General features: G+C 45.8%; 1 protein-coding gene across 1 annotated transcript; it reads left to right on the top strand.

Moving 5' to 3' along the window:
- The first annotated feature begins 24,401 nt into the window (after positions 1-24,401).
- Positions 24,402-128,047, top strand: SYNM (synemin). Its single transcript, XM_069625052.1, has 4 exons — positions 24,402-25,381; positions 73,733-73,857; positions 110,093-110,166; positions 119,046-128,047. The coding sequence occupies exons 1-4, from the start codon at positions 24,581-24,583 to the stop codon at positions 123,236-123,238; spliced, it is 5,193 nt and encodes a 1,730-aa protein (XP_069481153.1). The 5' UTR covers positions 24,402-24,580; the 3' UTR covers positions 123,239-128,047.
- Positions 128,048-144,179: the final 16,132 nt, after the last annotated feature.

Here is a 144,179-nt window from a genome sequence, read left to right as displayed (position 1 = left end):
AGCGTTAATCGAGTACTACATTCCACTGACCCTTCACAAGTTTGTTCGCGACTGTAAAGATAGTATGTGAAACAATGGGACCATAGCAGAATGAACATATGAACCAATATTCCACTGCCATCGGGATTAAATACATGATTGTAATAGCAAGATGCCATGCGTCGAATTGCAGCGTTGTGTGCGGGACGTGCTCGCCCAAAGGGGATTGCAGCTTGCACAGGTGGAATGAATCACCACAGGTGGAGGCTATACAGCCTGAAAACACATAAATTGCACACCCAACCCCCTCCCACAACCACACCCACTCCAAAATGCTACCGGCAGGACTAGCGATGTTGGCCCTGGGGGACCTGATAGCACTGCAAGTACTACAACTTCAAGAAGAAGACGAACACCAACTACTACAACAACCGGCCGCACAGAGGAGACGGAGGAGGAGGAGGAGGGCAAAGCAGGGCCAGCAAGGCCCACCAGCACAGCCACTACCACCACGCAGGCAGCCCGCAATCCCACGCCTCCGAGCTCATCCGTTCAACCTCACTGCTGAGCAGATCCACACCCTCTACCGTTTGGACCGGGACACCATAACCGCCATTGTGGACATGACACACGCTGACCTTGCCAGCATGATAGATAGCCCAACCGCCATCCCACCCCTACTGAAGGTGGTGTCTGTACTACACTTCCTGGCCACAGGCACCTACCAGCACACAGTCGGACAGTTGCATGGCATTTCACAGCCACTGTTGTCACGGACACTATCGCAAGTGCTCGATGCCCTCCTGAAGCACGCAGACGACTACATCTCTCTACCACGCTCGGAGCAGGAAATTACGAACACAAAAGTGGGATTCCATGAACTTGCCGGCATACCGGGTTGCATTGGTGCCATCGACTGCACCCATGTGGAATTGGTTGTGCCACATGCCATGGAGGCCCAGTACCGCAACCGAAAACAATATCATTCTCTTAATGTACAAATGGTGTGTGACTCCAACAGGATCATTACACATTGTTGTGCCCGATTTCCTGGATCAACCCATGATTCTATGGTCTTGAGGAACTCTACAATACCACGCTACATGGAGCGACACAGCAGGGAACAGATCCTGGCTACTCGGTGAGTCTCATTTCATGCATGATATTGTGGGGTATGTGATGCAGCAATGACCTGGCAGGAAGGGGGGGGGATGCGTACGTAGCTATGTCATTCCACAAACATCCTTTATTGTCCACATACAGGTGATGCCGGGTATCCACTGAAGAGATGGCTCCTTACACCACTCCAGAACCCACAGAACCAGCATGAGGAGGACTACAACCATGCCCACTCACGTACCCGTGTAGTCATAGAACAGGCATTCGGCCTACTGAAGACTCGTTTCCGCTGCCTCAGCAGGTCTGGCGGGGCACTCCTGTACCGCCATGAGAAGGTTGCAAAGATGGTCATGGCATGTGTCATGCTACACAACATGTGCGTACGTAGAAATGTGCCCATGCCCCTGACGCAGAACTGCAAGCACCTGAAGATGGTCATGATGAGGGTGGGGATGTGGCAGCACCTCAAGGAGTCCGCGAGGCACAGGAGGGCCGTGAAATTCGTCAGATTCTCATAGATTCATGCTTCTAGCACTCACGCCTGGTGGCTGATACATGGACACGGGACTTGTGGCACTGTGTGTGTCTGGAACATGCACAATATGGACTGTACGCCTATAAAGGCCTCGTACACAAAGATCAATGTCCACACATCTCATTGGATGATTGTGAAATGTTTATAGCATATGTGAAATTATGTTACACACCCCATCGATCCGCCACCCAAGAAAGCCCAACACACCCCCTCCATCCTCCTACCTCCCCCCCGAACACCAGTGTCCAAAGATGCTCATTGTCAGTGGGCAGACGCTATTGCAAGCCCCCTCTCCGGGTATCAGGGGCACCCCTGCCTGTGGAGCGCAGGTTCCTCCCAGATCTACGTTGGGGGCTGCCCTGGACGGAACTTGCAACGGATGATGTCTCTGCCTGCTCACGTCCATGCATGTCCCTAAGGGTTTGTGAGAGCTCAGTGAGCACACGGCGCACAGCGGCAAGTTCAGCACATACGTCTTTGGACGTCGCATGCAGTTCCCCCCTCAGGCTCTCGGTGCTTCTCTCCATTTGTACCCTCAGGCTCTCGGTGCTTCTCTCCATTTGTGCCCTTAGTGTCTCTGTGCTTCTCTCCATTTGTGCCCTTAGTGTCTCTGTGCTTCTCTCCATTTCTGACCTAAGTGTCTCAGTTGATGTTTCTATGGCTGCCTTAGTACCCCCACATTCATCAGCATGCTCCTTGAGGAGCGTGGCCAGTTGCTGCTGTTGCACGATCACCTGGTCGAGGGACTGTTGCCTCTGCTGGGCCATGGCCATTTGCGGTGGTGTCACAGAGGGTCTGATCACCTCATGTTGCCTTGCCACAGGGCTTGTGGGGGATGGCCAGTCGTCGTCTTGTGGGTGCCCCTGCGTGGTATCCTCATGGTGTACGGGATGAAACAAACAGGGGGATTGAGACAGGTCATGGATGGATCCTACATCGACAGCACCGTTTTCTGTGTCGGAGCATGCTGCCATTAATGCAGTGTCACCTATGGTGCTGCTGCCACCAGAAGCAGTGCCTTCTGTGGCATCCATTGGGGGGACCTGTGGTGCTGCTGTTGTGGGCATGCTGGCTGCTGGGGTGCCTGTTGGAGTCCCCTCCTGTGTTCTGCCACTTGATTTGTGCTGCTGCCGTGTCTTGATCCGTGCAGCTGAGGTGGAGGGTCTTTGGCCGTTGGTCTTGGCCCTCTTTGCAGGTGTGCTGGTAGGGGTGTCCTGAAGCTCGTCGTTTGAATCGGACCCTGTGGTGGAGTAAAGGAGGGCGAGCGTTATTTATGGGTCTGTGGAAATTGGAATGGCAATGTATCACATGCATTGGGGTGGTACTTGAGGGTGATTTGGGTCAGGGCCTTGGAGGTGGTTTCATTTTTGTGTGGATTGAGGATGCAGTTGTTTTGCAGCCTGCAGTTAGGGTGTGCATGCTGCACGTGTAGAGGGTGTTTTTAGGATTTTTAATTATTTATGTATTTAATGTGAGTTTTAAAGTGCGCTATCAGGCCAATGTATGTGGACGTTCTCCTGGACATGTGTTTCTGTTGCACTATGTGGACACATGGTACTTCACATGATTGGACATTGTGGATTTAGCATTGTTTTATTTGGCCCACCTACCTGATTCTTCGGATGTCTGCACTCCTTTCTCCATCCCTCCGACTCCCTCTATACTCTCCATTCCAATGGTGGAGGCACAGATTTCTTCCCAGGGGGTCAACTTGATGGGTGATTCCGATCCTCCCCCGGTAGCTGTGGCAATGTTACGGTTGGCAGATAGTATGCTCCGTACGCGTATCCGCAAGTCGTCCCATCGCTTTCTGCATTGCTGTGGGTTGCGGGGTGTGGTCCCCACTGCACTTACCCGCTGTGCCACCAGGGCCCATATGGCCTTCTTGTTCGCAAGTGCCGTCCTGGTAATTTGCGTCGAGAAGACGACGGCAGCATTCTCCTGGAGGGTCTCTGTGAGCACGGTGAGTTCCTCATGGGAGAAGTGGACCTGCCGCTTGCGGTCGCACGCTTTTTTCGCAACTTTTCCCATTTTTATTGTTTTCACTAGGGTGGCTCACGGTTTGGGATGTGTCTCAGGGTAGGATTTTTGATGCTTGTGTTGGGATTCTGATTTTATAGGTGTACGGCGTGCTGTTTCCCGTTCCGGGACCATGTTTTTACTTCCGTTTCCGTATATTTACGGTCACCGTATTTTGCGATTACCGCTCATTACGGTGACCGCTATGATGGGTGGCGGAATTGCACCTAGGGCGCCGTACGACGGCGGTGAGGGGCGTTTTGGGGACATTTCCGCCATCGCGGACTTTGCACTTCCGCCATGGCGTAGTGCTCGTGCCCGATGGGTCAGAATTAGCCGCACTTTACTCCGTCGTGCAATGGCGGAAACGCTATTTACGCTATGGCGGTCAGGTCAGTTACTTTCCGCCAGGGTCGTAATGAGGGCCATTGTGTTTGATTGAGAAAACACATCATATCACAACATTTATAATTGCATACGTAATTTTGATGATTATTAGATTAACCGTGTCAGCAGGTCACTTGGGATTTATCTAAATGTATGATGAGCGCAGCTCACTGGTTTACCCTATATCCTTGTGTATATGGGCCTTTACACACTGATTTTAACCTACATATGGTGATCCATTCTTGTATGAAATGTATTGTGTATATCAGATTACAGTGATTTTGTAAACATTTTTTGTAGGGTGCTTAGGAATAATGATACGTGATGCCACTTCTTGTTTTGTCAAGGGGCGAAAGCTTGTGTTCCATCCCTTCCTGAGATGTCATCAAAGGTCAAGGGTCGTGTGATTTCACTCTCCGCTACGCCTGTCATTTGGTTGAAATGACGTCCCTGCAAATCCCCTCATACACACAGTAAACTGTGTTTTGCAGAGACACATGTTTTCCTCCCTTCCCACTAATATTGCAAGGGAAGGATCGGCTTCCACCTGCTGTGGAGCAGGTGGCTGGCCGGTCCATCTCCTGCCAGTAGTGTTTTAGGTCTGCTTCTCTGAGGAGGAAGGCCACTCCTCTTGAACTTTGTGGAAGGGAGAGGCATGCATATGCAGCTCTTTCGGGGACACATGTCTGTGTGCATGGGTGAGTATATGGTCCGATAGCACAGCTAGTTGAGCGCTCCCTTTGACATTGGTGCAGAGTGTGCTGATGCAGGTTCGAATCCTGGCAAACGCAGCCTTTCACCCTTCCGAGGTTGATAAATGACCACCACACAGCGTGGGTAATAATAAGCAGTGCTTAGATGCCTGACGGTTTGGAGCGCTATATAAATGCTAAATTATTATTATTAATGTAATGTGGCAAGCTGCACTCCTTGGTGTGGTGCCTCAGCTCACACCATATATATGATAAGCATTGAGTACAAATGATTGACATTGTTTCCCTCATTTCTCACTTGGATATGAGACATGGGGCTGAAATCTCTTTTGGGTGCATGTGGTCTTGTGCAAAGAGGATGTGACCTAGAAGTTCGGGCTGGATTGCCGCTTTTGGGGTGGGACCAAGCCTGATTTGCATTTGGTCTTTCTCCTTCTGTAATAATCTGGAAGGCTGAAAAATGATGGTCTGGATGGTTGCCCAAAGTGATTGCCAGTGGTTAAGATTAATGCATAACCTTCCCGCCATCAACCATCAGTTTTGAATGTATCACCCCAAGTACAACGGGTATGCCCAGACATGCGTTCATGTGCAATGAGGCTAAAACATGTCTGGGATTGCTCGTGCTCTCATGCAGAATGGATTTGATTTAGCAGTTCGGACTGGACTACTCCTTCTGTGGAGTAAGACACATTGGCCCTCATTACGACCCAGGCGGTAAGGGGTTTACGCCGGCGTAAACATCGCCGACCCTTACCGCCTGAGTACGAGTTCCCTTAGCGCCATGGCGGATTTAACACCTGCTTTTAGCAGGTGTTAAAATCCATGGCGCTAAGGGACCTTGTTGTTAATTACGCCACCGTAATTTACGGTGGCGTAATTAGCGCCTTCCCCACTCCCATTATGCCCTATGGGGCAAAAATGGGAATGGGGAAGGGTAAATGGGGATTGGGGACTTACCGCCCCGCCAAGGTCGGAATGGGGCGGTAAGTCCGCCAACCACCATGGCGGAGTTGGCAACTTAGCGCCATGGACCATAGTGCTAATAGCACCATGGTTCTCCGCCAAGGTCGTAATGAGGGCCATTGTCTTTCCCCATCTTAATGGCACGCAGGCTGGACAACCATGGTCTGGGCGGTTGCGCCAGAGTGATTGCCAGTGGCTACAATTCATTTCGAACCTTCCAACAACCAACCTTCAGTTTTGCATTTGTCTCCTTGAGTAGGACAAGTATGTCAAGACATGGACCCTGAGCCTGGTATGCCCAGAGACTCAAACTACAGATCACTGATGAAGGATGGAGCTAAAACATGTCTGAGCTGCTTGGTTTCTTGCGCGGAAGGGATATGACCTAGCAGTTCTGGCTGGACTGCCCCTTGTGGCATGGGATCAAGCCTAATTAGCATATGATCTTTTCCCTATTGTAATGCCGTGGCCGGCTAAGTATCGATTGGCTGGAGGGTTGCCTAGATTGATTGCCAATGGTTAAGATTAACGAATAACCTTCCAGCCATCAACCTTGCGACTTACGTTTGTTACCACGAGTGGGTTGGGTATTCCCAGGTGTGGGTCAAGACACAGCTGTGCTTAGGGGCACAAGCTACATCTCACTGATGATGCCAAATGGGTCTGAAACATGTCTGGGGCTACTTGTGATCTTGTGCAGAAGGGACGTGACCTAGTGTTCCGGCAGCACTGCCTCTTTTAGGTCAGGAGCAAGCCTGATTTGCATATGGTCTTTCCCCTACTGTGATGGATGACAGGCTGAAAAAGAGATGGTCTGAAGGGTTGGATAGAGTGATTGACTGTGGCTAATATGGCTTTCACCCCCAATGACTCCATGACCATTTCACTCACATTTCACCAGTAAGTATTTCACATCGGACCGTGTCTATAATTGTATCTAAAGGGTGTCCCGTATGCACACTCACATTGAAGACATGTATCACACACACATGACCGGGGCGTTTATTTGTATTATTGTCACAGAATACAACAAATGACAAGGGATATGCCAAAATTGAACTTGGGTAAAGCCAAATTCGCTATATACTGCTTATGGTGAGCCATTTCTTCAATCAAGACCATGAGCTTGCATTTGCGATCATTTACCTTTCATGCATTGACCTTGATCGGAAGGATAGCTCAGGGGCAACGTGCTCGCCTGGGAAGCAAGGTGGCGCAACGCAGGTTCGATCTCCGGTTCCAGCTTTAAAACCATTGGGTATTTAGCAAGTTATAAATAACCAATCATATCATGTAAGGATGATAAAGAGCTAATTTGCTGGAAATTTGTGTTTTCTAACAGAAATACCTTCCCGTGCATCAATTTTTGGTGCATCAATTGGTACCTGTATGAGAACGAATACCAATTAGTTGGGCTCTTTAATAACCCTGAGTCCACGTAGTAACAGTCCGGGGGGGGGGAGGGGTGGATGGGGGCGAGTTCCTGAGCCTTCTTGATGACCATCACACATTTGTCTTTATCTGGCTTCTGGTTTTCTCAGGCTGTGCCACCCTTAGTATTTGCTCAAATGATCTCAAGTTGTTTATGCGTTCACTCGCAGATGGATCAGGGTTTTCCCGCTGTATCTAAGCACTTTGTATCATACCCCACATACATAGTTGGTAGTAGGGTTGTGGATACAAGATTGCCAATATAGTCACACTTTTGGCAAGCTGCATTCAACATTATTGGCTGAATTATGGTTTTGTTTTTGAGACACAGTACAATACTTTCCCTTAACAATTGATTAAGTATGGGTACAAACCATTTAACATGTATTTATTTATTTGCTTATAAAGCACGCAAAGCCCGAAGGCATCTGTGCGCTGTCTTACAGAGAAAAGTTACATTTGTTGTCATGGTTACATATATCCAACAATTCTGTCAATCAGATGTACAGCACACATTTCATTCAGTACATTATTTACATAGATACAACGGGGCAATAGAACCCACCTGACTCCCACATTCTGCATTCATGATTCTACTTAACAAAGGAACAGTCTTCTTATTAGCGCCCGGGCCAGGGGGAGCAGCCAATCAGGTTCCATGAATTGTGGGCTGAAACCACTGATCTCAGCCCACGTTCCACAGAACCCGCAAGAATGCCTCCCCACCACAGACCGCCACCTTGTCACCATCCTCTTTTCCATTTTTTCTCTTATCTTTTCAACCCCCCTCCCTAGCGCCACTTACCTGATTGATGCGCAGTAGCTTCCCTTCATTTCGCTTTTCTGGCCTCCATGGAAATGGAAGAGGGGCTCTGTACGCAGGCCAGCATTCCACAACCATGGGGGGCCATCTTTGCACAGGAATTTCATTCAAAGAACGAAACTTTCATGACGTGCCATTCTTCGAATGAAAATCCTTTTTTTCTAAACATAGAGTTACCGCTTTGGTAACCCTGGGAGCTAAAATGTCCCGGTGCCTTTGTTAAACGCCCTTGCTTCGCTCAGACCTTTAACTTGGGCTGCCTGGCCGTTTACCCCCGGTATAGCCCATGGGGCACGATACTAACGCTATATGAAGCGATGGCCATGGATTGTCCGAGAAGGTTGATAATAAAGGAGTCTGATAAGCTAGTCATCCGTTTAATTGGGTGTTTAATGGATAGCTAGTGTTCTGTTTAGGGAGCTGCCTTTCACACTTTGTGCTGGCTCTGAAAGCGGTCATTATCAAGTCACAAATGAACTGTAATATGTTTTTGCCGTTGAGTAATGATGTCATGTTTGTCTCACAGGTGTACAGTGATGCCATTACTCTACTGCTGCCGAGACTACGTACATTTTCAACAGCTTTTTATATAGATATTGCAGGCTTTAAGCTGTCAAAATATTAATTGATAATATACCCTGTTCTAAAGATTTTCATGCAGGATGTGTCATTCTTCTAAGACCTATGATATCAGTGTTTTTCTGGTATAATAATAGTACATATTCATTGACCTTGGAAGTGTGAGAAACCTGAAGGTGTCTCCCTGACTGGTTCCCAGGGATCTACCATCCAGGTGGCCAGGACAAGGCCATTGCAATTGGGTCCAGTTCCTGGGGGTGGACCATTGAGGGAGGATAACCTGAATGGGGGGGCCTCAGGAGTGGAAGTGGGACACCGACGGGTTAGAGGTGGCATCCCCCTTCTTATAATACCTTTTCCTCAAACTACCACGTAGGATGCTCAAATACTCTAACTCCTTCCGACGTGAACACTTTTGCCTATAAGAAAGGACGGACTAACACCCGAGCAATTTACCTGACATGTCCCAACAGAAGGGTCTAGAAAAGTCAGGCAATTGACCTAAACCACACATACCTGACGGCCCTTTCCCTTCCCTACAGGGATAAAAGGTGGAGTGCAAGAGCACAAGACGAGCAAGACAGACTGCACGTCAAGAGAGCTAACTCAGCACGGCAGTTCAAGAGGAGGAAAAGATGGCGCGAAGCGAGAGGGTGACAAGGGGAGAAGCAACATAGCCCTTTCAGACCAAGGTCTGTGAAACCTCTGCAGAAGGAATCGTAAAACCGCAAACAATAGCCAGCGTGTGTTGCAGCAGATGTCAGCGGTACACAGGACCCTCCTCTGCTATTAACCAAGCTGGGGAGAGACGCTTGTCTCTGTGGTACCAACCTTGACTCCACAGAGAAGGAAAGGCAAGCGATTCATCACAGCCAGTGAGTCGAGGGACGAGCCGATAAGAAACCGAACTGTGTTGAACGAAAATAGCAAACGGATAATTGAATTGTGAAAGAATACAAAGAATTATTGAAATTAGAAGGGGGAAACCCAGCGATAGAGGAGTCCGGCACCACGTTGGTGCTCACTCAGGAAACTCAGGGCAATTACCAGATTGTTGAAACTACTGTTACCAGAAGGCCTTGGTGAAGGCGCAAAGGGGGTCAAAGAGGTCATACAGGGGCACAGTAAAATCCTCTGTACAGTCGAAAGTCTTTGACAACAGAAGATTATGAAGCTAGGGGAACCGAATCCCACATCATGAGAACTGATTGGCAAAGTTGGCAAGAGTGAACCCGAAGAAGCGATGCCGATAAACAGGGGGCGAAGTCTAAAGACCTGAAATACAGTGTGTTGACAAGAGTGAACCCGGCAGAGGGATGCCCACAGTGAACTGTTTAAAAGGACATTAAGATTTGTGAAGGTCACAGATGAAATTGAGTTGAAAGCCGTAGTGAACCTGACGAAAGGAAGGCAAACAATCGAGAGGCATCTGAGCACGGAAGACGGGGATCCAGAGATGAAAATCCATCACCCATCGAAAAAGGCCATAGTGAATCCGACGAAAGGGAAGGCAAGCATTTGTAAAGGGTCTGAGCCCGGAATAGGGAGATCCAGGGGTGAGAAGCCATCATCCCATAGACAAGTAAACCACAGAGAAATCTTTTGAATACAAGCCAGGGTGAACCCGGCGGAGGGAGACTGATATTCGAGCGTGGTCTGAGCCTGGAAGAAGGGAACCTAGGGGTGCAGAGGTATCGCCTCCAGGACAATCAGGAAAGAACTTTTATTTATTATTTTGAACCTATCAGACCTTCGGAAGCAAGAAACCTAAATATCGAAGGTCCTGATATCGCTAAGAGCATTTGGTGGATCTGAGCCCAGAAGAAGGGTATCCAGGGGTGAAAGACATCACCCAACGTGCATAAACAGAAAGGAACTTTGGTTTATTTTGAAACCCATCAGGTCCTCGCAGGAAAGAGACTTTTTGTAGGAAAAGAGGCTTAACCACCGAAGGCCCTGGTTGATGAGAGCAGAACTATTGGCTCATGCTGGGAAAGCTTGAGCGTGTGCTGTGCTCCAGAATCCTACCATGCCCTGTGCTGAAAATATGGGGAAGGGAGAACCTGACAACTGCATCCTGACTTATTATTTGTGAACAATTCCTTCTTTCTTAAGAACATTATCCCATACTTCTTTTTGTATTTAGCGTAAGTACTGGCAATAGATTTTTTTGTATAGGCCCTTTTATTTTGACAAAACGCCACTTGGACTGCCTTATTATTGTTTGATGGTGGAAGCTTGCTCCCATCTTCGATTTCGGTTGGGATTACATATTTTTTCAACCTACAACTACAGTTTAATAAACACCCTTGAACTGTGATGACTTGTGTCTGTCTTTACTGTTGCCGCCATGAGTTCCTTACAGAAGATAAAGGGCTAAGCCAGTGCTGCCAGAGTTCAAACCCATCACTGCAGGTTGCACACAGGCCTCTGATGTGAGTGCAGGCGTGGAATGAAGTATGGCCAGAACAATTGTTTTGTCCGGATTGTGGCTATGACACAGAAAGAGGTGGTGCACACCTCAAAAATCAAATCAAAGTTTGGAGGTTCCAAAAAGGGTTTGCTTTGTATTGTAGATTTGAGGTTATACACACATGCAGTCATCATGGGTGAAGGTACAGACTGCGTACTGTGCAACTTGGAATTGATGCGGACTGAACGAGAAGACTTGCAGGGTATGACTATCCTTATCGAAGGGTAGATGTAAACCTTTATTCAGAAGCCAACAAATGAAAATGTGAACATTATAATCATCTCTGATTAGGGAGCTGCCAGGGGGATAGGTCAGTAGGCTGGGCAAACACTTTTAGTGTAGCTTTCGGTGGATGAATTTCTAGTAAGTTGACTGGGTGATTGATATATATATATATATATATATATATATATATATATATATATATATATATATATATATATATATACACACAAAACATCCAGGGGGAGCGGAGTTATAGGCCACCCAAAAAGTGCTCTTCCTATGGAAACAGCAACTTAACCATAACTACACGGCCACTACCGTGGCCGTGTAATATATATATATATAAATATGATATACCCAGTGAGGGTACTATGCTCAGTTTCACCCTTCAGTTTCCCCCTTATTTGGGTTTCCAAAATATAAGCTTGCGGTGTTATTAGCATTTTATGTTTGTCTGGTTTAAGTTTTGCTCATATTTTTAAATTTGCTGGGTTTCCTTTTATTGTAATGATTTTCTTGTTTATTTTTTTACCATATTAAGTCTGTGTTTTTCTTTTCTTTACTGTTCAAATATTGTAATTTTAGGAAGTGCTGTTATGTAATTTTGTATTGATGTGTTTTGATATAAATTTGTGAAAAGTTCTATGAACTGTAACACAATAAAATTAAAAAAAAAATAAAAAAGAAAAAAAAAAAAAAAAAATATATATATATATATATATATATATATATATATATATAAATATTCACTGAAAAAACATTGTTAAAGGGACGTCATGGTTAAGTTCAGCCCAAACCGGATGTTTTCTTAACATTTTTATTTAACTATTTTTATTAGTTTTCAAACAAACAATAAACAATCAACCAACAACTCCAACAGTACTTTGTCTTGTTTTACATGCTAGCGGATGTATACTTAAAGTCTACTGTTTCCCATATCCCACCCCCCAACAGCCTACCCCGCTCCATACTCTTGCCCTTTATTCATCGGAGGTGTCTCCTCATCTGTGTCCTCGGGAGATTCCTTGCTCGGGCCCCCTTGTATAGGACCCCAGAGTGTGGCCACTAGGTGTTTCCAGGCTACTAGGGTGTCCGCTTCTTCCTCTCCCCCTCTGTTAGCTGCCTCACTCCATACGACTGTTTCAGCTTCGGACCATTTACGGAGGTCAGTCCATCAGAGCTCCGCCTTGGGTCTATTAGGTGCTTTCCACCCCATGGCTATCCTGCGCTTGGCCAATATGTAGACCAGGTCTTTGAGTTTGCTGACATGTTTCAATTGGCGTGACCTGGGGAACCCTCCCACCATACATGCCCATATCGAGTCTACATTCAGATTGATCTCTCTCTCTCATTCAATCTTTGGGCCACTTCTCTCCAGTACCTTCTTATTTTGGGGCATGCCCAAAACATGGGTATCAGCCCGGCATTCTCCTCCCCACATTTGGGACATGTTTGTCGTTCTGCACCTTTAAATCGTGAAATTCTCTGGGAGGTCATATATGCTCTGTGGATTATATACAGTTGTATTTGTTGTAGCCTCGCATTTCTAGACACTTTTTTGTGATACCCCTGTACCCGTTCCTATAGCCCATCTGCCATCGGTTCCACGGCATCCTCCTCCCTGTCTCAGCTGTATCACTTCCCTTCCCACTCTAGACATTAGTAGTTCATAAATTCGGGAAACCTCGTGCCCCCCTTCCGCGATATCATACAGTGTTTCGATGGCTATATCTGGTTGCTCATCTAGCATTATTTCTGACATGTCTCCGTCACTCTTTGCGCTAGTCTGGTGTAGGTTATGTGTTGATCCAGATGTAAATCCGTTTCGTCCACCAGCGCATTAAAACCCTTTATCGCCCCTCTTGCCATAAATCACCCGTTGTTACAATCCCCACCGGTTCCCAGTGTTTATGGATCGTTTTTCTTAGCTGGGCGTCTCCTCCGGTTAGTGTCACTAACGGCACTTGCACGGAGTATGGGGTCGGGTTTTTTATGGTCTGGCACATTTTACGCCATACTTGCCATCCTAGTTACAGCATACCTGAGCTCTTCCCTTTCTCACGTTTAGGAATCCGGATCCATTCTTTTAGGAAGTACGGGGCACAGTCGTGTCCCAACAATCTGGACTCTGATGTAGAGTCTTCAGCTAGCCATTCGGCCACGTATTGCAGTTGGCTGGCCAGGTGATAAATCTCAAAGTTGGGTAGCATAATGCCCCCTTTATCGTATGTGTTTTGCAATTTCCATAGGGCTAGCCTGTTCCTTCTGTTGGCCCATAGAAATTCTCTAAATATACCTTGAAGTTTGACAAAGAAGCGTCTCGGTATGTTATAGGGTATGTTCCCAAAGAAATGCAATAATCTGGGTAATACAACCATCTTCAGTAGTACCCCTCTCCCCATCATGGCTAGGGGGAGTTTAGTCCAGAACTTCATGCTATTCGCAACATTTGTCAGCGCTTTTTTGGTGTTATATGTGTGTTCTGCCTCTGTTGTGTGGTAGATGTCAATTCCCAGGTATCTGAAGGTGTCTGTTACCCAGGGTATTGGTAGTACCAGTAGTTTGTCGTGCGGGACCCCTATGTACCATCCCACGGGGCATATACAGGACTTTTTGGGGTTTACTGCGATACCCGAGAGCGACGCGAATCGCTCCAATACTTCAAGGATATATTGTACATTTTCTCCTGGGTATCTCAGGAATAGTAGCATATCGTCTGCGTACAGCGATATTAAGTGCGGTCCCCCTCTTGTGTAGATCCCCACTTCTTCATATTGTTGTCTCAGGTATATCGCTAGAGGTTCTAATGCTAGAATGTACAACATCGGGGACCAGGGGCATTCCTGTCTGGTGCCTCTACCGAGCTGCCATCTCTCCAAAATAACTGCTCCCCTTCTGACTCTAGCTAGTGGTGAGCTATATTGTAATTTCACCCATTTCAGGTACCTCGGTCCCATCCCATTCTCTTTCAGGGTCGCCAACAGCCTCGGCCATTTGACTGAGTCGAAGGCCTTTACTGCATCTAGTGACACTATGGCTAACTCACCTGAGGCCCCTTCAGTTTGTTCAATGACGTGGTGTAGCCTTCTAAGATTGCTGGATATGCTTCTATGCGGAACATATCCGGTCTCATCGGGGTGTATCAATCTACCAATAACTCTCTTCATCCTGTTTGCCAACATGGCCGTGAGTATTTTGCTGTCCTCATTCAGCATAGACAACGGTCTATACGACCTGCAGTCTGTGCCTGGCTTGTTGGGTTTGAGGAGTGGGATGATGATCGCTTCTCTGAGGGATTCCGGCAGTGTCCCCACTTCTTATGCCTCATTTAGCATTGACAGCAAAAGGGGGAGCACTTCATTCTTATATGTTTTATAGAATTCACTAGGGAGTCTGTCTGTGCCTGGGGTCTTACTAGTTGGTAGTTTCTCCACCACCGCATCTAATCGGGGCTTCTAGGCTTTCCCGGTCTTCGGCGCTTATTTTTGCTAAGCCAATATCTTCCAAAGTTTCTGCTATTTCACTCTCTTCCCCGCATACTGTGTCGCTGTACATTTGCTTATAGAATTTGAGAAACCCCTCCTTCACACCTTCTTGGATGTCCAGTGTTAGTCCACCCTCTCCCCGTATCTCTCTAATCGTTGGCCTGGGGGTCTCACTTTTATATAGCCATGCTAATAATGTTCCCGGCTTTTCCCTCTCAGCGTGTTGCCTCTCTATATATTTTTGTAATTTAAGTTACACAGTCTCTCCCAGTGTTCCATACATTCCTGTTGCTGTTGGGTGATGTTACTACCGTCTTGCTGGGAGTGGCTTCCATTGTTTAATAATGTCTCTAGTTTCTCCTCCGCGTTCTGTAGTTGCAGTAGTATACCACCCTGCAGTCCCTTGGATTTGGCTATTGCTGCTCCCCTAACCACCACCTTGAATGCTTCCCATAGGGTCCCAGTTGACTTTGCACTTCCCGTGTTAATTCAGAAGTATTCTACAATTTCGCTTCTGAGGTCTTCTCTAAAGACTGTGTCCTTTAAAGCCTCTGCTCTAAGTCGCCATGTAGGTATCTGGGCTCACGGGGCTATGTATTGCCATGATAAGGTCAATGGCGAGTGGTCCAAGAGGACTCTCGCTCTATATTCTGGGCGTACATTTTCTCGGGTGATCTCTTGCGTGGCGACCACGTAATCCAACCGCGTGTACAGATTTTGTGGGGCCGAGTAATGTGAGTAATGCCTATCATGTGGTTGGTGCAGCCTCCACGTGTCCTCCAGCTCAAGGTCTCGCAGTAGGTTCCTTAGGGCTCTAGCAGCAGGGTTGGGTCTATCATATTTCGCATCTGACCTCTCAACTTTTGGGTCCAATGTACAATTAAAATCACCACCCCAAATGACTGTACAACCTAGGTACAGGCTCATTTTGCTGTGTCGGGTCTTGAAGTAGGTCACTGTATCTTGGTTCGGGGCGTATGTGTTAACAATACATACTTCTCTTTTTTCAATCAGTCCCCTCAATATTACCATCCTCCCGTCAGCTTCGGTCGTGGACTGTAGCAGCTGGAATGGAACATGTGGTGCTACCCAAGTGACCACCCCCCTGGCATAAGCTGAATACGTTGCACCTATAAGGGTGCCCTTCCATTTCCTCTTTAGAACTTCTAGTTTCTCTTTAGTGCGGTGAGTTGCTTGTATCAGGGCAATATCTATCTTCTGTCTCTTTAGGTACATCATGACCTTATTTCTCTTTAGGTAGCTATTTAGCCCCCTGACGTTCCAGGTCATTATCTTCAGGCCTCCCATGTCTCAGCGTTACCCCATCCCGCCCCTATCTCCCCTCTGTGTCTGCTTCCATCTTGGATGCACGCGTATGTAGGCTTGTTCTCTAACTACTAACACCCCAAATCCCTTCCAACCCCCCCTCCCTTCCCGTTCCCAATGTGTGCCCAGCTCCACGATTGCATCTCAGGCGATCCTGCATTTAGTCCTATCTCGACTAATCGGTACTAGGAACTCAGCAGGAAGTTGCCTCTCTATCGGCAACCTATCAAACTATTTATGGGGTTATGGAGTTAGGTCCGCTGTGCCTCCCGTAATTATGCAACATGTTCTATGCACATCTTATATTCTTCATGGCCCCAAATTATTGTAACCTTAATGTTCTATCCTATATTCAAGTCCCAGTGTCTTAGGTTATTCGGCACCTCAGTCGTGTGATCCACCTTCGCATTTCTGTGTTCAATCCTCTGCTTGCTTGTCACTCCCCGACGGGCAATTCCGTGCATCCAGCCATTCTGATGCATTATCCGGGGTTTCAAAAAACAGTGCTCTTTTCCCATGGAGCACTTTGAGTTTAGCAGGGTACATCAGCATGTACCTGAATCCCGCTTCTCTCAGCCTCCTCTTCACCGTTCCATAGTTCAGCCGCCGTCTCTGCACTAGGAGTGTGTAATACGGGTACGCTGTTATTGTCACGAATGCTCTCGATATCGTGCCCCCTTTCCGGAAGAATTCCAAGATCCTCTCTCTGTCTCGGTAATTTAGGATATTGCCAATTATCGGTCTCGGGGTGAGCGCCTGGCGGGGGTTTTCTGGTGAGGGCTCTATGCGCTCTTTCCACTGTGAACCCTAGCGTGAGCGTCCTGCCTCCGATTTTCTGTAGCAGCATGGTCTCAATGTAGTTCGTTGGGTTCTGTCCTTCTCCTTCCGGGAGCCCGACTATCCGAATGTTGTTCCTTTGGGCCCGTCCTTCTGCTTCCTCAGCCCGGTATTTTAGGTTGGACACTTGTTGTTTGAGTATGTGGATTTCCGCAGCGTGTGTGGTGCAGGCCGCTATGTTCGAGGTCACTGTTTTCTCTAATTCGCCCGTGCGCCTTGATATCTTCTTGACATCTTGTCTCAGCAGATTGACATCTTCCTGCATTGCCCCAATTTTTAAGTCTAATGGTGTCTTGAGTTCCGCCACGGCTGCCTCCAGTTTGGTTTCCCATGTGACTTTTAGATCTGCGATTGCATCTAGGATCTGCTGGTCATTGCGCCCTGGTGTAGCGTCTATTGGCAGGTTTTTCTCCTTGTGTCTGGGATTGTCCTCTGGTATTGGCGTTTTTGTATACTCTTCCATCGTCGGTTGTTTCCCTTTACTTTTGGGTGGCTTAGACGCCATTGTAGTGCCCCACGGAATTTCGGGTTCCCTATGTAGGGGCCCGACTTGCGGGTCTGTTGGTTGTACATTTTTTCCGGCTTTTATAAGTGTTATTGCAGAGCTGACTTCTGCTCCCGGAAAGTCCGAAGGTGGGTCACAGGGCTTTGCACAAGTGGAGATACGTGATTGCTCGTAGGATATTAGCAGTGGGGTTATCTTCCCCATCCGATTCTTCGTTTGGTTCTAGGTGTGTGTCTGCAGTGTGCTCCAGTTCTGGGCCTGCTGGCCGGAGCCTTGTGTTGGCACTGAGTCGTGACTCCCTTCTCTGGGCCTCCTTCCTGGGTCGTGCTAGCTCTACTGCCCTATCCCCCTCCAGGTGGGCATATATTGCTCCTCTCTCCGTTAGGTGCCGGCTTGGCTCTTTATGGTGCTCATATCGAAATTCTGAGTCGGCTGGTTGATCTTGGGTACCACTTGCGACGTGTGTCTCCAGGTAGGGCTTGTTCTGTGTGCGTCCTGCTTTGGCACCTCAGGGTGCTAGTCCCAGTGGTTCAATGCACTCTGTCACAAAGCGCCTCCATCATACTCCATCACGTGGTCTTAGTGCCACTGGCACAGTTTTGTTTCCTCTAGCTGTGCAATCCCTGCCTGCTATTAGCACATGTAGCACATGTAGGTCATGTGCACCACAAGGTTGCTGTTGCACACCCTGCTTGTGCGTGTCACATTCGCCCCCTGTCTTGGACTTCCAGCCAATTGCCACATATGGGGTTTCCGCAGGGTCACCTAGCTCACGTGGGTACTTATTACATGGGGCGCCTCAGTACCACTATTGAATCACCTCCACTGTGTCCATTAGGATCCATCCTGCGGTGCACTTTCTGTTGTGTGCTGCTGTCTCCAGTCTGTGCTGCAGCTACTCGGGCAATAATGTCACTGCAGTGCGCTCTATACAATGTGCTTTCTCGTGTATCTATTACTGTCAAGTTTCTCTGTGGCAGGGTATTCAATTATAAAGCCTTCTTAGCCTTCTCTGTTATGTCCCTCTGCAGTGTTACACAGCGGCTTGATCAATCTCACGCCTAAGGAGCTCTCTGCTTCATCTGCTTCGTTCGATACGGGCGTGGGCAGCACAACGTGTGTACACTGTTACTGCCCTGCTTGACTGGAGTTGCAATCCACAACTCGCCGAACGTCCGTTGTGTGGGGCGCCTCACCCGATTTTTTAGATGTCCTTGCCCACGGTATAGGGACTGGCTGCGTTCAGCATTTCTTCCGGTAATGCGCCAGTAGCTTGCAATCCAGTCAGGACCTTATTATCGTCTCCATGCTCCGGTCCTCAATACAGCAGCTTCCGCTGCGCGCCCGGCTCCCATCAGGATACCAGCAGCGGGTGCTTGCAGGTCTCGGCCGTCACGTTGTGGGAGGTTGAGGTCCCTCCACTTCGGTGCTGCGTGCTCCCCGTTCTCCAGGCACCATGCGTTTCGTCCTCCCCACTTCTCCGGCGGTTGCCTGCTACGTCGGGTCTGCAAGGGCTCTTGTACGCGCAGCTGCCCCGGTTCCTGCAGCGCTTGTAAGATGCACCCGATCTCCGGTTAGCTTTTTTGTTCCACTCACCCGCTCTGCCTGCAGCCAAGTCCTTTGTCAAACAGCAGGCGCCATTTTCCTTTCCTTCCACCGTAGGGATCGTTCTGTACGGTTGTTCCCGCAGCAGTTTATCTCCGCCTCTGTTCTCCTTAGAAATGCATTCTTCTTATTCTCTGCATGTTCCCACAACCGTATCTGCATTTGTAGCATGAAGGCACTTATATTACTTATATTGACATCAGTGCAAGACAGGATCTTGTAGGATCAGCGAGAGACTCCAGAAGTCCTATCCTTTCACATGGCTCCTTAGCCACGCCCCCCCCAAACCGGATGTTTTTAGAAATGAAACAGCCGCCATCTTGTTTTTCTCTCGATGCGAGTGATAACTGCAGTTATAGCCAAGGATAAAGGAAGAAGAAAAGTAGTTAAAAGGCTATTTTCAGGTTACAATATTTGCAAATGAGTTTAGCCTAGAGGTGGGGAGGTTGCTGCAGGATACCAGGGGACATTTGGGAGTTATAGGAGGTCCAGGGACTAAGTTTTCAACATGAAGCTTTCTGTAGCCGCAATTATAGCTTTGAATAGCTGACATATCAAAGCAAACTGCGTCCCAGAAACAGCTTGTGTTTTGGGGGGAAAGGGAGAGGGCAGGGGGGGTGGGGAGGCCATCTGGGGAGTGGGGGGATCTGGCACAGATGTGTGGGGCACTTTGTGAGGGCCTGGGGGGGCAAGAAAGCATTGCCTTCTGCCGTTTTCCTGATATTCTTGGCTATATCCGAGGCAATGAAGGACTACAGATACCCGCAGGTAAGAGAAGTTCTGTGCCCGCGGCTATACATTTTGAGGTGTCTGTCTTTTATTTCTTTTTAAAAGTAATTTTTATAGGTATAGTGACGGGGGTGAAGTGACACAGTAGGTATTTGAGAGTCTTATCTATTTTGGCTGTGTGTTTTCAGACTTTCTTACATGTGAGACTTGGAGAAAAACAGAAGAAAAATGTTTCAAAAAATCAATGCATAAAGGAGCCACGCCACTCTGGTTTTAGATGCCCCATACACTGTATTTTAGCTGTGCTATTTTATCTTGTGTAATTGTACCTATTAACTGTATCCCCACCTAGTTTACTGTCATATATTATACTATGCTTTCTCTATCTTCATCTACCTTACACGAGTATGTGAGCAGTGTTTTACTGTATTGATTATTTAACTTCTATTGTATTATAAACCCGAAGTGAGCCCCCCAGATGATTTATCATGATTGATGTTCCCAGACTTTGTGACCGAACATTAGAAGGGCAACTTCATAGTGTTTTTTTGCACAATGTGCATAGTCCGTCCTCTGCCTCTTTTTTAGAACAGTGTTCTTTCACCTAAAGTATCGCCAAGTGTCTGCGGTGGTCTTCATTCCAGCTGCTTTCTTCCAGGGTGGCGACGGATTGGGGACCCAGGTGACATCGCTGCTGCTGCTATCATGGTTGGACATGTTGGAATGTCTAACTGGGGAGGAAAATGTAAAACAACAAAAATGACCACATTAAAAAGACAATGCCACAAAAAATGAACACGTTTTAAAAAAAAGAATAAAAAGTTAAACAAAAAATAGACAAACTGAACAAATCACAAGACAAGGGCAAAGAGGGTTAGTTCAAAGATGAGTAAAAAGGAAGAATAATTACGGGGTTAAAGGTTCTTACAGTTACTTGGATAACCTTTCACTAACAAGCACTGATAGCAAATATCAATATAAACGTATGTTTTTGTGGGTGGGGTGATTATTCGTGACTACACACTGCCGCGCACCCTGATTAGACACTATGCACATGCAAATGTCCTCATACAGTGTGGGTGTAGCCGTGTCAACACATTGCAACGTGTGATTGGACCGTTCATTGACGAGGATAGGCGTCATGTGTAGGCGCAGAGCCGCAGTGCGTAATATGATTGGCTGGTGCATCAGGAGCGCGGCTGCGTATCTGCGTTGAAGGAGCTCGACATCCGATTGGGTGATTTTACAGACATGGATTTCGTTAAACGGCATGAGTGCAGTCGCGTCAATGCACCTCAGTGTGTCATTGGCTCATTTGTTGATGTTGCTAGAAGGGTACCTCAGTCCATGATCCGTTTGGCTGTTAAAAACAGGCACGAACCTCCATAGACACGTCAACGCAGCTTTCAAAGTGATTGGGCCTTCCATTGACGAGGCTACTGCCACGTGCAGGCGCGCCTCGTCATTGGGCCATGTGATTGGTGATTAATCCACGGTCCAGCATTTTAAAATGACTATGACCAGCAGTGATGATGAGGTGGTGTGGGTGGCTACAGCTTTACTGCCACGGAAGAAGCAAAAAAACATAGCTGACAGTTGGCAATATTTCTGCATAAAGAACCAAGACATCAAAAAGGAGATTGAGGAGGTCATGTGTAAATTCTGCAGTAAGGTTTTGCGGAGGGGACCTTCATACAAGCTGTCGCAAAGCTTGGGGACATCCACGTTAATTCAACATCTTGTCCGTGTTCATTGGGAAAGATCAGCACAGAAGTATTTGTCATCTGTGCCGCAGACTTCAAATTCGATTACCAGCTATTTTTCACCAACTAACACTCAACCTCAGTCCATCCTGAGTGCACTCAATCTTTCTAATTTTATTGTGCGGTGCAAAACCTGTTACAGCTTGATCGAAGTGAAAGGTGGCACCTCATATTCATCTGGCAAGGCTCTTTTAGAACATGCAGCCAATTGCCAACGCTAGGTATATTTCTGAGTGTCCATTTTTTTTATCCCACTCTTTAGAAAATAAAACAGAAAAAAGTATACAAAATATGAAATGTGAAAGAAAATGTTCTTTTTTGTAACCTTTTGTTATAGGTATGAATCCTAGTATTTGTTCCTTCCCAGTTCCTACCTCTTTTTTTCCCTTACTGATCAAAACGGTTCTTTTCAGGACCAACTTTTCAGTTATAGAAATAGACAATAAAAACGCATACTGTATATATGGATCAAAGACCTTTAATTGATCTTTTCAATACAGAGTGTGTTAAAAAAATGAAATATCCTCATGTATTTCATTATAGCCACGGTTATCTGTGGAAGCCACGGGTAAAACTCCCTAGTTGTTGCCGCATATACCACACATGCATCCTTGGTAGCCGCGGTTATAAAACTGTTAAAAAAATTAATAAAACATATGTGCATATATATGTGGACAGCAGTCTTGTAAATAATTATTTTAGGATACATTGAGTGTAGTCTTTGTACAGTTACTGTAACACTTTCATAACTTTCTATTCATCAACAGTACAAATAAATGTGAACACTTAAAAAAATATGCAAACAAAGTTTTTTTAAGAACAGGTTTATTTGGGGGAAATGTGGTTGCACAATTTCTTTTTATTTTACTTGCAACACATTATACATCGTTTTCATAGCTCAATTGTCTGTATTATTAATGTTAAGTATGTATGAAATAACAAAACCCTTGAAATTCAAGGAAAAATCTTCAGTTGCAAGAATGCTAAGGTGAGAACCTAACAGAACAAAAACCCTGAATTTCAGCTAAAGCCACCTTAACTTCGCGCCTCCTGCTGCGCAGCCTATGCCCACAATGATGACATCACAGATCACATCACTAATTACATTACAGCAGTAACTGGCATTAAGCATGGCCTTCTGCCATGGTCAGTGTGAATGTTTCAATATATTTTAACACGTGAATGGGTACTAGTCACGGCCTTCAGCTATGGACAGTAGTTGGACCGTTCACCCATGTGCACTGAACATTTTAAAACACTAACAAGCTACTAACCACAGATTTTGGCCTTTACCGGTGGATACAGCTTTTAACCATGTCCACTGTATATTATGTACACTCATCAGGCATTAGCCATGGACTTTAGCACAATACTGGCCAATGGCCACAATCTTTGGCTGTGCCCACTATATATTCTAATATATAAAGGGGCCACTAGCCATGGCCTTTGACCTTGAGCCGTTTGTACATCTTTTGGCAATGTCCACTGTATATTTTAAAATACTAACATGTCATAAGCGATGGATTTCGGACGTGTCCATTTTATATAACACTAACCAACCCCTATCTATGGCCTTTGGCCGTTCCCACTATATATTTTACACTAACCAGCCACTAGCCATGGTCTTCAACACAATACTAGTCAGTGGACACCAGCTATGGCCTTTAGCTATGGCCACTGACTACAGATTTCATCGTTGCCCACTTTATATTTTAAAACTCTGACGGGCCACTAGGCATGGCTTTTAACCATGCACATTGGTATTTTGCAACACTAACTGACCACTAGCTATGGTGTTTGGTGCTGGCCTGTGACCACAGCCTTCGTCATGGCCAAGTCCATGGCCTAAATTGTTATTAAGAAAATCCAAGTTTTTATGAGCTAACATATTAATCATGTTATGCCTAATGCCATTATTGATATAATCTGTTATAATTATAATTGTTCTTTTATAACCCGCTTAATACCAACAAGTGGTTTCTAAGCGCAGGATCCGGATTCGACCCTGTCTTGCACTGTGTTATCCTGCTTCCAAGACAAATGTGTTGCCCCTGATCTATCCTTCCTTAGTGTCGTGACAAGTGATGTCATCAGTGACACATTTTTGTGATGTTATCAGTGTTCTCCTACAACATGTAATTAGTGATGTCATCAGTGATGTGATCTGTGATGTCATCATTTTGGTCATAGGCTGCGCAAAATTAAGGTGGATTTAGCTGAATTTCAGGGGTTTTGTTGCGTTAAGTTCTCACCTTAACGTCCTTGCAACTAAAGTTTTTCGCTTGATTTTATATATATATATATATATATATATATATATATACATATATATACATAATGAGAGAGCGAGAGAGAGAGAGACAAAAGAAACCTAATTTCCTCTCGGTGCTAAGGCATTAATAAAGCACAGCATTTGAGCTCAAAATGAACGCAGGGTTCGGCTTCAAATATTATTTAATTTTACTTTTTTAAGTGTGTATCCACATCCTGAATTCACGAATGCTTGCTTATCGTGTTATTTCCCCCTACTTTACTGCTCTAATTTTACAGGCTCTGGTGTTCAATTTGTCAAATGAAAGGTACATGAAACAAAAGCTTTACTTTAAACATACAAATAATTATTCGGCTCTGTATTCGCCCAAACACGTGCTCTACTTTTCGGTATTCAGCTGAAGGCTGAAACATGCTACTCGGTACAGCCGCCTGTGTGAGCAGAGAAACACTTAACTAACTAGTTCATATGTTGCTTCGTTTTTGTTTTTTCAGCCAGGTGTTCCTCAACTTTCCAGCAGAGGGCAGTGTCTGATTGTTGTGGCTCAGCACACGTTCATCTCCTGCACAGAAGATGGCCTGGCGCCAAGCCCACTCCTCCTCTACTATTTTTTTCCAGTCACTATTCCAAACTTGGTGGAGAGTTGAAGCGTAGCGGGGACGAAGGGCTCAGTGCTGCCAAGTGGTGCAGCCGAAGCAGCACTGCTTCCCTGAACAGGAGAAACAGCAGGCTCTGGCTTTACATCAGTGAGTGTGGACGTTTCTAAAGAGCACAATCGAGGGGTGAACCATTCTTCCAAGGTCCTAGACATGTTCCATTCCAGGACAGGGATGAGGGACGAGCAGGCTGCCCAGCTCCAGGAACTCAACAGCCGCCTAGGGGTCTACCTCTCGAGGGTCCGACAGCTGGAGCAGGAGAACCAGTTCTTGGTGGAGGAGATCGAGAGCCTGCGGACGGACCGGGAGCTAGAATGGAAGAGGGGCTATGAGGCGGAGATCTCGCAGCTCCGCAGGCAGGTGGAGGACCTGACCCTGGAGAAGTCCCGCGCGGAGATAGAGCGGGACAGCCTCTGGCAGGAGTTCCAGCTGCTGCAGCAGCTCTGTGGGGAGGTGCAGGCAATCCGCAAGGAGATCGACAAAGCATTGACCAACCACCGCGCCGACCTCAAGCAAGCAGAAGATGGCTGCCGTGCGCTGGAGGAGCTGCTCCTCCGACTTCAGGCCGAACACCATGCGCTGGCAGGGGCCTGCGAGCAGGAGGTGGCGGACCTCCGGGGTGGGGTGCTCGGGCTCACCGTGCAGTTGGTAAGGCAGGAGCGCCACAAGGTTCCAAGCTTGTCCCTGAAGGAGGTGGAAGGCTATGCCATTGAGGTCTCTGAGTCCTGGAAGGAGACGTTCCTCCTATACCAGTGTAAGATAGAGGAGTTGGAGGATATGGTGAGGGCAAGCGGGGAGAGCTTGCACGGAGTGGAGGAGGAAAAGAGGCAACACGTTCTGCAGATAGGGGAACTTCAGAGAGATCTAGACGAGCTGGACCGGATCCGCCTGTCGCTGGAGGACGAGCTGAGGAACATGAAGGAGAAATTCATTGTGGAGGTGGAAGAGTACCAGGTCTGTATGGCTGAGGCGCGACCCCGTTGCATGGAATGTGCAGCTGGTGGTGCATGCAATGCTATGCCATCTTGCATTATTTGTATAGCGCGTCCTGCCATAGTTCATGGCATCGAAGCGTAAGATAGAACATTCAGTAGTGGTGGGGAGGGGCAAAGTCGGGTAGATAGTTAGGATGAGGGCGAGGGATAGCTATGCTTTTAAGGGGGCGAGCATGCATCATGCCACCCCAGCTCTCAGTCCACCTAACATGCCAGCGCGCCATGCCCACAGTGGTCACCACTAAACGCATAAACAGAGCTTTCACTGCCCTATCTCATAAGTGGGTTAATCATGAGTGCACAGACCGGCCATTCAAATGGCACCGCAGCCCAGTCTACAATACAATGGCATGAACTAGGGATGGTTGCCAAACTATTTGGAGTGCACACATGCTTGGTTTATTCTTAAAATAAAAGTATAGGAACAGTAAAACTGAATTTTTAAGAAAAGTGGAGGAGCAGAGTTCCCGCCCACTTCGACCACTGTGAAAATGGCACAGCGCTGAAAAAGAATAATGCAGGGTAGGCTTCTGGAAAATGGTCTCACTCTGTTCGCGCCCTGAAAGGGCTGCACTTCTGCTGCACTGCTCTCAGTATCAACATTCTGACAGTAGTTCCAAGTCTCGAGCCCTCCTGATGATGTTACTGCTTTCCACTGTTTTATTCTGTCCGTTTTAATGCGGACACTCTTGTGTTTATCTGAGTTCACCCTCTTCCGGTCTTACCGCTGTACTGATTTTTGTGTTGGTAAATGGAACTCTTTCGATTATTTTTCAGTGCCTTGGTTTCACTGGGTAGCCAGTCTTTTTACCGCAGAAATGTCACCGTGAATTTTTTCACTGCAACTTCGTTTACCGTGCTTTACCGCTAAATGTAGGAGGTTTGGATGAGGAAATATTGGGTGGCAGGAGGAGGTTTGGATGAGGCAATATAGCGGATTGCTCCCCACCCAATATTGCCTCATCCAAACCTCCTCCTACATTTAGCGGCAAAAATGCGGTAAAAAAATGTGCAGTGAAAAAATCCACAGTGTAACTTCTGCGGTGGGGATGTGTGTCCCCCTGCATTTTGTGTTAAAACAATTGGTAAAACATTAAGTAAAATACTGTGGTAAAATGTGTGTGGTAAAAACACATGTCTCTAATTCATTTCTCGCAGCGTTCTGGTTGCTGTATGCTATTAACATGATTTGTTCCATTTCTCAGACGGGTTTATGTATTTTGCTCAAAGTTCACCTCGTTTTTTTTACCGCATTTTCTCCCGTTTTTTTACTACAAAAAAATGGATGTTGTATTGGGGGCCAGGTACATGTTATGGGGGCTGCTCCGGGTCACCAGGCATCCCCAGACACAGGTCGGGATCACCCGACGAGTTCCATAGGGCGGCGATCACGCTGAGGGTAGGGCAGTGGGGATCACCCCACTGCGCTCCAGGTCACTGGAGCCCACACGGGGCTGGGGGCACCCAGCACACGACGGCCCCGGCTCTGGTGGCACCCAGGCCGGGGTCGGCTCCAATCGCCATGGTCACATGACCAATAAACAGTGGAGGTCGGCGTTGCCCAGCAGGGGCGCCGGCCTCGTGGTGGGCCCGGTCCTTGGACCTACACCACGTGGTGTAGCGCCAGGCAGGCGCGTGAAAGAACCACACCGGAGTCCATAGTATGGTGTGACTGCCGAGCCGGAAGCGGCTCGTTACTTTTATTGTGTTGGTCACGTGACCCATTTCAACATCCTGGGAGATACCATGCTCCCAGGAGGGGTTACCATGCAACACCACTCCATTATTTAATAACAACAAAACAAATTTACAGCACTACACACTACTACTCCTATAACCACTCTACTAATACACCCTTTATTACCCTGGGTGAGTGGTTTCACTATTACACAACACTGATGAGAGCTACTGGCACCACATGACGCATTTTGCATATGTGGGTGTGCACAACACCACACTGCCCACCAACTGGGCGATTTTAAGCAAGTCTGTGTCTGCAGGCCCCACAGTGTTCATAGGGATGTCGATGATGATGTCCATCCTTCACACCTGTGGAGTTGCAGGAAAGCAGTCCAGATTGTCACCGACAATCACCAGAGTCAACAAGGGCTGGCAAAGCCGTGCCTGGGGAGGCCCAGGGGCCACATCGGCCAAGTCCACAGTCTTGGGGGGGGGCACCACGGACAGGGAACGGGCACCAGGGTGGTATGGCGGTAGGCCCCTCATTATGCTTCCTCTCCCTCATGCGGGCGGTGGTAGGGAAACACCGATGGTAATGTGCCTGAGCTGCAGGCCCATGAGGACGCACCCATCACCAACACTTGCTGCACCCCATTCCTTTCCCTCCTGCTTGCTCTGTGGGCTGGTGGCAAGATGACCCCAGTGCAACTCTATGAGCCAGTTCAACTGGATGGCTTCCCTACCCCTCTTGATGTTAGCCTCACTCTCACATGGTGGGAAACGAAAGAGGTGCTACAGGCACCATTGTTCCCATCACCTTCCTTGACAACACGAGCTGGGCACCTGCAGTAGTAGCGTGCGGCAGGTTACCCATTGTGCCCCCTTACTTGGTTTGATTAGGGCTGCGGCGGGACGCATTTTCCTCATGCAATGTTCTCTTATCTTCATTTTTCATTCCGCTCCGCACCGGAGCACATGTCTTCACTAGCGGGCCCCGGTGGCAATGGGCCCGCCCCCCCATGGGGTCAGGCTGCTCCGCGGCCACTGCGTATAGGCCGCATCAGTGGGGAAGGCAGCCTCACCTTGCCGCGGCCAGGGGACCGCCGGGCATCCCATCGCGGCCGATGACGCCCTCCTCCCCCACTTGGGGGGGGGCAGCAGCTCCACCCTCGTTACCTTTGCGGGCCGACTTTGGCCCCGCCTCAACTGTTTGGCAGGCCCCGTACTTTTCAATTGTGCGGCCAGGGGGGGCTCCACTCTCTCACCGCGGCTGACGCCACACAGCCCTCCTCCTCCTCGGGTGGGAGAGGAGAAGAAGCAGATCACGCGGCCGACGCCGCCAATTCTCCTTCTCGGGTGGGGGGGATGCAGCGGCACCTCCTTACTGCCCCTGCGGGATGTAGTCTACGCTCGGGGCCGTGTCAGCTGTTAGGCGGCCCTGGGCTTCACCTTGCCGCTTGTTGTTGCGGGTCCAGTTGGAGGTGGGCCCGCCCCATTCTCTCCTGCGGTGCACATCGCCACTTTTCGGTCCGTGGCTCGCGGGTGGAGCAGGGCTTCCTTGTTGCATGGCAGCCGCTCCCTGATGTCATGGGGGCGCATCTGGCTTCCCCATTGTGGGCTACGACCCACATTTTTCTCATTGCGGGGGCCGCCTCGTCTTCCTTCACTGCGGCAGTGTATGCCGTTCGGCGGCATATGCCGCTCCTCCCCCTCCGTAGATCGCGGGCGGGGTAGGGGCAGCGCCTCCACATAGCGGCCGACGCCGCAGGCACTCTCGTTCCCCACAGGGGAGGGGCAGCTTCCTTCCCCCAGATGGTGGTGGGGGGGTCACCACCGGGGTGGGCAGGCAACCTCTCCTTCCTGCAGCGGGCACCAAAGCTGCCGCAACACCCACCGCGCACGTGGGTCCTTCGCCTCCTCATAGGCCTCGTTGCCATTGTTATGGGGGCTGCTCTGGGTCACCGGGCAGCCCCAGGCACAGGTCGGGATCACCCGACGGGTTCCGTTGGGTGGCGATCACGCCGCGGGTAGGGCAGTGGGGATCACCCCACTGCGCTCCAGGTTACTGGAGCCCACACGGGGCTGGGGGCACCCAGCACACGACGGCCCCGGCTCTGGGGGCACCCAGGCCGGGGTCGGCTCCAATCTCCATGGTCACATGGCCAATAAACAGTGGAGGTCTGCGTTGCCCAGCAGGGGCGCCGGCCTCGTGGTGGGCCTGGTCCTTGGGCCTACACCACGCGGTGTAGCGCCAGGCAGGCGCGTGAAAGAACCACACCGGAGTCCATAGTATGGTGTGACTGCCGAGCCGAAGCGGCTCGTTACTTTTATTGTGTTGGTCACGTGGCTAGGGCCACGTGACCCATTTCAACATCCTGGGAGATACCATGCTCCCAGGAGGTGTTACCATGCAACACCACATAGAACGGGGACGTGGAGGAATGAGAACTGGGGGATGCTCATTCACGAGGGATGAGGACTATTTGGGGCTCCTCGCCCTAACCCCCAATCTGACTAGTTCTTAAACTGAGTACAACATTCAGTAAAAACAAATTCGACAAGTTCATTTTCGACGAAATGTCATAAATCCGAGAGGGGCCGAAAACGAAGCAAATCGGTGCACTTAAAGGACAGTGCTATCACCAAACGGGAACTGCTCAAGAACTGTGTGTGTGCCGGAAGAGGTCAATAAAAGGGGACTGTACCTCGAGGAGTTTCCTCGCAGGGTTCTGTCGCAGCTCTGTCACAGATGTGTCCTGGTTCCACTTCTAGCACTGCTTCAGCTCTGCCCCCACTTCCGAAAAAGCCATTTCCTGCCAAGTCCTGGTTCTCTGCTAGCTTTTGAAAAACATTTGCAGCCGTGTTCCATTTACATTATTCCAGTGGTCAAGGTGTAAGTAGTGGAACTACATTCTCCTGCCCCACCCCATCTAGTCCCCGACCAGCCATCCCTCGCTAACCCATACTCACCCCCCCCCACAATGCAAACACCATACCTTCCTTTTCTCCGTTGCACCACACACAGCTGTATTTACAGTACAATTAAGACAGATGAGAACATAAGCAAATCAAATGCAGCATTTAAATAACCACCATTAGTTGGTCTTGGCCCCCACAGCATACAGCTTTAAGCAGTCTCCCCCTTCCAATCACCCACCATTCACACCGCTTAAAGGCCACGCCGGGGGCTATGGCCACACGGTACGACGGCCTTTAATCGCGGGATGTTTTTCGCAGGTTTCATTACTGCAAATCTTTTCACTAAAAAACCCATATAATTGTTTAGGGGGTTTAGACAATTATATATATGGGGTGTGGGTGTTTGTGAATAAATAAACAATTAAATGTACCTTGGGGGGCTTGAGGGGATCCCCCAAAAATATATTTTTTTAAAACAATGTTTTTTTTTTTATTAAAGAAATCACAGTAAAAATCCTGCAAAAAAACATCCCGCGATGAAATGAAATAGAACCAGCCACATACCGCTAGCCAATAACCTGGGCACTTGTCCACTTACTAGACTAATTCCATACTTGCATTTCTCAATTTCTGTAGCCCTGTACTCCCTCAGCTGCCACATAAATGCTGGAGACGTAGTCTCTTTGTGCCATAAAAAAGCTGCAGGTTTATTATAACAATCCAGGTCACTCGTCTATTTCAAAACACTACATGATTATAATCACAGTAACACCCTCTTTGGCGAATTGTTCTCCTGGTGCGGCGAGCAGCCGAATAACTCATCCCTTTCTTGCTTCCCCCCCGTCTTACCAACCAACTCCACATTAGGCCAAAGCTCCCCCAACCGCCATTGTCCGTGATCCGCCTGCCACTGCAGGCGATCCTGGGCTGGAGGAGTGGCGTTTATGACGGGGGAAGGTGAGCTCTCTTACATTCCTCAAGCGTCCTCGCTGCTGGGCCTCAGAGGAGCGCTGATACCGGGAGGAGCGAAAAAACGCCTACTGATTTTCCAAGCCCATTTGTAGTTCTTACAGTGTCACGGGTCGCTTAAGCACTGCACACCGTTCAGCGACTGCAACAGTGTTGCACTTTGTCCTTGTCCTCGCCTGAGGACTTCCTATGTAGGGTGGCTGGGAGGGAAAAACAATCTTGGTCTTGCAGTGTGTCGGCATGCCGCAAACTAATGCGTCCTACTGCTGGACGGCTTCTTTTATTCCTGTTTTATCTGATTGATTTCTGGTCACGATCGGCTTGTTACCTCCTTCGGGCGAGTCCACATATTGTAGTTCCACTGTTATCCACACGTCTAGCACTTGTATTGCGACTGTAACAATAATTGGTACATGTGTTTGCATTTAGACTGCGCAATAACTGTTACTCTTAGTTAATCTGAAATTATCACAAACACATTCGCTTATATTTAATTCAGCTCTGGTTTATTCTGTGTTTTTCCAGTTGTTTTCTTGGTCCATATTGCATTGTTTCATCATACAATTGGTAATTCATATTGTCCGTAAAGTATTTTTTTTGTTGTCATACAATTTTTCCTCTGGTATTTATGTTGTACAATTTTTGTTACACCCTTGTTAGGCAAAACTTCATTGGTCAGAACTTAAATATGCATCTCTCTTCATTGGTCAGAACTTAAATATGCATCTCTCTTCATTGGTCAGAACTTAAATATGCATCTCTCTTCATTGGTCAGAATTTAAATATGCATCTCTTGGTTGGTCAGAACTTAAATATGCATCTCTCTTCATTGGTCAGAATTTAAATATGCATCTCTCTTCATTGGTCAGAACTTAAATATGCATCTCTCTCTTCATTGGTGAGAACTTAAATATGCATCTCTCTTCATTGGTCAGAATTTAAATATGCATCTCTTCGTTGGTTAGAACTTAAATATGCATCTCTCTTCATTGGTCAGAATTTAAATATGCATCTCTCTTCATTGATCAGAACTTAAATATGTATCTCTCAACACGTGTTTCCCCACAGGTGTTCCCATGGTTCATCAGGAGAGAGTCCCCTATTTAGTATTCTGTAGAGTTCGGGAAGAATTGGGGTGTTTCTTGAATTTCCTTATTGTACCATTGTTTCTTAATTTTCCTTATTTGTACTTCTGTAATCAATCACCTTATAAAGCTGACTTGGTGGGGAAGATACGATTGTCTTCTTCACAGCGCCCGATCCGATGTATAAGGAACATTAAGAAACAATAGTACAATAAGGAAATTGTGTGTCAATGTCCTCCCCTCAGAATGCAGTGTTATGCATCTACCCTTCCATTCACACCTCCTAAATTAAGGAACATGCCCATGTCTATAGCCACACACACACCCTCCCATTACCTGCAAACACCACTGCACCTACAGCCATTCTCAGATGGCTGCTGGAATGGGAACCTATTGAAATAAACAAAGCCTGTCCCGCACCTGTGAGATACTGCCATTAGACGCGACATTACCAGCAGCATCTACAACAATCCAACTAAGCGCAGGCCAGCAAATTGCCAGAGGAGCTGCCTTTTATTGCAGTTCATTTTCAATGTACTGGTTGTCATGTTTTAAATAGCAAGCCAGTTTTGTTTCCCAGAATGCACAGCCCTGCAAGTAATTTGGAGGTGTTAGCAGTCAATCCACTCTGATAGCTAAAGATTTGGTGGCCAAACTTGTATATATGCTTAATTTTTACAAAAGCTTTATTGGTAGGGTGAATTTTGTTTAATTTTTATTAAAAATGTAACAAAAAGGTAACGTTTACCAAACCCAGCGTGCTTTAGGCATTTGGTGATTCAGTCATACAACTCTCATAGACAGATATGACAGATATAAAGCTCTTTGGTCATTCCTATCTTCCCAAAATGCTCTATAATGTGCAAAACAGCCAAAACCCCATTGGTATTATTGGTGCCACTTCACATTATCTTTGGACTTCTTTCTAATCAATAAACACATACACTGTGTTAAGCAGTCACTTTTATATTGAAATACACAACATGCATTTTTAAACCATTGCTAAAATTAGGGTTTACCTTCAGATAAAGGTTAAAAGTGATGCATCATTTTACAATATTAAATGCATGCCTGTGCTTAAGTCAAGCACAGAGTTCCCACATGCGGAACTAAAATGATGTTCAGAAGCAAGCACTCATTTCCCTCCACGGCACCACATTTCAGAGGTCTGTGGGCGCCCAAAAGGTGCAAGCATGAAATCGATCATAGAGAAGGAGTAAATCTGATGCACAAGTGCATCAAGAAACCTGTGAAAGGCTACCCAAAGCCAAAGACCGGTCAGAACAACAAAAACTGTGTGCCAAAGGTACACACTGTTTTACAGCTGTAAAGGTGTCATGTAAAGATATCCATTCAGCCATCTTTACAGAAGCTGCTCAGTGCTAAGCAGGCACATGGCATCCCTTCTGGGTTTATCATGTGTCTTTGATGACATTCTGCTGCCCGGTCAGTACTACCAGGAGAACCAACTGCAAAGTATGTCACACAATGGATAACTGTGATGTTTATAAGTAATCTTTACATTAATCATATTTTAAATACAAGGTAGGACATTTACTGGGAAATAGTTCTTCAAATGACAGCAGTACATCTATATCTATACCCACACATCTCAAAATGTTTCTATATATCGTACAGTCCAACCAACTCTACAGAGTTAACAAACATTTTAAATTACCTTAGACCCAAAGCCTAAACCACACCCACCAAGATAATATTGTCCTGGAACGCCTGATCCATTGCTCAATTTACCTTTTGGAGTGTTGGGTATTTTGAACAATTGCACAAAAAGCAATAACGTAAACAGTATGCACCACTTGATTTGTTATAAAAGGTGCATGCATTGTCCAGCTACGAGGGGTCCTGTTGCTTCCCACACATGAATGTTCAGGGTCGCCCTTATCCATTACTCCACCGTGAAAATGCACAGTCAAAGGTTCCAAGAACATTCTACAACTGCCTTTACTCTACTGAAGTGTCTATATCCAGGCATAGTTTACAAACTTCACTTGTGATTTTGCCATATTTCATGGCGTTCTATCCCAAGGGATTGGAGGTACATCGGGTGCAGCAGGTAACTTGCCTCATTTCCACTTTGCCCCCTGCTAACACCAGAGCTGTAACCAAGAGAAGGGGGTTGAGTTCCTTTTATTCAACATTTGTATACGATGTGCATGTACCGCCTTCATATATTTCATATGTCAACTTCACCATTTGGCAAGACCTGTCAGGTGTGCTCACAAATTTGCGTGCGTACCTGACTATGGTCTGTGTACTTTTCAAACCATCTTTTTTAAACCTAGAAATATGTAACATATTTCTAGGTTTATAAAATATGGCTAGAAAAGTACACAATTTAATCCATCTTTTATAATGCTTTGACGACGGACAAAGCCTGAGACGTCTTTGTTCGTTGGCAACACTTTATTAAAGATTGCCTGAATTGTGTACTTTTCAAGCCATCTTTTATAAACAGAGAAATATGTCACAGAGTCCCCAGGTTCGCTGAGGGTTAAAGACGTCTCACTGACCTTAGGTGGTGGTGGGGAAACAAAAGGACAGTAAGTTCCTCTGGTGAAACCTCGCCCGAGAGGTCACTAAAGGAAGTTGCAGTGACTGACAGAAGTGCCAACATATTTCTGTTTATAAAAGATGGCTTGCATAGTACACAAACCATAGTAAGGTACGCATGCAAATATATAAATGCTTACATGCATTTATATATTTGTTTGCGTACCTTGCTATGGTTTGTGTACTTTTCAGGCCACACCCATGATGCAAGCCACGCCCCCAAATGAGGGCCTTTCCCTCACTTTCTTAGCCCACTTCAAAACCTAGGGATACTAGATTCACACTTCAGATTCCCTGACAGTTTAGAGATAGTTAAAGTCGACAGAGGCACTCATGCCATAGGTGGGTGACGCAAGATGCCATCAATGGGACCTACAGAAAACAAACACTCAATGCTATAGAGGAAAAGGTCTTGGCTGCTTTTGGTAAAAACTGCACCTGAGAGTATTTACAGTATAACAGGACCTCTTTCCACAGACAAAGCATCACTCTGTCATTGGGGCAATGGGTGTGACCACAGCCGTCACCGAGCACAGACCCTACTGAATGAGCCCACATACCACCTTGCTTACAATCAAATGTTCCCATGGGGGGCAACCATGTGACCATCCATGGAGACCTTCATCTGGCACACAGTGGCCAACCGAGTGGCGTGATCCTGGGCTGCATGTCCTGTAGGCCTACCATGAGCCCTGGCCATCCCACACCCTCAACCTTGGGAGATGAATTTAAAAAGATCCCACACATTAGTCTCCTTCCTGCCCCTAAAATTTACAAAGGCTTTCCATGAACTCCCACCATCATAACAGGCGTTTGCAATTAGAAACAGGTTGTGGCCCTGTTTTCGTACGCATCATAAACTGACAAACTTGGAAACATTTGGAGTACCTTTTTTACACAGCTTTAGGTCCACTCGCTACAATCCGAGAATCGCTTGAGCAGTGAGTGGGAGGGTTAAAAAAAACAGGAACACAGCCAGCTCCAGAAAAGCCTCCCGCTCCTCCCCCATCGCTCCACCCTACTGAAATTCCCTCCCCTGGTCGGCCCCTGCACCCCTCGACCCCTCCGTGCACCAAAAGATCTAGAAAAAGAAGGGCCGAGGAGGGCCCGGTTATGAGAAGGGTTGCGGGGGGCTTTAATGGTGGCATGGGCCGTCTGCCTTCACCTGATGCAGTACTAGTGGCTCAACTCCATTATAATTAAGGCTTCCAGTTTTCTGTTTTTATTGATTTTTACACATATATACAGACGAAAATCAATCAGCTTGCTGTCTGTATTTATTTATAAAAAAAATGCCTGGTTCTCTCTTATGCCATTCATAGATCGCAGGCCAATCACATTGCAGACTGGCAGCATGAAGAGTGTAAAAGTTGTGTATAAATAGCATTAAAGTTCTTCAAACTGCTGACAGCCTATATCTTAAGGCAGCAGCAGTCACAGGAGCAACTGTTTGTTGTTCTGGATGAAATGGAGATAGGATGTATTTCCTATATGGCTGGATGATCTCGCTCCCTCCTATGGAACAGCCCCCCCAGCCCCCACCACTGCGTCTTGAGCCAGATCTTCTTAAGTTCTGAAAGCACCTCAAGACTTTGATCTTCTCCTTCCTGTCCCTTCTTCCCTCATCTGCTAATCTCACATTTGCTGTGATTGGTGTCTTGGGCCCTTATGCATCCATGAGCCCCTGACCACTCACACCCAATCATCCCAGCTTCTGTCTATCTTCAGCACTTGCCTCGGCACCTCTTGCGCAGTGGAAGGGGTGCCGAGGCAAGTACTCGCACTTTCCCACCCAACACGGCTCCTGGCCGCATAGCACTTACCATACCTTGCACTTCATCTGTGGCTCACCCACGAGCATGGACACCCCAGCACCTACCCCACTGCCCCCTCCTTGCTGCAATTGCACGTTTTGAATACTCACATGGCATAGTAGGTTCAGCCGTCCCTTCCCCCGCTGTATTTTTTGCATATTTTCATTGTACTACATTCCCATGTCCCCCCCAACCCCCCCCCCCCCGTTGCCCTGTGGTCGCTTTGAAACCGAATTTCCTTGCTGTATAAGCGCCGAACAAGTGAACAATAAACTAAACTAAACCACTGCACTGCAGATATATATCATTATAGTTTGGACAATCAATTTTCAAAAGCTGACATGCAAGCCGGTATAACCATGATTTGATTTAAATGTATTATTATTATTTTGTGATTGTTTAGTGTGTTTTGGTTAAAAATGTTAAGCCTTTTGGACGAAGGGATATGATTAAGAAGAGTGATCAATAATAACAAACAAGTGTACGCATTAATAGTCTAGCGCCTGGATGCCCTTGGGCTTTGTTCGTTCTATACATGGCTAAATCAAAATAAAAGGTAACACATCTTGCATGCATCATATAATAAAACCATGAAACATTTACAGGGTTCATGTTCGCGATTGTGTTCCATAAAATGTCAGGCTAAAACATCAGATTAAATCAATCAATTCATGTTCCCCTCTCATAAGAGATATTTGATCAACTGTATTGATTTAAAAGATATATTTATTTATTTGTCATGTGTATAGCGCACAAAGGCCGTAGGCATCTAGGCGCTTTAAAAGATGAATTACATCAATAAGGTAGTCTTGTCATCTTCGAGATTATGTTGCTGGATGTGAGAGCAGAAGACCTGCATTCTAAAGCCATTGTTTATAATCGATCCGTCTTTAATCCTGGGCAGCCCACAGTGACAGTAGGATGCATAATAAGCAGGGCCCTGTTCACGAAGCACCCTCAGGCCGGCTTGTCATCCCATAGAAACGCCTCTGCATCTTATGCAACCATTCGGCTGATTTTCAGAAGACGAAAGCAGAATTTCGAATTTTGCCGTGCCCTCTGAACTATCGTGAAGGGCCAGTTATAAACAAGTGAACATTGAGAGTTGGGCAGATACTGTAAATCAGGCAGAAAGCCCGGTGTCGTCCTCTCGATCCACAGCTTTAGCTATGCTAGGGATATTCAAGGCGAATGCCAGGGGCACTAGTGGCCAGAGGGACCCCAGGCAGGTTTGGTCTGGCCCAGGGTGTAATCTAGACCTTTTGAGGGATTCAGGTGAGCAAACGCTCCAACAGTCTGAACTTGCCTCTGATATCATTTGCCAACAAAACAACCCCCATCATCGCCCTCGTCATGTCCAGAGTAGACTACGCCAATAGCCTATACTTGGGTATGCCTGAACGACTTCTAAAAAAACAATACAAAATGCGACAGCCAAACTGTTTCTCAAACTACCCCGAAGAGAACACATCACACCGGGCTAAAAACACTACATTGGCTACCAATAAAACATCGAATACATTTCAAAACAATGTGCGTCGTGCACAGAGCAGTACACAAACAGGGCACTGAGTTCCTGAGAGACAAACTACACCTACATCAACCAACAAGAATGCTCAGATCATGCAATGACATCCGCCTGGAACCAAAACCCTTCAATAAAAGAAAATTTGGAGGATCTTCGTTCTCTCACCTAGCACTGAAAAACTTGGAACAACCTAGCAAAGAACATACGCAACTCAAGAAACCACCGACTATTCAGGAAACTACTCAAAACCTGGCTCTTCACTGCATAACTAGAAGAACGCCAACAGGGACACACACACACAACCAAAAACAACGCTGAATAAAGAGACAGATCCCGACTCACACCAAGCAATCGACTGGGAAAAGATACTAAGGAAGACACTCTACGAAACACTGAACGACTAACATGAGACAACAATGATAGGACACTAAAGACTGAATACATAGCAACCAAAACGGAAGTACTTAGGACGAACCATCATTAGCACCCTGACCCCAAACCACTCATAATCTCTAACAGACCCGGTTACGATAGATAGCAAGGGAATAAGGTACACCCATCCTTTAGCTCCAAATCCAGAGGGGGAGGAGTAGACATACAAAATCACACTATACAAAGCTCACTATGATACAGCGGGGAGAGCACACCGACATAGCACACAAGCAACAACAAAACAATAGACTTCAATGAAGACACCCAACAACACACCCAACGACCAACTGAGAGCTAGCCATGATAGGAGGACACTGAGACTGAACACATAGGCTGACCAAGACGAAAGTAGTAGGACGACTCATCAATAGCAATTGGAACAAGAAGTATTAGAACCAGGATACAGATCCACTAAGCCAACTTTCAAATCTCTGCATACCCAACCCACCCAAAACTCACACAACCATCTCTCACCTAGAAATCCGCACGCACTTTACCACACTGCATAAACAACATACAAACAGCACATACAATGCACCTACAGAACACAAGTTCTCGCCCAGTCTGATTCTAACAACAAAGCTCAGCGCACGGTGTGTACCGAACTGAAGCTGCCAATGGCACACTAGTTCTCCTACTCCCCCTCCACCCGACTAACCCTACCCACCCTCCTTCTTGTTTACAGATCCGCCAGAGCGCCTGGGGACCAATTCCATTGGTGCGCTAATATCTTTATGTATCTTTTCTTCTGCCTTCACTCCCTCTCTCCCCTGCTGATCTGTTCTCTTTTGGCACCGTGCCCCTGGCCACCCTTTGTCCTCCAGGCCCAGGTACCTGCTCATCCCACCACCCTTCCGCACTGCCTCCGGGCCACCCTTTGCACTGGGGTCTGTATATGTACCCATACAGCCCCCCCCTTTTTCTTCCTGCACTTATCAGACCTACCCTGTCTGCTGCCTTAAACCTAGCACTTGCAAATTGCTGGCTGCACTACACCTGTTTGTTGCCTTTATCATTTATTTATTGTTATTTATCTGTTTCTCCTCTGCTTCGCACTTTCCACTTCTCCCCCTTCCATGCACTTTTCCCCTCCCCCTCTCCCATGCACTTGCGCGTTCTCAATGTCACTGGGCCTAGTAAGATCGCTGTTTTGTTCTCCCCTGTTCCCCTCCCTTGCCTTGTCACGCTCTGAAACACTTGTGTGCGAGTGCGATAGAAATAAAATATCAATATCAATATATCAATATCAAAGTACCTATAACATAACATATATTTGTTTTGGAAGAAGGTTGATGGAGCTCAGGGATGGCCCTTCCCTGCCCCCTGTGTCTCCTCTAAACCAGTAAGCTTGCTTTAGGAAACGTGGTGGTCCACAGAGCTCGGAGAGGATCCTTCTTAGGAGCTTGGCAGTGGAACACCAGAGATCCTAAACCCACTCTTTTGGGCATAGCACCCGGTGAGCTACAATTGAATTTTGAAATATTTGCAAGGAACTTGGGGTTGGTCACCCTAAGTTACCTGGGGGAAACCAGATGTGGACTCCCTGCTCACTGTGCCCAGAGAGGCGCAGCTTCACCTCACTGATGAGGACCAACAAGGCTGAAACACGTGTATGGGGTTGCTGTTGGTACTCTTGTTTAGAGAGGAACTGCCATAGCATTTTGGTGCTGGACTGCCCATGTGGGCGGGACAAAGACTGATATGCAATTGGATATTTCCCATTTGTGAAAGGTACAGTGAGCAAAAAGCGTGTGCTGCAAACTCTCATCTCAGAACAGGTTATCATGCCTTGTTCTTTCTGGAGAGGAGCGCCTACTACCTTTTTTGGAAAACAATTGAATGTGACGTTATGTTATGCTGTGACTGCATTGCTTTGACAGAATAGTTGAGCTCTGCTATGTTTCCTAAAGTGCGTTGTCTTTGGAGGAGTGCTCAAGCATATCATGCTTCTGATGCCATGCGCCATGGCTTTCATACCCCGGTCCGGCTGACTCAGCCCTTCATAATTGATGAATTGTGCACCACATTGTAGGTAATAGGGACAGTAATAAGTAATAAGTGAACGGCGGTTCTTTAATTAACCTCAGGTGAGTAGACGGCTGGGTCAGGCCTCCCCGTAGTTTTTCAAATTAGTCACATTATTAATGTGGCAGACATCTTGGTTTTGGGGGACAGGCCCGGCTTTTCATACCACGTGCCCTTGTCCGAAAAACTTCTGCAAAACAGTCACATTTCCACTTTTTGATAAGCACTTTAAAGCAAGTCCTCACTAGTGCATTTCTCTGATAAAGGGTGAGTGCAGGTCCAAGAGGAGTTGGAGGGAAAGGCTCCCGTGAGGGCGAGACCGTGTGACATAAGCTTAAACTGCTGTTATTTCCGCCAAGAAAAGCAAAACGAGATGTAAGGCTGTGTTACCGAATAATGAGGCAAACTAAGAACATAGAAAACGGACTAATGGACAAAGGAAGGCTTATAAGGTTAAACATGAAGAATGGGATGAATGAGAGGCAGAGTTCCCTTCAGGGTTCATCGTCGTTCGTGCTTTGTAGAAGGACCCCAAATGTCTCTGCTCTTGTAATAACTGCAGTAACCCTGAAATGACATAGAAAGAAGTCAAATGCATCTTAGAAATGGCTGACATTGTTAAATCTCTGATATACCAACACTCTGGCCGCTTACTAGGCTGATCTCTTCGCCTTTGTTGTCCCTCTTCTATGTTTAACTTTGCACAGTCCTTGGTTCTGAGAATCTGGCCACCTAAACATTATGAGTCGCTGCTCCTGATCCATTGCAAAACATTGGGACAGGATACAAGCCACAGAGGTCATTTCACCAAAATGCCAGGGTTAGTGGAAGTGACATCACACGACCTTGACCTGTGATGACATCACAGGAAGTGATGTCATTTGACCCACACCCTGAAGTCAAAACACGGAAAGCGATGGAACACGACCTTTCACCACTTGACAAAACAGGAAGTGGCATCAGGCAGCATTGTTTCTAAGTACACTATGAAAAATATGGTTACGATTTCACTGTAAAGTAATATACATTTCATACGAGAATGGATCACCTTATTTTTCGTTAATATCAGCGCGTATTGGCCCATTTTCCAAATTACTGTGAATGCAAGCAGACGTCCAAGGCCAAACGATAATGATATGTTATTACAAAGCACTTATGCATAAGTGCTTCATATAGACCAAATATACATACAATGTCACCCAACCTGTGTTGGTACTCATTTATCAAGGTCAGCAGGAGGAAAGGCAAAGTTGACCTTGTTGGGAGCCGAACCTGCAACCTGCAGAGCACACGCACATTGCAGTGGCGAGCGCTCAACCCACTGAGCTATCTTACCAGCTATAGCTGTCAGAAAACGAGCCACTCAAAAAACACATGAGCTGATTCATGGAATTATTTGTGACAAAAAACGGGGATTTGTGCTCCATTCTGCCCGCAAATCCCAGTTTAACAAATGGGGATTTGCGGGCAGAATGGCGCACAAATCCCCGTTTTTCGGCGCAAATAATTCCACGAATCAGTGTGACAGAGTCATATGTTGCTGGCCACAACCCAGCAGCCTCAGTTTTTTTTTTTTAAAGAATCTTTTTTGGTTTAAATTTTTTTTTTTTAGGGGTAGCAAGGTAGACCACAGGGGTAGCAAGGGAGACCTCAAGGGTCGCAGGTGTGACCCCTGGTAGCCCTTAAATGACATCCCTGATACAAGCTGGATGACTACCCACTGGCTTCATCTGAGCGATTTGGAAAGAGGAGACACAATTGCCGCTGGGTATGGCGTCTCCCTGGAGATATATCTCCAGCTCAGGCCTTCCACTTGTGAGGCAATTTTAGACTCACGGGTGGGTTTTTGTAAAGAAATGCCAGTGAAGTGATGTGCCACAGATCACACATGTTGTCGGAAAACATTTCCACCGGCGTCGCCGAGCAGCTGAGAGAAAACAGGGAGACTCAGGGAGTGCCTGTGCATGAACGCTGTGAATTCATGAGCACATAATAAATAACAAGGCCAAACCAGAGTCAGACTGGGGCATAACACTGGCCCGGGCACCAATCAATAAGTGTCCCACACCTCCCTGCCAAGTTTTCCAGTTCCATGTGTCACACCTCGAGCCAGTACTGCTTTTTTGCTTCCAATTGAAGCCTGGAATTTGTAGTTTCGTTTTTCCCCATTGCAAGGTTGGGCCTACAAGTCCCAGCATGCAGTGCGGAAAAAAAACAGGACAGGTTCAAATATTCCGCCTTGTAAGTGGGCAACTTGGCAGCTATGCCCACAGTCTTACAAATAGTACTCTTGAAAGCATATTTGTTAAGAATAGGTCAAAACTGCTGGTTGCACAATGAAGGAAGTAAATCATCAAACTGGCACATTTAAGTATGTTGGGCCTGCACTTCAGACGGTGCCATTGTGCCCTATCGCCCAGCCCCCTGACCACCAAGTATTCTGCAGCAGGGGGCTGCGAGCCGTTAGCTCGACTAGGAATTCTGCTCTCAAAAGCTCCACAGAAACCCAGAAGCACCAACTGTAGCACAGGGCCACAAACAGGTGAATGTGAGTAGCCGCATTGGATGCTGGGTTATTTCGTCAGCCTGGCATTAGGTTTATCATGGGTAGATGTGTTCTTATCGATACATGGCACCAGGGTCGGACTGGGGCATACAATTGTCTTGGGCAAAAGTGGCCCACAGTTGCAAATGGCAATCCCTTCCTATGGTGACAGACTGTGTGAGTAGTACTAAGGGGGATGTTTTGGATAAAATGGGATGCAAATTGTGCATTTTAAAGAATATTCATTCAGTTACACTGGCCAAGACTACTAGCCGCATAGTGAAGTAGCTCCTCAAACTCTGGCAAAAAAGAGGCCCACTTTGACCAAAATAACTGGCCCACGCTAGCATTTTGCTTTTTTGATTCGAGCATTGCCCTAGTGCCCGTCCGAGCCTGCATGGTACAGCCTAGACGCCTTTGGGTTATGTGCGCTATATAAATGCCAAATAAATAAATAAATAAACAAACAAATAAATACAGATAGGTGATACACAAGGGGCCTGGGCAGTATTTTATTACAGTGCCTGACAAGACTGCTGCAATGTCCCCATAGCCTTCGATAATTCCATTCACTTGCGGATAACGTATAGATTTGCGAGAGAAAGTGTATTTATTTAGTTTAGTGGGTCCCCGAGTAGCACCTGCTGAAAAATATCCTGTTTCTATTTCTGCCTCTCTATTGCTTGTCGAAATTCTCCTTTTCTAAAACTGCTTTCCACGTGGCAATGACAGGCGGTATGAAGAGGGGGCGGCTCTCTTTTTGCCACCGCTACAAGGGAACCTCGCATTTTCTCTGTATTAACAAAACTTATGTTCTGCTGTAGCTGGGTTGTATAGCGCTTGGACTTTTGTCAGGCGCTCTTAAAGCGCTGGGAAGGAAACAGAGGGGAAGGTTAGGTAGAGGAGGGGTTGTAGAGGGAAGTAGGCAATTGAATGCAATGTTGCGCACCTCCCAACAGCCCCTTTGCATGGCTCCCGGGGCACGCTTTCTGGATTTTGATGGCCAGTCCATATTTTTATTTAATCAGCAGCCTGTTTGGGTAACTTGAGAGCGTTTGAACATTGATAATACGCAGCTTGCATTGTATCTCACTCATTGTGACCATATCATGTTGTGCCTTTTCGCCTTTCCTTCCCTGTTCTTGTTCTTTTTAACTGATAGAAATACTTTTTTGCTTGTTTCCTATTTCTTTTAAACTCGTGCGTTAGTATGTGTTACTTTCCACACAGTCACTACTGGCATTCGTTTACCGAAATGCAGAAAAGGACTATGACTTAATACTGGCAAGGGGGTTTTAAGGTTGAAAAATACTGCCTGGCCAGTTTCCAAGGCGGTTCTGGGAGTCTTGAGGAATGAGGTCCAGGCACCGCCATTTTGTTTTAAGCAGAGGAAATGTTGACCTTTTAAACGAGAGGCTCAGCCAAAGAACGTGTTTTAGTGCTTGTGGCTGGAGTTCTTCATACGCTGACTTTCATGTGAGGGTGGGGGGGAGGGATACTTACAATATCGAAACTGTTGGTACTAGGCGCTAGATAGAGACAGCCAGATTTTATACTGTGCAGGGAAGTCTCTGCTTGGGGCGTGTCCTACCCACTCCAGCCGCAGCTAGTCTACCAGATGTTTTGGACCACCACTCCCATGATCCTTCATTATTGACTATGCTGAGCAGAGCTGACGGGAGTGGTAGTCGAAAACACCTGGAAGGGCAATGGTGGCCGGCCACTGTCAGCAGGTCCCAAATAGAATGTGCAGGTAATGTGGCCTGAACCACTTTAAGACAAACACATGGAAAGGGAGGATCTGGCGCCTGCAATCGCAGGGAGGTTTCAAATCAAAGGAGAGGCCAAGAAGAAAATGTCTCCTTGGTCATTGAAGTCACATGTTATACATTCCGAATTAAGTTGAACGTTTCTTCAAACGGAATTGGGCGAGTAGTTCACCATAGGTGTGTCAAGCTTTCTATGCCTGTGCGGATAAGGCGCATACCTGGGACCTCCTGGGACATTCCTCACAAGCCGGATCCTTCCGGAGGCAATTGTGCAGATGATTCATCCGCCGCTCCTCAGAACGCCCTGCTGGGGTTAGATGGCGGTATTCCATCAGTCGAAACCTAGGACAAAGGGGCTTGGGGAGGTGCAATTAGCGATCTCAGGCCAACAAGAGGATGATACTGGTGAGGAAAGGGACTATCAAATTAAGAAGAGTTTAAGGACAGACACCTCAAAACCTTGGCACTTAATCAACCAGACTGCCTGGGTAGGAGGAATGTGAAGAAGCTGCACAACAAGAGAACCCAATGCTGCGATAAGTTTGGAACACAAAAAAAAGAGTGATCTGAAACATCGCGTCTATGCCAACTTACATGTTTTATTTGGTTTGGTGAAGACCATCTGGCTTTTTATTATTAGAAAAACCCAAAGTTGCCGTCATCAAAAATAGAGAATGTTTTCATTTGGGTGCGCAGAAGATCTTCAGATCCAAATTCAAATTTGAATTAAGGATTGTGATTGGCTGAAGTCAGACTGAATAATGCTTGTTTGGCTGCCATCTTGGATATGGAGATCTGGACCTGCTGATCTTGCACAGTAAATACTTTAAAAAGAGGGATATTGCAAATCCGTCTAAGGGACATGTCCGACAGCGGGCCACCTGTGCCAGGTGCATTTGGTTCGACATCGACAGGCGCCTCTCTTCAAGCAGCACATGGCAAGGAAGGCCCAAACAACTTTGTACCAACTTTCTCTAATCCTTAACATCAAGCCCATCAGCCCAGAAAACAACTTCAGATCTCCTGTCAAAGCCGTGCTCCACTCCCAACTGGATAGTGGCAATGCCCGCCTGGAAGTCCTTCTGAAGACTTTCCTGGCACCTCTGAGGTATGTCCTACATGCTGCAGCATGTCTCATCAAAGGACTCTGCAAATTCGACCACATCACCGCAAGCCTCATTGAACTCACCCCCCGCTTGACAAGGCCTGAAAGATGTAATTGTCACAAAACTCAGTGTTAGACCTCTCCACGTGTTGACTTAATGTGCAGATTGTAGAGAAAAAGGTATTTCCAAATGTTCGCATTTATATGTATTAGTACCCCACTGCCATTTTATTCAATTAACTTAGTCTGCTAATTGATCGCGTAGCGGGCTTTATCAGCCCTACAATCCTGCTCTTCCTCCCCCACCATGCGCCTGGAACGTCTCTGTGTTTCTTCCCTTTCCGTTTCACTTCTTTCAGCCATGTTCTGTTTGCATTTACTTCTGCTCCTTCGTTCATCTCGCCTTTTAACAACGTGGTCCCTGAAATCTTTTCCTCCACGTTCCGCGACATAACTCATTACAATATTTTCCCTTGTTTTATTTACCTGTGCGATAGTTCAGCACTAACCAATATAGAGGAACGTTTACTTGCACCTTTCCAACATGGCCGCCAAACACTATCTGTGCTTCAAACAAAGTCACCTGTCTAGTCTTTTCACACAGTGGCCATGTTACTGACGTGGTTGTCATCCTCCCTCGCTCTATTGTCACAGAGCCTGCCCGCCTCTCTCTCCCCATTAATATCTTGGGAAATACACCGAGAATACTAATAGCAATAAACTCCTCACTGGGGGGGGCAAAACCGTATCAGGTGAGGCCTTCGTTTTGCTCAGGCCTAATACTGGGGCCCAGGGGCATTACCTGGCACGGTGGTCAATTGCTTAAGTGTTCTCCCTTCTCTTGCTTTTTTTCCTTGTGTGTTTTTTCGCGGGTGATATCGTGGCATATCCACACTTTGTGGCAATGCAATAATGATGTATCAATTCAGAATATTGCTTGGATGGTGTTGTAAATCCCTTCACTATTATATTATATGAATACTCACATGAAGGCCACATGTACATAATTTATCAAAATAACAAGTCATATTGGGTATGGGTATGTTAATTAGTATCAGCCGCATCGCCGCTCTCTGCCCCAACTTTCAGTGCTATGCGGATGATACCCAGCTAATTTTCAGGCTACCCTCGGCCTCCTCCTCTCCTCCCTTATCTCTGACTGTCTGTCTGCCATCCAGGAGTGGTGTGCCGCCAATAACATCTGCCTTAATGCCAGTAAGATTGAGATTCTACTCATTGGCACACCCTTTCCCTCCTTCCCTGCAGCTCTCTGGCCGGCCTCTCTTGGCCCTCTTCCTGGGGTCATCTTCGATTCCACACTCTCCTTCTCTCCTCACATCTCTGACATCTCTAAGAAATCACACTACCAGCTGCACCTCCTAAGAGGTATTCTTCCTTTCCCCAGAAGCTCACTGTCTCCAGAGCCCTGGTTCTCTCTAAGCTGGACTTTTGTAACAGCCTCTATCTAAATGTGCCTGCCTCTACTCTCCGCCCTCTGCAACTTATCCAAAACAGGACTGCGGGACTTGTCCTTGGCCTCAAGCCCAGGGATTGTATCTCTCCACGACTGAAATCTCTGCACTGGCTCCCAGTGGCTGCGAGGATTAAGTTCAAAACCCTCTGCATTGTCCACAAGGCCTTCTGGGGCCTGGGGCCGCAATACCTTCAACTCTCTCTTCCTAAATATCTTCCTTCTCGAGCTCTTCGCTCATCCGCCTCCAACTCCCTCAGGGACAGTCGCTTCTCCAAGCAACGAGTTGGTGGTAGATCTCTCTCTTCGACAGGGGCCTCTATCTGGAACAGCCTTCCTGTCTCCGTGAAACTTGAGGAGAACCATCTCCGGTTCCGGAAGCACCTCAAAACCTTCCTCTTTTCATCTGCCTTCTCTCCCCTCTCCCCTGCTGAATTCCTGACAGAAACTACACTGGTTACCTGGACACCTTCTGAACTCTGGCCCATACCCCGCCAGTTGCCCACCTGCACTGCCTCCCTGGCAACCCCTGCACCTGGGGACTGTTTTCTGTATCCCAACGGTCCCCCGACCAGCACTTAAGTCTGCACTTACCTTGCCACCAGCTGGCCATTTCTATTTATCTTATCTTATTTATTCTACTATTACATGTACTGCACTTTCCCCTCTCCCTTCCCCCGCACTTCTCCCTTCCCCCTTCCCATGCACTTGCACGATCTGAATAACACCGGGCCTAGTAGGATCGTTGTCTGTCTTCCCATTGTTCGCCCTCCCTTGCCTTGTCGCGCCTTGAAACACTTGTGTATAGGCGTGTTATAAATGCCATATCATATCATATGTCCTTCGTTTGTTTCACTGCATGTTTTGTTTCCACAAGCGCCAATGGGCACTATCTTGGAACGTCCACTGTTTCTGGAGATCTCTTCATAATTCATCAGTACTGCACGTTCTTATCGAGGTGTTATGTTATGTTGTATTAATGGTGATCTAAAAATATATAAAAGGCTTATATAAAAAGATTACACGCGCATATTAAATGCGTTTATAGTCAGCCACGTGTCCCTCGTTTGTGTCGCGGTATGCTTATTTTCACAAGCACAGTTTTGGAAAAACACTCTTAGTTATATCCCATTGTTGAAAACCTGCGGGACGAGCACAAGGCAGTTATTAACTCATGTTCCTGTTTTTGTAACAAGGCTTAGAGGGGGTTGTGGGCGCAGTGGATTGCTGTGGCCACAAGGGGACGTATGTGTGAGAGTTGGCCTGCGTGTGTTTAGAAACCTGTTTACCTTCTCAAATGAAAAGGCTTATGAAATAAGAAGATTTTGCTTTTGGAGGTGAGCTCTCCTATAATGCCTTTGGGCGGCCAATGGGGGAGGGTGGTAACTCTATAGTGGGCGGGGGCCTGTGGGCGAGTTAGCAAGTGTTTGTGTTTTCATGATGTTGGGCGCGCGCATCGTGGCTAAGTACAATGCTGCCGCTAACCATGGGCCGTGCAGACTACTTGCACCCATGGCCGTGACTAAGTCTTATTGAAAAGAACCTAAGAAGCAAGGGAATTTCACCCAGGACTCATGGATGTCATTTAGGGGTGGCCAGGGGTTGCACCTGCGACCCATTAGGTCTCCCTTGCTATCCCTAAAAAAATAAAACCCAGAGGGCCTAATTCACAGAAGCGTTTTACAATGGCAAAACTCCATTGAAAAATGCTCTGTGAATAAGGGCCAAAATCTTTTCTTTTTTATTTTTAAATTGAGGCTCCTTGGCTGTGGCCAGCAGCATGTGGCTCTTTGTTTCTGAAGTGGCTGGTTTTCTGATAGCTATAGACAGTAAGAAAGCTCAGACGATTGAGCGCTCACTGCTGCAATGTCTATGGGTGATCTGCAGGTTGCAGGTTCGACTCCTGGCAAGGTCAACTCAGCCTTTCATCCTGCTGAGGTTGATAAATGAGTACCAGCATAGGTTGGGTGATGTATTTATATGTGTTCTATATGAAGCGCTTAAGCATAAGTGCAATATAATAACACATCATTATCGTTTGGCCTTGGATGTCTGATTGCATTCACAGTAATTTCGTAATATGGGCCTACACGTGATGATATTGACGATACATATGGTGATCCATTCTTGTATAAATGTATATCACTTTACAGTGACATTGTAACCATATTTTCGTAGTGTACTCAGAAACAATGCTATGTGATACTACTTCCTGTTTTGTCAAGGGGTGAAAGCTCGTGTTCCATCGCTTCCCGTGATGTCACTCCAGGGAGGGGTCAAATGACATCACTTCCTGTCAAGGTCATGCAATGTCACTTCCGCTACCCCTGGCATTCTGGTGACATGACGTCCTTGCGAGGACTGCATCCTTTCACAAGCCATGGGTCTACATGTTGTGGACTGAAAACAAACGTGACACTTATTCCATTGAGTGCAAATAATTGAATGCAGCCTGAAAGAAAGAAAACCGGACGTTCGTACCCAAGAAACAGCTGAGATGCGAAAAACATATGGGCTGTTCTTATAGAATTATTGGTGTGGCGCATGAATAGAAAATGAAAATGAAACTTAAAAAACAAACTAAAGAACACACTGCACTTTAATGCTGCAGAGTTTACTGATAATCAACTGACTGATACCGAAGACTTGTCGCGGAAAAAGATCAAAGTTCAGTTGCATTACGCTCGCCTTGACACTGTATAATAAGAGAAATATGCCAACATTGTCGCAATTAAAAGTTTTAGTTTCGCCTCACTTGCCAGCAACCAAAATATATACCAGCATTACCATGCAAGACTGATGCAAGCCCCATTCCAACCACGCCTACTTTCCCCACACGCACATCCTCTCACAGAAACACACACCCGCTTTAACATACATGCACCAAACTCCCACATGGTCTCACCTATTCTCAAACACAAACACACACACACACACACACACACATGCATGTGTGCCCAGTGGTGGTATCCTACGGGCTCCAGCTCTGCTTCGGGAGTCAGGACTCTTTTGGGCTTAGTGCACAAAATTACCCGGACTCGCCTTTAAGTGGAAAAGGTCACTTTAAGATGACAGGCCACAGCTCACAAAAACCGCTAACCTGGCTCCCGGCCTTACAGACTAGCATATCCATTTTAACAATTGCCAAACAAATAAATAAAGAAACAATTTCAAGCCCCAATACATAAATAAATAAATAAACAATGTAAATTCCTCCCTTCCCCTTTGCTCCCTCCCCTTAAATTCCTCTCAACCTTCATTCCCGCTTTCTCCCATCTTCTCCCCAAGACCATGCCCCTCCTTCAATACCTCTTCCCCCTCCAAGGCATAAATTAGATTTCTCATATCGATTAGCAGAGTTTGCTAATTAAACGTTTTTTGATTAGCAAACAGACCTTTTGATTAGCAATTTTGTACTAATAATGTTCATGTCACCAGAAGTTATTTGCCTCGAAGACATGAAATGAGCTGTAATGCAGCAGTTTTGCGTACTGCTGAAATAAGACATTGAAAGGGTTCAGGCCTTGTAAATTCTTTAAACTTCAGCTAGACCTGCAGGTCGGGTAACTTAGTTTACCTATTTAACCTAAGAGAAATGCACTCAACCCATAGCAACGGAGGACAACAAATTAAAAATGTGATTTCTGTAAAATGGTGCATGTCACTACACACCCACTTCACGCTTGGCACACTGCTGCCACCCAGAGGCCAGCCATGCACAGTGAAACTTTTATTTGACATTTACTGCAAAGTGAATGTGAAATAAAAGTTTCAAACATCCCTTGTAAATGCTACTCGCCCTTCATAAAATCTACTCGACTATGTGAGTGGGCGAAAAGACTTGGCGAGCCTGTCAGGAACCCATCAGCAACTAAGCGCCATCTTATGCATTCCATTGTTCATGCTGCCAAGAAACTATTCTCTAACAAGCGCTTAATACGTACCAGTTTACGTGTCCCATCATTTATGCCAAAGGCTGTGTCTTCCAGAGGTACGATGATTTCTGTTTGCAAAGGCCGGCTACGCTCTCGTTTTAAGGCTAAAGCAAGCCCCATGCACGGTTTGTCGTTTCATGCGCACTGGGGGTTGCCATGGTGATGTTGGTATCCAGCTCATGTGAGGCGTGGTACGTCATCACGGCAGGACCGCGTTCCGCAGATCAAGTGATTGCATTTAAGCACCACCTCCATCCGGCTCGGTGCTTCTGAATTTTTTTATTCAGTAGTTACGTATTGTTGTCTCGTAATATTGTGCTATCAAACCCTTGCATTGGACCTTTCTGCCTGCTTTCTGGGATTTGCCTCGCATCACCCTTGGTACTGATTTGGAACTCTCTGGTTTTGACACAGAACGGTTTATTCCACAACTGCTTCTGTCTCACGTTCTACACAGTCACGGCAAGCTCAAAGCCGACTCGGAACTGCTCACCAAACTCCTCCTGCTTCCTGTTGGAACGTTGCTGGCTCCAAGTTGCTGACCAGTATTCTCTCCCTGGATTTTGCTCTTGCTCTTGTTTGGATTTTGGTGCTAATAAGTGCTAGGACTAGAGACTTCCATTAAAGCACTGACTTTGCCCTACTTAGGTGTCCTTGTGCCGTCATGTCAGGGGATCCTTACGTTGCCTAGGCAAAAGAGTGCTAGGACTAGAGACTTCCATCAAAGCACTGCCCTTGCACTAATTAGGCGACCTTGTGCCGGCGGGTTAGGGGATTCCTACGTTGCCTGGACAAGTTTTTTCAGTCATCATCTGCACATCACCCTCCAAGCTTACTGTATTGTGAATTTCTTCTGGATACTTGAACAACCTCCCATGGTAAGAAGCTGCATACTTCTGTGGTTTATTCTCTTGCAAGTATCCCCAAGCCTAGTTGTTAACTGCACCTGTCTGGTTACAGGGTCACTCCCATTCTGGCTGGTCTAAGTGGATCCAGATCTGGGTTACGTGCTAAGGAATCACCTGTTTCACACAGCACTGAACATGTTAGTCCCTAGAGAATTCCCTAACAATAGAAGTTTGGTATTCGTGACCTGGTTTTGACATTGTACCTTTTCCTTTTCAGCCAGTGGTGTCCCGGGAGCGTCCAACGCCTTTCTCGGTCAATAGATCCCTCATGTTGTTGCTTTTGGAACACCTGAGGGGTACATTGGCAGGAAGAATTTGTCATCTTCACGGCAAGTTCAACAGCCTGTCCTCGTACACCTTCCCATAACTTGGAGGAGGCAGTATCTCACAGAGCCATAGACGAATGTCTGTAAAATGTAAAAGGTCAGCTGCATGAATGGACCCAAATAAATAGATGTGACAAAAAAGGCTCTGAAAACTGTTTGGCCAGCTGTCTCCTGCGGGTGGGAATATATAATACAATCATAATCGCAAAGCGAGCTCTGGAGGTTAACAACAGTGTTTGGTATTGCAGTAGATCTGTAGATGTACAGACCGGATGGATCTATTGATCACCACTTTGCGTAAGCATTTAGTTCACTTTGTGTATTCACTATGTAAGAGGACAGACACTACGAGTGGATTGCGTAGCACATTCTCTCTATTAGCATTTGAAGTAAACAGAGAAAACAGAGAGAAGAGAGCACCAAGGGCAAGAGAGGAATGTATGAAAGCCGTGCTTTCATTGAAGAAGGCAACTTAAATAGCTAACTTTGCTACACAAGTGCTCAGTTGATTAGCAAACCTACAGAATTGCATAGCAAATTGCTATGTGACACTGCTTATTTTATGCCTTGCCCTCTTTGTACCCCCGGGGTAGTCCGTTCGTGCAAACAGCACCACTCCCCTGCTTTACTCCGCTAGTATCCCATTGTGCTTCCCTCACCCCTCCTCCAAAGGGCCATGACCCCGGGAACCAGAAAAACCCTCCCCTGAGGTTTTCTTTCTGCCCCACTCCCTCTTACCCAACTTCTCCTCTACCTCCAACTCTTTACGATATCCTCCACCACCAAGCTAATATCACCCAGGTAATACATATTCCCCAATAACGACAAATGCACTGCATCCTCTCGGAAGAATGAAAAGTCCTCGTAAATGATTTCCTGGTGCGCCAGCATTTGCACCCCCCGAGGATCCACAAAACTTCACAATCTCCCTGTTAATCTTTATTCTTGTCCTTTCTACTGAACCTTCCCTCACCGCCCCCCTCCATACTCTTCTTGGCAATAACTTGGTCCATACCAGCCCCACCTTGGGCCATATCTCCTTTAACCAACTCGGGTCCCTTTTCATCTTTATTTTTTTAGCAGTGACACCCCTGTATCCTTAACTAGATCGTTCTCCCCTGCATGCAGAATTATTGCCGCCGGAACTCCATGACCCTCCCTCAAACCCGCTACCATGGGCAGCAGTTGGTCCCACCTGAGCCCCCTTACCCCTGACTATCTCACTAAAGCAATGTTATAGCTACATCCCAATTGGGTCCCGAAAATTCTTGTTGCCACATCTTTCCCTGCCCATTTCATTATGGAGTGTCCACATATCCAGATCTGCGGCAACTCACCACTCCTCCGTGCCACATCTGAAAAAGAAAAAATGTTCTGAGTTTTCTCTCCACCAACTGCTTTACGCCCCCCCCCCCTGCACCCCTAATCTCATTTCCTTTCCTAGCCGGCCCCATTTCCCAGCTCTCTGATGTACTCCTTGTATTTTGCCGATTTCCATCGCCCCAAACTCTTAACCTTCTCTTCAGATAGACCCATTCTACTACCTTCCGATGCCACCGACATCCTAAAAGAATGAGTTCCAAAATCTTCAGCTCTCTCCCCCACAGCCAACAGAGCCCTCTTCATGACCCCCAGAACTTGAGCTGCCCTCACCACAGTCCCATTTTCATGCTGGAAAACCAAACCCTCTCTCCCCCTACATGTTCCCTGGCACGATACTCCCAACCTCACTGGACACAACTCTTTACTACCTCTATCCAGAAGCACCCAACAGCCCTTTCATTTTGGATCCGTCTTTGATCTGCAAATCTTTATATCTACGCCTGTTTCTGATAAATGTGCGGCTTCCCACCATAGACCTCCTTCATCTCTTCTCCCCCCCACCAGTTCTGACACCCTAAATGCCCCAAAGAACAACCAATTAAAACAGGTCCAAAACATGTCCCTCTCCCAAGATGATCAGCAGCCCCCTAACCCCCAAAACATCCCCCAAAACCTTGGACAACCTCAATAACAGGGCCGCTGAAACTGGTCTCCTGCTATCCTCACCTTTCCTTTTTTCCCTTGCCCATCCTTCCAACATCCTACGTGCCATTTCCCCGCCACTGGGCTGAAAGCCCCCAAACCATTTCCCGTAACAAGCAATACCCGCCAATAAAATATACCAATACATGGACACGTCTCGCAGATTTTGTGGGCCTTATTTTGTTAATGTGTGTTCTTTAACAAATGCAAGGCACATTCTCACCGCTCAGACAAAACAAACATGTCCACAGCCTTGACTGCAGTCTGTGCTTGGTTTGGGTTGATTACATCGAATGAATTTGGTAATTGGAGAATTGGTCGATTTATTATTATTATTATTATTATTATTATTTCTGTTTTGACAGGTACATTTTGCTGCATATATATGCGAGTATAGACACCCCACAGCCCTACCCCATAACCACCCTACATTCATTATATCCCTAAACCCAGCCCCAAAAATATTTATGCAGCAAAATGCGCAAAATAACTGTGACCAATTCTCCAACGACCAAATTGAATGCACAGTAATCTACCAAACCCCTGTGTTTAATGCCCGTGTATGATACACAGTGCATGCCCTGCTGCTGTTTGCTGTGTGTACTACTCATAATCACAAGAGGCTTCAGCATTGTTTCATGCTTCTATGTGCAACTTCATTGCCACAAAAGACAGAACTTAGCTTTTAATTGCAGTCTGTCTTCAGTAAATGTTTCTGCCACACACAGTGCACTGCCTGTGACCATTCGTTGTGTGCACCACTCAAGGGCACCAAACAAGCCCAACAACCATTGGGTGAATGCTTGCCGAGTTATATGGGCCCAGAGACAGTGCTGCAAGTACCCGCAACATGGGTGCTAAGCAGTGAATGTGACTGTGATGATAATAGTACAGTTCACGAAACTGCAATGTCCGCGAAGCCCAAAGAAAACGAAAACCTGGAACAGACTCGAAGGGATGAATCTCAGGCGACACCCGCAGCATAGTCCTAAGAAGGTAGGAACTCCACGGAATATAGAACGTATACGACTGCACTGAATGCCCCACGTGCCGTTAGGCCCTCCTCCGTTCCAATTCAGACTGATCGGGGCAATCTGATAATTAACCAATCCACAGGCAAGAATATTAATTCCTTAATAGAAAGAATTAAGAAATGTTTAGGGAACAACCAACCAGGAATAAAGATTTAAACTAAATGAGGAATAACCAATGGGAAGTGAAGACAAAGACCGAACTCTTCCTGAAGGAGGATACAAGGAGCTGGGAAACCTCAGTAGAAGAGGGTATCCTGGAGGAGTCAGGCATACCATCCCATGCTCCCGTCCCACAGTGGGAGATACCAGAAGAAAGGGATGTGAGAAGGAGAACCGTCTGGAAGAAGGCTGCTGCTGGATGGGAGAGGTTGGCAGCACCTAGACCTGGAAGGCACTCCCATTGCCTGAGGAAATTGGAAGGCACACAGCCATAAAGGCCTACCACTTGCAACGCCAAGGGATCAGGAAGAGAGAGTGAGAGACTGCGACAGGAGGGTGTAAGAATATTAGCCAGAAATGCCCATTCAAATGTTCTTCGCCAGGATAAATGTCCAGAAGAGACCAGTTAGGAGAGCAGAATTGAACCAAAGATTCACGAGAGACCTGCTGAGGCACCAGAGTTGACCGACTTGAAACAAAGGGCTACGAAGGACCCCCCTAAAGAAAACCTCAGGAACATGAAACCAGGTAAGAGAGTAGTTAAGGAAACCAGCGCAAACCTTAATGGTGGGAAGACCCAGAGGGGAAGCTGAAGAATCACGAGAACAGAACTGAAGGCGAGTCTGAAAAGGAAATGACCAAGAGGTTGACACTGAGTGAAGGGTCTTGGGAAGAGCAGAAGGAAGTAGGGAGAAAATATGGTCTAGACCGGATTTGAGTACCTGCTCCAATAGCCCACCCTGAAGAGTATTTCTTTTCTTCTTTGTTTTCTTGGATAAAGGTCAGGTGTATGGCCATGCTTACCTTGGGCACTCTAGGCATCCAATTCATGGCTTAGGGAGCAGGTCCGCCTCCTAGAGATGGGCTCAGGCAATTCTCATGCTTTTTTAGGTTTGGCCTTTGGTGCTTCAATGCATGCAAAATGTGGTTCAGATTTGTGGAACGGTGTGGTATTGTATAAGCCTACGTAGAGGGCAAGCAATGGCAGCATCTGTGAACTGACACCCTTGATGGTATTACATAAGGTAATTTAAAGACAGTAAACAAATGATAACCCCTACCTGGGATATCAGCGAAGCACAGGAACCCTGCTGACAAAACCCAGAAATGCTGTAACAACAAAGGGAGGATAACTTAATACATAAGACTCTTGACAAGGGACAAGAAGGAATAGTGCTTACAGGACAGTGAGGAAAACAAGCATTCACACAGAACCTGTACACAGCTACACAACACACCTAACAATCAATAGGGAACCAAGAGAGACGTGCAAAGGAAAACCCGGAACAGACTCCAAGAGAAAGTAAAGAAACAGGAGCAGGGAAAACCGTGATCTTGGCCACACAGGGAAGGAAAGTAAAAGACAAAAAAACACAGGATGTCTCAGTGAGGGGTGTCTAAAGGATCAAGTCTAGCTTCAGAACAGAGCAAGGTCAAAGAAATATAGAACACAGACAAACTGGGCTGCACAGGAAAGGAAAGCACTGTCAAGGGCTGACTGAAAACAGGAGAAGCCAGAAAGGGAGCAGGAAGCAGGAAATACTATGTAGCACACTATGCCGAAATTCAGGGATCCAGGAACAAGGAACTGGGCTCTAGAAACTAACAATAAATAACCAGGAGCAAAGGGCCGGCCACAAACGGGAACACTGCAACAATGACCAGCTCTCAACCGTAGTAACTCGGGCTTTTACAGCTGACTAACGAATACATGCTCAGGTGTGCTGTTTGCCAGGTGTTCCTTATACTCCACCCGACCTTATCCTGCAAGGGTGGCAGCAGTGGCCAAGGCATTCTGGGAAGCATAGTCTTCTGAATCAAGGAGCATACTTGCTCCCAAAAACACGAAAAGGTTGCGAATGGGAAGCGAAATGGAAAATATGGTTTTAGAGCTCCCAAGTCACTGAAGTACTGTTTCAAAAGGTTCGGGGAAGGAAGGCCCAATGGGGAGCGAAGACCAAATCGAGCCCCCAAGTGGCAGGAACGAGAGCGATGGGAGCGAATAGTGACATTTTACTACGCTCTGTTCCAGTGCTCTGAAGCAGTCCTGCATGTGCAGCACTATAAAATTGCACTAATTACATAACATACCTACACTCTGCTATGCTACTGCAGCATTTGTAAATCACAATGTCTGCCCTTTACACGTCTTCTTGGTGCTCCCGGCTGTCTCTGGCTCCTTAATAGAGTGCTGCTTTAAAGTTATGTCAACTGCAAATCTATGTAGCTATGCAACTACTAATTACACTGACTGTTACTGTCATGACATAGCATAGTTACACAATCTAACCCACTAGCGATGTAGCAATACTTATTACAATGTTACTACAATAGTGATGTAATCATTCATACAAACTGGGTAACTATTTTATGCAACAATCTAAGTTCACTAAATATGAAACTACACTGTGTAGAATCATTATGGGCCTCATCACGACTAGTCGGTATCCTGTCGATAAATCCACCGGGATAGCACCCAACGCAAATAGCGTTACCGCAAATTGGAACCCAAGTTGCGTTACCGCAGTAAATCCCCATTTATTTTGATTCCCTAGGGCTCTATGGGGCGTGTTCGGCGCATAATTTGTGCCACGGTTAATGCGCCGAAAACGCGCAGAAAGTCGGCACATTCACCTCCAGCTCAAAACTGGAGGTGAAAGTTCCGAGGTCTGCCAAAACTCAGGATTGGGCAGAGCGGTAATGCAGCGGTAATATCGCTACTGCTGCATTTTTACCGCTGCATCCCGTGATGAGGCCCTATCACTCTAAGTACACTTTGTAATTGTACCTTGTAACTACAGTAGGCGACTGTGTACCTTTAACTAGTCTGTGTAGCCATCTAATCATACTATGTAACCTTCCAATTATGTAACTAGAGTCCCATTACTTTTCCCATATGTAGTCATTTGCTCAGACACCCGAACATTGACATTTAAAATAATTTCTACTTCCTGTTTGTTAATATTGTACTGAACTTAAGCAGCCATGATACACGTTTCGTGTAAAGGCGCGCTGTAAGCCCTTGCAAAAATAAGGATGGGTGCATCACTAAGGCGGAAAAAAGAACATTTACAACACAAACATAGTAAACGGGGCAGGTTGGTGCACCCAGGATTGGTAACAGGCTGCACAAATATTACTAGTTTATGGTTTCATTGTTCAAATATGATGGCTTATTGATATATTACGTGATTATGTGTGTTTTCAATGATTGCTTGATTTAGTTTGTTAGAAGTGTACTTAAGGATATATGCGATATGTTTTTATTATTTACAGTCTAAAATGGTCTGAATGAACTTGCACTTTCATGATTATATTAGAATTTGTTTCACATGGTGGTTGTTTGCTATAGTTAATATGCATAAGGACAAACATTGGACTTTTGGAAGCATTATACATATGGATTATGATTGCTCCTGTAGCAAAAATACTTCTTGCACAATTATGCATATTTGCACATTTCATGCTTGTCTTTTGCACATTTACTTCTGCGATTTTTGCACATCTTTTGATACATTTTATGAATTGTCTTGTGTTAATGGTGTGTTATTGTGAATTGTCTTTGTGTATTTTTAGAATGTCATTTTTTCTAACATGTTAATAAATGAATAATATTTATGGGTCTGCCTGACCGGATCCATGTTTACTACTATAGCCACAACTGAGAATTGAATGTGAAATTGCTCTAAATCAGTACTCGCGAGGCACCATTCTTGGTTTTTTGAATGAACCAATAAGAATGGCTTCCAAGTTGTTGGCTGAGGTTTCCCACACCTCATCCACCGTCACATAGTGGCGCACCTTTACTTGCTGTGGTTGGTGTTGCCCCATCATAGAAGGTGGGATGGCCAGTGGTGGGAGCTTGTGTGAGTGCCAACATTAAAAGTGTGAGCTTAGCTGTCCACCATTTTGCATGGTCATCGGAGACAAGGCCCTGGGTGTACCGCCTCTCCTCTTGCACCCTCAAGTGCACCGACAATGGTGGTTGCCTGTGCGATGTCCCCAACAGCAGTGGGGGAAACTCTGTGCTGTGGATCATGGTGGGGATCCCCCGCTCCCCCCTGCCAATACCAGCATACCAGAGAAAGGTCTCTCGCACCCCTTCCCTTTCTATGAAGATGTCACGAGGATGCAACCATGGGCCTACCCAGAGGCAAAGACAGGGTAGGGCCTGAGGGGCAAGGCCACCCAAAATCTGTAAATGCCCACTCAGCAGCGCTGTGTGTCAGTGCGGTGGGCCCCAATACATTAGCTTCAGGCTCCATTTGCTAGACAATCCTGGCTACGCCTATGGGCCGCCTACCGGGGCTAGCGTTGGGCTGAGGAGAGACATCATGGCTGGGAAGGGCTCCTTAGGATTAGTAGAAGTGGAACCCTCACTGCAACGCCTTTGCATGATTATTTGTGTTCCTTCATTGGCATCCGCCAGCAATGCCTCAGCCGCGCATGCTCCAGGGAAGCGGCTCCTTCGTGGAGTGATCTCACGCAACAGTACTGCAGAATTGCATGTTATCCGGGATAACATGCAATTCTGCAGTACTGTTGCAAGACAATCGCGGAACACGGACAGTACTATTCTCCCAACTATGGCAACCCTGCAGTATGTCGGATTTAGGTGCTGTTTTTGCTGTTTGGAGGATGTTCCCAGGATAAGCAGCCTATTTCTTTTAGAGAATTGCATTACAGAAGTGAAACATGTAAAGACGTGCGGTGTATGTATTGGGCAGGATGCAGTGGTTTGGTCACAAACACTAACCGAAATCGGGGTGGGCTGGGATATACACGTCATCTTTGGTGCTGGGCTACAGGGGGTTTAGCAGGAAACCCTATAGATGCTGTGGCTCTGTTGTAGGAACTAAGCAGAATAGGGGGACCTAATGAACATGACAGTCCATTTCTGCCACTGATTTCCACATTTCAATCGCTGTGTTGCTTTTGCTTGACTTCCTTAATCCCGACTGTTCCATCCAAAGTACACAAATAATCCAGGGAGGGAAATAAAATGTTAGAAAGGCCGTCACTCCCTTTGATTTACACAGGAAAATTAAGATTCTCCATAGAGCTTCCTTGCAGGTCTGTAATTTAGGACCGAACTGCAGAACCAAGGTGCAAAGATAAGGTGCTGGAGCACAAATTCTCCCAGAGGAGCAAGCGCCCAACAGTGTCTCAATCTATATCAGACAGTGTCCCTTTGAATGTGATTTCAGGTGCTGGAGCACAAATTCTCCAGGAGGAGCAAGCACCCAAACATTGTCGCAATATATATCAGACAGTGTCCCTTTGAATGTGATTTGAGGTGCTGGAGCACACATTCTCCAAGAGGAGCAAGCGCCCAAACAGTGTCTCAATCTATATCAGACAGTGACCCTTTGCATGTGATTTAAGGTGCTGGAGCACACATTCTCCAGGAGGAGCAAGCGCCCAAACAGTGTCTCAATCTATATAAGACAGTGTCCCTTTGAATGTGATTTGAGGTGCTGGAGCACAAATTCTCCAGGAGGAACAAGCACCCAAACATATCAGACAGTGTCCCTTTGAATGTGATTAGGTTAGCCAAAGGCATCCCAGGCTTAAGTAAGGTTTGTGGCTGGTTAGTGCAATACAGTGTACATTTGTTGACTGTAATGAGGATTGAGGGTTGATTTACAGCAAAGATGCTCAATTAGTGGGTGCCAACTAATGACTGCAATGTTGTATCATGTTAATATAAATATGTGTGCGTTGCCAGAAAAGCAGAGGATTCCCAAGAGGGGTTATAATTGGAGTCCATGAGAAGTCCACAGTGTCTTTATGCAGGAGGTTGAACTAGAGGACATTTCGGCGCACAGGTCTCTCCTCGGGGTCTGATGCCTCTGCTTCTGAACTAGGAGGACTAGGTGCTGGAAGAGTGTTTTGGATTGAGGGTAACTGAGCCTGCTTACGATATTCATGATTGAATTTTAATAAATGTATATGTTCGATCTTGCTCACAGTCCTACATAACCCATCAGAACTTTTATTTTTGTGTGACTTGATTTCACTCCCAAATCTTTCAAGGGGTTCATCCATCTGCGGTACACCACATCTACAGCATTTATTTATATTCTTCACCTTCAGCTGATGAAAACAATACTTCCTGCATTTTTCTAATCTCCCCATTTGTTTTTTGAGCTGCAGCAATTGCAGATTTGATTTGAGTGTCAACATATTTGCAGTGCATACATTGGCGTGATTGTTTGACTCCTGGAGTAATTCTAGTAGGGTGACCAGATTTTGAAAATAAAAAACTGGACAGGCCACGGACATAGAAGTAGGACTACAGCTTCAGCTGTGAAACTGTAGTCTTACTTCTATGTGGCCCTGAGGAGAGCGCCGGGGGCCCGAGACTATTTTACGTTTTATGAACCTGTCTGGGATTTGCAGACCGGGTGGATACCATCCCTTTTTGTGGCCAAACCGATGGAAAAATCTTGATCTCCGGCCAAAAACCGGGATGGTAGCCACCCGATCCCCAAATCTCCAGATGGGGTTTTTAAACGTATAAATGTCTCAGGAACCTGGGACAAAGGCGCAAATACCCGGACATTCCCGGCAAAACCGCGACGTCTGGTCACCCTAGCATGTGGATGTTCATAGGCGGGCGTTGTTCGGATTCATAATCCTTTTCGAGAGTCTTTTTAACTTGTAAATATGTTTGCAGTGTTCTCACCTCCCACCGCTTCCTATTTTCCAACCTTCAGAGTATCTATCTTTTGTTGTATGCTTTGCCCGACTGTTGTAATTGCAATCAGTGTGTAACACTACAGAACAATGCTCCAATGCATCCCTCCTTTCGACGTCCCTACCTTCAGCTATGACGCGGGTGTGGAAATGTGATGTCAGACCTCAATTATAGTCAAGTGTAAACTTTAATGACATGTCAACTTCACTCTTTCAAAGCCTAGTCGGTCATGATCGGGCTCTGACAGACTCATGTCATTTAACCACACACATGTAGAGTTGCTAAAGATGGTGGCCACTTGGGCCAGTTGGAATTACAGACAACAAAGACCAGCTGGTGCGTCTACAGATGCTGCAATGAGCTCATTCGAGGTTCTGTAATGGACGGTACATTGAAAATGGTGTCACATGGACACTGGATGCACAAAAGACTGGAATCTTGAAGTAAAAATAACTTGTGCAAAGACGAAATGTACACCCAGGTATCACAACAGACCATAAAACCAATAAAAAAACAGCAAAATGCATACACTTGGCATGATAACGACTTACCTCCCATTAGCTTTACATTGTCTTGCTGCTGCGCCCTGATACCTTCGGGTCTGGTGCACATTAGAAATAAATAAACAAACAAACATTGGCATTGCAGGTTTTGCTGCTTTTCCCAAGCCCACAAGAGTCTCTTGGTGGTTTTCTAACCCTTTTTACTGTGCTTTTTTTTTTATTTGCTTTACTTGAAACAATTTTTAGCAAAGTTACAATCATTAAAACTAAAGAAGAAGTTATCCATCGTTCTCTAAGAGGTGCATCAATCTTTCAAGTAGTAAATAAACTTTCTAAGAATCTTGTCATGCCGATTGTGTGGCATGTCGAAAGTGTTTAATTCGGCTCTCCGCTACGCCAGGCAAGAGGTAACTATTGTTTCTACTTTCGATGGACCATTGCCAGACCGACAATTGTTAGACTCTTGATTGTTTCCGAATAAATTGAATTTTATTTGGCCAAAGTAAATTGAGCTGTATACGGAGGAATTGATCTTGTAGTTTTTGACTTGGAAACTGTTTTAAATAATCACACACAGTATTAAGTTTCCTCGGTTCTGGGGGCAGGTGGGCCTTCAGTTTGTATGATGCTGCAGCATCCAGAGTATGGATCCAATCAATTTTGGGTATCTTACGTTTAACCAACATAGGATTGCCGATAAGAAACTGTTCTTTGTACAGACGTACCAAATGTTTATTGGTGACTTAAATCATTGTGCCAGGTGCACAGGGCGCCTTCGGTCAGTTTGGGGGCCGCTTTGCTGATACAAAGGGACAGGCAAGCAGACACAGCAGGAGGGTAAACAAGAAGGCAGAACCGACAATGTAAATTAGAACAATGGAACAGGAAGAAAAGGCAGATGTCAATGGCGGACAAGAAGCACTGGGAACGGTATAATGGACAATCAATGTGGAGTCCCACTTGGGGTGTACACAGGTCAGACTTGAGAGTGCCCACAGATATGAGGGAACTTCAGAATACCTGTGCTAGTTACTATTAGGGTCTCCACACCCTGAACTACCATGGAAGGGGAGAGCAAAAGTGGCTTCTGTACCTGGACCCTAAGGCACAAACAACGAGTGCATTTAAACACCCCGTGTCGGTGCAGCCAGAACATACAGTGGATGCCTTTGGTGGGAACAGAAAGTAACACACTGTTACTTGAAATACTCTACAGACTACAGGTAGGCCAGGATACAAAGGAAAGGGCAGAGAGGGCCTCCTAGGGTGAAGGAGCCAATCTCATGTACAAAGGAATACACAGGAGCATGGGTGCAGACACTGTAAAACACGTACCAGACACTTAGAGCCGCACACAAATGTAAGACAAATTCTGAGCAAGAAAGAAGAAAATAGGAACGCACAAAACTGTTGCACACAACCGGTACAAGGTACCTTAGGCAAGACACTGGTACAAGATAACGGAAACAAGGTAATGGTCCAAGGTAAGTGTGCATGGGACTGGTACAAGGTAACTGAATCTAGGTAACAAAGGCAGGTTGGAAAACTGGACTGGAAACACAAAAATGATGCAAGGTGCGGCTGTGGAACACAAAACTAGAACTAAGAGAAAAGGTGTAAATGGAAGCAAGGAAGCTTATCTAAGTGGGGTACAACGTGAGAATAAATAGACTTGAAAGAGCAAGGGAAAGCAGAGCTGGGGACAAAGAGGGAGACTGGAGGAAAACAGCACAAGCAACAGAGGCTGGAAGATGCAGGAATGATAAGGAAACCAGTACAAGAAACAACCGGGGTTAAAGGCTGCATTCACAGCACAAAAGAAAGGAGAAAATACACCAGAAGCAGGCAGAGAGATGGGGACTGAGCTAGCATAGCTGTGGACATTGGAGCACATCACCACAGAAAGAGGGATTAGTCACAGGCAAGACACAAGGCAGAATGGACAGAAAAGCAGAGAGAGATTTCAAATGGGTTCCGGCTGCACAAGCTTTGTGTTCAATGCATGAAGGAGGAACTTGAGAGTGTGGCATCTCCTAAGCACTGTTAACAGAGAGGAAATCAATGGTGGAACTGTATTTTTGGACTGCAGACAAGCAGTTACAGGTGTGGTTAATGGAAATCTCTGACATGGACTTTGGGAGTGGAGCGCCAGAAGCTTTTGTATAAAAACAAAAGCACATTAATTGATGTGGGATTTTGTGTGTTGTAGTCCATTGAAATGTGTCTGGCTTTTCCAGTGACCATGACACCAGTCTGAATGCAACTCAGAGTCCAAAAGAGTTTCTGGATTGGGCTGCCGGGTTTTCCAGTTTAAGGGTGTCTTGCAGGTGCATTATGGGAGGATAGTCCATGTTTCTGGGAATAGAGGTTTGTGCAAGGAAAGATTAAACAGCGATTCAGGGTCATCTATCGTGAATGGTGGCAACCTCCCACGGGTCTGCAGACAGCGCCACCCAGAGGCAGAAATGCAGAGACGTGAAATATCTTCTTAGAAAAGCTAGTAGTATAGCTCTAGCATATCCATCAGTGGAGGAGGGCCCAGGGGTTGCCAGCTCTATTCCCTAGCACCTTGCCTCTTCTGAGGGTTGGGAGCCCTTCCCTCCTCAAGACTTGGGATTGCCTGAGCTTGCCACCTCTGTCCTCCTTCCTTGGGTCTCGTTTATCCTCCGGCCGCCTCAGTCTGCCTTTGGTCAAGCTGGTATTCTCATGACTTTGTGTTCTTTCTGGATATGAGGTTTCCCTGCTCCTAATTCTCTTCTATTATCACAGTTTCCTCCTCCTCCTTTGCTATCACCACCCCCTCTTCTCTTGTTACCACCTCCTCTGTGTTGTCACAACCTCATCTGTTGTCAACTCCTCCTGTGTTTGTTGTCACCACATCCTCCTCCATTGATAATTGTAATTGTAAATGGTTATTTAAAGCGTGCTTTTTTTAAAACTTTCTGTGCGCGGGTTTCACACCCGCGCACTGCCAGTGACTAGCCAGTGTCACGTTGCACTGTACTCTTACTTAGGTGGTGGATTTCGTTTGTTTCATTCATAAACTGCTTGACATATAAAGCCCATAATGTACCAAGCAGCCTATTGTATTAAAAAAAAAGAAATTGTGCACCAATGAAAGAGCCCAGTGTGCTGCAACATTTGTTTGTCAGAGGCAGGGCTCAAGTTGCAATCCCTAGCTTGTGACAATAAAGAAAGCAATTTTTGTTATTGTCCCATGCTGGGGGTTTGAACCCAAGCCCTTCGATGACAATCTATAAACTTCTTTTTGCAGCAGAGGAATTGCCTAGTCTATTGAGTATGCAAACTGATTAGTATATTGTTTCATAAACAAGATACTGCAAATACTGTCTTAAATGGGACCACTTATCCTCCCTCCCCATTGAAATGAAGCATTCCCTTTAGAGAATTTGTGAGTGATAAACGCAACCGCAACTCTGAAAAGAACGTTGGAGTTGTGGTGGCGCACGTAGCTAGATGTTTTCAAAATAGAGGACACCCAAGGAGTTATTAGTGACTGATGAGAAATGCACTTAGCTATTTTTTTATTAATAGCTAAAAACAATTATGTTCATTTTTTTTTGTATCCTAATGATATAAATCCAAACAATAGAAGGAAAAAGAAACATTCAACATTGAAAATCCCGTTTTAATTTTCTTGTCATATGTCAGCCATGCAGGAGGAGCGTAAGCAGTATCTATGCGTGAGCCCAGCCGGATATCTTGTGTGATGGGCAGAGGCACGAAGCAAATCAATAACTGGACATAGATGCTCATACCGTCTTTCGTTGCTATTAAATGTTCAATTTATAGATCAAAGGGTCTCCCTAATTTCTCAAATGCCTCTAACCAACACTAAACCTTTTTCAGATTTGCCATATGTAGTATATTTCATGTGTTTGATCAATAGTTTCAAAATTCAAGATTGAAAAATAAAATGTTGGTAATAAAACAAAGGAAAATGTTGAAGTCTGAATCATTAAGTTAAAAGGAAAGAAGAAACATATGAAAGCACATTTGAGGTTAGAAGAAAAACTGCAAGAAACTAGTTCAAAAATTCAAGATTGAAAAATAAAATGTTGGAAATAAAAAACTGCAAGAAACTATTTCAAAAATTAAAGATTGAAAAATAAAATGTTGGAAATAAAACAAAGGAAAATGTTGAAGTCTGAATCATTAGGCTACAAGGAAAGAAGAAACATATTAAAGCATATTAAGGTTAGAAGAAAAACTGCAAGAAACGGTAAACAGGTTGGCAGTGGGGCAGAGAGAAGCAATTGGAGTGCCTCCTTAATAAAAATGTCTGTAACAAATATAAAAGGACCAAAGGGCACTTGGTTGAAGTATAAAGGGGGAACAGGTTGGGTGGTACATATGGGGATAAGCTGTGGTGTTTTTCTTTAAAATGTATCTAAATAAATAATAGATGGGGTGGAAAACAAGAAGTGGAAAGTGAGAAGTAAATCCAGAATGGATTTACTTCACAGCTCATTCTAGAATGAGCCTACTTCACCCAGCCATAGTCGTTTCCTCTCGTAAAAGTACACTGCATAACTTGTCATTTATACAACACACCTCCCTCCCCTATTAAATAATAAAAGAAATTCTTTATTCCAAAATAAAACAGAACAAAACATATAACTATTCACACAGATAACACGTGGGTCTATCTCTTTAACTTTGCTACTCTAGACATATTCCAGATCTGACCACTTTCCAACCCCACAGCATTTCTGTAGACTCGTACAACTCTAACAGGGTCGGTATAAAGAGGCTCTCCTTTCCTTGAGACAGCAGCTCTCCTTATCGAAACCCAATCTCCGACTTCAACTACAGTTTTTTTCTTGAATGCTTTTCATTAACTCTTTTCACCCATTTGTCCTTGCGAGAATCCATCCTTCTTCTCACAACATCCACAGCCACATCCGTTTCTCTTGCTCTGCCCAGCCAAGCTGGCGACACCAAAGTATTCGCCCTTCGGCCTCTCATAAGTTCAAAGGGGCTTACTCCTGTTTCAAGACCTGGAGCCATCCGCAATGCATATAATCGTTCCCTCACAGCCAATCTCCTGTCTAGACCACATGCATTCGCTCCTCGGATAGCTTCCATGATATATCGATTAACTCTTTCGACCATACTATTTCCTTGGGGATTATATAGGGGATTTCTTCTGTGCCCAATCCCACACTTATCAAGATATTCTTGGAACAAATTCCCTGTAAATTGCGGACCATTATCCGTGAGAATACTCGTGGGCAGGCCTTCCCTCTCAAACACACTTTCCAGAAATTCTATGATACGGTGACATGTCACTTCCCGCATGATCTTGAACTCAGTCCACCTCGAGAAAGTGTCAACCAGGGCAAGGATAAACCTTCCTCGACCCGCACCCATATCAACCGGCCCCAAAACATCCATCGCTAAATCCTGCCACACTCCCTCAGGTACCTTTTGACTTTCCCATCGGCTGGGACACCGCCAACAAATTATTTCCTGATTTGACACAATCTTTACATGCACCAACCACCCTCTCAATTTCAGGGTCGATCCCTGGCCACCAATAATCTGCTTTTATCCCTTCTTTGGTCTTACACACCCCAATATGTCCTTGGTGAGCAGATCTTATCAACCTTTCCCTCAAATATCCGGGAACAACCAATTTGTCCCATCGATACAATAACCCCTCGTTCACTGAAAGTTCAATCCTCACTTCCCATAGTGATCTTTCCTCACCAGACAGTAATCTTTTCTCAGGCCATTCCACTTTCACAAATGGTATGATGTGTGTCCACATTTCGTCAGATTCCAACACCCGAATCCATTCTTGCTTTTGTATAATACCTTCCACTATAGCAGTTTACTTTTAATGGAGAGGAAAAGACTATGGCTGGGTGAAGTAGGCTCATTCTAGAATGAGCTTTGAAGTAAATCCATTCTGGAATGCTTAGCTGCTTACCTTGTTTCAGTCAAAAGCAATACCCTTTCTTAACAACGCCCTTAAACCAGTCACACAATCAGCGTAGTTCTCAACAAACCGATGATAAAATTCAATAGTGCCCAGAAATGATCTTAATTCTGCTTTATTCTTTGGAGGTTGAGTTTTCAAAATGGTATCCACCAAATACCTTTTTGGCTTGAGCGCTTGCTCTGATATCTCATGACCCACATATTCCACAACCTGAGTCATAAAAACACTTTTCTCTATGCAACGTTATACCTCTAGCCTTGAAAATCCCCAGAACTACATCAAGCCTTTCTTTCAATTCTCTCTCATCCCTTCCACATATCAGGACATCGTCTTGGAAACACCATACTCCACTGACATCCCCTAATAACTTATCCATAACTTTTTGAAACACAGATGATGCCGATATTAGTCCAAAAGGCATGCACCAACATTGATATATTCCCTCATATGTAATAAATGCAGTTAGTTTGCAAGATTCAACGTCCAAACTGATCTGATGGTAAGCGCTTGCCATATCTAGTTTTGCAAAGAATTTTGCATTCCTAATTCTACTCAACAATTCTCCCATGTTTGGAAGCGGGTGGCGATCAGCCACAACACACCGATTGAGTTCTCTTAAGTCAATACATACTCTCAAATCCCCATTACCTTTCTTCACCACCACCACTGGAGAAATCCACTCCACCGCCTTGGCAGGCTCAATAATACCTTCTTTTTCAAGCTTCATTAGCTCCTCCCGCACAGACTTCCACATTGACAAAGGTAAAGGTCTGAGTTTAGCGCAACTGGTTTACTTCCCTCTTTTACAACAATTTTGTGAACCATCCCTTTAAGACATCCTACAGTTTTGATAAAGACCTCTGGGTATTTCACAACCATCTAACGACCTTTGGAGGTGTTTCTATGTGACCCCGGTATATTGGCCACATTGAGTACTTGTTCCTCACTATTGGGATCTAACTTAATGCATAACTCCCTCTGCTCCCTCCATCCAAGCAACGTTTCCCCTTTTCTGGTAACATATTTTTCCATATGTCACTCTTCCTTTAAATGTGAACTCTGCATTAAAGCATCCCAAAATATCTATTTTGTCTCCATTATACCCACCAGGGACCTTGCCAGAGGGAAACAAATGTTTCATAGAACCACCTATCACATTCTCAAATACCACTTTAGACATCAATGTGATCTTCGAACATGAGTCTGCTAGTATTTTCACTTGAAGTCCATTCACTTCTATCCAGGGAGAAGGGTCTTCGCATTCATCAGACCCAGTGCAACGTACCATGTGCACAGTAACAATTTAATTCTCTGACACATCGCCTTCCTCCGACGACACACCATCATACGCTTCAATCAGAAGGGTCCCTTTTCCACTACCAATCCGATAGTTCTTACAACAGTTTTCGAAATGACCCCATTTCTTACAAATGCTACAATTCACACGCCTACCCGGACATATAGGAGATGTGGATAGGTGACGTGCACTACCACATCGAAAGCACAACCTATCATCCTTTTGTATATTAACTTGCGTGCTATCCTTCTGCATTCGTCTATTTCCTTGTTCAACACCCCCACCTTTGCTTTGATTAGTCTCATAACGTTTACTAGGCCTGACTTTCTGTTTCTTCTTTTCTTTTGGATTGGGCCCTTTTTTGTCACCCAACCTTAAGACCTCTGTGATTTGAGATGGCTTACTCCCCTTAACTGACAATTTGGCTACACACTGTAATGTGTGCTCAATCCTTTTTGCAATACTTATAACCTCCTCTAAATTGGGATCATCTTTCAACCAAATCTCTTCACAAATTTTATCATTTGAACAGTGGAGCATAAACTGATCCCTTATATGTTCATCTAGTCCACCACCAAATTTACAATTTAGGGATAAATGCCTTAAAGCTGTAATATAATCCCCAACAGATTCTCCCTCATGTTGGCACCTCATACCGAAATTGTACTGTTACAGCACAGTACTTGTTTTAGATTCAAAATGTTTGTCTAAGTTAGCCAAGGCTTCATCAAAATCGTTCGATCCCCCTTCCAAGTCTAGTTCAGCAATGTCTGGGAGAGTGTTGTATATCCTCTGACCCTCATAACCAAGGAAATGCCTCAACATAGCCACTTTACTTTCCACAGACATCCCGTTCCCACAGGTGGCTTTGACATAGTGTAGGAAACCCTTTTTCCAGGGAGCCCACTTTATCCTGGGTGGACCTGGGGTGGGCATAAATACTTGTGGACCAGGAACTCCAGAAAGTGCCATAATTAGAGCTCCACTCCCAAAAAGATGAGATCAACTCCAAAAAGTAGATGCAGTACGTGTCAATAAATGTCAAATACCTCCTCCCTTGCGCACAGTCACTACTGCAGTGCTTTCCAGAAGAACAACAAACAAAAGGATTTACCACTTCCTGAGTGTTCTATCAAAATCCACCCAAATCTATAACAGTGTGCAGTACACAGTGAAGTTGGGTTTGAAAATTCCTTCACCCGTATACCAGCTCATCTGCAGAAAACAGCATCCGACGACCGCCTTCCCGATTGGGCCCTGGGCGGCTTATATTGCTCACCTGCTTTCACTCACGATGGGGAATAGTTGATGAGCAGCAGTGTCCGCACGCACAACGCGGGATCACTGCTACTTCCGCAGTGCTTGCTTGATTTGAGCGAACGTGACTTACAGGCGGGCACCACGTCACGCGCTGTGTCCACACACGCACGGTGCAGAGTTACTGCCGCTTCTGCTGTGTTTGCCTGGCTTAGGTGCACGTGACCTTGCCTCGTGACAGGCGCGCACCGCGTCACGCGCCACACCAATCGTACAGCTAAAATGAAGAGAGGAAATGCTCCGATCCACAGACAGTGGAGCACTCCCACAAGTGGATCCTCAGTGCCTCCAGGTGCTCCCGTCACAGGCTGGCACGAAAGACACCACGCTCCCTTGCTCAAGCGACACCACGTTGGGACCGATAAGAACAGTGTCTCCAATGTCTCCAATGCGATCCCTCATGGAAAGCCTGGACCAACTAGGCACACCATCGAATCAGCGCGACCGCTGCCCGTACGTCGGTCACCTTCTTCGGTGTGGTGCTGGAAACGAAAGTCATCCTCTCATAACCTGCCGCTGTTGGGGGTCTTGTCGTCGTAGGAGCATCCAGGGAAGCAGGGCGCTCCACACAAGAACCTCCATCCCATCCTCGTCGCCATTGTAGTGAAAGAAAACAAGCCAGTTGTGTTTATTAAGCGCTTTATTGTGTCATATCAAGACGACTGACAAAGACCCCCAACACACCCAACAACCAGGGCTTAACTGTCAAAGCTCAAGGAAAAACAAGGTAAGCAGCTAAGCATTCCAGAATGGATTTACTTCACAGCTCATTCTAGAATGAGCCTACTTCACCCAGCCATAGACTTTTCCTCTCGTAAAAGTACACTGCATAACTTGTCATTTATACAACATAAAGCAGTGCAAGGTAAGATGCAGAAGAAACAAAGTGAATGTAAAGAAAATGTACGAACAATGAACAGCAAGAGAATATGTGAGCTTGCATTATCAAACATAGAGCTATGGCGATGATACTAGGGAATGCATTTCAGAATCCGGTATTGGAAAAAACATTTTTAGACGTAGTTGCTTTCGTTCCCCCAGCGCATTTTAGGGGTAATCCATAGCTATGATAGGTGGGGAAAGCTGAAACTATGGATGATCCATATTGGTCATCTCTGCTGGTAGACAGCATAACAGGAGCATTTGTAGAGCATGAGTTCCATCCTGCTGGGCTTCTAGCACTGTAGTCAGATAATGCATGTTTACTGTCACCCACTCAATGGCGATCATTTTATGGACCTTGGAAGCACAAAGGGCTGAGTAGAGATGCCAGGTTTGGAACCTGTATCCACGAGGCCAAACTTCAGTCTCTCCAAAGAGTAAGTCAAAGAAAGTGTGCAGATTTCTTGTATTATATGAGCTTCAAAATACAGGTCGAACGCAAATATTAGGGAAGAGATGGATTACAGGGATCTATTCCTTAATGATTTAAGGTAAATCAACTGTTTATATTAGAATTTTACAGGGAATTTTACTTTAGGAGGTAGAAAGGATTATGCTGGCCTAATTGAAAGGCCATGACATGACGTATGGGATAAGATTGGATATTTTTCATGTCAAGACTTGATTCCACTATTTCTTGAATTCAAGTGGCATGGTAATATCTTTAAGTTGCATTGTTGTGTCCTTTTTAAATACATTGCTCTTCGACCTAACTTGGAAATTTCAGAATCTCAAGCACATCCTCCTCTTTCCACTGGACTGAGAAAGGGACCATCTTCTATCTAGTTGCAAGATGTCCCTTTTTGCAGCATTTTTGAAAAAAATGTTTTGCTAAAATATATGCCACCAAGCGGCTCGACCACCAGGAAGATTTTATTTAGTGTTAATCCAGTAATTAAAGGATCCGATGGTAATTGAGTAGGTTATGCAACTTTAATCGATTTCTTGAGCGATTTTGATCGAAGAGTATGGCATTAGATTGTTCAAGGTGTTTTGACTTTCTCCTTTTGAACACATTTTGTCACATTTATTTATTATTTATTTGTGCATTTGTTACATTGCGCTGAAACCTTGGGTATCTGGGTGCTCGTTACATTGATAGATCAGGATAAAGAAACAGCAGAAGAAGAGGGGATGGGAGAGATGTTAGGGGGGGTACATGTAAGGTCAAGTATAATAGTTTCCGTAGGTGCAATGCTTTCGGTGTGATAGTCGTCCCGAGGTTGCAACACAAGAGACCGACAATTCACCCACCACATCTAAAAGGCATTGTTTCCTTTCAGATCATCATTGAATCTCTGGAGGACGAGAAGCAGTCCCTTGCCCTGACCATCTCAGACCGATTGAAGGACTACCATGAACTCATGCAGGCCAAGACAGGGCTGAGCCTGGAAGTAGCAGCTTACCGGTAAGCGTCTGGGTTTTGGTGTGAATTAACTGCGGCAGCTCATCATACTGTTTCTTTTTGCAGCAGAGGAATTGCCTAAATAGCAAGTATGGAGGAGTGTCATTAATATCGATATGACCTTGAGGTCATATCAGTCTTTTTTTTAGCAGTGAAATTGCCAAAGGGAAGGCTGGCAGTTTTACAACAAGCCAGCACCAATGCAAAACAAGCAATGGCAAAGCCAACAGTATGGCCTTTTGTATAGGTATGGGATCGGAATTGGCGAGGCACTGATACAATGGCACTAAATGGCTAACATTACAACAGTTAGGAAATGTAGGGTTTACTTGATAGTAACTGGAAAATGCCTATCTAATATCTCAAGGTACAATTGTTGGCTTTGTCAGTGCTTGTTTTTGCAGGATGTTAGTTCATGGAAGAGGTATAAATCAAGTTGCTGAAGGCCACCTTGGCTAAGAAATGGGTATTGCACCAGTAGCCGCTTAGATCTCCAATTAAGCCAATGCAGACTGCTTAGAGATAACGCTGGCAGGCCAAAGCTTGATATTACTGCTTGAAATAGCTAGCTCGAAGAGATCCTAGAAAGATGTGTTCTGGTGGGGGAGGAGAAGGCAGTGGTGGGGATGGCCAACACTCTTTAGCTGTGTACCCCTGCATCAATGCATCAATGTCTCAGGAGGATAGCTAAGGGGCAACACAATCGCCTTCAAAGCAATACGACAGAGACCTCTGGGTATTCAGTGTGTTATAAATAACCAATTACAATCTCCCTCCTACCTGTACTGCAATGCAATCGTTTTGGTTTATAGGTGGCGCTTAAGCACCACCTATTAGCCAAAACTAATCAGTATGCAAAAGGAGAGCCTGTTTACCCTGACCAGCCATACAGGCCTTTCAGGGATGCAGATTTACCTATGGGCAAATTCCCTTCTGATTCATTCATGCACCAATGGTATACTTCTATTTTAAGGGCAGTCTGCCCATGAATGTCTTTAAAGCCTCCCCCACTGTTGAGTGCCATGCATTTAGAAGGATTTCTCTCTCTCTCTGTTTAGTCTGCCACATGCACGATTCCACGTTTTGACTCACTAATTCGCCATTGACACAGCACTGATGCTTCCGTCATTCAGTGCAGCATGAGGCGTTTTAAATACATTATAATTAAATAAATAAAGCTGGGAGGCTGATGGTACTTTTCATGGTCAATCTACCCAGGGATGTAAAGGTTTGTAGTGCGTGGCCACATAAGGTCTACGGGGACCGGGTTGAATTCAGATGGAATGGAGCTGCTTCTGGTTGCTTTTAATTATAATTGTTTTTTATAACGCACTTAATACCGAAGAGGTTTCTAAGCACAGACCCGGGATTCAAACCTGTGTTGCTCTGCATCATGAGCGTGTTGCCACTGAGCTATACTACCCGTCCCTGATGAAGCAATGACTCAAGCACCAATCACAGAGGAGCTGATTTACAGCTGACGGTCACTCACTGAAGGCCACCTTCTTCAGGGCTTTACAATCAGTTACATCATTCTTCACTTCTGGGCGGGGCGAACGATAGTTTCCAGCATAGGAGGGGCTTCAGCAAAATCCACACCGCACTGCGTGCAACATCATACCATCTTTACCCGCTCCTCAAGGGCTCCCCACAGGAAGTGACCATCAATCGAGAACACATGTGTTCCACCAAGTACAAAGATCGAAGTTCAGCAAGTACTTGACATTCAATCACCACATGAAACAATGATTCCACCTGCTCTTTGTTTGGCCAATATCCACAAAAGACATCCTCCGCCCCAATCTGATGTCTTTTCCACTGTACCTCCCGAGTGGGCTTGATGTTAAGTCAGCATCTTAAAAGGAGGTCTCTAAAGAAGGCTGAAGGGAATTTCTGAAGGTATAGGGGGATCATTTAAACCCCTTTTCTCCTTCCACCATCTATAGGTCCCAGGGTCGATGACTCTAGCCTCACTGGTCTGAATCCAATCTGCCTTCTCTAGCATTATCTTGACTTTCTGTGGATTTCCCATCAGCAATTCAGTGTCCACTTCCTGTTGACGCCGCATCTTACTCATGCTGTCAAACCACATACTCAGAGTTCTCTCCTTTGACAGTCCCCGGCTTCTCAATATAGAAAAGGGAAGTGGGCCTTCAGTTGCCACACACTTCGGGTATAGGGAAACTGATTTCCATAAAGCTATCGAGCCTATGGAGGGCAAGCGTAGTTCATGGCGGATAATGGCTATGGGGAGGGACTGTATTCTCTGCCAAAAATACTCCTCCATCAACGGCCATACCTTCCAATCTAGGTTAAGGAGCGCCTCTGCTCCATAGGTAAGAATAGGAATCACCTTCTGTCTATAAAAAGTAATGGCAGGTATGAGTGAAAAGGCTCCATATCTCCTATGGATGGCTATCCCTTGGTTTGTATGTTTTTTGAGTTTGTCTCTCAGCACACAGAGGTGCGCACTTTCATTTATGTTTTTATTTATTACAATTCCAAGGTAGGTAGTTGTTTCTATAATCTCTAGGCAGCTGTCCTCCACCTTCTTTTTACTACCAACCGATGCCATGATCAATACTTGCGATATTTTTGCTTTCATTTTCATGCCATTGGCAGTCAGATAGTCATTGAATGCGGGGATCCTGCGCTGCAGGCCTATGGCCGTTTGATCAAGAAATACTATATCATCGGCATATAGTAACCACGGGAGTTTGCAGTCATTCAGCTTAGGTGGAAATGCTCTGATATTTTCCTGCAAACTCCCCAAATCAGACAGGTATAGACTAAATAATATTGGTGCCAGGGCACAGCCCTCCTTCAACCCACAGAACGTCCTGATCTTTCTTGATAATTTCCCATCAGTTCCCAACCTGATCTCAATGGATGTTCCTGGAGACTGGATAGCCTCCAAAATATCTGCGGGACATCCCCACCTCCTCAATTCTTCCCACAGGCGATTTCGATTCACTCCATCAAAGGCCTGATGCAGGTCTAGAAAGGCCATATAGATCGACGATTTATTCCCAATTGCTCTGTGTTTAAGTAGATTTAGAGTAAAGAGGTTTAGAGAAGTCCCCACACCCTTTACGAATCCTGCATGTCTCGGGTCAAGAATCCCAAAATCCACTGCCCAGGCTAGCAGGTCCCGAAGGACCACTGAAGGGAAACGTTTTCCCAGGGAGTCAAGAAGGGTGGTAGTTCTTCGGATCAGCCCCATCAACCTTCTTGGATATCGGGACCACCCAAGCCTCTCGCCATGAGCCCGGAACCTGTTTGTTCTTCATTATTTGGTTGAATAATACCACTGTCAACTCAGTCCAGGAATCAGTACTCGTTTTTAGGGCAAAGTTGGAGATGCCATCGGGGCCAGCTGCTCGAGAAGAGCTAAGCTTCATTATCATAGCTCTTATTTCTGGCACATCAAATTTAAAAGCCCAGCCCTTAACCACTCTAGGGGAATCGATAGACTTCGAAACTTCCCCCTTAGCAAATATTGTTGCCTTGTGGCTTACCAGCTCTCCTCAGTCACGTAGCCCATCATGTGAGATTTTCTGAAGTTTCCACCATTATTAATGAGTTCCCACATATGTCTAGAGTTCTTCCCGCAGACTGCTAATAGCATCTTTTCCGCATCATTCTGATCTCTAATAGCTTTAGATGCTTTGACCCAGTTTTTATAGGCCTGTCTGCGTTTACGAATTAGCTCTTGTGAGCCCAGAGGGTTCATCCGCCTTAACCTCCTTAAATCTGCTCTACAGGCCCTACAGGCTCTCACCAACTCGCTATTATAAGCGTGTTTAGGAGAATTAGTGGACACTCCTCTTCCAACATCCATTTGTTTACAATCACTCAACATCCACTCATACTCCACCAACCGCGGATCATTAGCTATACCATGTAGGAACCGGGACGGAAAGTGTGGTAATAACAATGGTGGAATCTTCAGTCTGTTTTTCCCCCAATCTAGCTCCACCACTGGCATTTTTTGTGTTCATGTCTCAAGGGGAACATTGCAAGGTAGTTGACAGCAATCAGTGGTCACTATAGGGCATAGCCACCACCTCAAATCTAGATACCTTTTCTCAGAGGTTAGCCGACACAAAGCAAAAATCCAAGCTTGCTGCATGTATTCCACTGCTCCATGTGGGGGATCCAGGGCAATCACCCTTCATGTGCCCATTGAGCATCCATAGTTCACGCAACTTTGCTTTATGTGCCAATATACTAGCAACCCCTCTCAAGCTCAGCCATCGACAATGGCAACCCCTCTTTTAATAGCAAACGGAAATTAAAATCCCCACAGATTACTATTTCTGGGTTGACCCACTCTGTAAGAGCCTCATGCACCCTTGCCATGATGAGTTCAACAAATTATCCTCCTTGCAATTTGTTGACACCCGGGTATACATTTAGCAAAAAAATATTCGATTCCCCCATTACATGTTGCCTATCTATAGGCAGGATTTGAACATAGGGGTTAGGGAACAGATGGTTACGTATAACAAAACCCTGGTCTACTTTAATTAGGGTAAGAAGGCCAGAGAAGGCTCAACCCACAGGACCTTTCAAAGCAGGGTTTAAGAAAACGTTTTATCCATCACATGCAGGTTTGTCTCAGAGCCAGGTTTTCTGTAGACAGAGCACATCATAGTCACCTAACATTTTCACTTCTTCCGTGAACAAAATCTTAAAACCCCTAGTGTTCCAAGATCCGACCCTCATGGTATATTCAGGTCGCTTCCCATCAGTCTATTTTACGGTTGGCTGTGCAAGCGCCCCAGCTCGCTAACTCCAATCCAATGGGTCAGCTTGAATCCGGTCCGAGCGATCTTGAGTAGAGCTCTCTAAGTTTTTCAACCTGCCGTTCTTAATAGTAAATTTCCCCAAGGGCCTCCTTTCGCTCAGCTTAAATCCATTTGATGATAGTGGCGAGGCCCCAACTTTTTGTTGCTTAGTCATCTTGTTAGGGGCATTCAGAGCGGATGCAGTAGCTCTTTTTTGACTCTGGTTACGTGGCTGCCAGTCCTTATTGTAATTGCGAATATCGTAGCCTAACGGTCGCAACTTTTTGCCATGCTCCAGAAGGGCATCCTTAATTAAGTGGGATTCTAGATGAAGAATTACCCGATCTCCTCAGTCTTCTAAAACGAAGTCAACCACTCTTAGATCATTTGAAGATATACATCTCATTCCTGGGATGCACTGGAGGTGCTTCATAACATTCCCTCTGTTGAGAAGTGGAGCTTTACGATCTATTAGAATTCTTTCTAAAAGGACTTTGGGCACCCCATCATTTCTTTGCTGACAATTTGGGGAGATTTCTTGCACAAGTTCCCTCCCTTGTCGATCATTCGTACAGATAGGCTGCGATCCATCGTCATGGGCTTTTGCGGAGGCAGAGAACGGCCCAACCTTTGGATTTATTGCCGGTTGATTGACCTCAGGCCTTTGAAAACTGCCTGCTGGTGTGAGCCGCGAAAGTAGCCCCACATCAGACCGTAACTTCAAGTCGGCTGCCAACCTTTTGGCATCAAGGGTTTGAAAGGTACACTTTGATGGTTGCTGTGAGGGTGACCTATTCAAAATCTCAGCTAGATCTCTCTTAGTTGTAGATTTCCGTGTTATCATGGCTTCTTTCTTCTCAATTTCCCTCCAGTCAGAGTCGCTCAAGTTGTCCCATCTATCGTCCTCCCCATCATCCATGATCTCTATGAGATCACTTAGACAGGCGCTTGACTGGAGGGAGTTTTCTCCTGGCTTTGGGAGAGGACGTTGGTCCAACTGACTTAGCTCATTTTCATCCCAAGGTTCAACTTCTTTAGATAGTGCTAATTCCATACGTGGTCTTTTGATGTAACGAGACAAGTCTTTCTGAATCAGCACTTGGATATTACATAGAAATGCTCTAGAGCAATTCAATGTCTGTTTCGTAGCCTGGTTCAAATTTTTACATTTTTTTCTTGTAGGACCATGCTCTTTATTTTGTGACCTGGACGTTCCACCTCCATCGGGCAGCCAGGCTTAAATATGGCAAAGGTGTTTTGCTTGTTCAATTTTGTGTTGGCCATTTGGTTCAAGCCTTCCATAACTGTATCTACTTCCTTGGAGGTATTTGATACTGTCATATCTATGACAGGAGGCTTAAACAAAGGGACAAGGTGGACCTCAGGCGGGGGTGGACACTGGATCTATTTCCAATGCACTCTCATCCATTTTCCATCTTCTAGATGGCCTCCATTATTGATGTTTTGTCAACTGTCTCTCTTCTGGCCAAATCACAGAGCCACAGCTTCCATTGATTAGAGTTTTCTGCCTCTGTATCAAGTCTCTTTTCCAGCATTTTTGTGAAGCTCTCCAAATTTGTCAGATTTTTATGCAGGGTGCACATTAGGCTACCTTGGTCTTGAATACTGGAATTTATTGACTCATATAGCTTGCAGAAAGGTGCCAAAGACACTGCCAGAGAGGCCATTAGTGTGTTTTGAACAGTGGGTAGGTCATCTTTAAAAGTTAGGCCTCCTTGGTAAGATCCCCTTCCATCTATGATGTAGTTATTTGACAGGCTTGAGTCTGTAGGCGAAGAGCAGTGCCTAATAACCGACGATTCCTGACAGTATTCCTCCTCATGGTGGCTCGCTTCCACTACACGTCTGACAAGCGGTGTTAATGATTTTGTAGGTGCACTCCCTGAGTTAGCCACTACACTCAGAGGTTCCAGAACCGTATTAGCCTCTGGTCTAGAACAGTTCTCAGTAGACCAGATCGAGAACTCCAATGTCGGAACTCAACTTACTATTTTTCCGTAGGGGAGCAGAATCCTACGTGGGCAGGGCTGGCCATTTACTGTCCTGTAGCAGTTCTGGGTTGGTTGCCCTAGGGCTATGCTCTCTCGCCCTATCCAAAGATGACATGTGCTCAATCTTCCGGCAATTACAGGGCACAGGCCCAAGATAGGATCATCTAGCTCGACCACCGGAGTGCTCGTTGCCTCTTGAGGTTCCACGGCAGGAGCCCCCTCAGAATTTCCCATGGGTACTGCCCCATTAATGAGGATCTCTGCTTGATCCGCCACAAACTGCACCATTTGCTTGCCCATATTATCTGCAATATCCCCACCTTGTAGGGGTGCACTGACGTCCAGGATGCCAGGCCCACAGTTCAGAGATGCAAATGGCATGGGAGGGACCACAAATCGGGAGTTTGATTGGGTGAGAGTAGCACTGGGCTTTGGTTGAGACTTGTAGTCCTAGGAAGGGAAGAGACATGGGTAATAATGGTGCTGTGCAAACTGGCCAGACAGGGGCTGCATGCAGTCTCACCTGGAGTTGTGTCCGGGCACCCGATTGATTACTGGAATCCAGGGACATCTTCCAATGAGCAAGGCGCACTCCAAGTACCTGTAGGAGTTCATGCTCACTCCCACGCAAATTAAGGTTCTTATAAGTGGGTTAGAGGACGTGCAGCTGGTAGCTCGTAACACGCAGCACGTCAGACAACGGGCTCTCCTCACGGATTAAGGGTGTAATGACACTGTGAAAGCAGTCACCAGCAGAGCAAGCCAAGCAAACACCCCCTTAGCACCACTTCAAACACATAGCGTTGCCACCCCCATTGCACCAAGGACTGCAAACTGCAGTCAGTTTACTTATGTATCCTTATGCAGAGTTCGAGAGCCGCACACAGAGTGTCACCTGCGCTGAGGTTGTTTCTTCCATGGCAGAGCCCGCGCCGGAACCGGGTAAGAGAGGAGGCTGGCTGGGGCAGCGGTGATCTGCGGTGTAACTGCGGCTGATACTGCGGCTCCCTAGGCAGCCTGCTCCACGCCTTGAGAGAACTATGCTGGCGCAATGAGAGCGCTAGTCCTTCGCAGTGGCCTTTGCTTCCCACTAGAGGAAAGGACCTAAGATACTGTAACAAGCGAGTCAAGCCGCACTGGATCCAGAGATGGAAGGAACAACAGCACGTCTCTCTCACAGCCACCTCCGACAACGCTCTGACAATGCCGATCAACTAATCTGCTGCAGCGTGCCACATCCACCACACTCATCATGTGGCAGTTGAAATGACATGCTTTGTTAATGTTGTGTCGGGATTTATTTTGGATCCAGTTGTAACTACTGTGCTAGGATTATAGTGCATAGCACTATTTCTGTACTCATTAACAGATTTCACATTAGAAATGCGAGTATATAAAATAAACCTCTATTGCTGTATTATGTCAGGATGCCCCCACTGCATGTCAGGTTACTTCCACAGTGCCAGTTAGTATTATTGCTTATACAAACCAAAAATACCCATATAATAGTCAAATGTTCCACGGGGCTGCTATTAATAGGATGGCCAATGAGCTAAGCTCCGTGGGCTGCTGCTCAAATAAAACCTGGTATTCTCATATATGCCAGAGTCCAGCTCAGTGGGCCTCCCTGCCAGTCCACATACCTGTAAAGAGAAAAGGGAACAGGCCAATGGGCTCCTTGCACTTTCCTAACTGTGGTTTGGGATCTCTGCTGCAAAACTGTTTCCAAGAAAAAATCACTTTCCCTGTGCCAGAACAGTCACGTGTGACGCATACACTCTTGATTATGTGCTAGTCTGTACTGATCCACCTATCACTTATTAAAAAATGACATATTTGTGGACGCAGTAACGGTTCTATGTTCTTTCATCGCCAGTAATTTCCACGCCTGGCGTTTAAACGTGCACAGAATTACGAAAATGGTCACCACCCAACCTATTTTTACCTATTCCCTACCGCCACAACCCCTTATCTGCCCTTTCCCGCCCCCCTAAAAATTTAGTGGCCCGTTTTCGTAATTCTGTACACGTTTAAAAGCCAGGTGTAGAAATGACTGGCGATGAAACGACGTTATACCGCAGGAACATCATACAGTGTACATCAAGAAGTTGTGAGGCCAAAAACGAAAGATACTCTTTATAGCATTGTTTTAACGATGGTACGTGCACCCTCTGTAAAAAAAAAAGTCTGCGATGACCAGCTAACGATGCAAACGCGTGTTTCGCACGTGGCGCTTCCTTAAGGCAATTTAGGTTAATATAGGTAAATGTGAATAATTATAATGAATGGAGTAATGTTCTACATGTTCCTGTATTGTAAGATTTGCACAATTCTCTGCTATTTTGTGCATGCACATTTATATAAGTCATGTTATTTGCACGACTTGATTCAGCTCTTTATTGTACAGTTCCATCGTTTTTTTATTTATTTATGTGTTGCCGTGTGAAAGGTAATTGTGACAGCTTTGTTTGCTAGCATAACACAGTAAGAATAAATTACAAAAATATAAATACATTAACTTTTTTGTCAACAATAGTTAATACACTGCCTACTTCATCACCTACATGGACCTCTTTGACAACATCAAACCTCTGAGTGTTTGCATCTGTAATGACTCTGCCCAAGCACTTCCACATTGAGAAAATACCCATCATTGGTTATGTGGTCGCCACCTTATCTTTGACACAAAAAGTTACATAGCATCCTCAGATGCTGCAAACGTGACCACACCGACGAACAAACTCACACTGACACTCTCTAGCAGGGCTCGAAATGAAGATTGGATAAGCAGGAGCTAACAGCAGCTCCTGGGTATCCAGCATTAACCAGGGACCAGGAGCTACCACGGCGAGACAAGGAGCTGCTCCATGGCTTTCTGCAAATCTAACTTCCACAGAACATGCAAACATATCATTTTGTCCATTATTTATGACCTCTTAAGCTTTAAATGTTGTATAGATGTGTCCTAATATTTATTTATAGATTGTCCCAAACGCACAAAGTAAATTCACATAGGTGTGTTTGTTCGGCATCATTTGGCCTGGGGAGCCAAAAGTAGCCCCTGGTAGATGTAGGTGTCAAGCTGACCAGGTTCTTCTGGGAAACAAGCAGGAGCTAAATTGCTCCCAGCTCCCCTCAATTTGGAACCCTTCTGTAGCGACTTGTGCATAATGGCCGGGCCGTTCTTAGAGGGAAGCATCCAAGGCGCCCTCCCCCCACACACACCCTAAACATAACAGAAAATAAGTGCATCTTCACGGCGTCTTCATATGGCTTTTCTCTCCCTTGTGATCAGCAGGGCCTTCCACTGGGGCCTTGAAACCACCTAACACCCTCTCTGATATCAGCAGAGCATTTAAATGACACGCCTTTTACTAGTGATGGTTTACTGGAGTAACTATTGCCTGCCACAAGACCTTCATAAGTGTTATTGCATAGAGGAGGGGTGGGGGGTACGAACTGGGATAGCTCTGATATGATATGTTTCGTTATTTATAATGCGCCTAATATCCAACGGATTCTAAATGTGGGCCCAGAGATCAAACCTGTGCGCTGTTCCGTGTCATCTTGCTTCCAAGGCGAGCGCGTTGCCACTGAGCTATCCTCCCGAGTATTTTTCTTATGAACACCCAAGGTTCCAGATAGCTACTCAAATCTATGCCTTCTTTCCAGACGTAAAATGTCTCAGCTTTTAAACCCTCTCATTTTCATTCTGTCACTTATTTGACACACAAAAAGGGTTCACTTTTTGTGGCACTTCACATTTTCATCATCACATGTAGCACTTAGCAGTTCTAAGTTTAATACTTATTTATCTTTAAATTGGAATGTGAAACATTCATGAATACATTGGGTTTGGACTTCATATGGCCATCTCAAAAGGAGCCTGCTGGCATATTGCGTGGTCAGAGAGAAAAAGCACTTCATAGTGATTGGTTAATTAGTTATTCTTATTTAGAAGGTACATTTCTCTTATATGAATACGCGAGGTTTTTTCCCCAAACACACACGCTAAAATGAGACCTTGGGGGCTTGCAGCAGGGTGGAAAGGACTTGAGGCTTTTGTAAGATAGCTGATCGTTTTTAAACATTGAAACCTCTTTATTCTGAATGCTCAGCAGGGGTGTTGCTAGGTCTGGAAAAGATCCAGGGCAACGCTAATGTCGGAACTTTCAAGTGGCGGGACTCAGGGCTAGCTAGCCCTTTGGTTGCAGCCCCTGAGCTTCTATCCGGGGCTTCATATAAATCGAGTGGTTGGAGGAAGACCTGGTTAAGACATTTTATATTACACCAGTAGTGGGTTTACAACTTCAATTAAGTCATTAACTCTCAAAAGACAACTTTGACAAACTGGCAGGCAGTTCAAGCAGAAAGCTTGATGCTAAGGCTTGTTAAAGCGAACTCAAAGAGAACCCAGGAGGATGGTTTTTGGGGGCTGGACCAGGCAGGAAGAGGGTGGGAATGACCATAGCGACTAGTATGGCCAGGGGCAGGCAATAGGTGGGTAAATAATCAAACAACACCTACAAGCTTTGTGTCCCTCCTCATATGCCATTTCTCTTCACTTTATTGCAAGGCAATAGTTTTGGCGTATAGTTGGCGCTAAATAGACAAGTTTTCTTACAGTAGTACTAAAGCATTAAGGTAAAAGTCAACAAGAGTGTGTTATGTAATGGGACAATACTGGCATATATTGGTGCAGGCAGCATAGACATGTCTTCTTACTGTGGCTTTAGTGCTTTAGATGCAACGGCAAGATTAGGGGGTTCTCACTTGACAATATTGCAAAATTGGTCCTAGTAAGCATATGACCATGTCTTCCTAAAATGGCAGAATACATTCATATATTGTGTTGCAAAAACATTATGAAAATGCATTGGGAAATGCTCCCGTTTACTGTTGGCACCCCCGGTATATATTGGATTTTTAAATGTGTTACCCGACAAAGGGATTTTCGGTTGAATGGCTTTTTATCCCAATTTTTCATGAAAGGTGTAATACAAAGTGCACTATTTCAGCCAATTATTTTAAAAAAATGTCTCTGTGTGAGGGTTCCCTAGAGCCCTCCTTGTTCGTCCCTGCTCATTCGTAGGAAATATTTGCACCCCTCCGAGGAGAAGATGTACAGCATGAAGACGCTATGAAAGAAATGACCATAGCTCTTTACAATTGCCAGCATTCATACTACATGATAACATTTGTCATTTTGCCGTTCTGCTTTAGTAACATTGTGCCCTGCCTCTAGCGCCTAGATAATTTCGGGCCTCTGCTGCTCTTTATAAATTCCAATTCATTAATTCATTCATTCATCCATTCAATCTAAATAGGTGGTGAATCAAGGTCATAAACCCAGCTGGAATGCCTTCCCTTAGCCCCTGTCTTCATTGAATGCAGGTGAGCTAATTGAGGGCCAACTCATGGAATATTCGCAATAACCTCTAGAGATGGAGGGTGGATGTTATATGATGTTAAAGGTTCTTATGCAGCGCACCGTTGCCACCTGCGTGGTTTCTTGGTGTGAGCTGTCTTTCTTCTTCTTGCTGATAGATTTTATCCATCAGCATTGATTTTTGGATATCGAGGCTTGAGCCTCATTACTCCATCTTCTCGGTTTGAGTATGTAATCGTGGGATAGGATGCTTCTTGGTCTGTGTAGGCTTGTCAGAGTAGGGCTTATTTCACAGGGTCTTTGCCGTGATGGGCCGCGGGCAGCGGTCGAAAGGGTTTGCAGTGGTGGCAGTGAGTCTTCTGATCAGAGGGTTTGGGTAATGATCCAGTCCTTGGCAGAAGTTCTTACTCGGCTTCGCTAGATGTGCGTCCAACATCTCAATGTTCAGTCTTCTGTGAAGGTCAGCTGTCCTTGTGAAGATTGGAGCTCCAGACAATATCCGCAGGGCCTTGTTCTGGTTTCTTGGTGCTCAGGCGGATCTGTAAGGCAAGGAGGGAGGCGGGTAAGTTAGTAGGAGGGCCATTGAACGCCCTTGACTGTTACCGGGTGTGCCAATGAAGTGGTTTGTGGCCCTCCAAGCGATAGTGCACAGTTCATTGTTCACACAAAATACAAACCATTTCAGATTAAGATATCAACCGGAAGCACAGTCAGGAAGGCAGCGGCTCGCGAGAGGAACACGGCTCGAGATAAGCAAGATATCAGATCTTAGCATCATGAGTGGGTTTGCTTAAGAAGCAGTGGGGGTTCCGAACACAACAGATGTTCTTACATCCATACTTTTGTTTAGTGCGTATAGTTCTGGTTGCTAGAACAGCATGTATCATTTATAATTGGTTATTTATAACATGCTTAATACCCAGAGGTTTCTGAGGCGTACCCGGGGATCAAACCGTCGTCTTGCTTCCAAGGCAAGCGCGTTGCCCCTGAGCTATCCCCCGCGAGACTGAATCGTCTAGCAGATTCAATGGCTCGAAAAGGTGCCAAGCAAATGAAGTTGCCTCAATAATATTTGCAAACGACGTCACCCTTTTAAGTTAGGCATGGCCAAAGAAAATTGTGAGTTCTGTACAATTAGTATATGCTTGCATTACCACTGTGAAACATGTCCATGCTGCTTGTGCAAAAATGCCCATGTGAAACATATCCATGCTGCTTGTGCAAAAATGCCCCTGTGAAACATGTTCATGCTTCTGAGCATGTTGGGTTCATAGAGAGCGGAGCTTAATAAAGAGAACGAATGAGAAGGGTGAGTGATGGCGGATGAGTGATATAAAGGGCCTGATTCATGGAAGTGTTTTATAATGGTGCACTCCCATAGGAAAACGTTCCATGAATCAGGCCCAAAGTGTTAAGTGAGTCAGAGTGTGAGTGCAAGAGAGTTATAGGCAGTGAATGACAGAGGGGAACCGATTGAGGAAGAGATGCAGTGAGTGTAGGGTGACCAGATTTAAAAAGCATAAAACCGGGACACGGCAACTAAAATAAAAGTAGGACTAACTCTTGAAAGTGGCTGTCAAGGCACTACACTTCAGTGGCGTTTGGAGGAGATGGGGTTTTAAGTGTTACTGTTCAATGAAACACATATTATAATTAATTTATCACAAGCCAACATTATCTAAGTTGTGCAATGCAGCATTTGTTCTGTGTGAGCCAGCTATGAAGACCTACTACAAAAAAACAGGACCAATGCCGTTTCCAATGGGAACATAATCTTGAGAAAGGGGGACAGAGCACCAAAACCGGGACATCTGGTCACCTTAAGTGAGTGTGACCTAGAGAGTGAGTAAATGATAGAGGGATCGCGTTCGAGTAGAGTCTGAGTGATACAGAGCTTCAGCTGTTGAGCATTGTAGGTGGAATCAGCAATAGGGCGAGTGAATTATAGATGAATGCTTTGACTTGTAGTAGGAGAGCATTACTTAAACACATGAGACTCTGGGAGACTTCATTTTTTTTTATAACAGAAAGTTCACGGTTATCGGTTGTTCCTTGGGCGGCCATGTGCTCAGTTATGTGGGACACACCAGTAGTCATAGAGACCGTTTTGATTAGATATCTTCTTTCCTTTGCTTTTTCCAGGAGTACATGGCCCAAGACAGTTTATGGAATGAGGCCATGCCAGCCTGATAAACATTTCTCTTTACCTCTGCCAGTCTGTCTTACTCTCAATCTCGCCCAACCCCCTCTGCTGCCTGTGTGCTTACCCTCCTTCCATTCTCTTGCACTGCATCCTTCCAAGTCACTCCTCATGCACACTTTCCACTTCACACTCTCCTCCAGTTTCTTTCCAATTTCATCTGTGTTCTTGCCTCTCTGAAACCATGCCTCAGTTGCTTCTGCCAACTCTCCTCTCTTTACAACCTTCCTCCAGCCATCCTTTGCTGCGTCCCTCTTTTTTGTGCCAACTTCATTCGCTTTCGTCCTCTTCCACTCTGTGGAGCTCATTTTGATTTAATTAGTAATTTGATGGCTGTGAGCCTTTACGTGTTGACATACATGGAGAAGGAGAGATTTAAGGGATGTGCGGAATGAGGAGAAGGAAGGAATAGAGCAGATAGAGAGAGAGGTAAGAAGTTCCAGTGCAAGGGGGCAAGGAGCTGGAAGGAGCAGAAGCGGGAGGGGGCACAAGGGGCTGGAGGAATGGTGAGAAGGAAGTGGTCTGCAGAACGAAGGGAGCGGGAGGGAGTGTAGAAAGAGACAAGGGAGGAGAGATAAGGGGGAGCCTTATGGAGACCATGGAGAGATTTAAAGACTAAGCAGAGGAAATTAAATTTAAGTTGGGAGTGAAAGGGGAGCCAGCCAAGGGAGGAAAGGGAAGCAGAGATGGAGTCACGGGAGGTAAGGAGACAGAGGGTACAGACGAGAGAATGGTAGATAGATTTGAGGGGGGCGAGATGGGAATTAGGTAGTCCAAAGAGTAAGGAGTGGCAGTAGAAGAGGCGAGATAAGATAAGGTAGGAGATTAGAAGTTTAGTAGCATGGAAGGTGAGAGAGGAGCGGAGGGCAAAAGGTGGCGTACACGTCTGTATGCCACCTTTTGCCCTGCACTTTTGCACTCCGCCATGCAAAGTGTGTAAATGCTGTCTGGTATGCGAGCCGCTTGCCATGATCTCATGGCAAGCAGCACTCACAATTAAAATTAAACGCTGCCCGACATGCACCCATGTTAAGCAGTGTTCACAATTACAAATAAACGCTGTCTGAAATAGAAGCATGTCGGGCAGCGTTTAATTGTTATTGTACACAGAGCCTGCTATGCGAGCCTGGTAGGCAGCATGTACAAACAATCCCTACGGGGTGCATCTGCTTTAGGTTAGTGCTTCCTTACAAGTGCATAAAGCAGGCAGACCCCATACGGATCTCCAGCAATTGCGCCAGCATGAACATCCATGCCGTTGCAAAAGCTGCAACATTTGTAGGGCAGAGAGGAAGGAAGGTGGCAGAAACACAAGTTGCCTTCCTCCCCTCCTCTCCCCCATACCCATGATTGAAAATGTGGCGCGGTGTGTATAGAAGGCATCAAAGATTTACTCAAGGCTTTTACGCATTCCATCCACGTTACGCCATTGAAGAAAACTAGCTCCACAGTGTTAACCTGCTGCTGCATAACTCTGCCTTTTAGCATTTTTTCTCTCTGTTAACCTTCCTTATCTCATTCCTTCACTCGTTCCTCTTTTCTTACTATTTCTTCTCCTGCGTCCCTACTTCTGGATCTTCTTTCATCTCCTGCTCTTTCTCGACCCCTGGCCTTCCTCTGCCTTACCTGCCCGACTCCCAGAGGTCTTGGTTGGGCAAGCACCGGATGCAGCTATGGCTCAGTTGTGCACCACAATTACTACTGCAAGCTTCACTCCTCTCTTCCTTTATTAGGTGGGCTTGAGGGGAGATGTGTGCAAAGCTGGTGTGGGTTCCCCTCCCTATATAAGGCTCTCAAATAGGCGTACACAATATAGCTCCAGCATCCAAATTAAAGGAGCCGCACGTGATTGACATTCTCCACACTTTGTGCATAGTGGGGCTGGTCGTGGTGCAGGGAGAGGGATGCCACATGGGAGTTCCCAGGTGTCACAGAACATGGACACCAATGTCTTCCTGGCTAAAACAAGATCTACATTTATTTTCATAGGTATAATCTTTTGTTGCCTCTTCTATGTGTGAAGTTGGCATGGGTGTTCATTTGAAGTAGCTGAGAAGGCCTGGTCCTGAGGTTAGCAGCTCTCAAGAGGCCTTACCACTAGAGTAGTTCAGTTTCCCAAGGAAGACTGGAGAAGAAGACCGCTGTTTACCTTCTGCACCCCAGAATGATCATTAGGCCAAGTCAACTGCTCTTTGACCGTTAGATGTTCAAATCCTGAGTCCTTTGATTACAAGTTTTCTGTCTCATTTAACAAGTATAATGTCTGTAGTTGTAGTGAAAGTTCATGAGGTACTTTTCATTTTCTTTTGGGAAAGTGAGGCACAATTGAAGACAGGGATGCTGTGATGAATCCAGTGGAGTCATCACGGATTCCCTGGCGGTGACGTCCTCCCATGTGGCCAGGGAATGGCAGTCGCTACCCGATCCTGACTCTAGGGTAAGTTGTATGAAGGCGGATCACATGAGAGGAGACAACTACCGGGGAGATGTTTTGCCTTCACTGGGCAAGATGCGCTATTTACACCATTTCCATGAGGCAGACCCTCTAATACCCCAGTTCTTAATGGCGTATTGTCATTCTGGTCAGGCCCCCACCTTTGACCCAAACACCCACAACTCACAGATAACACCTTTAGTTTCTGATGTGTCTTTACCTGAAACCTCTCAGAAAAACCACCTAAGAGTTAAAAGTCCAATTCCATGGACTCCAAGTCTCATAACCAGCCAGGTACTGAGACAAGGAGGAGGGAGTTTGTGCACAGTGACAGGAGCTGGAGGTACAACATGCAGGCTAGTTGTTCTTTCAAGTTGTCTGTGCGCGGGACATTTATAGATAACAACCACACTATTGGATCGAGCAGTGCAGGAGAAGACGTTGAACCCCATGCTGAGGCTCAAGAACATGAGACACACGGACAGGTGTGGTGGAATGGAGAAGGCTGCCGGGACAGGAGGGGGAATGCCGCGTGTGAGTAAGAAAGGCAGTGGAGATGCTGGGAGCCATGCAGGAGCTTCTGGATGTTGAGCTGCTCGAAGAGACCGCGTTCTCCATTCCGGCCTCAAAGGAAAGCCGGCATGTGACCACAAATCAGCTGGGGACCCTGGGGTGTTCCGACAAGCATGCCAACAAATGTGTTAAAAGGAAGATAACCGGTAAATTCTCGGAGTAGTTTATTAGACCAGCCAGAAGCCCGTCCCTGCTTCCTCACAGCCCCAGCAACTGCTCGATTTCAAATCGCACAAAAGAACGTAGAATGTAAACATGGAGTGTGGAATTCCACGGGGTGGAATTCCACACTTACATAAGCTAATTACAACACTCCTCCTCCCTTTACACATTCAACAAGGATCAACACATCTTAAACAGCATATAGAAGAAATAAAAAGGAAAATAAACAAAAACAAAATACGTAAAAACATCTGTAGGAAAAACAGCAAGGGGTACAGGAATTAAAGTATTCGGAATTACGGCACGGCCGCTCTCACCTGGATTCCGGGGTGTAGAGTGCGCCCGCAGTTCGTAGGCCACCGCGCTCAACCCAGGCAGGGGAGCGCAGCCGGCAGGGTGCGAGGAGCGGGCGAGGCAAGGCAAGCTCGATGTGACTGGGGTGGCTGCACGAAGACTCAGGAGGAATCACAGGCCGACGGCGCTGACGATGAAGGCGCGTAGGTTCACTGGCTGGTCTCTCGTCGTCAGTGTTACCAGGAAGACAACCGGTAAATTCTCGGAGTAGTTTATTAGACCAGCCAGAAGCGCCGTCCCTGCTTCCTCACAGCCCCAGCAACTGCTCGATTTCAAATCGCACAAAAGAACGTAGAATGTAAACATGGAGTGTGGAATTCCACGGGGGTGGAATTCCACACTTACATAAGCTAATTACAACAAAATGTTTGAATGGCATGAAATTGCTGATGCAGAAAATACCCAGTTTGCTTGAATGCAGTCAAGGCAAAGTACAAAGGCAAACCGCAGTCAAGTACAGATGCATGAGCTACCAGTGTGGGGGAACATTTGAGAAAATGTTGCAATAGACAGATATACCAAGCACCTCACGTTATATGCTATTGTGGTGTAGACAAAGAACTGTGAAACACATGAGAAGACCGGCAGGTGAGTACACCAGGAAGCAGAAATTGTATAAAGATTCCTGGCAGGGGAGTATAACAGGTGGTCTGAAAAATTATAAGAGAAGCACTGGCAGGCGAGTACACCAGGCAGCTGAAATTGTATAAAGATTCCTGGCAGGGGAGTAAACCAGGCGACCTGCAAAGTTAAAAGACATTCTCCAGAAAGACTGTTACATACCTCATTGTTTAAACAAGAACTTTGGGAGTCCAGTGAAGACACAAAGCAACTGTTAGCTAAAGAGACATTTTGCCATCCTATTTAAGTATACATGGAAAGGGCACCATCCTCTGGATCCAAGGGTCTTTAGCTTGGAGAACATTTTTGTTGGAGTAATTCTTATACTTTTGGTTTTTAACACGTTTGCCAACATCAAGTTAAAACATTTCCCTGCACCCCTTTTTTGTTTTGTTTATAGTGTGAGGGCCACGATAGGACATTTTGGACGCAAGGATGACCTTTCAGTACTGACATCCTGACACAGACAGATTTTTCGTTTTTGGTTTCTAGGTAGGGAAGTTCCTCTTTAGAATAGGACCAGAGAGGCATTTTCTCAACCCATTTTTATTTAACAAATGTCTTTAACCAAAAACATGACAACTTTGTGTCCGGCTTTTATTTCTGACTCTTCACAATAGAGAGTACAAAAATGGGTGGTGCTGGAAATTGAGAGAAAATTATTGATTGGGGCAGTGAATTAAAAGAAATAGGCTGAAGAGATGAGAGAATGTTTTAAACGGGTTTTACAAAAGAGAAGGCGAAGAACAAATTTCAGGAGAAAGTATATCCAGATATGAAGGTATTTTACATGAAGAGGTGGAAATGAGAGAGAGAGCACATGAGAAGAGGTATGGGTAGACAAGAAGAGGTGGAAATGAGAGTGAGCACATGGGAAGAGGTATGGGTAGACAAGAAGAGGTGGAAATGAGAGGGAGCACATGGGAAGAGGTATGGGTAGACAAGAAGAAGTGGAAATGGAAATGAGAGAGAGCACATGGGAAGAGGTATGGGTAGACAAGAAGAGGTGGAAATGAGAGAGAGCACATGGGAAGAGGTATGGGTAGGCAAGAAGAAGTGGAAATGAGAGAGAGCACATGGGAAGATGCATGGGTAGACGAGAAGAGGTGGAAATGAGAGAGAGCACATGGGAAGAGGTATGGGTAGACGAGAAGAGGTGGAAATGAGACAGAGCACATGGGCAGAGGTATGGGTAGACAAGAAGAGGTGGAAATAAGAGAGAGCACATGGGCAGAGGTATGGGTAGACAAGAAGAGGTGGAAATGAGAGAGAGCTCATGGGAAGAGGTATGGGTAGACAAGAAGAGGTGGAAATGAGAGAGAGAGCACATGGGAAGGGGTATCGTAGACAAGAAGAGGTGGAAATGGAGAGAGCACATGGGAAGAGGTATGGGTAGACGAGAAGAGGTGGAAATGAGAGAGAGCTCATGGGAAGAGGTATGGGTAGACAAGAAGAGGTGGAAATGAGAGAGAGAGCACATGGGAAGAGGTATGGGTAGGCAAGAAGAGGTGGAAATGAGAGAGAGCTCATGGGAAGAGGTATGGGTAGACAAGAAGAGGTGGAAATGAGAGAGAGAGCACATGGGAAGGGGTCTCGTAGACAAGAAGAGGTGGAAATGGAGAGAGCACATGGGAAGAGGTATGGGTAGACAAGAAGAGGTGGAAATGAGAGGGAGCACATGTGAAGAGGTATGGGTAGACCACGGGACCTTGGGGAAGAAAAGCACAGTTTGCTTGATGATCATTAGTGAGAGAAAAAGAGAGGGAGAAAGAGATAGAGTGAGGGAGAGAGAGAGAGTGAGAGGAAGAATCAAGGACCTAAAAAGAGGGGCATCAAGACAACTTACAGAGTTGAGGAGCAGACATGGGAAATTACATTTGCAGGAACTTTGGGTGGGAAGCCATCCTAGGGAAGCAAAAGCAGAGCAAGTGCGGGAGGCACAGTGAAAGAAAAAGAAAAGATGAACTATGAATGGATTGAAAGCGCTAGAGAAAACAGAGCAGAAGTCAGATGGAAAGAACGATCAATAGTCCAGATACGAGAGCAGATTCTTTAGTAAAGTAATGTTTGTATGGGTGATTGTGAAGGTTCAGTTTTCGCAAAAATCCAGAGGTTGGGAAGGGACATGAGGTCATAAGGTCAAATAAAGATTGATAAGGGTGGCGGGGGGGCAAAGGTGATGCTGAGGTTACCCGCTGATGATAAATGGGGAATGAGAGTGGGGTGGAAAAGACAGGGACATAGAGGAAGGGGTGGGGGGTCAAGAGAAGTGAATCGCACAACAGAACACTAATTTAAATTTTGGAGGGATTGAGCAGCAACAAGTTGGGCGACTGCCAAATATGTTGCCACAAATACTGAAGGAAATCCGTGTGTATCGATTGGATGTTACATGGATTGAGTCGTGGAAAGGGAAAAAGAACACATCTGAGAATTATTGGCAGAAAAGTGTGAAAAAGCAAACGATATGATAATAGAGGAGGGAATGGTGGTGGGGTACACAGGGAAAAGAAGGAGGCACATAATTGAGCCAGGGGACCTTAGTGTGTTGTAGAGTGAACATTTGACATTGTTGAATCAAGCCATTGTACTGAATAAGAGATCAGGACTAGCAAGAATGCCTTTGAATGACAGTCTGAGAAACATCCAGAAAAGAGATTGAAAACAGTGCCAGAAATACCCAGAGGTGAGATTGAAAGACAGTCCAGATACGAGAGCAGATTATTTAGTAAAGTAATGTTTGTATGGGTGATTGTGAAGGTTCAGTTTTCGCAAAAATCCAGAGGTTGGGAAGGGACATGAGGTCATAAGGTCAAATAAAGATTGATAAGGGTGGCGGGGGGGCAAAGGTGATGCTGAGGTTACCCGCTGATGATAAATGGGGAATGAGAGTGGGAGTAGAAAAGACAGGGACATAGAGGAAGGGGGAGGGGGTCAAGAGAAGTGAATCGCACAACAGAACACTAATTTAAATTTTGGAGGGATTGAGCAGCAACAAGTTGGGCGACTGCCAAATATGTTGCCACAAATACTGAAGGAAATCCGTGTGTATCGATTGGATGTTACATGGATTGAGTAGCGGAAAGGGAGAAAGAACACATCTGAGAATTATTGGCAGAAAAGTGTGAAAAAGCAAACGATATGATAATAGAGGAGGGAATGGTGGTGGGGTACACAGGGAAAAGAAGGAGGCACATAATTGAGCCAGGGGACCTTAGTGTGTTGTAGAGTGAACATTTGACATTGTTGAATCAAGCCATTGTACTGAATAAGAGATCAGGACTAGCAAGAATGCCTTGGAATGACAGTCTGAGAAACATCCAGAAAAGAGATTGAAAACAGTGCCAGAAATACCCAGAGGTGAGATTGAAAGACAGTCCCAGAAATACCCAGAGAACAGATTAAAAGACAGTCCCAGAAACACCTAGAGAACAGATTAACAGACAGTGGGAGAAATACCCAGAGAACAGATTAAAAAACAGTCCCAGAAACACCCAGAGAAGAGATTAAGACAGTTCCACAAATATCCAGAGAAAAGATTGAAAGGCAGTACCAGAAATACCCAGAGAAGAGATTAAAATACAGTCCCACAAATATCCAGAGAAAAGATTGAAAGGCAGTACCAGAAATACCCAGAGAAGAGATTAAAATACAGTCCCAGAAATACCCAGAGAACAGATTAAAAGACAGTCCCACATCTACCCAGAGATAAGATTGACAGACAGTCCTAGAAATACCCAGAGAAAAGATTGAAAGGCAGTCCCAGAAATACCCAGAGAAGGGATTGTCCAGGGGATTGGATAATCAATCCTTACAGATGCTAAGAATATTATTATTATTTAATCTTCTTATGCACCACTTGCCATAGGCCTCAGGGTGCACAAACAACAAAGGCTAAGAAACAAACGGTCAGGTCAGGAAGCGGACAGGCAACATATAACATACAGTTTAACCCGGATTCATAAAGAACTGTGTCTTAACGGCCCTTTTGAAAGAGGATAACGAGGGTAAGGTCTGAAGCGAGAGGGGAAGATCATTCCACTCCTTGGAGGTGTAAACGTCAAAACCTCTCCCGCCAAATCTTACAAGTTTAAAACGTGGCTACGTACGTTTTTGATCGTCACTGGAACACAAGCTTCTTACTGATTGAGCCGCTGCCGAGCGATTTGTCAAGTATTGTGGTGCTTTGAAGGTTCGACATTTCTATGTTAATGATAGTGTTTGTGAATAATCTTGTGTTCAGCAGGGAGCCGTTGTAGTGCACGTCCTGAGGCAGCACTGTGGTCAGGAAGAAGGGGAGTCTCGAATTTAGTGTGATAAGATTAGGTGAGAAGTGACAGACAATATCAGATTTCCAGATGATTTCATATGACCAAAGGCAGCAAGTCCCAGTCCTGGGCTTTCATCTCCTTAGTATTCCATTTTGGGAGTTGCAGTCTTGAGTCAGTTCACCTTTACAAAATGGAATACATTAAAACTAAGGTAAAAGCAAAGCCCATGAGTGAAAAGGGTATCTTCAATTACATTGAGTTTAGGACAAGAGACCATACTACAGAGAATAAAGAATGTACATTCAGAAAATCAAGAACTGGAAATTAATCATGATTTTTGGTTTAAGACCCACAGGTATAGAGGACCAAATCATCAGCTTTGCTGATTGGAAAGGATGTATAAATTCCCTGTAAAGCACATTCGTCTTGCTTTTCCATTTTGCTGTTTGCCCTTAAATCCTCATGCAGTCAAGGAAGCATGGCAGAACTGTGCACAAGTGCTCTCTGATGAAAATTACACTTCCCCACCAATGGCAAAATGCTCACCTGAACTAGGGTGACCACATGCCTCTGTGTCCTCTGCACACCGTAGTTCAAGTCCTAATTTTTACTTTGTGCCAATCAATGTTACCTGAAGCTTTGGGGCCTCATTATATGTTTTCCGGTATCATGCCAGTATTACCGGCGGGACACCGGCAAACGGTATTACCGCTTACGCCACTTGGTCTGCCGGAATTACCGGACGATTCCAAGTGGCTGAAACACTGTTAAATCCCCAGTCCTTTAGGACTCCATGGAATGGGAATGGGAATTCGCTGATATCACTGGCACCGGTAATCCCGGTGCTGGTAATACCAGCATTTTGTTGGCGGTGGGCTACCGGAATTATCGGCTGCTCAGAGCTGCAGGTAATTCCATGCACCCCACCACCAAACCTATACTCTGCCAGTCTGGAAAAGTACCAGCACTTTTATTCCGGACCGGCCGGATCCTAATGAGGCTCTTAGTCTAATTATCGGGGTTGATTTAAAGCAAAATTACATTTGCAGAATAGATGGGCTTGAAAATGAAAACCCAGGACTGAAAAAGTGGTGTCATGAGGCCATAGTTACCATTTGGTCACCAAACCCTAAATGTTGATCAAATCCTGCTCCATCTCTGCCCAGATGTGCCTCTCAATGATCAGTATTATCATTATTATTACTATTAGTGTATTTATTGAGCGCAGACCTAGCTTCGGTAAGCAACAGAGCGCTTTACAATCATAGGAGGAAGAACACAGTGAGGGAAGCAGAGAAAAAGGGAGCAGGAGCTAACAGGGGAAAAGGGCAATTGCCGGCATGGGGGAAGACAGCGGGGAGCAGATCACTGAATCTCAGGTAGGGTGGGGAGTGCAGGGTGTGTGGACCTAGTTATCCTTGAAGAGGATGGTCCTGAACTCCTTCCTGAACTGTAGAAGTGATGGGGCGAGTCTGATGTTGACGGGGAGGAGGTTCCAGAGTCTTGGAGTGCAGACAGAGAAGGCCTGTCTTCTGGTTCTTTCTGTCTTGCACTGGCGGAGTTCAAGCCTGCACATTTCCTTACTTCTGGTTGATTGTAGGCCTCCGGAGATGCTGAGTTTCTCAGTGAGGTAGCTCGGGGACTTCAGGGTGACCGCCTTGTAGATGATGCAACAGGATCTGCAAAAGTCAGCTGTCCCTTTGCATAGCAATGGGACTGCTTTAGCAAGCTGGCACTGCCAGCATATGATCCACGTGGCAACTAACTGCATTAATTGTAATTTAGTATTATAGTTAGTGTAAATGGTTTAACTAAAATTAGTCGTGACTCGAAGTCCATTGTTTTTTTAAATGAAGCTGGCATTGGAAGCTTGCATTCCACTGACATGTGGTGTTACACTCAACCAGCAAATGATACAAACACTATTTGGCAACGGTTCGATTGGACCTCACAACATCACGTCAGCCACTGACAGCCAGGCCCAGACTCCTCTCTTGGGTGTAAGGGCACACGTCAGCCACTGACAGCCAGGCCCAGACTCCTCTCTTGGGTGCAAGGGCAATACCCGAAGGGCCGGCCCCAATGGCCAGCGTTTTGTGGGCCAGCGTGGCACAGTTTGATGACGTGTGCAAGGTGCAACTTGCACTTTTTGCATTTGCCACTGGCCCAGCTTTACAGTGATGCAGTGTGGCATATAAAGTTAGGAACTTTGGTTCTCAAACGAGTGCCCCATTTTTGGGTGGTCACGTTTTGTCTCACCCCCACCCCAAGGGCCTTGGCTGGAACCACGCACAATTGTTCACCTGGCTTCTGTGAGCCTCGTACAAAGGCGAATTGTGCCAAATTCGCTGGAGTCCGGGCTCCAGATCCTGCGAGATTGCCCGGCGGCTTATTTTGGGCAACATTATTTGCAGCTCTGAGCTTGGCTCGCCGCTCTGCTGCCCTTCGCCGTATACAAAGCCTTGCAGGGAGATTATTTATAGTGACTTCATCCATCGCTCTAGCAACTACACAACTGTTTTGCTAACAGTGAAAGGAGGCGCATTCCTGGCTTGCATCTGCACGGAACCTTAACTCTTTCTGTGCTTCCGCAGCCTGGATCTGGAGGCCACTAACATAAAAGTAGGACTATCGCCCCGGCCAATTCAACTCCCCCTATCACACATTAAATAAAACAAAACAACGTTGGCTTTGATTTTTTCATATAGGCTTACCGATATTGTTTTTTGTCCAGTAAGGGTGCAACCAAAAAATGCGTATGGCTGTGAGCAGAAAGGTTGGGGGTTCAAGTCTACCGTGGGGTTGCAGAGATGTATTTGTATTTGTATTTGTATTTATTTTATTTGTAAAGCGCAGCCAGGCCCGTGGGCATAAGGGCGCGTAAGTTAAATCTGGTTACAGTTACAATAAAAGCAGTCAACAGTGGTTACGTTACAATTACAGAAGGTACAATCATAGTGTTGCAAGTGCATACAAGTATACATAAATTACATGGTGTACCGGCATCAGTGTAGCGTGCTAGGATCCGGGAGATAGGCTGTCGAGGAGTCCAACTTGTGAAGCCAACACCTCGTGTTATGTTTGAACAGGTTGAATGAGGATTCTGCACGCAAAGGCGCGGGGATAGAGTTCCATAATTTGGAAGCTTGAACAGGGAAGCTAGCTCCACCTGAGTTTTGAAGTTTGAATCGCGGTATGGTCATGGTATTAGTTTGTGCTGCCCTGAGTGGTCTTGAGGAGGTGTGGGGTGTAAGTTGGCTTGTGAGGTATGCTGGGGCAAGGTTGGCCCTGACTTTGTGTATGAGGGCCAAAGATTTAAGAGCTATCCTGTGCTCGACGGGGAGCCAGCGTAGTTTACGTCTGGTCTCGGATATGTGTGCTTTTTTGGGGATGTTGAGGGCAGCCCTAATGGCATTGTTTTGGACTACTTGCAATTTGTTAATGTTTTTGAGACTAGTGCCCAGGTAAAGGGCGTTGCAGTAGTCTAATTTGGAAAGGACTAGTGCTCTAGCAAGAGTAATGCAATTGGGTGTGGAGATGAACGGTCTACATGCCGTGATCAGCTTGCAGGTGTATGCGGCTGAGGAGGCTACTGCGTTGGTTTGTTTGTAGAAGGATAAGGTGGCATCAATGTAGATACCAAGAGTTTTGGTGTTATTTGACACAGGGATGAGGTTACCATCTATGGTAAAGGCTTTGAATGAGGGGTTGAGATTTTTAAGTTTGGCATGAGTACCCAGGATGATTAACTCCGTTTTTTCGTCATTGAGACACAGTCCATGGTGTGCCATCCATGCTTGTATTACCGAGTAGATTTCATTAAGGGTGGTACTGTCAGTTACGTAGTCACCTGAGATAGGAATGAGTATCTGGGTGTCATCAGCGTAATTAGTATACGTGACACCCAGAGCGTCAAGGATATCAAAGAGTGGTTTAGTGAATATATTGTAAAGTGTCGGGGACACGCAAGAGCCTTGCGGGACCCCACAAGGTACTGGTGAGGGTACAGCAGAATCTGTAGCAGAAAAGACCCTCATGGTTCTGTTCGCCAGGAAGGAGCTAATCCAAGCCGTGGCTGCGTCAGAAAAGTGTGCTGCAGATTTCAAGTGGTGACAAAGTGTTTGGTGGTTGACCAAGTCGAAAGCTGCTGACAGGTCAAGCAATAGAAGGAGTGCGAGTTTGCCATTGTCTTTCAGGGAATGGATCTGAGTAGTAAGGTCTATTAGTGCAGTTTCCGTACCGTGTCTTGGTCGGAAGCCTGATTGCCTAAGTCCTAGGAGATTGTTTGAGTCTAAATAAGCCTGTATTTGTAAATAGGCTGCTCTGTCTAATATTTTTAATAAGAACGGTACAGTCGTTATAGGCCTATAGTTAGACGGGTTGGCAGGGTCAAGAGTAGGTTTTTTAAGAAGAGGAATGACCCAGGCGTCTTTAAGGTTATCAGGTACTATTCCAGATTTAAATGAGGCATTAATGAGGTTGGTGATGAAAGGTGCTAGGTCATGCGCGGCTGCTTTGATGATCGGGGCAGGGCAGACATCACCTTGGCAGTTCGAAGGTTTGAGTTTCCTGATGATGTTTTCCACTTCCCAAATAGCGAGGGGTGAAAAGTTGAAAGGTTTACACGTTGATTTGAAGGTGGATGGTCTGTTAGGTGGATGTGTGTAGTCAGGGTCAGCTAGTAATAAGGATTTTTTTGCGTTAATTTTGGTTTGTAGACGAGCTATTTTGTCTAATAAGGCCTTCTGAATATTGCTACACCATAGTGAGTCAGTGATACATTTGTCAGTGGGGGCAATAGGGGATTCTAGTTCTTTCAGAATCTTGAAAAGTTCTTTAGTGTTCGATTCCGCTTGTGTGATCCTTTTGTTGTAGGTATCTTTTTTAGCCAGCAATATGGCCTCTTTGTAATGGGAAGAGGCTAGGGTAAGCTCTGTCTTATTGGATGTTGTAGGTTGTTTTTTCCAGTGAGCCTCAGCGATTCTTTTAGTTTTGCGTAATTCTCTTAACTGCGGCGTGAACCAGGTGTTAAGGTGACGCTGTGGTTTAGGTTTCCGTAATTTTAAAGGGGCAATGGTGTTCAGTGCTTTGAGTATAGCCTGGTTGTAGATATCCACTAGGACTGTGGGGTCAACATCAGAATCGGTATTATTCAAAATAGGAAGTAAAATGGGTAAGAGATTGTCAGGGGTAATGTCTTTCTTATTTCTCGTGCAGGTGGCGGGGGCGATGATGGGCAACGCAGGGGGTAAATTGGCTTTGATAGCAAAGGTGAGTTTGTGATGATCCGACCAGGTCAAAGGTGAAGGGGAACTGAAAGTCACCTTGATTTGTTGCATCACCGCATTGATCATGTTCCCCCTTTCCTAAATCCGGGACAGGGTTTTTCTAGGGGGCACAGGACAGAATGCCTATTTCCGGACGGTCCTGGCTAAACCGGATGTCTGTCCACCCTAGCACTAACCAGGGTTTAAGTCGAGGGTACACGCGGTTGGACCGTGTCCCCCCACTTTTTTCAGAGGGCACCTTGATGTGCTAATTTCTGGTGACACGGCATTCAATTGGCATGCTAATGAGTCCCTCACTTTTTTTTTAGGACTTGACCCCTGCCATTACCTGCATTCAGTGGGGGGTAGGGGTCATTTCCGTTCCAAGAGTACATTGCACCGAGAGGACCACCTCCGTTTCCTCATAAGTGCAAAAGATCCCCTTTGTGCAGTGCTTCTCATTTCCACCATGTCGTGGAACTCTAAAGGGCAAAACAAGGGTGAAATGATGTAAATGCCTTCCGGATTGAGCAATTGTGGGAGGCATCTGCAACAATGGATCCCGGGGGAATTCATAGGAATCCATTGCATTACGCAGGGATGAAAGTCCATGCTGGCGGTAAGGCTGCTGCATTCATCCTGTGGCGCGGGACAAGGGCGCGGGCACGGTGTGTCTGCCGCATTCCCCAACTCTGCAGGGCAAATGCACCAAAATGTGGCGGATCGCAAAAAGTGATGTTAAACACTTTTACCGCTGCTTTTTTTAAATCTGCCTCAGAACTGAAATGATCTTCATTGGGTTTTGATGACTTCTAAGGCACTGTGCAGATCACCCCTTGGCTCTTTCCCAGGGCTCACCTTAAAAGTGAGGCCGCATTGAAATACTCAAAGGTGCAACCTGCCAAGATGCACTCTCGTGACTAGCACTTCCTGCCAGTACTGTGCCTATTGGGACTTCTAGGCCCATTCCTGAAAGGGGGACTACAGAACAACAAGTCCCAGAATGCAAAGTGTCGCTGTCTGAAAAAGCAGGACTGGCTCAGTGCATCACCAGTGACACGGAGCTCCCGGGATGGAGCTACTCGGCAACCTTCAAACTCGAAGCAAACACCTCTAAAGAGCACCAAACTGCACGAACCTCACCGCACTGCAAAAACAAAACAAATCACACATAGCCTCACACAACAGAACACGACCGCTATCAACAACAGCTATCAGCCGAAAAGCACACCTAATCTCAGCGAGCGGTGTTAACCGGACTGAAGCTGCCAACAGCACATCACTGCTCTCTTGCACTTTTCCCGCTCGCTCCTACTAACTCACCCCACCTCCTTTCCTTTTTCAGATCCGCCAGAGCGCCAGGGCACCACTCCGGTGGTGATACTGCACATATCCTTTAACATAACATAACATAACATATGTCTACAATAACCGTTGAGTGTAGAGCGCTCTTATCTAAAGTGGTTTAGAGCAAATTAATTCCGCCCACACTCTGCTCACACTTGTGCAAACCTATTAACGTTATTTCAAACCTATGTCACTATGTAACGTTCTGTCGAGGACCCACTGCCTACCTTTTCAGATCACAGATTGTGCCACCCCAGGTCTGGTTTGGATTGCTCCCCTTTAACCACAAACAGAGGGGGCGTGAGCATACTCAATGTTAAATAGCAGGCGTGTTTGTTTGGGGGTTTGATTTGCACGTGGGAGAGGGAATTACAATGTCTACAAGTAGCTGCAATGTTCCTGAAGTGGATTCTAAGTGATCCGACCGTGGCTGATTTTGCCACGGCCGGAATGTTCGCATGAGAAAGGTGCTAACTACCAAAAGTTTGCACCTTTCTCATGCAAACACACTTACATACTACGCGGGCTGCAGGGGTTTCCCCCGCAACATCCCGTTTTTTTTCATTTTTTTTTTTTGCGATTGTGCTGCGGGGGTGTCCTTTGCAACACCCCGCTCACTATGCCACACAGTACAGTGAGTGGGGTGTTGCGGGGGACACCCCACCGCAACCCCCGCAGTCTTTTTTTTTTTTACTTACCTGCAATGCTACCACCAAAGGTTCGAACTTTTGGTGTTCGAACCTTTGGTGGTAGCATTTTTCAGTCGTTTTGTACAGTCAGACCTTTTTTTTTGGTCCAATCATACAATACCCCTTAAGTGGTCTGATAGCATATATTAATGTCAAAATTCTTTGAACTACAAATGGTCACCTAAAAATGTTAGTGAGTAAAGTTATGAGCAACTTTCTTCTAAAACATAAGCTGACCTCTTTTTAGTTAAATAGATGATATTTTTACACTGAAAAAGGTAAGAACCATTTCAATTTGCCATTTATGCTTATCAACCATCCCGGGATTATTGCGCTATGTGATAGCAACATCTCTGTTCTTGTAATGGGTTGTTTAGGACACCCTCTGCAACTCTGACCTGATCCCCCTTGATGGGAAGTGATACAAACGTTTAGAGTGGAAGATCTTCCTTTTTTTTAAAGTTTCATGCAGTTTTATCTACAGATCCAACGTTAAAAACCCAACAAAAATGTCCTTTTCAATAGAAAGTTTGACGTAACCATACCTACAGAAGCACTATCGCGGCTTCTGCTATATACATTAATATGTTTTACTCCAAAAGGATGGGCGGTAAAGCGAAATCTTAGAAAACACCTGGTCCTCTTCCCTCGCCTCTCTGCTCCATCTGCTGGTATTGCATTTGGAGGGGATGACGGCACGTATGCAGAAACAATGACATTCGAAAAGGACATCATTTCATTACAAAGCCCTTCCAAAACTCTATAATAGGTGGACATGCCCAGAGCCTGATTTAGAGAATTTGAATTGGATGATGCAGTTCAAGGGTGAATGGGAGCACATTTTGGGCTCTCACATATATAGTCGTATATTTTTAGCCCAATCGCTTCATATCCGTGGGTAAGCTTACCAATGGTTTCAGGGGTATCTAGCCAATTAATCTAAACCCATTCCATCTAATACCATTCCATTGAAATGTTTCCATCTAAAAAATGTCCATCTAATGCATGTTTTTGGGGGGTAAAGGCTTAATTTTTATTCAGGTGCATTTTAAAGGGTAAAAAACAGGGGTTTGGGGGGACCCCCCCAAAAAAACAAAAAAGAAAATGACCATAAACCATTTCAGGGATGTCTTTCCGGTAGAGGAAAGGTTACCCCATGACTTCATGTCACAGGGGACACAATATTCCAGTCCCGGGCTTTCATTTCTCCATCAATTGCATTATCTGAGCTGTTGTCTTAGACCATTTCAACTACATAAAATGCACTAAAAGTATAAATAAAGTAAAAGCAAAGCCCAGAACTGGAGCCGGATGGGCTCGGTTAAATGGACTTATCTGGTAACCCACAACATCTAATATTTGTATTTTACCTGCCAACATTACATCGACTTTTCTTCACCTAGACGGTTTCTTCTTCCCAGGTTTTGAGGGACTTGAAATGCAAATTTAATTTCAAATCCCAAAATCTCATTTAAATGATTTCATTCCATAGTTTCGGACATGGTTAGTTAATAGTGATTGTTTGCATCTCATTTTACTATGTCCCCCCTTTCCAAGGTAGCAGACAACATCAGGGAATTTAAATGGAATGAGGTAGACATTTGTGATGTAATATACTCTGAAAGCTACTTTGTGGCTTTGCTCTCATTGTCAGAGGCTGCCTAGCAAAACATTTCACCTCCTCCGCCTTTATTTATTTATTTATTCATACCAAAACGTATAAAGCGCATGGTCGCCCAGGGCATCATGGTGCTACCAAACAAGTAAAAGGGCAGCTAGAACAGATAGGTCTTCAGGGATCTTCTAAAGGCCAAATGGTCATCCATCCTCCGAAGGGAGGGAATTCCACAGAATGGCACCAGCCACCGAGAAGGCCCGACCGCCAAGCAGGGACAATCTGATAGGGGAACATCTAGCTGAAAAGCTTCGGCAGAGCGAAGAGAACAGCGAGGTGCATAAAACCGGAATTTAGCTGGTAAATAGGCTGCCCCCTCCCATGGAAGGTGCAAAAGACCACGCAGAGTGACTTAAACTGCACTATTTTCCCCACTGGTAACCAGTGGAGGCGGCACAGCACTGGAGAGATGTGGGCCCTGCATGAAGTAGATGTAGCGACCTGGGCCGCAGAGTTTTGTAAAATGTGTAGGTGCCGATTCAGATAGGCTGGCTGAGCCAGAAACATTGCATTGCAGTAGTCTAGGGATGATAGAACTAATGAGGAGACCACCGGTGCCCGGATTTGAAGGAGTAGAAACTGCAGGACTTTACGCAGTATCTTAAGCTTAAGATGCCCGCCTGACATTAGGAACTGGGAGGGGGTAGAGACCCAGCGAGGAAGGCCATAAGAGGGGAGATCAGAAGGCGGCAGCATCAGGAGGACCCACATCCAATAGCTCTGTCTTCTCCCTGTTCAGTTTCAGCCAATCAGAAGACATCCACTCCCCCACAGCCTCCAAGCATATGCTAAGCTTGACAGCCGTATCCGGTACCGCCTAATCCAGGCGAACCAGGATCTGGGTGTCATCAGCATAGGCATTGCAAGTGAAGCTGTGGGAGGTGATGGGCATCGTCAATGGCTCAACATAGACGGTGAGCAAAACGGGTGTTGTCGGAGCCTTGAGGGACCTCACAGAAAAGTGCAGTAGTAGCAGAACGGAACGGTGGTAGAGAAAGAGATTGGGACCGGTCCAATAGAAAAGAAGAGAACTGGGCCAGTACAACCCTAGAGAGTCCAGCCCCTGCAAGGCAACTGAGCCGGACGGCATAATCGATGGTATCAAAGGCGGCCGACAGATTAAGCAGAATTACTGCCCCTGTCATGCAGTTGAGCAAGATTGTCCACCACTGAGCCCAGGACCCCTTTGTACCGTGGCTTGGCCAAAACCCAGATTGAGAAAGGTGAAAAAAAGAGGATTTCTCTAGAAATATGGTCAGAAGAGGACAAACCAGAGATTCAAGCACCTTCATTAAAAGGGTAATAGGGTAATGGGTCGATAGTTAGCCAGCACCGAGGACTCAAGAGTGGCTTTTTTCAGTAAGGGAATCACCAGAGCGTGCTTAATTAAAGTAGGAATAAAGCCAGTTTTAAGTGAGTTGTTGACTGCTTCTGCCACTGTTGGGAAGCTGGGGCGATTGTATAGGCTCTCAAGAGGTTTAGGGTGAGGCAGAGGCCTCGAAGTGTGCTGTAGATGCTTGGGCTGGCTATACGGGGAGGGGGTGTTGCTGAAAGCCGCACCAAGAGCAATTAGTGCATGTGTGGGTATAGGGTGTATTCGGTGTGACACGCCATCTTTGAAATAGCAGCCATATTGAAGTGAAGGCCTAACGCTGCACTGCGCCCAGGGAGGTAGGCCCAGGCCATGAACGTGCCATGAACGTGGAGCTATGTGTGTGCATGCAAGAATAGGTTGTAACACGGGCACAGGTGAGAAAGGCCAGACCCGTAGAGATTCATAAATCATCCATTGTCTCATACTGCCAGCATTCGTATCCTAGGAGGAATGTGCCCGGCAAGGCCATGAGGGGGCTGAGGGCTCCCTAAGAAAAGTTATCTCACAAGGAGGAGGGCACGAGACTCCGACCTTTCCCAGTCCCAGTCTTAAAATATAGTGTTCAGATGCCCTTGCCCTAAGACCCCTGCATTCCAAGGTGCCAGCCAGTTCCAGACCACCGACCATGAAACTGTTAGATCATCAATCACTCAGAAAATAACAGAAAGCAGGAACGACTGCCCCCACTATTAAGTCATGTGATTTGTGCAGCGAGGTGCCGGGAGGAGCAAAGCAACAAACCTAACAACCAGGGTGGGGACCTTTGGAAGAGCGCAGATGTGTCTGGAATCGAGCTAGGGTTGCAGTTCATAGTGACCTCAAAAGTATCCTCCTAGCCCATGTCTGCAATACCAGTTGCTCATTATGGTAGCGATAGGGAATGCATTGTTTTTCTGCTCACATTTAACTGTAGCCTCGCACCCGATGATGCACCAGGAGGAGCCCACGTGGAAGAAGACGGGCAGAAGAGGCTGGGACAAATGGCCTGGCATCCTTTATGGAGCAGAAGCCTATGTATTGGGTCACACCAACCAGCCGTTCAGATTTGTAGCCTATGTAACATGTCACTCATGACGCTGTGTGCCCTTTTAGCATGGGGCTTGTCCTGATTTTGGCAGAGTGTTCCGTGGCAGCAGAGTTCTGTGCTGGCGCATCTTATCTTTTTGTGGCGCATCTTATCTTTTTGTGGAAATAAAACCTGGTCTCCTTGCAAGAGGTGTGATGGGCCTTTTTCCCTATGGGGTTGTATTTTTTCTGGTGTGAACATTGAGGGGTTTCTCTACACCTCCAACGGGCAATTTCATCAGTCACTTCCTCTAAGACCCACAAGAGAATAGCATTGGTTGGGGAATAAGATTTCAGTCTCCGAGCAGCCAACACAATGAGCATCCTTATGGGTCCGGCAATAACCGTGGGGGTTCTACCGGCGGGTTGCCACCGGACCTGTAAAAATGTACCGTGCTTGACTTCTGGTGCCACAGGCTCATTACGAGTCCGGCGGCCAGGAAGTCATACGCCGGTAAATTTGTAAACCCCATTCCCATAGGGGAGTGGGGACATGGAAACACCAGCACTGTTGCTAACGGTGTCAGTGTTTCTGTGACGGTTTGCCTACCGTGACCGCTGCGCCCGGCAGGATCAGACCTGTCGGACATAGCAGCTCCGGCAGGCAAATGCGCAGTTTACCTGTCCGGAAACAAGGGTGCGGGTGAGCTTACCGGCACCTTTGTTTCCAGACTGGCAAATATTTCATGAGGCCCAATGTCCTTAGGAGAAAAATTGGGAAACACATCCCAGATTGTTCTAGGGGAGAACCCCATTGTCACGGTGGAGTGCAGGGGGAAAATAAGACTGGGAGGCCTGGATGGTATTGCGAATGTCAGTGTTTTTATGAAAAAAGAAAAGTGAGAGAGAGTCGCACAGAGATTGCGACGCAGGAGCCCCTTCAGAGGAAACGGAGGAGAGAGAGCGAACCAGTTTAGATAACTCCCGTGGTTGCTTAAGAGATGTTTCCACTTGTAGGGAATAGAAGGCACACTTTTCACCTCTAAAAAGGTTTTATGCTAGAGGCAAGTAGTATGTTTGAAAGTTTGCCTGGCTATTTGACAATAATTATTGCACCAAGTGCGCTCAGCCCTCCGTCGTGAAATGCATAAGGCTCGAAGGTGGTTGTTAAACCATGGTTTAGATTTTTCTCCCCTGATATTCTGTGTTTTGAGAGGGGCAACCCAGTCGGCCGTAAAGGCAAAGGCCTGTTGCAGTGTGCTCAGACCAAGGCGGAAGCAGTCGGCACATGAGCTTTGCACAAGGGTCATTAATGATTCTGTTATGGGCCAGCCGCTTACCACCGTCTCGGGAAGCCGTGGCAGTAGCCTGATACCAGGAAAATTATATGAGAAAGTGGTCTGACCAACAAATTGGCATAATTGAGTGAAGGTAGATAGCTGCACTGGGAGTAAAAATCAAGTCATGGGTGTATCCCCTCACCTGCTTGGGGCCTATGAGCAATCTCGGGAGGATTGATCAGGGGCAACGTGCTCGCCTTTGAAGCAAGGTGACGACACGGAGCAACACGGTTCGTTCCCTGTGTCCGCGCTTAGAAACCTCTGAGTATTAAGCGCGTTATAAATAACCTATCATATCATATTATAATCGGGAGAGAGCCAGCTCCTCCATAAATCAAGTAACTGCAGCATCTGTTATATCGTTAACTTTTACATTAAAATCTCCTACTGTCCACAAGTTGCCATAGCAGAGTTGAAGCTAAGTCAACCTTAATGTTGTCTTCCTCAAACTTGGTCAGCGAAGCACCTCTTGTACAAAGTCTCAAAGTCCCTTCTGTCGTGTAAGTACATATTTCATTTGTGTCAAGCTCAAATCACCCAAGCTTTAAAATTTGTCAGAGAATGTTATGTTTTATTTGGGACACTCGAGGGGACGACATGTCTATTAGAAAGAATACGAAGCTAAGATTGAAGAGCCATTGCTTGGAGCTGAAAGGGGAAATGCATTTGACAAGATATGCGAGGTAATTCTCATGTTAAGTATGTTTCTTAAATGTTCCTTCCTTTTGTGACAGTGCCCTGCTGGAAGGGGAAAACAACCAGGAGATGTTCACGTGGACAGAAGAACAAATAAGAAAAATACCACACGGTAGGACTATTATTTCGTATAACCAACTATCAGCAACAGGTGATTTGAAATTAAATTTGAAATTCAAAACGAAATGAAACCACACAAAAAACCTCAATACATGATTGGCAGTATTTGCTTTGAGTCATCAACAATTAATTTATTTTTGGATAATGTCATGCGAGGAGGGTGTGCGAACATTGGAGCATATTCTAGAACAGAAAACGTCAGCTTTTTTTAGAACTGCCGTTGTATAGTATTGGCTTTTTTTTGTCTTGGAATCAATGGCATCAAGCAGGGACCTGGAACCGGCACTTCCGCGTGACTGAACATAGAAGAAGGACAACTCCCTGCCCAACACTGTTATGGAAACACACAACCCAGGGCAAGTAAGGCTGGATGGGGGCGTGGGTGATTTTCTAGGTGAAAAAAACTATCTACTGCCATGTGGGAATTACATACATGCCAACATTTTGACACGCCTGGGAGGGAGATGTCTGCAGAGAAATCGGGAGACAAAAATTTCCCCATAGGAATGCATTGGGGAAATAATTATTTTAGGTGGGAGAACGTGAAAAATAGCAGCATTTTTCACTAAAATAATCGCTCTCACCTAAATTGGGAGGGTTGGGATGTATGGAATTATAGCCTGCCACAACAGTTTATTTTTTAAACTACAGTTTAGGTGGGGTTACTACATAATTCAGAAGCCCCAAGCCCCAGAGAATATTTGCAGGTCGCCCGAAGTTTCCTACCAGTGCAACTAGAGGGTTTGACATGATTCAACTAGCCACTCGTTTTTTTTTATATAAACAAGGCACCCACAAAGCAAAAATAGGAGATAACATTGTGTGACAAAAAATACCGGTGGGATTGTGTGAGGAAGAAGCAGGAAAAGGAATGAGAAACTGGGCGGGGTTTCTCATGCAGCAGCTCATCAGGTCTTCCCAGAGAAGCCCTCCAGCCAAAACCAAAGCAAAGGAATCAGGTGACCTCCACCAAAGCCGGAGGTCGGAACAAAGCGGATCCTGCCCTACAGGGCCGGCCTTAACTAGGGAAGCACCCAGGGAGAGTCAACAAAATTTGGCGACCCGGATCCGGGTGGAGGATGGGGGAATGTTTGGTTGCTGTATTTGCTTAACTTACCCGCTTCTGTGGAGAGTTAAGCACTCAAATAAAGCTCGGCCGTCAAACCATCATGAGCTGCTGCCCCATGCTGGTTTGAAAGCTCAGCTTTATTGTAATAAAAAGCACCTGGCTCTCCTGCTGGCGAGCGGGCGACCTTCAATTAAAATAGGGTGCCTGCCACACCGTCACCCACCACGCCGGCTTGGGGGAGCCCTTGAAAGACTCCCACAAGCTGGCGTGGCAGGTTGGCTAATGTGCTCGCCCGGACGGCCCTGCTATAAGGCCGGCCGGAAGTCATAGCTCTCAACTCACCCGCTTTTGGCGGGTGTCACCCGCCTTGCAAAGGGCTGACTCACCCACCAAGCCTCCTGCACGCCCATTAATTCCAATGGGCGTCTCACCCGCCAAAAACAAAATCGGGTGATTTCACCCGCCTTTGCGAGACAAATGGTTGAGAGCTATGGGAAGTGCAGTGTCCATACGGGCAGCTTAGCAGGCCAGTGCAGGCCAATTTTCGAGGCCATTGTGAGCACTGTACAACTGGTGGTTTTATAAAAATGTTTACAATCCATTGTGAGCTTAATTGTACCATTTGCCTAAACCAATGTGTGTGCTACTATCCTACAGTTTGGCGAGAAAGGACTGGAGAATGTCAGGAACTGCGATTTTTGAACGTGTGGCACTTTTTTCGGCTGTCTGGGGCTATTTTTTTCACACCCAGACCCTGCTTAGACTCTCCAGAGGCTTGTTGTTGCCATTCAGAAACATGGCAGCCAAATTAAAGGAGCTGGACCGATTGGTCAAATCAATCAATGCCAGAGCTCTGACGTATCCACCCCACAGACAAGAGCATTGAAAGTAAACACCAGATATTTCTCAAATGTCGTAGGGGTGTTGCTAGGTCTGGAAAAGACCTGAGGTTACGCTAATGTCGGAACTGTCGGGAATGGGGGCTAACTAGCCTTTTGGTTATAGCTCCTGAGATTCTATCTGGGGCCACAAACAAAAGACCAGGGGCTTTAGCCCCCTTACACTCCCCCCCACCCCCCCCAGCAACGCCCCTGCCTGCAGATTTCCTTTTCAATGTGTAGTGGTTCCCGCTGGAGATGTTTCTCTTGAAAATGTCTCCAAAGGCAGAACGCAGCGGCTGCCATATTTATTACGGTTATACTTCTACTTCCTGGCACTCATTAGAGCTTCCTGTGGGCGAGGTTAGTGCCGGGTTGAAGGAGACTAGCCATTGCTTCACATTAAATCGTACGTTTATGATAAATCGGCACTGACAGGTCATGTCACATGACAAAAGATAATTGTCTCCTGCTTGGAGTGTCACAAATATATGATTTCAAACACGGGGATCTTTTTGCTGTCATAGACAAGTACAGGCAAAGACAATAGTTTGGCTTTTGCGTGGTGAACATGTTTTGAACCCGTTATTGGCATCATATAGACAGGTACTTATCATATTTGCCATCTCATATCAACATATGCCGGGCACTCACTCCATTTGCCTAGTATTCCCGTTATATGCATTTACTTATTTTCTCCGTCTTTTTCAGTTTTCTATTTTGGACATGTGTATGGTGTAATAATAATAATAATAATAATAATAATAATTTGGCACTTATATAGCGCTACGAACCCTCAGGTATCTGAGCGCTGCTTATTATTACCCACGGTGTGTGGTGCTCATTTATCGACCTCGGAAGGATGAAAGGCTGAGTTTGGCCCCGCCGGGATTCGAACCTGCGTTAGCAGACTCTGCACCGATGTCAAAGCGAGCGCTCTACTCGCTGTGCCACTTGACCGGTGTAAGATGGCATGAAAGCCTTATGGCCCAGTAAGGTGGCATAGGGAGGGCGAGTTTATATGTGTAGACTTGAGATAAGAGCCAGGATTTCACAGTGGAGGATGAGGTTGAAGATGCCCCTGATATGTGTGGGCAGAGGATTCTTGCTGCATAGCTCCATTAACTGTATGCCCTTTGGAAAGCTTAGAGTTCACTGCATGCACATGAATGTCAACAGCATGTGAGCCTAGGATGTTCCATAAAGGGGGGATGTTTATGTTATGTAGCAGCATGGCTTTAAGTGGGCAGAGGCTAGCCAGGTCGAAACCCGGCAGGCTCAGAAATATGGTTCCGATGTGGGGCCCTGCAGGGGCTCACTAATGTCCACTGGCAGCCTCGACCACTAGAGGACAAGCCGTTTTTTCTAAAGCCTGAAGCTCTCGCTCATGTTCATCTGCAGAAGGGGAGAACCAAACCTTCCCCTTGCCATGGATTTGTTCCGTCCTTTTCTTGAGTCCTGTAGCTGGTGGCAGCACTTCCCATACCAACAGAAAGTAATTCAAACAGGCCCTGCGGCCTGTCTACAGAGGCTAACAAAGGAGACAGGAGACCCCAACAATCTTTCATATGCAACTGTGTCCACCTTATGCCAGCTACCACCCTCAGTATCGATTGACAGTGAAATGTCATGCCTGAGACTGCGTGTTTACAGAAGTTACCCCTGCAGGGGGACCCCATTCAGAAGGTATGAGCATGTGGTTTGACAGGGCCAGAAAGTCTGGTCTTGCTACAGCTTTAAGGGAGACCTGCCGCTTTAATCAGGAACCACAGAGAACTCCATTAACCAGACGGACCTGTTGATCCATAACAGACAGGAAGATGGGTGGGACGTAGCATTACATGTTTTCACCCCATTATCTTTTCTGTTGCACTTCACGCATACAGTAGTTGGTTGACTGGGACCCAGGATTGGTTCATTAAGGCAGGCTTAGTGTACACCAATCCCTGCGATCCATTTGGCTTTACTTTAAAAGAGGGCCAAGGCCCTCTTTTGGCAGATCATCTGAAGACTTTGCAAGGAGTAGCAAGAATAACTCATTATTGGATCCTGGCTGAATGTACAGTCTGCCTTACATCTTCTGCCTGTGAAGGAAGGCCAGGACCTCCAAGAGGGAAGCAAGATCCCTCCCCTAAACATCTCCCAGGGAACAGAGGGAGATACTGAATCCAGATAACCCTCAAGCAGCTCCAGAGCCGGTACCCAGCCAGTACACAGTGTGCCCTGCTAGGCGTTGCAGCAAGCTTCCTAGGTCGGAAGTGCCAGAGTGTCTCTGAACCAAACCAAGGATAAGGCAGCTGGTTGCAACACTCTCCTCATCTTTGGTCCATCCACCTTAAAGGATGACAGGAGCCCAGTGAAGAAGCTAGGAGAAGTGCATTGACAAGCATCTATCGACATCCACCTTAAAGGACATTTTCGATCCAGTCGAGATCTTCGAGCTGCAATGGACTGCACTGCTTTTTTATGCTGCAATCGCTAAAGCCGTTTATGAGGCTTCAACCAGTACTTCAGAACCGCCGACCAGCACAACGATTCCTGACCCCAATCTGCCGTGTAGGCCAGCCTGCAGCCATCCGTTCAGCCTCGCTCAAAGAGCTGGTTGTTGCCCGATACCCACAGCTGTCTCCCGTCTTGAGCTCTGTTGCAGAAGCTGAAAAGTGCCCTGAAACCGACTTGACATTGTCAAGCACCAAGAAGCGCTGCAGCACCAGGTACATTGTGGTTCTGTCCCCCTGGTCCTTCTCCGACAGCCCCTAGAGTAATTTAACAACCCATTGTTCCCTTTGTGCAGAAACCAAGTATCCTTGAACTGTTGCGATTATTTACTATACAGACTACCCACCTCTCAGTATCTATAGTGCATCCCTTTTCCTTCTTTGAAACTGCCCGTCCTCTGCATTTCTTTACATGGTGGATTGTATTTCGTAGTGTTGCTAGAACTGTCTGTTGTGATAATAATAAACTAGATATTTGTATATAACCTTGACTTGACTGTCTCTTTTATCACTGGGTAATAATTGTATTTTTGCTGCATTGCAACTAACCAACGATCAATGACCTTTCAGAGCTAAGCCTGCCATTCCGTCCACGTTACCAAAATTGGACAAGGAGGTTTATAATCTGCTTGTGTTTCTAATCTGTTCGGATTCCTTCTGGTGTACTAGAGGTGTGATGCTGATTGATGGTTTAGAAACCGATATTCATGCCCCGGAAGCTGATTTGCCATAGCATCCCTTTAATCAAGAGGTGCCATTGGCCGGTGCAGTCACACACTCATTATATACGATTGCCTATGCATTTTACTCATCTGCTTCCTGCTGCATTGTGAACAGGGCGGTAGGGGAAGAGCAGGGCTGTTGATGCATCCGGCGCCCCAGAACTGCTGCAAGGGCAGAGAGGATGGAAGGTGGGCTGGGTATACGAAGGGTAACACTTCTGCCTGGTCTAGGATCTTGTCAAATTAGTTTGAGAGTCCTATAGTTCTCCTTGTATCTGGTCAAGAGCTTACACTGATTTCCAACACTTGTGGGATACACACGGCTTACACTGTACCATTATTTAAGAAAGGATCTTGCTCGGAGCCCCAGAACTATCGCCCGATAGCCATTCTCAATGCCAACAGCAAGGTTTTTGCGGTCTTGCTGTTGGAGCATCTCTCGAGAGTTGGCAAAAAACCCTTGCAGTAATTGCAAAAGGGCAGATTGGCTTTCGTACGTTTTTGGTAACTTCCTTAAATGGTTTTGTCTTGAAGAGGATTCTGACCCAAGCCTGGTATAAGACATACCAATCTGTCTCTGTGGTACTATTGATATTTCCGCCACATTTGATGCAGCGGATCAAGGCATTTTGTGGGCAAAGTTGGAAAGGTAGGGAATTCCGCAGCAGTTGCTGCGACTAATAATTGGACTCCATAGTTCATCGAAAGTGCAAATAAGATTGGATCAGGCAGGGTCCTTGTCTCACAGTGTTCCGACCTTTAGAGGGGTCAGGCAGGGGTGCTTTTCGCCACCCTGCCTGTTTAACCTCAATATGTCGGACATTGGAGACTTTTTGGACACCGCATCGTTTGCCCCTCCTAAAATATACAACTTAAAACCAATATGGATGGCTTAGGCTGATGATTTTTTGATATTTGATTGCACTGAGATAGGACTGCAGCATCTACCCACTGCTTCTAAAACTATGCCCAGTCTCACTCTCTCACAATCAACATAAACAAAACGGAAATTATACAGTGCACACAAAAAAAATTCAATAGATTCTGTTGGAAAGTAGGTTGTGACTGTTTGGAAAAGGTAGAACGTTTTATTTTCCTGAGATTCCTTTCACAGCGAAATCCCCAAAAGTGTGAGTAAAGGAATGGCTGTCAATTTGTGTAAAACCTCTCTGCAATCAGCTATGTAGTGTAGACACTAGGTTCGGTAAGTTCTCCCTAATTCCAATTTTGATTTTATGAGGGGCACATTGTTCCAAAAATATTTTATGGGATAGAGGCAAAAACAAGGGGGTTTCTGGGAGTTTCTCTACTACCAGCCTATATCCCGGATTAGAGTCTCAACCAGAGTCTATAGGTCACAATCCTTTCACAGAAGAGAAATTTCCACTACATCTCAGTCTTTGTCCAAGGGCAGCCCAGCACCGAAATGCCTGGCAATTCTCTTCTGAACAAGATACCAACAGCAACCTCAGACACGTGTTTCGGCCTGTTGGGCTTGTCAGCGAGGTGGAGCTGTGCCTCTCTAAGAACAGTGAGCAAGGGATCCACGTCTGGATTACCCTCGTAACTTAGGGTGAAAACCCAAAGCTACTTAATATGCAAAAACAAGGGGGTTTCTGGGAGTTTCTCTACTACTGGCCTGGGATAGAGGTTTATGCATCTTGGGTTTTAGATTTTTTAGAACTTTAAGAAGGATTTGTGTGGAGGAGAGCCCTGTGGGTGCCGAGTTTTGTCCCCTTGGTATCTATTAGGTATCAGCTTGGCCTCTCTTCATTAAAATGCAAGGCTCAATGGACATTTGTAGCCTTTCACTATAAGATTTTAAACCCCCTCAATGAATCTCGGTTTTCTGATTTAAAGACTATTATTGATGCGGAGGGCGACAGATTTGTTTTGGAATTTGCTGCACTTTTTCTGATTTGTTAAAGGGCATTGGCCTATCTGACCTCGATCTGCTACCCAATCCTGGAAGGGTGAAGCGAATCCTGTATGAAAAAAATGGGTGTTTACAACGAATAACATGCATGGGTATCTTTGAGGAGATCATAAACCAGCTGGAACCGTGGCTCCTCATCTGGCAATTTACCCTGACAGGAGGATTAGGCGCTGCTTCCTGAGGTTTCAATGGGACTTGATTCCAACAAGAGAAGTTATTGCAAGGTGTGGCTTGGTACAAACAGGGCATGCAGATTGTAGATTCTGTAAAGGAAAAGCTGTATTGAAATCGCTGAAACACCTGATTACAGTTGGTCATGTAGTTCAAGGTAAACGATCAATCCATCTAAAAAGGTTTGCGTGAGGAGGAGACAGTTTGGAGTCAATGGGCCTCATTTAGACCTTGCTGGTCTGGAAACAATGGTGCTGGTAAGCTTACCGGCACCGTTGTTTCCGTACTGGCATATTACAGGCCTGCCTTCCGGAGCTGCCGTGCCGACAGGTCTGACCCTGCCGGGCACAGCGGCCACGGTAGGTAGACTGTTCACGGAAGCACTGTTAGCAATGGTGCTGGTGCTTCCGTGGTCCTCACTCCCATAGAGTCCCATGAGACTGTATGGGAATGGGGACTTACAATTTGCCGGCGCCTGACTTTCCGTGCTGCCGGGGTTGTAATTCCCTGGTGGCAGCGGGAAGTCAGGCACCGGTAAATATTTAGAGGTCTGGCGGCAACCCACCGGTAGCACCGGCACAGTTACCGCCAGACCCGTAATGAGCCCCAGTGTCTTTCAGAAAATATCACCTCAACGGTAATAGCGCAACTGGGTTCCTCGACTCCCTGCAGTTAGAGTTCTCTGAGTCGGTTTAGGAATTTTAGTATAGAAGGTAGGTGCAGTGATTGGAGCTTCTTGTTTTGTATGTATTATTCCTTTTATAATTACGATTTGAACTGTGGTTTTAACAATTGTAATTGATGAATTTCTGAACTGGTGGAATTGTAGAGTGGGAAATATTGTTTCTTGTTTTATCAAATTGTATGGGTTGATTATAATTCCCATTTAAATGTGCTTATGTTATGTGCGTTAAATTGTGACTGATTATATGTAAAAAGTTATTTTATAACTATATAACATTAAATACAATTTAAAAAAGAGAAGGGATGAGCATTTCCTCCAAGGGGCAGTAACATGGCGTCCCTGCTATCTCCCTGCCCTGTATGGCTGCATGTCGGCTCACATGGATTCGCAGAATGAATCCCAGCACTGGTAGACATCAAGCCATGGTCCATTAAGCCTCTGCAAATCCATGTTGTGCTATGTTATCTTACTGCCATAGGTTACGCGTGCCAAAATATAGCACTATTTTGGCAGGTAGGTAACAGAAGAGCCGGTACTAAAAAACAAAGCACTCCAAATAATCCACTGTCTCCTGTCCTGACACCCATGGAGGGCATCCAAACAGTTTTAAAAATGTTTCAGGAAAAGCCTGTTTGGGTTAATGTTCCCCCCAGTGACAGCTTACACAGGTACTTAAATAGCTGTCCATTACAAATGTACAATTCTCTAAAGATCATCCTGACCACTCCATGATTCTCTCACCACTCCCGCCATTGCTACATTAATTTTAAGCATTTCTTACACAACCTTTCCAACACTTATCAAATGTATTTTATGTCTAAAAGCCTGTCTAGAACACCTCATTTGAAATATCTATCTTGTAAAACTTTAAAAGAATTAAGAACTAATAGACTTTCTTGTTGCCCTTTGTAGGTCCTCGAGTTGCTGCATCTGAGAATTCCACAAACTACTCATTCCGACAGGGAGAGAATGCTCGAAGGATCCTCCCGGCCGTCCACAGCAGCACCGACACCAGGCAACAAACACGCCTATCTCAGATCCACAGCACAGTGCCTCGACCGCGCACCAACCTGCAAACCTTTGGGGCTGGAAGCACTGTAAGAAAAGAAGTGCTGGTCTCTGGACACCGCCCACCACCCGCTGTCAGAGAAACAGCATCTTATCAATACAGCATCAGAAGTCAAAAGGAGTCCCAGAACATCTCTGGACATGGCCTTTCAAGACAGATGGAAAACCTTCGACCAGTCCTCCCTAGGGAGCGTGCAGCTGGCTTTTCAGTGCAAGAGTCGAGCAGCACCTTTGAGGGGTCAAGTAAGAATCTACGGCACACCTTGCAAACAGATATCCCTCAGACTACCAAATCGAAATTTGAAGATAATAGGAAACCTAAAAGCTATGAGCTGAGCTGGGAATTGAGAGGGACAAAACAGGTCGAGAGCCAAGAACAGGTTATGTTGAACGAAAAGATGAAAAAAGAAGAGCTCTCCAAAGTTTCAGAACAGAAGTTACCAAAAAAGGAAACTAAAGAGGATAAAGACACAAAAGGGAAGAGAAGTGTTGCCCTCGATGAAAAGCCTGCCAATGAAGAAAGAGGCTACGCGTTTGAGATAAAGAGCAAAAATATTGTTGGGTTGGAAAGAGGAAATGTCACAGAGGAGGGGCTGGTAAATATTGACATTCCGATAAAAGTAATGGCAGTGGGAAGTGTTAATGAAAAGAATGAAAGCGAGACCAGGACACAAAGGGAGAGGAATTTCACTGTGCAGGAGCAAATTAAATCAGAAGGTGGTAACCTTGCACAAGAAGCACTGCGGACAATCGAGATTCCAATACAAGTGATAGGCGTAAGAGAATCCCGCGAGACGGCGAAAAGAGACATTCATCAAACCCTACGGGAAATTAACCTTTTTTCCAATCAAGCGGTTAAAGAGGATTGTTCAGCTGCTGTGAAGAGTGATACTGAATCCAAAGAGCAGATCTGTGGAGTAGAGTCAACCAAGAACCAAACAGAGGAGAAGAGGAATGAAGACCTCAAGACGTACGGGCGTGTTCCTATTAGCGTCCAATTCAGTGGAGAGAAACAAGTATCTCAGAATATCAGCACACAGATAACTGTCGATAACTCTGCAGACTCTGATGCAAGGGAACATGTTGAAAGAGCCGATGAAAGCCCACACTTCAATGAAAGAGAATCTGGCCCAAGCCCAGGGGACGTCAACAGCAGAAAACACAGTTCAAAAACAGGAACATATTGGGCTGAAGAGCTGTCAGAACATGTAACTGTTGCTGATATCCTCAAACATGTTGGCCAGTCTACTGGTCTGAAAATGCCAGATTCCACTTCTCCAGACTCGAAAGTGACATATTCTGAAAGCAAACAACTTGCTGACGACGGAACCTTGACAACCAAGATTATCGTGCAGTCAACGACAGAAGAGGACTTTGACCTGTCCGATGAGGAGGAGCTGGAGCAACTTCTAAATAGTAGCTTGGAAAAAACAACTTTGAAACATCTGAAAGGAATGCAAGCAGAAAGCTTTTTGGAAAATATTCTGCATGGAGGCTTGAAGGGAAAGACGAGCGCGAGGGTTGAGATCACGGAAGAGCCAATGGAATCAGCAACAGAGGAGGCTGGTGAATACTCCGTACCCTTTCAGGTCGAGGAAGCTGATGATGTTTCACCAGGTTTCCAGGGAAAGCATGGCGAAGAAGAGGAAACCGGGCATGTGTCCATGGCAGCCGAAGGATTTACAGACACAGCAAAACCCAGCAAAGACAGGAACCATGTAGAAGACGTAACCGAAGGAGGCGATACAGGCGAGGATATAGAATATATAGTGTCTACTCCAGATGAATTCCCCATGGCTTCTGGTGAGCAGGAAGATTCATTGTATGGACAGATTCACATAGAGGAAGAGTCTAGAGTTCATTATTGGGAAGATGAATTTCCACAGAACTCAAAACATAGGCAAGCATCCACTGAGATGCAAGAGTCTGACAGCGCCAATCAATCGTGCCCCAGAATCAGTAAGGATGTTGATGATGTCAGCACTCACCAGGTGAAAGAGAACATTCAAAAGAGAGAAGCTGCCAATGTGGAACACTTTGTGATCGAAAAAGAAATTAAAATGCCACAGGAGTTCCAAACAACATTAAAAGGGCTCTTTTCCAAAGAAATCAAGGACTCTGAGCATCAACTGAAAGATGCATTGGTTCAGTTGGAAGAAAGCCTACCTGGCATGTTAGGGGTAGAACTGCCAGCATTAAATACACAGGATCACGAAGATGTCAACAACCTAGCCGTTGACATCAAAAAAGTTGAGCAAACCACGGATAATGGGGTGGTTACTATTGTTGCAGAAATCAATGTGTCACAAACCGTTGAGGTTGACAATTTAGATCTGCTCGATAGTGCTAAAAGCAGCCCGAGTGCTATTGAGGAGGCACTATTACAGTCTCTCGAAGAAGATGCTTCGGGAAGTCTTAAGAGCCACAAGAAAGTGAGCTCCAGAAAATCACTTGAGCTAGACGTGTCCCCCTCTAAGAATAATTCCATGCTGTGGTCTTCCGAACAGCTGTACAGCTCATCCAAGATAAATAATGACCTGTTATGTTCCACTGCTGAAGAATCTCTTCAGGAAAGGCATGCTTCCGATCCTCCAGATCCCAGGCGAACAGGAGAGGAGAATAAAATCCAAGTGCCAGCCGACATGAACACATTTGTACGGCATATCACACTGGCCCCCAAAGAAATGGGAACCGCTGAGCATGTGATTTTTGAAGGCCCTATTTCTGAAGCGTTTGAGCTTGGAACAACAGGAAACCATTCCCCAACAGAAGGATCAACAGATATGAGCCGTTCTGTCAGGCATTTTAAATTAAGCCCTATGGAAATTCACACAACAAGGCACTTCATATCTGAGGTGTCCCCGCCTGAGACTCTGGAGTGTAGCGGAGACTTTCCTCTGACAGAAGGGTCAACTGAGACAAGCCAATTTATTAGGCATATTAAACTAAGTCCAAGTGAAGTGTCTTCTGAGCAAATCATCTTAGAAGGGCCAATCTCAGAGGGACAGATACATGGAGGCCTGTCTCCGACAGAAGGGCCAGCTGACATCAGCACGTCCATACGACATATCAAATTAAGATCAAAAGACTTTGAGACAACTCAGCAAATTGTATTTGAAGGACCTATTCAAGTGTCTCCTGAAAACAACGAAGAAAAACTCTCTACAAATGCCAACAGGTCCGAAAAGCATTTCAAACTAAGTCCGACAGACATTCAGATGAGTGAACACATTATTTTCAAAGGGCCACTGTCTCACAATGTAGATAGCAGTGGAACACAAGGCCAGTCTGACGGCGGAATCAGCACGTCGATCAGACATATTGCTCTAGGTTCAACAACGCAATCGGCAGAGAAAATCACATTTGAAGGACCTATTTCTGAACCGTCAGCAGACGGTCGCTCGTTTGTCAGGCACATTAAATTAGTCCCCAAGGACTTCCAAAGCAGTGAGCAAATTATTTTTGAAGGACCCATTTCTGACATGCGTGAAGTCTCCCCTTCCAAAGAGGGATCGACAAGGCACATTATGATCGAGTCAAGAGAAATTCAAGGGAACAAAGAAGTCACTATTCAGAATCCAGTTTCAGAAAGAATCAGGCTAAATGATGCAGAGGATCATCAATTAGATGACTCTACGGAAGCCGGTCGATCAATTAGGCACATTAAACTGGGTCCCACAGAGAAATCATTCACGTTTTCAATGGATGTGACACAGTTTACAACAGACCCTTCTGCAGATGGTGGAACAAAAGAAGCAACAATTGTCTTCCCCAGTGTGAAACTTTCAGAGGAACCCACCACTGAGCAGCCAGGGACAGCAAATGAGGGTGGTCAGAATGACGTTGAAGTTGAAAACGGTGGAGAGATTGTACATGACACAGCTGAGGATTATTTCCAAGCCCAAGGCCAGAGAGTAATTGACATGTCTATGTTTGATAAAACCATACAGCTTCAAAGAATGGTCGACCAAAGATCAATTATTTCCGATGATCAGAAGATTGCTGTTGTGTATCTGGACCACGAGGAGGAATCCTAGTTAGAGAGACATGAAATCATATTGGTAGATACTTTTGAGTTTGAATCTTCCAATGGCGCCACACCTGCCTTGCGACACAGATCCACCACCCGACTGCTGCAGTTTAAGAAAGGTTGCCCACTATTTGGGATCAGTTTCCCATGAATGGTGGATTCTGCTTTGATCATACACCCCTTTCGCAAAGGGTTATGTGTTGGGTGATCCTTTTACCTACTTCTAAGCTCCAGTGTTAGTTGCAGGCGATCACCATCCAGTCTTGAAGAAAATCTGCACGGGTAGGACCCCAGTCGATATTACATGCTTTGCAATGTAGCAACCCTTTTTAAAGAAATATATGAATTGTTGAGTATTTTACTTTCCTTTGGTGTAGACTTTGTAGTGTAGTATTTATTAGCTCCAACCAATCCACATCCTGCATGCTTCTGAAATGTGTTTTCTTTTATCAATTTATTTCGGTAGTTGGGCCAGAAATATATGGAGACAGCCACTAAATCTTTATAATCAAGACAAACGCTGCAAGCTTTGTTGGCGAGATGTGGGAAACCTCTTTGGTTCCGTAATGACCATCTCAGTCAAGTTGTCCATCATGTTATCAGTCGAAACATAAATAACCTTAGACATATAAAGCCTTGATTGGTCTCACCGTAGCATCTCTGAACCCACCCGAACATCACAAGGATGTGCAGCGCGAGGCAGCTCAAACCAAGGCGCTATCATACCTCCATCAGTCAAGGCCATTGTCGCCCAGGCACTCGGATACCACTCATAGTGTCCACAAGAAAAGTGTACTCTGAAGCCTGTTGTTCCGGAAGAGCCTGCTTGGCGCTTGAATCCATCTACACAACCCTCTTCGACCACTGATCTGGAACATATCCAACCACTCAGCCATCCTTGGGTCTTAGTCATCCGGGCACTTCCAACTACAGTGGCCCTCAGCCCAATGTCGCTATCCCCTTCAGTCATTGCGTTTTAGAAACACCTATAATGATAACAGTGTACCAACACATTCAGTAGAACTCTGCAGAGGTTACTAGTTGGTCGTGCCGCTATGTATCGATAAATAAATCAACAAGGGCACAAATGCCCGGGATATGGCTCTTCTTCTAACACCCACCCTGTGCCCATTGGTTTCATTTAAAATTCATTTGCCAGCCTCGTGGGGCAGAAACTTGAGCAACATTGAAGGGACAGGCTCCTGCTCTTTTGCACATGGCACAGTAATATACATGTTTGCTATATCCTAAATGAAAGATGAATTCATTAACTCAGTCTTCAGTAGAGCGACAGGCCTAATCACCAGTTTTAACCCCTTAAGTGCTAAGGGCGAGTATGCTTGTCCTTTTTGCATAGACTTGATAAAAGCTCAGCAGATAGGGGGTTAAAAGGCAAAACAACTAGTGGGAGAAGGGCCCATACCCTGGATATCTGTGTTCAGCCTACGGGGTATCGCTTCAGAACACTGCAGGGCCGATCGACTTGGTCCTTCATCCTTCTGGGGGTGGCGGGGGGGGGTTAAATCAAATACAGTATAATTAGGTAATAATATTGCCTGTAATTATTGTATAGGAGGGGGAGGAATGTGGCATGTAGGGCCAGATAAAACATGATGTTCTTATTAAATACGCTTTGGTTTATGTTATGTTTTCCTTTATACTGTGCACATCACCCGTAGTGGTCTTAAAATGCACAGCATTGTCGCAGTCGAATTGTGACCCCCGCCCATGGTTGCAGCCAGACCGTGGTCTGTGGGCTGAAAAGGAAACGCGGGCCCAGGAGAGCGGGAAAGGGCAAGAGTATGAAAAGTCAGGGAGGCAAAAACGCACAGACGTCACTGACAAAATGGAATTCCTATTATCCGTTGCAACGTCAGATGCAATATACAAATACACATTGCAACGCGCCACAGGGCTTGGATTGCAATAAGAAAAAGAAAGATGGCCGCCTCCTAGGGCCCTCATATGATAGGCATTATCTTGAAGCCTCTTCGGTTTCGGCTTGTACCCAAGCAATAGGATTTTGATTGTAATTTAAGAGTCCGAGAGAACTAATGTTGCCTGCTCTCCTTGTGTGATCTTTTCTAGAGGAGACGGTTGTTGAAAGCGGGAGTTAGAAAACTTGCAGAGAATTAAACCAATGCCTGGAGTTAGGTCTTGGCTAAAAGCAGGTGCACATGGAAACACCTTTTTGGAAACCACTCGTTCCGCTGTTCATATTCTGTCAGGTAACTACTGCGAAATGGCTTATTTCTTTTGATTCAATGTCATTTCGCCGACCCCCTTTTTTCCGATGGTGTTTTGCCGCGGGTGTTTTGCTGAAAAACTTCATCAACATTTTTGTTTAATTATTTTGGGGGGGTTCTCCCCAAGCCTCCATTAATTTACTTTTTTTTTAATTTCCCTTCCCCCAACCCTTTATTTACCCTTTCCACACCCCCAAAAATTTCAATGGGAATTTTCGGGAAAATTCCTGTGGCAAAACACCCGACAGAAAAACGGGTGTCGGCAAAAGGAGGGAATACCATTTTTTTTTATTTGTTGGCCCACGCACTTCTCCCATTTACCGTAGGCGTTCACGACCAGAACTGGGGCCGACATTGATTCGGCCTCTAGCAAAGGTCCAGTTGGTCACTGCCATCCCTTACAGTGGCTCACTGCCGTCCCTTACTTGTGGAGCCCTTCCTTTGGGGGATCCATAATTAGTCACCTCGAACAGTGTTTCTTTGTCGCACCAGCATTTGGACTGTGCAGGGACCCAGCCACTATCTTTCTTAGGATAAAAATAATCACTCAATTTAAAAGACAAAAATCCAGGACAGTGGAGGACAGTGTAGGAAGGGAAAGAGGAAACTCAATCTCATTTGCCAGCCCTTGAGTTGGGTGACAAGAACTATCTCTTATTATCAATATCAAGATGCACGTCTGGGGGTGAAAGTGTGTTCCATTAATGCGCATTGATGTTCTCTAGCTTAATTTAATAACCATTTGATTTTACACCTCACTTCCTTTGTGCCGCCAAATTAAATGTAGCATACCGCTATTCAGCAGTAAATTATCTTTTGTATATTTTTTTAAAGTCTGCTTTTTGGCCATCCCAAGATTTGCTTCAACTTCTCCACCGCCTCAAAGGTTTGGCCGTTCCCGGCCCATGTTGGTCATGACAGGGCACCCACTCACGAGGGTTGTCTTACAAGCCTGTATTTTGGGATCCGTGGCACCCGCAACGTTGGCTGAGTCACTCAGATGGCGTTGGCATGTGCTCGTTGCCATCATAGAGTGGGCATGTGCCGGCTATTTCTGGCCCGCCAAGTCTTTGTAAGAGCTACTTCGGGAGAACAGTTGCCAAACATCGATCGCTCTTTAAAAAAAAGAAAATGTGTCTAGATACATTGAAGGCATCATGTGTACAGAGAGAGAGAGAGGGTGAGAGTGGAAGTGAGGAAGAAGAATTGAAACACAGTTTCAAGTGTGGGTGAAGGTTATACAAAGGAAAAAAGTGCAGGAGTGTTGCCGCAGATTCCAAAGGAGTTTTCCAAGGTCAAATAATGTCGTGTCGTGAAACACAGACTCTAATTTGCAAAATCAAACTCATATTATGAACATTTCCAATTCACCTTTAAGGCTCCATCAAACGCATGTGATTTTGCTGTATAATGTTTTGCTGAGAGCAAGGAAAGGATGAATTCTATTTTGGTGAAACAGCTGCCACCATTTTAAGTTGCAAAAGTGTAATTGTGTGTTTTTGTGATGCCATTGGGTGTCAAATATATTCAAGCAGAACAGGAACCTTCTAGAAGGTCGAATTCTGCAGTGTCAAGACTGAGAGCTTCACTTAGTTTGTATAATGGTTTTCAGCGTGCAAAATGCATTCATGTGTGACCATGAAGGACCAATGGGAGATCGAGGACAGCAGAGTGCAATATGCTCTTTGAGGCCAATACACAGGAAATGGCCATCATAGCCTAATCCTCACCTACTAGCCCACCCAAGGGTGTACAAGTTATCCAAAGGAGAGTGGGCGACAGCGCTAACAACTCCTGCATGGCCAAGTGAGCCACAGTGCCTAGTGAGCAAAGGGTGTTCCGCTAGATCAGAGGTCTTCAACATTTGGCTCTCCAGATGTTTAGGACTACAATTCCCATCAGCCCAATCCAGCGTAATCAGTGGTCAGACACCCTGGGAATTGTAGTCCAAAACATCTGGAGAGCTTCAGGTTGCAGAACCCAGCTGTGGAACGCATAAGTAGAAAAAAATGACCCCACGGGTGGACACTAGTGCAAGTGATATCACAAAGGGTTATTGATATAGATAAGACAACAAAAAAAGTTGGTAATGATGCTCAAAGTTGGCACTTTAATTGTTGGTTGTGCACATACTTTCAGTGTATTATTGAAATGACTTTCTTTATAGTTAAGTGTTTGCAGCATTAGCCACTCGTCACATACACCAAGCATGCAGTGGTGCACGTTTAAAAAAAAGAAACAGCAGAGAATGAATATGGCATTCTGCACGTGGGAGAGTCAGGCTCCAGTTCTATTACATAAATAATATATTATAAATTATAGGCCATCATGGGATACACTTCTGAAACAGAGGACTTTTGGGGGGTGGGGTGGGGGTGAGGGACAGGGACAGAAGGTTTTTGTCTGCCACAAGAAAATGCACTCATGTTCTAAAAAATAAGTACAAGATGATTCATAGACAACCCTAAAATGGGAATCATTTCTGTTTTTCTGAGTCGTGTAATTTGATTTGTTGAGATTTCTCTGCATCATTGCCACTATTCAGTATTAAAATGACAGTATGCTACAGATTTCTGGCTCATATGTATTTATTGCATTTTCTAAAAATGTCAATCGCTGTTATACGCCAGGGTCCTGAATGTGCCGTGTGTTTATTGTCATCCATGAAAGTGCATCACTCCCCTGGTCATCATTACGGTCAGGGCTCTCTGCGTGGCGCTCCCTCTTACCGCGGGAGAGCCGCTGCTCCTCTCTTCACCGGGTCGCTACTGACCAGGGCCGGCCATAGGGCAGGGCCGCCCGAGCGACTGCCCGGGGCGCCCTGTCATTAGCCCCAACACGCCAGCTCTGGGGAGTCTTTCAATGGCTCCCCGGAGCTGGCACGGTGGGAGAAGGCACACAGGCGCCCTATCGAAATTAAATGCTGTCTTGGAGCAGAGCACATTTAATAACAATAGGGGGTCTGCCGTGCCTGTTGAAAAATGTGGTGCCCCCCTACCTACTCCCGCATTGCCGGGGGCTCACAGGTGGACGGGAAGGGCGCCAAATCTTTGTTTTGCTGCCCGGGTCGTGCAGCTTCTAAGGCCATCCCTGCTCCTTACAGACACAGCCAGGCACTCAATCCTCCACGGGAAACCCCCGCTGCTTCATACCTGCAACGTGGGTCACTCCTGCGAGATGAGACCCAGGACCTTGGCTCCACCCTCCCCCGCCACACTGATTCTTTGCTGGGCTGCACCCAGCAGATGCAGTCGGACATGGTGTTTAGAGACAGCCTCTTCCTCACCACTTCCTTGCGTAGCTATGTGCTCCCAGCCAATTCCCTACAACAACCCCAGGACGATTCCTCACCCTCTGTTTTCACCCGCCTTATATTTGTAATCCCGAGGACAGAGCGGAATCTGCTTGGGCCTTTAACTCAGGCTTATAACTCCTGGTAGAATAAAACGTAACTATGACATTGGAATGTTGGTGTGCTACGGTAAACAATGGGTCAGCAGAGAGAGGGCCTTAACCACTGTTACAAAGTTTGATGTTTCTCCCCCAACATTCCTCTTCATTGCTTAGTGTCTCTGTTAACTAACATTCCACCAGAACAATGCTGCCCGCAAGGTTTGAGCACCTTCTCCATCTGTTTTCTATTGTTTCTAAGCTGCTGTTAACCTGTGTTTGTCATTTGGCCATATTTTAATGGCATTACAGCCTTGGGGGAAGGGCCGTGACAGGTGGTATCATCCCGTACCCTTCTTATGACTTTAACTTAGGTCTCACCGATCCAAACAACACCATTGCCTCATCTGTGGAAAACACCATTATCCAACTTGTCTTCAGCCATCGTGTTACCTCAACTCACAATAAAGGTAGAACACTGGATTGGTTGGCGGACCTCAATTGCCCACAACCATCCACCAAAATGCTCCTACCGCATGGTCGGACCATCATTTCATCTCCTTTATTATCCAATTAAATACACCGACCACCCCCACCTCCAACTTCTCCCCACAAGTCCTCACCAGGAACAACCGTAACCTAACGCTCCAAAACCTACGCCCCCTGATCCAGATCATCCTTGACCCAACCATTTTCAAGGACTTGAATACTACTAAGCTAGCGGATCTCTATAACAACACTCTTGAGACCGCTGTGGACAGCATCGCCCCCATCAAACTAGCCGAGGCCAAACTTACTGCCCACCTCAACAAATGGTTCACGCCTGATCTAAAAATCATTTGTAATGCCGAACGAGCAGCAGAAACCATCTGGAGAAAATCACCCAACCCAACCAACAAGGCCCTCTTCACTGCAGCTGCCGCTTCTTACAAATCCGCCATCATTAGTGCAAAAAAAGAAACCTATGATAACCGTATCCATAATGTCAAAACCAAGACTAAAGAGCTCTTTTGCATCCTCAGGGAACTAGAGTCCCCAGCACCACCCTCGGAAACCTGCACTAAAGACACAGTCTGGTGTGCTAACATTCAGAAAGCCCTTGCAGACAAAATTGAGATGCTCCAATCCAAAATTGAGCAAGAACGCCACCACCCCCGCCGCCAGCCACCCAGTTAATACCCCAGAGTGCCTGCCTTTCTCCTTCTCTCCGATCTTAGCTCATGAAGTTGAAAAGATCATTTAAAATCTCAAACCATCCAAATGTCAGGGTGATCTTTGCCCAGCTGCAATCATTCAGGAAGGTGCTAAGGAGCTGGCTCCCTTCATCTCAGCGCTAATTAACTCCTCCTTCAAGACCAATACGGTACCTAACAATCTCAAGGAAGCCTGGGTCATGCCCCTCCTAAAAAAACTGAACCCAGACCCTAATATTCCTACAAACTACAGGCCCATCACCACCGTCCCATACATCCTAAAGATCCTAGACAGAGTGGCCTACCTCCAAATTCAGAAACACTTGGAGGACCACAACCTGTTAGGTCTTAGACAATTTAGCTTCAGGCCCAGACATGGAATGGAAACAGCCCTCCTGGATCTCAAATTCTAAATGGACGAGGCTAAGGACAACGGTAAGCTTGCCATGCTCCTGCTGTTAGACCTCTCGGTGGCCTTCGATCTTGTTGATCACCAGATCCTCACTGATCACCTGTCTACAGCAGCCGCCTTCTCCAGCAATGACTCTGCCTGTATTCAATCCTTCCTGTCCAACCGCACTACCAGCGTCGTTTGCACCCTCTGCCTCTGCGGATCCGATTCCAATCCATTGTGGTGTGCCACAAGGCTTGTGCATTTCTCCAACGCTTTACAACATCTTCACCAAGCTCCTCTTTGACCGTCTTGACAATCTCAGAGTCACATACACCAACTATGCTGATGACACCCAGGTTCTCATCAACCTCTCGGGGAGCTATGACGATGATTGTAAAAGAATAAACAAGAGCTACCTGGAAATTCAAGCGTGGATGGCAGATCACTGCCTCTGCCTTAACGCTGAAAAAATGGAGCTCATGATCGTAGGCTCCCAAACCCGCCTGAACAAACTAGACCCCCGTTATGTGTCCATCAACATCGATGGGATCCCAATCAAAGTGGCCAAAGAGGTCAAAACTCTGGGAGTATACTTAGACTCCACACTGTCCCTCAAAAAGCAGGTGAACTCAACTGCGTCCTCCACGGCCTACACTAACAAACTAATCAACGCCTGTAAGCAATTCCTCTTGCGTAGTAGCTGCATCACACTAGCCAGGGCTCTAGCGTTATGGAAGATCGACTACTGCAACACCCTCTACCTAGTCACGTCCGAAGGGAACCTCAACAAACTCCAGGTCCTTCAAAATAACTTCTTAAGAGCAGTGCTAAGTATACCAAGATCCATGCACATCACTAGTTTCAGGCAGGACGCCCACTGGCTCCCGTTTCGGGACAGATTCACCCTCCGCATGCTTGTCATCACCCATAAGTCTCTCTCAAACACTGCCCCCAAATACTTAGCACATATATTCAACATATGCCAGACATCCAGACCCACAAGAGTCTCTATTCGCACTGATTAGCCGTGCCAGGATTCCTACTGAAAAGAGCAGGGGGAGCGAGCTTCCCAGTCATAGCTGCCAAACAGTGGAATACCCTTCCCCTCAGCCTCAGATCGGAACCCCCATTCTGGACCTTTAGAGCCAAAGTAAAGAGCTGGCTCTTCGGGAAGCCCCAACAGGACTGATTCTACCTTGCAACACTCCTGTCTATGCAATTATGCTGTATCTTGTCTCTGTATATTCTGCCTGCAAATCTGCCTATATTTCCTGTAAAAGTGCCTGTATTTCCTATAAAATGATCTGTCTCTACTGTAAAATTACTGTACTACTGCTGATCTTCGTGTCAAAATTCTGTAACCTCTGTACAAGCTTTAAGCGCCCAGTTACCTAAGGGTTCAGTGCGCGGAACAAACAAAGAAACTAAACTAAACTTATGCACCCTCGGCTCATAAGTCAGGTGTGGGCCCATAACACCTGTTGAAGTCCTCCTCAGCTGGGATGTAATACTTCATTTAAATGCAGAGCCCTGTGGTTGTCCTTGGTGATCATCAGTCGTGGGCAATGCTAATCTGAGTACTTCATGGTGTGCTATTGATGCCACAATGGCACACTTGTGAGTTGTATGCCCACCTGGCAGCATATAGTTTTTCAGGCCCTTGTATTCCCCTCTGCAAGTCATCATCAGACAGTAATGTATTCATGTAGCAAAAATGCCAAGAGGTAAGAGTGTAATTGATCACCTGAGCCATGGAGGAGACTGTATTTTCACAACCAGGCTCAGAAAGGGTTAAGGACAGGTAGAACCGACTGCCTTTTGAGGAAATTGAGGGATGCATTTGTATTATGGTGCGTCTGATAGGCCAGTATAGCTGGGGCATTGTCTGACACATTTAGTGCAGAGTCGGTGAAGCTGCTAAGATGGCTCAGGGGGTTAAACGCTTGTCACTGTGATCTGTGTTTAGACTACAGGTCGCAGGTTTGAATCCTGACAAGGCCAACTCTGCTTTTCATCTTTCTGAGGTTGATAAATGAGTACCAATTTCGATTGGGGAATAATAGTAATGTATGTAAAAAGGTTTCATGTAAACTGCTATATAAAAAACGTATTATTATTTTTTTAGTTTTTTTTATTATGACTTAAAATGGTTTACGACATTGAAAACCTTCAGTCAAAATGAACGCGCATTGCACACAGCTAAACATTTAAAACTTCATAAGACTAAATGAAACTCACAATAAAACATGTCTTGAAACCTATATCAACATTGACATGCGCGTGCAGTTACAAATGTTTTAATGAATAGGCCTAGTTTCTCCAGAGCTCTTCTTCTGATCTCCTATTATTTAACGGCACCTGTTCTCTACAGTCTCTTTCCTGCATTTTTAGAGCCTTTTTGACCTATTCTTCTTCCTGATTCCTTGCTCCAGACACTTCCCATTTTGCAGCAATTGCTAACAGGAATTTTGCCAGTGCCAATATAATATGGGTTTTATCTGCTTCAATTAGAATCAGCCACCATGCATTTGCTGACCGTGATCTATGCTTTGTGATAATGGGTCCCATTTCTTTCATTCTTTCCCTATGCAACACAGGCCAGCTGATAACTAGATGTTTTAATGAGTCTGACTCATCAGGTTGTTGACACAGTCTGCATGTGACCCACCTTTCACAACCTTGAGGACTGTCTTGGGATATTCTTAGGCAATAGTCCTCAAAAGTCTCTTTACCTCTTCCTAAGGGTGTCTGAGCACTTGCTTTACAGTCCCAGTAATTCTTCTCAGTCTTACACCGTTCTGAAGATTACATCCAAACAGCTCTTGTTGTCTAATCTCCTCTTTAATCCTATTTGGATTATCACTGTGATGAGGGAGACTCCTCCTGATGCACTCCTGATTCTTGAATCCTGGAATATGCCTACCATGACGAGGGAGGTTACTCCTGAGATTCTCTTGGCTTTTAGCTCTCTGATTATCACTACTGTGACAAGGGAGATTACTCCCCAGTTTCTCTTTATTCTGAGTATCACTACTGTGACAAGGGAGATGACTCATGAGCTTCTCTTGAATCTGAGTATCACTACTTTGATGAGGGAGATGACTCATGAGCTTCTCTTGAATCTGAGTATCACTACTGTGGCAAGTGAGATTTTTCCAGAGTTTCTCTTGACTCCTGATTCTCTTGTGATCACCACTGTGATGAGGTAGATAACTCCTGAGTTTCTCTTGACTCTGAGTATTACTACTGTGATGAGGGAGATGACTCATGAGCTTCTCCTGAATCTGAGTATCACTACTGTGGCATGGGAGATTTTTCCAGAGTTTCTCTTGACTCCTGATTCTCTTGGGATCACTACTGTGATGAGGGGGATGACTCCTGAGTTTCTCTTAAATCGATGAGGGAGATTACTCCTGAGCTTCTCTTGATACTTGGTTCTCTGAATATCACTACTGTGATGAGGGAGATTACTCCTGAGTTTCTCTTGATTCTGAGTATCACTACTGCGATGAGGTGGTTGACTCCTGAGTTTCTCTTGACTCTGAGTATCACTACTGTGGCAAGGGAGATTTTTCCAGAGTTTCTCTTGACTCCTGATTCTCTTGTGATCACCACTGTGATGAGGTAGATAACTCCTGAGTTTCTCTTGACTCTGAGTATTACTACTGTGATGAGGGAGATTACTCATGAGCTTCTCCTGAATCTGAGTATCACTACTGTGGCATGGGAGATTTTTCCAGAGTTTCTCTTGACTCCTGATTCTCTTGGGATCACTACTGTGATGAGGGGGATGACTCCTGAGTTTCTCTTAAATCGATGAGGGAGATTACTCCTGAGCTTCTCTTGATACTTGGTTCTCTGAATATCACTACTGTGATGAGGGAGATTACTCCTGAGTTTCTCTTGATTCTGAGTATCACTACTGCGATGAGGTGGTTGACTCCTGAGTTTCTCTTGACTCTGAGTATCACTACTGTGGCAAGGGAGATTTTTCCAGAGTTTCTCTTGACTCCTGATTCTCTTGGGATCACTACTGTGATGAGGGAGATTACCCCCGAGTTTCTCTTGATTCTTCGATCTCTGGGTATCACTACTGCGAAGAGGGAGATTACTCCCATGTTTCTCTTGATTCTATGTACCACTACTGTGATGAGGGAGATCACCACAAGCTTCTCTGGAATCTGTATTTAACTTGAACCTATATCAGGTCTCGCGCTGTTCCTGTTACCTAGATTGTTTCGGGACTGCATCGCTGGTTCTTTCTGGAAGTTAGACTCAAATCACTTCAGCGTCTCCTCATTTCTTCATCGCTACGTCCTTACAGCTCTGCAGAGACTTAGACGACATGGCTCTGGCACAGTTGCAAGACCACATGGTTCACCTTAGAAATGCGAGGGTTACCCAATGTGGTGCACTTAGAAATGTGAGGGTTAGCCTGTGTGTTGAACTTAGAAGGAACCTTGGGGGCCAATGTGTTGCATTTCGAAATGTGAGGGTTAGCCAATGTGGTGTACCTAAAAATGTGAGGATTACCCAATGTAGTGCACTTAGAAATGCAAGGGTTAGCCAATGTGTTGCACTTAGAAATGTGAGTGTTATTGGCACAGTGTTGCACTTAGAAGGAACTTTGGGTTAGCCACTGTGGTGTGGTGCACTTAAAAATGAAAGGTTTAGCCAATGTGTTGCACTAAGAAGGAACCTTGGGGGCAGCCAATGCGTTGCATTTGGAAATGTGAGGGTTATCCAATGTGTTGCACTTAGAAATGCAAGGGTTAACCAATGCGGGGCACTTAGAAATGGGAGGGTTAGCCAATGTTTTCCACTTAGAAATGCAAGGGCTAGCCAATGTATTGCACTTAGAAACGTGAGGGTTAGCCAATGTGTTGCACTTAGAAGGAACGTTGGAGGTGGCCAATGCGTTGCACTTAGAAGGAACCTTGAGGGTGGCCAACGTGCTGCATGTAGAAATGTGAGGATTACCCAATGTAGTGCACTTAGAAATGCAAGGGTTAGCCAATGTGTTGCACTTAGAAATCTGAGGGGTAGTTTATGTGTTGCACTTACAAATGTGGAGGTTAGCCAAAGTAGTGCACTTAGACATGCAAGCGTTAGCCATACTAGTTTGTGCGCCTAGAGGACTCTCTCACATGACAGCCTGATCAAACCGTGGCGTTGATAAACAAAGCTCCATTCAAGCCTCAAGGTACTTGAAACGCAGCACTCCGGTGGACATCTGCCGCAGGCATGGCTATGCACATGCACGCATCAGAATGCAGCAACGACCTATGACAAAATTTGGTCTAGCTGGGCAAATAACATTATTAAAAAAACAGATTCACTAGCAAAATAATAAAAGCTGGGTGAACGCAACTAGTTTTGTTGCTCCTCTACTCTTTAGGTGGACAAAATGAAGCACAGAGTTGTTCCTGTGAAGCTGAAAACAGGAAAGAATAAATGTTATTTACATAAATGCTAGTAAATATTCAACTATATGTGGTAGGACGCCCCCTTTCATTGTTACAATTGTATATAGCTCACAGTCCTTCCACTCTTTGAGCTGTCCCTCCATATACCCCGAATGCAGGTCAGGAGCTGGAAGAGGCTGAGAACTTTATTTGAACACTACTTCTTTTGTTGTTGACATCCCTACACAGTATTTAGCTTTAGCCGTGAGGGCAAGTACAGGTTTTGGACACAGACAGACTTTTAAGTTGAATTTACGGACTCAGACTATCCTTAGTTTCTTTTGGTAGGGAAATCCCACCTTAGCATAGGGCAAGTTAGGACTTCGCACCATCCTGACATTTAAGTCAATAAATACATTTTGTTTGAACTTTGAATCTGTTGTCTGCGTCTTGCTTCATGATGCCTTCACACCACCCTCCTCCTTCATGTTGGCTTCCTCCAAATGCCATTTTATGGGTGTTCTTTCATCCTTCTCAACCTTCTTCTCCCTCGGCCTTCCACCACCTGATCTTACTCTTGTCTACGCTGCCTGCCTCCCTTTGTTCTCTCCTACTAACCTCTACCTCCATCTCAGCCCCCTGCTTCCTTCAATTATGTGTGTCCATCCCAGCCATGCCAGCCTCATCCTTCCTTCTCCTCTGTGCCTATACTTCTGCTTCCTCCTTCCCACTCCTCCATACTCCATTTCACTTCACCACCTTCTCTATTGTTGAATCTCTGACTTACTTCCTGAACACCCACAGAGTTTTATCCGGTGTTAACCCCTCGCTTGGTTCAATTATCTCTAGGGGTGCTTACACTTGCGTTTGATCATTTGGCTAGCATGCAGCTTGGTTTGGCGGGGCTCGGGGGATTCAATTCACCTTTGCAATCAGGAGATGTGACACTGCACAGCTTCATGACCCCCTGGTAAAGGTGAAGGCAGCGGTTGTGTATATGTTGGGTAAACATCCCCTGTACTGTCCTGGGCTGGGGAGGGTTGGTCTGTACCAATGTACCTTTTCCAGTCCTAACATCAGAGGGGGGTTGGTGGTACTCAGCAACCCCCATCACCTCCCTCCAGACTACTCCAGGCACACACACAGGTACTTTGTCTCACAGTGCAGTCAGGGATTCCAAGCATTTTGCACAGTTTTGCAAATTCTAATGTTTTATTTTAGCAAGAACCTTAAATGTAGCATAATGTAAAGTTGTCACATATGGTGCTCTTCTGAAATTTTTGCTGTCTTTGCTGCACATGGCTCTGCAAAGAAAGGGGTAGTTGTCCTGAGTGCTTTTCTGTTTCTGTTTTTCACACTTAGCAGTATGTTATCCGAAGGGGAGAGCCCAAGATCTGATAAGTTAAAGACCTTTGTGTCTGGGTTCATGGCTGATGCGGGGAGGAGTTACAGAGCTAAAAAGGAAAGCTTAGTCATAGCTTGATTAATGTTGGTTTGGTAACTGACATGCTCCGCAAGCGGTGTGTGGAGGTTTTGTGTAGGGTAAGGTGATAGGGGGATTTAGAGGGGAGTATGTTAGTCTGGGAAATATGGGGTTAGACAAAGTAAGGGGCACATGTAGAGGGGACGAGACATTTGGCATCATTTGGGATCAAGTTGATTGGTGACTTCCGGGGAGTGGAGTAGGGTAGTTTGATGGAGGCTTGTGGAAGTATTCATTCGAGGCCTCCTCAGTGCTTTGACGTCATACTCAGATGAGTTTGTTTAGCAGTAGTCGTAGTCAGTTATGTTTTTGTTGGTTCCTGCTATGTTCAAACAATTTATGATGCACCATCTATTGTGATTATAATGATGCAGAGGGGGTTGTGGGTTGTTGAGGTTTCGGGGCTGGCCTTGTGATGCTGTCAATTGCAATGATTTTGGTGCTTGTCTCATGCTGGTGTTAGAGAAAACCCCAGGTTCTTAGTTGCTTCCTAATATTCAGGTGGTCTTTGTCAGTGAGCAGGGGTTTTAGAATAGAGTTCTAGGAATTGGGTGCTAGGATGGTGGAGGAAGGACCTGGATGCTGTTGCTCATTAAAGCTTGGCACTGTTACTAGTGCATCATGGCAGCATTTAAATGTTCTCAACAGTAGACAGCATCTGAATTTTCTTTTGATGGATTCAGACCCACCGCCAAGGGAGACACAATGGGCAATGCATAGAGCTTTGCAATGAATACTTCCTTTGATCAGGACCCAGTGTAGTGTCCCTCTTGCTAAGATGCCCAAGGTCTGGGAGAAGACCTGCTCTAGATTCAGAAAAACTCAGTCTACGACACAGCTGCTGTGAATCCAGAGAATTTTCCAAGGACTCTGAGAGGTGTTTTGCGGAAACTGAGAGAGCCTATATTAAGAACTTCAGAGGGAAAAGCTGGGAAGCTGAAAATCTGGGAGAGGTCTTCAGGGGATAGTAAAAGCAGGAAGACAAAGGAAGGGTTAGTCTGTGACCCTTTTAAGGATATCCTTGTTTATTATGTTGTATTCGACTATGGTGGGACTTTTGAGATTATGTTTTCAGGAGCTCTTTTGTTGGTTACCCCTTTTAACACTTTGGTTATAGATTAGGGTAGCTGGGAGGCTAATGACTTGTTTAATGTAGGTGTTGGAACTTTCTGTTGGCCATCTCGTTGGACATTTACTTTGTAGACTGGGGTGTCCCAAGAAGGGGAAAGGACTTATAAGGACAAAGTTTGAGTTTATGTTTTGGACATTGACCTATGATGGGATTGATCAATTGGAGGGAATCCCACTTTTGGTTGACCCATCCCTGACACTGTTTGCCGTAGAAAGAACCCTATTGTTTATGCATCTTTCCCTCGATTTAGTAGGTGTATGGTCCAACTCCTTCCCCAGAAAAGGATAAGTAAACCTAATACTGTTATACTTGCTAACATTGTGTTTAGTCTGTCATTGCTCGGACTTGAAATAGATCAAACACATCGGTGTAGAGGTGGTGGATTCTGTTTATGCAATTGGCAGCCAATAAGGAGACGGAGTGGCTTGTTACACATCAAATGATATCACATTACCTTGAAATCTATTTAGGTTATGTGACAAAGTCCCTTTCCCAGTTCTGATCAGCCTCCCTTAGTCCCTTTGCTTGGCGGGGGATAGTCACAGGAGGCACTTGTATGCCCTGCCCTAGATGAAAAAGGCTAAAGGTCACGCTCGCCCATACCAGGAACAGCCTCAGATGAGAACAGTGATGCAGACCCACTGGCTGATCATTGCAGTTTTGAAGATCAGGTCTAGTGGAACCTCAGAGAAATACAGCTTCAAGGTTGGCACCTGCGTTGTATATACTTATATATATTTTTTTCTTACTGTTTTACTCTGTTTTCTCCTCCTCTCCCTTCCCCCTTATCCCTCTCTCTTCCCACCCTCCTTTACATTTTCTATGCACTTACTCTATCAGAAGTGTCCCTGGACCTAGTATGAAAGCAACAAATGTTTGTCTCCCCCCCCCCTCTCTTAATCCCCCCCAGCACTATCTGAAATGTCGTCAGGCCTAGTACGATAGTTGCTTGTTTTGTCCCTCTCCCTCCTTTCTCCACCCCCCCTCTCTCACCTCTTGTTAATCTCGGGCTTCACCAGAAATGTCGTCATGCCTAGTACGTTAGTCGCCTGTCTGTTTCCAATTTCCTTCCTATCTGTGTTTTAGCTCTTGCACTATCTGAAATGTCGTCAGGCCAAGTACAATAGTTAATTTCACATTCTTGTTATTCATGGCCTGTAAGAAAGTCATGGGGTCATTCCGAGTTTGGAGGCAGCCATGGTGCTATTAGCACCATGGCTGCCTCCAAACCCAGGTCCGGTTAGGCGAAATGGGGACTTGCCGGGACATTCCGACCTATGCGGACCCGGTAAGTCCCCATTCCAAATACCATTCCCCATTCCCATTTGAGCCCCCATAGGGCCCAATGGGTACGGGGAAGGCGCCAATAACGGGCCCGCAAATTGCGGGCCTGTTATTAGCTCCAAGGTTCCTTAACGTGTCCCGCTAAGAACGACTGGTCAGACCAGCCGTTCCTGGTGGGACCCGCTAAGGTACCTCGCAATAGGTAACCCCTTACTGCCCAACTCGGAATGACCCCATTTTCCCTTGTTCCCTCACTCGCCGTGAAGCGCTTTCAAACACATTATGTCTAGGCGCTATATAAATAAACTATCGTATCATATCATATCATACCCAGATCCATAGTCCCTGAGATGGAAAACAAACATATTGATTCATCAACAGTCAGCTTTTTACACAAGGTAATTCGAAAACCCCCACTTACTGTTGCCAAACATCCCTTGGTAGAAAATACATGACTTCAAAGGCCTAGAGAGATTCTTCCTGAGTCCCCCCACATGATAACGATGTTGCGAGTTCAAGGTTTTCATGGTGCGTTTGAACCCTTGAATAATAGAAGCTTACCAACCCACTGTCTACCAGTGGAGTGCTCTTTGATGCTTGCTACAAAGCTGGAATGTTACCAGGGCAAGCACTCCTTTCACATTCAGAAAGATCCAAAAGGTTTCCCAAGGATTTACAAGAATCAGGTTCACCCATTGGGAAAGCATAGGAACTTCCCAGACAGTGTTCTACAGTAACAGGAAAGGGGTAGTAGATTCCAAGATGGTGGCAAAGACAGATAAAGGTTTGTCCCCGCCCATAGCAGCCAGAGTAGGCTCAAGTGATCCTATGAAGGACAGCCAAATCTAGCCCCTCCCCACTTTCATGATACAAGTGCAGACCCGCATAAAGATCCCAGCCCAGGTGTAGGTAACACAGTTTTTCAAGCAAGGTGAGCACACAGGTGGTTGGAAGAGCGTTCACGCGAGCAGGGCAAGGCAAGGGAGAACAGTGGGTCGATAAAGACCCAGGATGCTAAGATCCAGGAGAAAGTGTGAGGCCAGACCACGAAGAAATGTTTCTGCAAAAAGAGCTGGGAGGATGGAAGAGAGACCCAGAAGGGACAAGACCTGGATAAAGATGCAGAAGCTTGGAGTGGAGTTAGATAGAAATCAGGAGGTGGTTGACGAGATTAAGGAGGACAGTCGAAATAGAGAGGAAGAGGTTGGAGGTGGAGAGGAAGGATGAGGTGTCAGTAAGGATGAGATTGGGGGACAGCAGGAAGAGGGGGACTCATTGGAATTTAATTAGTGGCTGTTGAAGGTCTGGAGAAGACATTTAGTGCAGTTGAAGAGGGAGGTTGGTGGCAATCCAGAGGAGGGGTTTGTAGAGATTAAGGAGGAGATTGGTGACATTTGGAAGCGGTTCCTGTAGGTTAGTGAAGATCCAGAGCAGTCATTTGGAGAGGTTAAGGAGGCAGTTAGCGAGAGTACAGAGGATGTGGGTATGCTTAAGGAGGAGATTGCGAATGTCAGGAGGACATTGACGTTGGTGTATATAAGGAGTAGTTTGGTAAGACTAAATATGTGGTTGGCAAAACATAACTGGGATTGGTGAATATCAAGGATAAGAGGTAGGAGGACATCAAAATGTATTAGGAGAAAAATGTTAAGAGGTTGTAGGAGGAGGCCACTCAAAGGTGGCAGGAGGAGAATATCACAAGTTGGTAGAAGGAGAACCCCAAGAGGCGGTAGGAGGAAAACATCATTAGGTGTAGGAGGTGAGTGTCCAGAGTAGTGTTGGAGGAAGGTGGAGTGTTGGGAGGGAATACTGAGAGTAGTTTAGAGAGGAGGTTGAAAATAAGCAGCTTTGACTCCAGATGTGGGGGAGGAGTCCATGCCAGACTCTCACCATGAGGTGGTAGGAGAAACTGAGCAATTAGAAAAACCTCAGGAAGAGATGGTGGGCGTAACGAAGAGAGTGAAGAATAAAGCTAGTATGACCAGGAAGGTTCCAGCAGGCCCTTGGCAGGTGTTAGAGGCAGCTGGATAATCAGGTACATGGCAAGACAGGCAAAGGAGTGGAGAAAAGGATAGGCAGTCCCAAGAGAATTAGGTCTCTGTAAGGCCAGAAGACTCGGCTATGTCGTTCTACCAACAACGAGATATCCCCCCTCAACCCCCATGATGGTGACATATGAACAAGAACTCAATGTTCTTTTGGCAGAAACACCCCAGCTCTCCTTTATCCTCCCCAATTACGCTGAATGGATCCAACAGCACAAAGAAGATCTTGCCTTGTGACTTGTTTCACAGTGTGAGACTGACAGAGAGAAGGGTCCAGGAACCCTGTAACCCAGCAACACCAGTGTTCAAAATCCTCTCTAAAGCTGCAACGGTGGTCTCCAGAAAGACTCAGTCCTGGACTTATTTTGAACTTTTGTTGAGCACTCCCTTTTCCTCAAGAGACTCTTCCAATCATTAAGGTTCCCTAGACACCAACCCAGACCTGGGACCTGGAGAGAATATTCATTGTGACACTGTCAGTTGATGACAACCCTTTTTGTGTGCTGTTTGGGCCATGCTTTATGCATGTACCTGTAATAAAGATCTGGATGCTTTGCTGATCCCGTCAAACTATGTGACATTTATGTAACATAGTTTAATTATTATAGTGCAAGATAAAAAGCCTGGTCAAGTGGTAGAGACTATGACATTGCAGAAGGCAGAACATAAACAAGCTAGGTGGACCTGTCGGTCCTTCTGTGTAGTCAATAACCATATAACACATACACAGTAATGATCTCAAAAATAATGCATGTCTATGTAGTAACAACTACCAGGACCCCTATTATTACTACTGTGGAGTCTAGTGAACGAGCAAACACCTAATTGCAAGATCCATGTGAGGTTTCCCAGCTTGTTGTGTAAGTATTTCTTTCAGAAACGTGCATAGTTTTTCCTCTGTCTAAACATGTAATGAGTGTAATAAGAAAAGCTTGCACAGACCCATAGCATTTGAAGGACACATGAATTACTTTTTGTAATCTGATAAGCACCACATTGCACAATTTGTTTCAAATGCTCCCGGTCTCAATGTCCCAACCTTTCTTTCTAATTGAGGTTGTGACAGAGGGACCCATTGAACACATGAAACAAAAGTGCAGTTCACACCTTTGATTGTAAATGGGTACAGGGTGGGTTTGAAGGATGCCTACAGGGTTTAGGAGTTGAACTAAACGCAAAAGGGGAACTGTGCTAAAAGGGTCAGGATGAATAAATTTGGGTTGCTGTAATCACTTAAAAGACAGGGGCTAGTCCACATTTGTCCCTTTCTCCAGGATACCAAGAGCACAAACTATTACTGACGCATATGGAATAGACAACAAATGAGCAGGGTGTGAAAACCTGGTATCCAGTGATAATAGAGAGGTGTAACAACGTGGTATCCAGTGATAATAGAGAGGTGTAACAACCTGGTATCCAGTGATAATACAGAAGTGTAACAACCTGGTATACCGTGATAATACAGAGGTGTAACAACCTGGTATCCAGTGATAATAGAGAGGTGTAACAACCTGGTACCCAGTAATAATAGAGAGGTGTAACAACCTGGTATCCAGTGATAATAAAGAGGCAACCTGGTATCCAGTGATAATACAGAGAGGTGTAACAACCTGGTATCCAGTGATAATGGAGAGGTGTAACAACCTGGTATCCAGTGATAATACAGACGTGTAACAACCTGGTATCCAGTGATAATACAGAGGTGTAACAACCTGGTATCCAGTGATAATGGAGAGGTGTAACAACCTGGTATCCAGTGATAATGGAGCGGTGTAACAACCTGGTATCCAGTGATAATAGAGAGGTGTAACAACCTGGTATCCAGTGATAATGGAGAGGTGTAACAACCTGGTACCCAGTAATAATAGAGAGGTGTAACAACCTGGTGTCCAGTGATAATAAAGAGGCAACCTGGTATCCAGTGATAATACAGAGGTGTAACAACCTGGTATCCAGTGATAATGGAGAGGTGTAACAACCTGGTATCCAGTGATAATGGAGCGGTGTAACAACCTGGTATCCAGTGATAATACAGAGGTGTAACAACCTGGTATCCAGTGATAATGGAGAGGTGTAACAACCTGGTACCCAGTAATAATAGAGAGGTGTAACAGCCTGGTGTCCAGTGATAATAAAGAGGCAACCTGGTATCCAGTGATAATACAGAGAGGTGTAACAACCTGGTATCCAGTGATAATGGAGAGGTGTAACAACCTGGTATCCAGTGATAATACAGAAGTGTAACAACCTGGTATCCAGTGATAATGGAGAGGATAAACAACCTGGTATCCAGTGATAATGGAGAGGCGTAACAACCTGGTATCCAGTGATGATACAGAGGTGTAATAACCTGGTATCCAGTGATAATACAGAGGT

The sequence above is a fragment of the Ambystoma mexicanum genome, chromosome 11 (assembly GCF_040938575.1).
Source record: "Ambystoma mexicanum isolate Mex_15411 chromosome 11, UKY_AmexF1_1, whole genome shotgun sequence".
In the NCBI taxonomy this organism is placed as follows: domain Eukaryota; kingdom Metazoa; phylum Chordata; class Amphibia; order Caudata; family Ambystomatidae; genus Ambystoma; species Ambystoma mexicanum.
This window is presented reverse-complemented; position numbering and strand designations above follow the sequence as displayed.

Excerpts from the sequence above, each read along its gene's own strand:
- SYNM (XM_069625052.1), top strand. The coding sequence starts at position 24,581 with ATGTTCCATTCCAGGACAGGGATGAGGGACGAGCAGGCTGCCCAGCTC. Across the intron at positions 25,382-73,732 it reads TGGAGGTGGAAGAGTACCAG|ATCATCATTGAATCTCTGGA; the intron begins GTCTGTATGGCT and ends GTTTCCTTTCAG. Across the intron at positions 110,167-119,045 it reads AATAAGAAAAATACCACACG|GTCCTCGAGTTGCTGCATCT; the intron begins GTAGGACTATTA and ends TGCCCTTTGTAG.